At 49.6% G+C, this 140,023-nt stretch overlaps 7 protein-coding genes across 16 annotated transcripts in view; 4 read left to right on the plus strand and 3 right to left on the minus strand.

The window, feature by feature from the left end:
* Positions 1 to 6,514: 6,514 nt before the first annotated feature.
* Positions 6,515 to 15,233, minus strand: PIGM (phosphatidylinositol glycan anchor biosynthesis class M). Its single transcript, XM_007198614.3, has one exon. It carries the CDS (start codon positions 15,104 to 15,106, stop codon positions 13,835 to 13,837), a length of 1,272 nt encoding a protein of 423 aa, XP_007198676.2. The 5' UTR covers positions 15,107 to 15,233; the 3' UTR covers positions 6,515 to 13,834.
* Positions 15,234 to 25,044: 9,811 nt separating this feature from the next.
* KCNJ10 (potassium inwardly rectifying channel subfamily J member 10) lies at positions 25,045 to 54,065 on the minus strand. The gene is made up of 2 exons (XM_007171784.3): positions 53,936 to 54,065; positions 25,045 to 26,889 (listed from the first exon to the last, which is right to left on the minus strand). The coding sequence occupies exon 2, from the start codon at positions 26,887 to 26,889 to the stop codon at positions 25,750 to 25,752; it is 1,140 nt and encodes a 379-aa protein (XP_007171846.1). The 5' UTR covers positions 53,936 to 54,065; the 3' UTR covers positions 25,045 to 25,749.
* On the plus strand, positions 30,529 to 41,590 carry LOC130709192 (mth938 domain-containing protein-like). The gene is given in 4 exon segments (XM_057556234.1): positions 30,529 to 30,533; positions 40,895 to 41,029; positions 41,259 to 41,468; positions 41,470 to 41,590. Coding segments are annotated over 4 exon segments (471 nt in total).
* A 7,394-nt stretch (positions 54,066 to 61,459) lies between the features above and the next one.
* On the plus strand, positions 61,460 to 70,410 carry KCNJ9 (potassium inwardly rectifying channel subfamily J member 9). 7 transcript variants are annotated; one of them, XM_057553676.1, is made up of 5 exons: positions 61,594 to 61,662; positions 62,739 to 62,855; positions 63,120 to 63,223; positions 63,904 to 64,810; positions 67,412 to 70,410. In XM_057553676.1, the coding sequence occupies exons 4-5, from the start codon at positions 63,961 to 63,963 to the stop codon at positions 67,741 to 67,743; spliced, it is 1,182 nt and encodes a 393-aa protein (XP_057409659.1). In that variant the 5' UTR covers positions 61,594 to 61,662; positions 62,739 to 62,855; positions 63,120 to 63,223; positions 63,904 to 63,960; the 3' UTR covers positions 67,744 to 70,410. The 7 variants fall into 7 exon arrangements, with proteins under 7 accessions (XP_007171853.2, XP_057409659.1, XP_007171847.2 ...); XM_007171790.3 differs by having other exon boundaries at positions 61,604 to 61,662; positions 62,802 to 62,855; XM_007171788.2 differs by having other exon boundaries at positions 61,616 to 61,662; positions 62,644 to 62,855.
* A 685-nt stretch (positions 70,411 to 71,095) lies between these two features.
* On the minus strand, positions 71,096 to 78,290 carry IGSF8 (immunoglobulin superfamily member 8). Of its 3 annotated transcripts, none has more exons than XM_007171782.2 (7): positions 78,041 to 78,290; positions 74,549 to 74,926; positions 73,389 to 73,850; positions 72,643 to 73,050; positions 72,014 to 72,427; positions 71,533 to 71,663; positions 71,096 to 71,349 (listed from the first exon to the last, which is right to left on the minus strand). In XM_007171782.2, exons 1-6 carry the CDS (start codon positions 78,090 to 78,092, stop codon positions 71,548 to 71,550), a joined length of 1,830 nt encoding a protein of 609 aa, XP_007171844.2. In that variant the 5' UTR covers positions 78,093 to 78,290; the 3' UTR covers positions 71,096 to 71,349; positions 71,533 to 71,547. The 3 variants fall into 3 exon arrangements, with proteins under 3 accessions (XP_007171844.2, XP_007171845.2, XP_007171843.2); XM_007171783.2 differs by having other exon boundaries at positions 71,096 to 71,381; XM_007171781.2 differs by having other exon boundaries at positions 71,096 to 71,663.
* Positions 78,291 to 99,686: 21,396 nt separating this feature from the next.
* On the plus strand, positions 99,687 to 126,182 carry ATP1A2 (ATPase Na+/K+ transporting subunit alpha 2). Of its 2 annotated transcripts, none has more exons than XM_007171779.2 (23): positions 99,687 to 99,803; positions 105,294 to 105,398; positions 105,589 to 105,648; positions 107,126 to 107,329; positions 107,820 to 107,933; positions 108,186 to 108,320; positions 109,019 to 109,136; positions 110,864 to 111,132; positions 112,024 to 112,222; positions 112,358 to 112,467; positions 112,609 to 112,743; positions 113,471 to 113,660; positions 113,776 to 113,951; positions 117,302 to 117,438; positions 117,895 to 118,045; positions 118,134 to 118,302; positions 118,539 to 118,693; positions 119,312 to 119,435; positions 119,636 to 119,781; positions 119,987 to 120,117; positions 122,622 to 122,723; positions 122,821 to 122,912; positions 123,873 to 126,182. In XM_007171779.2, exons 1-23 carry the CDS (start codon positions 99,792 to 99,794, stop codon positions 123,899 to 123,901), a joined length of 3,063 nt encoding a protein of 1,020 aa, XP_007171841.2. In that variant the 5' UTR covers positions 99,687 to 99,791; the 3' UTR covers positions 123,902 to 126,182. The 2 variants fall into 2 exon arrangements, with proteins under 2 accessions (XP_007171841.2, XP_007171842.2); XM_007171780.2 differs by having other exon boundaries at positions 99,702 to 99,803; positions 118,134 to 118,290.
* A 6,303-nt stretch (positions 126,183 to 132,485) lies between these two features.
* Positions 132,486 to 140,023, plus strand: part of LOC103005321 (sodium/potassium-transporting ATPase subunit alpha-4) — a 30,004-nt gene continuing 22,466 nt past the window's right edge. The window contains 6 exon segments of the mRNA XM_028163874.2: positions 132,486 to 132,623; positions 132,813 to 132,872; positions 134,435 to 134,638; positions 135,233 to 135,346; positions 136,935 to 137,069; positions 137,294 to 137,411. Coding sequence (XP_028019675.2) covers positions 132,486 to 132,623; positions 132,813 to 132,872; positions 134,435 to 134,638; positions 135,233 to 135,346; positions 136,935 to 137,069; positions 137,294 to 137,411 — 769 coding nt within the window.

Raw genomic sequence — 140,023 nt, forward strand, 5'->3', positions numbered from 1 at the left:
CCGCGATGAAGAGTGGCCCCTGCTTGCCGCAACTAGAGAAAGCCCTCGCACAGAAACGAAGACCCGACACGGCCAAAAATAAATAAATAAACAAATGTGGGGTTTTAATAAATAAGTAAATAAATTAAATAAAGTCATTTGCTAAACGTTGGTAAAGAGAGCCTCCCCAGAAATGTGCAAAATGCCATAAGACAGCTTAGGCAGGATTTAATGTAACACTCTGAAAAATTAAAATTTATTGCAAATAATCCACAAAGTGGATTTTCTGCATGTGGTTTATTAGACTTGCCTGTAAGAACCTGGTTTATCCACAGTAACTTAATGGACCTCAGACAAATATGTACAGGCCCAGAGAGAGATTTACTGGCAGACTTGGGCTTCCTGCCAGGCCTAGTTAACAGTGAATTCCTGCCAACCCTTCAAACACACATAAAGAATCCAGAAATATCTTGCCGATGATTTAGGCAAGGAAAAGTGTGGAGCTGTGAAGAGTCTGACATGTACTAGATAAATCTGTAGTGTATTCATAAACAATGCAAGTGTCCAAAATAAACTAAGTGGGACATATAGAACGTACAAATTAAAAGACTGCACTTTAAAAACAAAATGGCATTTCTCTGACCTCACCGACCACTCCCTGTCTCCATTGCCCGTTGCTGCCCAGCTAGACTTTCTAATGTGACAGTGCCCAGGGCTCGGTCTTAGGTACCTCCCAAGTGACCTCACCCCGCCCCTTGTTTTAAGTAAAGTCCGTAATCTGGTGGCTCCCAGATGTACATCCAGCGGCCCCCATGCTTCCCCACTAAGACATCCGACCCCTCAAACTTGACACGAGATTGATTGATTCCAAACTCCATCTTCCTCCCTAAATCTGCTCCTTCTCTCCGTCTTCACAGCTCAGTAAAGGGCATTACTGTCCTTTTAGTTGCTCAAGCCAAAAGCCTAGGATTTGATTTGGATTTCCCTTTTCTTCTCCCTGACATCAACATCAGTTCCATCAGCAAGTCCTGTCAATTCTCTCTCCAAAATATAAAAATACATGCTAAATCCACCCCCTTCTCACCCTCTCCAGTACTACCCCTTGATTCAAACCACCATCACCTCTCATCTGGATTATTGCAATAACGTCCAAGTTGGTCTTTTTAGAATTCTTTCTCTATCACCAAACTGAATTTTTTAAATGTAATTTATACGTGTTTAAATCCCTCCAGTGGATTTCTATTGCACCTAGGAAGAAAAAACCTGAACTGCCCACAAAGGCCTACAAGTTCTGCGAACGCCCTTCCTCTACTCCCCACTCCTTGCAAATTATTCTCTAGCTACAAGGGCCTTCTTTCTATTTCTGGGATTCCAAGTTCATCCTACCAGAGGGCCATTGCGCTGTTTGTTTCCCCTTTGCCTCAAAGTTCTCCCACCCAACTCCCACCCCATTCCCATTCATTAGTTTTTAAAACAGTAGGAAATTAAGAATATGCATTGAGGGCACATAGTGGTAACTGTCAAATAGAAGACCTGGGTACCTGTCTCCCATTATTTTCAAGGTATAACACCTACCCCAAACCAATACTGCTAAGGACTGCAGTCAGCAATAACTGAGAAAATACCTTGGCTCACGGTTTCCTCTTCTCTAGGACCAGTACCAACAGTTAGCTTCTCTCTTGGAAATTTAAAACCTGGACCCACAGATCTGGAGACTGGAGGTCACTGGAGCTGGTCACCAGCTGTGGAAGTCCCCAAACTGCCCAGTTTCTTGTGTTCCCAGACTTTCTTGTTCAGCTCTTTCTTTGGAGTTTATGAACTATCCAGTACTCTTCAAATAAGTCCCTTGGCTAACATTTGTTTCTGTAACTTACACCTGAATTTTGACTAAAATAATGAAGGACTCCATCTTAATTGCCTACTCTGCTTGCTAGAACTCAGCCTCACAGAATTCTTCTTTTACTGGTGACTATTGGCTAACCCAGGACATCCTTGGAACCCAAAATCAGCACTGATGTTGGCATACTTGGACAAGTTAATGTTCATCCTGTCCCCTCTGATACATACGTGCATACACACACACACACACACACACACACACACACACACACACACGCACACGCTCCTGAATTTTCTCCAGGTCCTCTCATCATTCTTTGTCCGGCATCCTTGAGGATGGACTCTGCTCTGCCTTGATGTTTGCTCACAGCTCATCTCTCCACTGCCTGCTTGTACATGTACATGAAGGGGCCTCATGCAAACACAGCAATAAATCTGAACTCTGAGAAGGAAACCTCTCTCTCTCCTAAGAGGAATTCACTTCCCTTGCCTTTTCTGGTTAATCTTCTTTCTATTTCCTTTTCCCCAGTAGTTATATTTTCATCACCAGGGCAGTGGGCTTCACTTTTTGGAGGTCAAGGACCCCTTTGATGAAGTCTACAGACATTTCCCACAAATAAATGCGCACCCCTCGCCTGCACACACACACACAATTTTGCGTACAACAAAAGTTACTGGATTCCTGATTGAGAACTTCACTAGGAATAGTACTTCTCTGACCTTCCACAACCCCATACACACTCACACCACTAATTCCCACCCTTCTCTACCAATGACTCATCCACGCCTCTGCTGCCAGAGATATTGATAAATTAAACGTGGTTCCTCCCTTCTAGAGTTTATTCCGCTGTAGGAAAAAAAAACATGCAAAGCATCCTTAACAATTATAGGCAGTTAAACTCATGAGTCATCAGAAGCTTCCCCCTTTAGAACACTTCCCCAGGACAAACATTTTAAAATTTCCTAGATTACAGTTTATCTCACACAAGTTACATTTTAAACGCTTTCCTTCAATGGGGAGGCACTCTTGGACCCTAGCTGAGAGTAGCAACAGCCACGTCTTATCAGCAGCACACTTATCAAGAATTTCTTAGATGGGTTATTTCCTGGGAAGATTATCACAGTAATTAATCTCATCCATTTTTTTGTTGTCAATTTCAGAAGGTGACATTTTTGACCTTGTTCCCAGATTCTAGGGATACTGTCAGTTTGAAACCTGCAGCTTCTTATACAGTGACTCTACCTTCTAATTAGAAAAGAGGTCTAAAAACGTTGGAGTTTTCTGGGTTGCCTTCTCCAAGCTAAATTAGAGTCGGCTGAGGAGATGAAAAGTTGGAAAAGAGAAGAAAGATGGAAAGAAGAAAGACTGGGTGAATGCAGTAGAGAAAGAACCATAAGATCGGAGGCAGGTCCAAAGTAAAGGAGCTGTTACAGTGGAGAATTACTGGACTGAATGTCAATATTATGACATAGTATGAGTGTGTTTCATGTTTGGTAATTGCAATCATTGTTGCTTTTGTTGTGGTCATCCATGTACAATGCTTGGTGTCAGTCTATTTATCTCTTGTAAAAATAAAATACAGTGTGTGTGTGTGTGTGTGTGTGTGTGTAAAAAAAAAAAAAACCTATGTATTCAAAAAAAAAAAAAAATGATCGGAGGCAGGTCAGGGACTGGGCAGAAGAGTCTTTTTTTTCTCATTAAAGCCAGTAGCTCACAATTGGCTTCAAGCCCCTAAGACATCTCTTCAGCCCGGTTAGCCTCCTAGCAGATGCATTTACTTTGATTTCTTGCTTTTCAGTAGAGTCAACATGGTCTAGAGTGGGGTTTCTCAACCTCGGTTCTGTTGACATTTGGGGCCAGAAAAGTCTTTGTTGTCAGGACTGTCCTGTGCATTGTAAGATGTTTAGCAGCATCGCCGGCCTGTACCCAGTACATGCCCAGTACCCAGTAGATGCCCAGTACCCAGTAGATGCCAGTGACATCTCCCAGTTGTGGCCACCAAAAGTGTCCCCAGAGTCGGGGGCAAAGTTGCCCCTGGCTGAGAATCACTCAATAGAGGACAGTTGCAGAGTCAGATTTAGGTTCCAACTCTAGCTCCATCCCTTACAATCCTATGACCTTAAAAAAAAAAAAAAAAAAAACTATTTACTTGAGCCTGTTTTCTTGTCCACAAATAATACTTATATTAAAAAGTTGTTTTGAGAATGGAATGAAATGTGTGAAAACCACACATTATTATTATTAAGTTCCCAACAGGTATTCAATAAGCATTTGTTCCCTCCCCATTCCAGCTTCATTTATTTAACAAATATTTATTGAGAATTTATGCTGTATACTAAGGATACAAGCACAAAACAATTCTTGTCCTCCACGAGGTAACCAACTCTGAGAGAAGACAGATAAGCAAACAACTATACTAGACCAAGTGCATTAATAAAGTTTACCAAATCTTACAACTCTGGCCCTATTTTTCTTTCTTTTCTTAATAGTTAATGTCTCTCCATAAGCTCACCTTGCATGCCTCCTGGTAGTGGAAGGGGCCTGTGAGTTGGGTCTTTAAAAATGAGTGGTAGTTCACCTGAAGAATAGGAGAAGCACACATGGCAGAGAGACAGCGTGGGCAAAGGCTTAATAGTGCAGTGATTTCAGGAAATTATGTATTATCCAGCGGGCTAGAGTGAGGCTGAGGAGGAGAAATTGGCACAAGATGGAGGATGCTACAGAATTTAGACTTTTTCTTGCAGGTCACGCATGGAGTCCTCTAGGATGCTTTTATCAGGATGGTGACAAGATCAGTCTGCTTTGGAAAGCATGCTCTGGCAGCAGTGGGGAGGATAAATGAGAGGCGCAGGAAAGGGTGGGAGAGATGGGACGCACGAGGACCAGTCAGGAGCCAGATGAGAGATGATGAGGGCCTGAACTGTAGAATCGGCAATGACAATGGCGAGATGCCAGCAGGCTCCAGGTACATTACAAGGTAGAGCTGACCGGAGTCAGTGACTGATTAGATGGGAAGGCAGGTAGCAAGTGAAGAAGTAATAGGAGGTGATCATAAGATTCTAGCTTAGAAAATTAGGTGGATACTGAGGGCATTTAGAAATGACAGGCACCCGGAAACTGCTCCCCTTTCTTTTTCGCAGCTGCCGCCATTGACGCTGGGCAAAGAAGCTCACTATCCCCAGCTCCCACTTGACAGATTCATGTACAACTCAATTCAACAAACCTAGGAAAGTATGTGGCACACCTAACAGCTTGATGACATGCGCTACTCCTGTTCATCTTTGCTTGGTTCTGGGAAAGCCCGAGGAAAATAATATCAATGACTAAGAAATAATCACTATCCCTAGGGAACTCACAGTCTAGATGGCTCAGACACACAAATGGGAAATTACTGTGCAATGTTATCCGCTCTATATAATAAAGGTACTAAATCAGAGAACGTTTCATTAAGGTAATCATTAAACTGTACAGGAGGGACTTCCCTGGTGGTCCAGTGGTCAAGACTCCACACTCCCAATGCAGGGGGCCCAGGTTTGATCCCTGGTCAGGGAACTAGATACTGCATGACGCAACGAAGATCCCGCATGCGGCAATGAAGATCCCGCAAGCCGCAACTGAGAACCAGCGCAGCCAAATAAATAAATATCTAAAAAAAAAAAAAAATCTGAATTAGGAGCTGGTAAAAGAGACAAGGGGATAAGAAGGAAGTTTTAGCCAAAGAAACGGCAGATGCAAAGGCATGAAGAGGTGATGTGATTTGGTACGACTGTAGGGTGGGGTGAGGTAGATGAAGCTGGAGATATAGGCCAGGGGCCCATCAGGAAAGGTCTTGCAAGCTAAGCTAAAGATGATCAAAAGTATAATCAATCACCTAGTGATTTAAGCAAGGGAGTTTCAAAGAAAGCCCCCAATATTTACTCAGTATTAAAGGAAAACAGGTAAGGTAACAAACATCTCAGTACGTAGTGTTAAAAGATAAACTGAAGCATATTAAAAATTTTAAGATTATTTGAGCAAAAATTGACTCGAATTGGGCAGCATCAAACTGGAAGTGGTTAGGAGTGTTCCACCGACAGGAGCTAGGGGAGAGACTTTTATAGGGAAGAGGTGGAAGCAAAGCAAAAATTATTTGATTGGCTATATAGCTGTTGCATTATTTGGAAAAGCCTACTTGGTTGTTTATGACTTGTTGTCCTTAGGTTTCGGTTTCTTAACCTTTGAGAGGTTAAAGCTTTTTTTTTTTTTTTTTTTTTTTTTAAAGGATTTTCTTATTTATTTATTTATTTATTTATTTTTGGCTGTGTTGGGTCTTCGGTTCGTGCGAGGGCTTTCTCCAGTTGCGGCAAGCGGGGGCCACTCTTCATCGCGGTGCGGGGACCGCTCTTCATCGCGGTGCGGGGACCGCTCTTCATCGCGGTGCGGGGACCGCTCTTCATCGCGGTGCGGGGACCGCTCTTCATCGCGGTGCGCGGGCCTTTCTCTATCGCGGCCCCTCCCGTCGCGGGGCACAGGCTCCAGACGCGCAGGCTCAGCAATTGTGGCTCACGGGCCCAGCCGCTCCGCGGCATGTGGGATCTTCCCAGACCAGGGCTCGAACCCGTGTCCCCTGCATTAGCAGGCAGATTCTCAACCACTGCGCCACCAGGGAAGCCCGAGAGGTTAAAGCTTTTTTAACCTTTAAAAGCTTAGGTTTTGGCTTGCTTATGCAGGCTGCTAAGGTATTGGAACCATCTCGGTCTAATGGCCTCCTTGTTTAATTAATTTAACACTAGTATGCACCATGTTGTGTGCTAGCTTTGTCAAATGCATGGATTAGTGAAGTGCTCCCAATTACTTTATGTATTTGCTCTAGCCATTGTCACACTGAATTATAATCACCTTTCCATCTGTGTCCTCTATTAGACACTGTGAGTTCCTTGAAGCAAGGACTGTTGTCATAATCATCCTCATATCCCCAGCCTAGCTGAGTGTCTGGAACAAAGTAAACCCTTAGGAAATGTTTACTAAATGAATGAATGAATGATCTGTTGGAAAACTTTTCCCCAAACTTCCTACCTTCTAGGGTCAATATCTAAATGACAAGGGTAGTACAGAGAATGGAGTAGTAAATTTTGCTCCAGAAGATATGGGTTCTGGTCCCGTCTCACATACTAACTCTGACCTTGGGCAGAGTGCATACATTCTAAGCCTTAGGGTTCTCATCTGTAAAAATGGATTCAAGACAATCCTCACATCTCAAAGTAACATGTGAATGTACCTTGTAACACTGCTCAAGTTACTTGTTTATATGTATTTCATCTTCCTTACAAATTAACATGTGCTCAAACGTCAGGAAAAACAGGTTGAGTTCAAAGTTATTCTATTACAGGCCAATAAAAATACTAATGTTAATTGTATTTCTCAACTAGCATTCACGTTCTACTGGATACTGTGAATTAGATTCTGGGTGCTCCTTGCTCACTCCAATCAATTATACTCCCCTTCCTGCTGTTCCTTAAACATGCCAAGCTCTTTCCTATCTCAGGGCCTTTGCACTGCCTTCCACTCAGTAAGGTATGCTCTTCCCCAGAGAGCTGCATGAATGTCATGTCTTCGTTCTGTCAGGTCTCTGCTCAAATGCCACCTCAAGATGCCGTCCCCAACTGCTTTATCTACAACAGCACCCACACCTCTCCTCACTGCCATCACTACTTCCTTAGCTGACCTTATTTTTCTTCATGGCAATCGTCACAATCATGTGTTTGCTTCTTCTTTGCCTCCCATGGAAATGTAAGCTCCATGAAGACAGAGTCTTTGCCTCACTCAGAGCTGCATTCACATTGCCCAGAACAATGTCTGCCACATAGAAGATACTCGGGACCTTTTGTTAAATGAATGACATTTGGTAAACAAATGAAGCCTTTCACTGTGAACACCTGCATCATATGGAATTAAGGAGGACTTGCAAAATATAGAATTAGAATCAGAAGACCTACTCTTTTCTAAGTGTAGGCCTGCAAGCTGTGTGGCCTTAGAAAGTCACTTGCTTCTGAGCCTCGATTTTCTTATCTGTAAAATAGGAATAGTAATACCTTCTACTGCCCCATTTTACAAATCACAGGATTGTTGTGGAACTTAATGAGGTCTCATATGGAATTTTATTATATTAATGCTTCTGTCCTTACTGTCAACTCTTCAAGAGCGTGGATCTTGTCTTACTTGTCTATTATAGGACTTGGCATAGGCCTGGATTTATAAATAATCACCAAAAGAACAGAGAGCAAAGAAAGTTAAAAATTCTCTTTGTGAAATCACTGAGCTTCAAACATTCATGATCCAAATTATCTTTAAATAGTCACTATAAGTGTCATTTCATATTATATAGCAGATATAACAATTAGCAAAGTGTCTGAGCAGCTAGAAATATTCCCATTTAGTCTGTTTTTTTTTCTTTAGGATAATGAATATGAATGCTGTTTTGACTAAATGAATGGTTCTCCTGGATCAGCGTTGAATAAATGCTTGTGCTATTCTGATGACTCTGATCTAGGCAGAGGACACGTGCTTCCATCAACAGAGAACCAACCCTTGAATGACCCCTCAACACAATGGAAAAAAGAAGTGCTGTGTAACTTAGGGGCAAGAGCCAAACCTCCACTGCGTAGAGCCAGCCAATGTATGACAGGAATGCACAAATACAAAATTGTCAAGCCAGAACTAGACATTTAAAAAACCTGTGCATACATTTTCACATATAACTACTATCTTCTCAGAGAACCAGATCAAAGTTTAGAATAAAGTTTATATTAACAGAAGGAATAAAGTTTATATTAACAGGTAGTGAAAACAATTATTTAGAAGGAATAAAGTTTATATTGACAGGTAGTTAAGACAATTATTTAGTACAAATCCAGGTTCTTTTCCTAAATCCTAGTAAATTGGGAGGAAAAGGCTTAAGCCTAAATTCCAAAATGTGCTCCTTCTTTAAAGGCTTGTAAACAGATATTAAAGCTGGGGAGGTGATAGGGAATGGCTTGTCCTGGGCCAGCATAAGCACTTTGGGTTTATTTAAACTCATTTAATTCTTACAAACAGTTCTATGAGGATTACATTATCATCCTCATTTCACGGATGGAAAACTATTTCATCTAGATAAAAGAATTTTGCCCAAGGTTACACGCTGGAATTTGAACCTAAACTATATGAATCTGTGTTCTCTTATGCTATACTATCAGTATAGGACATGAGTTTTAATTGTATGAATGCACACTGCAGAAGGTACATCGTAGAGCAAGAGAAATTTAACAATAATCATTTGGAAATCATGTTCACATAATTTCCATAGCTTGATTTACAAATAGATGGGCTAACATGTGGTTCAGCAAATCAGCTTCTTAGACCAGGCTACAGAGGGAAAGGGCATTGCAAAGTCAGCAGTAACAAAGAAATTATACAATTTGGTGAGAGGGTTTGGATGTGGGAGGGGGTTATTAAAGGTCTGGAATTATTAAAGAGAAAAGTTTGGGGATGACAGAAACTTGCACAACTGCAAGAGAACTGCCCCTCAAGCAAATACCTAAAAGATTAAGGACAAATTGATTGGCAAGACATTTGTTAGAGTGATGGTGAGTTTCATTTATTTTGCCACAATCTTTATCCGTTGCAACTGGGCACTTTGGAAAAATCCAAAACCTAATATAGTAGAAAGAGTATGACATTTAATAAGGCAAAATTTGCTTCAAATTCTAGCCCTGTCACTTATTTGTAAGCCATTTAATCTTTGAGCCTCTTTGTTCACCTATGAAATGGAAGTACAAATATCAACTCTAAAGTGTTGCTGTGAAAACGAAATGAAACCGTATGTGGTGGAATAGGTACCCCAACTCATACAGTCATGAAAAGCCAGAATTTATAATCAAGATTTAAAATCAGTTAATCACCTGTTGTTGGAGGAGAGGGGTAGGTATTAAGAATCTAAACGTGGGACTTCCCTGGTGGTGCAGTGGTTAAGAATCCGCCTGCCAAAGCAGGGGACATGGGTTTGAGCCCTGGTCTGGGAAGATCCCACATGCCACGGAGCAACTAAGCCCGTGTGTCACAACTACTTAGCCTGCGCTCTAGAGCCCGTGAGCCACAACTACTGAGCCCACGTGCCACAGCTACTAAAGCCCGTGCGCCTAGAGCCCATGCTCCGCAACAGAGAAGCCACAGCAATGAGAAGCCCGTGCACCGCAACGAACACCGAAAGCAGCCAAAAATAAATAAATAAATAAATAAATTTTTTTAAAAAAAGAATCTAAACATGGGGAGTTCCCTGGTGGTCTAGTGGTTAGGATTCCGGGCTTTCACTGTCATGGCCAGGGTTCAATCCTTGGCCAGGGAACTGAGATCCTGCCAGCCGTGCGGTGTAGACAAAAAAAAGAATCTAAACATATATAATCTCTTATTTGGAAAACTTATTAGGGATGATTACTACCCTTTATTTTCTTAGGAGGGAGACAGAAAGATTTGCACAAAAAAATTGTTTGTTCAACTTTGATGGAAGGTAAATCCCTTTAGTTCTCACTCTGTTTTAAAGACCAGGGAAATATCCAAACTTCTTAATCATAGATTATTTATCATCTCTTTCTTTCATGGAATCTTTGAGATCCAAGAATGTCTATTCTTTAAAATTAAACACAAAATAATTGGAGAGATTTGAAAATGGACAGGATGTTAAAATTATATTAGATAACAATATACTAGTTTTGTAAGAAAAGACTATTTTTAGGAGATGCACGCTGATGTATTTAGTGGTGAAGTTCAATGTTGTTGGCAACTTTGCATGGTTCAGAAAAAAATTATATATAAATAAATAAAAATTATATAAATAAAGCAAACATGGCAAAATGTTAATTGTTGAACTTAGATAGTAGGCATATGGGTAATGTTTAAAATTGTTCATAGTAAAGCATTGGGGGAAAAAAAAAAAAACCAAGAGGTTGCATTTAGGGACTGTCCCATGTGAAATTTTCCATTTTTTCCGTTTCCACTCATTGCATAGATGGTTGAGGTAAGGGTGGTTAGAACAGAAAACAGCTGGAGAAATAACACTATATTCAGCCACAAGTCAACTAACTAAAAGGCAAGTCCTACAAAACTTCTGAAACAATGTTATGTCACTTACAGAGTCATTCAGCCAGATGATAAGTCAGTAACTGAAACAACATGGTTTTAACAAAGAGATTAGCCTTTCCAATGGACCTAATCTAGGGACTTTATCTAGGGATATTTAGGGACCACATTTTGAAGACATTAAGGCAACTATAGAAGAAAATAAGTAATGCAGTCCCTCTGTTTAGAACACAGACCATCTTGAGAACCATGCTTCATATGCTAATAATTAATGCTTATCTGTAAATGGGTATATTGATCTTAAGAGGTGGCATAAGAACAAAAAGAATCATATAGGAAATAAGCCAAAGTGCTATTCAATTTTAAAGTGTTATTACAGGATGAATAAAGAAACCAAAGGACTGCAAGTGAAAAGAAGACAAAAGAGATTCTACAAAACTGGAACACAAAAATAAATGAAAAAAATTAAAAACCCGAGACCAAATGAAATCATTTCTTGAGTTAATTTACTAAATGTCTCGCAGCATATAAGCTATAAAATACTCTCTGCATCTTTTAAGAAACGCCTGCAGTTCTTTGGTAGAGAATTTCTTGTAAGGCAGGCTCTGCAGTTCCCTCCAAAGATCCCAACAGAACTCCACTGACTTCTAAGAACGTTAAGGGAGTGATCTAAAACATGCAAAATGTTTAAAGTCTTATGATGCATTTACAATGTGAACATCCATGTGATAGAATATTATTCAGCAATTTCAATGTAAGTAGGAAGAGTAAAGCACAACAAAGAATGTTAAAGTAAAAAATAATAATAATAAGGAAATGAGTAAGTAAGTACACTTGTGACTATTAAAAAATTAGTCAGGGGGCTTCCCTGGTGGCGCAGTGGTTAAGAATCCGCCTGCCAATGCAGGGGACACAGGTTGGAGCCCTAGTATGGGAAGATCCCACATGCCGCGGAGCAACTAAGCCCGTGTGCCACAACTACTGAGCCTGCGCTCTAGAGCCCGTGAGCCACAAGTATGAAGCCCGCTGGCCTAGAGCCCGTGCCCCACAACAAAAGAAGCCACCGCAATGAGAAGCCCGCTCGCCGCAACTAGAGAAAGTCCGCTCACAGCAACGAAGACCCAACACAGCCTAAATAAATAAATAGCAATAAATAAATAGATAGATAGCAATTCCTATTAAAAAAAAATTAGTCAGGGATACCAAAAAGACAATTATAATGAGATGTTGGAATTCTCTTACTGTTTCCCTTTTCCCACTAGTTCTACCAGAAAAAAATTTTTAAAATTATCATTATAAAGGGATGAACGGAAAAAAAAGGTACGAATGCCATGGCTGCAAGGCCACTAATAAACAATCATATACAAAGAGCCCTTAAGATAATATCTAATGTGGGATATGAAACACGATGTTATAAGAAAGGTCACCGTCCTCAACAATTAATTGTCTCTGCTATTTTCACCCTAACAGCAACCCATGCAAAGCCACCCATTCATCCCTTCTTTCTAATAGTGCGTCGCAAAAGGTATCGATCTAAGAAGTGCTGCCAGTAATAGCATTCTTAATTATGACCTGCCAACAGACAGCTTATTCTCAGAGGCTTTTTAGGCCTGAACTGACATGAAATATACTACTTCTCCGGAGGTTTTTGTTTTTCTTTTTAACTGTGAAAGAACAATGTTGTTAAATTACTCATCTTTTAATATCAAAATCATAAACTCAAACTCACTCATTGCTAATGCATTTTAGAGCGTTAGGGAGTCACCACCTAGATAGGCTATTTTTTAAAAAAATTTTTTTAGCTTGCTTGTTTGAAACTCACAAAGCATTTTTTCCTAGAAATATTATAGTAATAAGGTAAATGGATCTGGCCACCAAAGCCTCATTTCCACAATCTCTCCCTCAATTTCCTGGTCTAAAAGACTAATGGCTATTAGGATGCTTCTTACGCTTTCCAGGAGCCTCCCATGCAGGCCTCCATTCCTATCATGGAATTTTCACAAGTAAGGTATTTGTAAGCTGGGAAATGCCTTATTAACAATTTAATATTTTACCACCTAAAACCTACTCATCATTTTTACAACACTGATAACACTTGATTAACTTAAGCTCTAAATGAAATAGGTTTTTTAGCAATCAGCAAATTAAAGGGGTAAAAGAGAGTTCTACAATGTCCTTACAGTGTGTGACCTCAAACATATAAAGCAAGATGCTATTTTAAAATATGTTGAAAAGTTTAAAGATGGATGAATTTAAATTTAATCCTTTTTATAAAAAACCAAACAGCAGTCTATTACCACTGGGACTAAGCACTGAAAAACTAAGTTATAAAACAAATACATGAAACATGACAATTTAAATTCTTTGGATTCTTTATCTTCTAAGCCCCCACTTTTAATACAGAATTAACTTTCCCAACCTAAGCACAGCATCATTATTTAACACTTCATATCTAAAAGCTGTACTTTAGGAACATTTTATGAGTTTTCAGTTATCAAGAAAGCTTCAGAACGAAAAAGTGGGAGTTAAAAGATAAGACAGCTTCAGATAGTACCACAGTATAAATACTGGGACAAATACTGGCTTAGACTTTATGTTTTTTGACTTTATGTTTCCTCTATTTTCTACGAAAACCTTTTAGCATCTGATAATTTCATCAGCCCTTCTGTTTTCAAACTAGTAACCTTTACTTCCCATCATGTCCCAGATAAATGAGTCCTGAGATTTCCTAAAGGGTGGACCTCAGGTACTGAGTCCCCTTTATAAGGCAAACATTCATTTAAATTCGTTGGAATAGGGTTTTATGCTCTAAACTGAAGTTTCACTAGAGTGCTTAGGATGTTCAAAAAAATTCTTTCCAAAGCTCTCTTTGGTCCATTCAGAACAATCAGAATGGAAGTTGCAGAAGAACTGGAGCATCTATCAGTCATATTTGGTTCTGTCAGTCAGGGGTTCCTCCTTGTAATGGGAAATGATTTGAATGAGGATGGAACAGTTGATAAGGAGGAAGAACAAACCAGCTAACCAGATAAACAGAAAGGTGTTCTTTCCTTGAAACTCAAGAACATAAGCAGGAGCCAGCCATAAGGCCTGCCCTATGAACCATAACGTCAGGAGAAACACAGCTCTTCTCCAAGGCATTCTCACTAGTGGCATCACAAGGGGCAGGAGGCAGAGGTACCAAAGAAAGTACTGGGAGGTGCAGACTTTGTTAAATGTCACAAAAATAGACGTATGAAGGAAACAACAAAAGGCAAGGTCTCTGTAATAAGCAAAAGACACTGCTGAAAGCAAGATGAATTGTGGCAGGAATGCGGCAATTCCCAGGGGAAAACTCCACTTGCTCTCTGCGGTCAAATACAGCATGTAGAAGTATGGAGAGAAGTTGTGACGGATATCCCGCCTGGTCAGGTGATACAGGTAGGTGTGCTCCAAAAACTCCCAACCATATTTGTAGTAAAAACCGAAGCTCAGGGCAAAAAACGTGAGTCCAGCAACGGCTACGAAGAGCAGCACAGCCCGATTACACAGCCTCTTCAGGAATTCATACAGACGAGCCTGGAAAGAATACCGGGATTGACGGAGGCCTTCGTCACTGTCGCGTTCCGGAAGCAAGTGGAGTGCTATGGGAAGGATATAGGTCACCGGATACATCTTCAAATGCACTGCGAAACCATAGAATACAGCGGCACAGGCGACGAGCCTTTTTTCTATTAGGTACAGGGTCATAAGCACCAGGGAGGAGACGATTGAGTCCGCATTGCCTCGGCTGGACACCGCCATAGGTAGGGGGTTAAGAAGCCAAAAGACACAGTAACCGCAAGCCTGGCGGCGACCCAGCCCCTTAAGAAGCAGTAGCCGGTATAAGAGGAAGGCGGTGAGGAGGTCGAAGCTGACGAAGAGAAACTTTCCAAAGAGCTCACTGACATAGATGTTGGGCGTGAGGAGCCACCCCAGCAGCGGAGTGTAACGGTACGTCGCCCTCAGGTAAGGGGAGCGCCCTTCCGTGACGAAACGCGCGGCGTCGGTGAAGACCTGGTAGTCGATGTCTGTATACCTCACGAGCAGTGTCCGGTCCTGGAAGAGCCCATAGAAAACCAGGGCCACTCGGGCAAGCAAGGCCACACCAAATACCCCGGCGGGGGGCACCCACAGATTCAGGAACCACTCTCCCCAGTGCCTGGTCGGGCTCATGACCTGACTGCACCACAGCAGCTCAGTCCCCAGCTCTAAACTGCCTTGGAAGGTCCAACCCTCGCTGCGGTTCCTTGGCCGGCACTACTCCTACCAGCGAGACTGCCGACCGAAGCAACTGCGGGACGACCACTTCCGGCAGGAAGGCCCGCCCCCGTCCTATTTCCGGTCGCACGCCAGGCGCTGGGTTCTCAGTGGCCCCAGCGGGAGAATTATCTTCCTTCTGGACAGGCTGTCTCGCGTCCTCTCCTCCTCCGGCGGGGGCGGGGTTTCCGGTCCGGGGACTTCAGTTTGCCCGGAAGACCGGTGCTGGGAGGTATTTTTACAGAGCCGGGCGAGTGTTATTTGTGGGTGATCTCCTACTTCCCCCGCCTCAACTCCAGTTGATGGAGACTGACCCCTGAAGCGGAGCGAGCTTCGAGCTTCATCCCTCAGGCCTGGGCCGGTGACCCGAGAGTGAAAAAAAATAGGAGTGAAGGAAAAATAAACCTGTGATGGTTTCTCATGCTTTACCTTGCCAGCTCCTGGGTAATACCGGGGGGATTTGTGGGCTCCGGGGGGGGGGCCGAGCTAGGATGAATTGAAGGGGGCCCAGAGTGTGTGCGATATTTGGGACATACTTGTATTTTGAAATTATTAGTTGTTTATCTAAATTTGAATTTAACTGGGTATCCTGTATTTTATCCGACAAACCTTGGTGGAGGGATGGGAAGGGAGGATAGGAAGCTTCGTAGGGTTCCTAAACTCTATCACGCCCTCATGCCTCAGTGTCATTGTACTTGCTATTCTTTCTGTCAACGTTGCCTTCCCCTCCGCAGTCACTACTTAACCCTTCAGGCCTCGGCTCAAGTGTTAACTCCTAAAAGCATATCCTGGCTCTCAGCTCACTTTTTCATCATGCACTGCGATTTAATGCCTTTCCGCTAACTGAGGGTAGCGAACAGAGGCCGAAGGGCTCTAAGCTCTAGAAAATCACTCACACAGAAGCCCCTGCCCCTCTATGTAAATATAGAGTCCTGTCCATTGCCTGCCCTCCCATTGCCCCAAAATTCCCTTTTGGAATGACCATCCCTATATTATAGCATTTGTCAGTGATAACTTTTTTGTTTCATTTTCCTAGTTTTCTGTCAGGACATTTTGAGTTCTTTGAGAACAGAGATTATCTTGTTCTTTTCTGTACCTCAGTATATAACACATTACCAGACACAGTAGGCATTCTGTACAAGTTGAATTGATTTTTGAGGTTCCTCTTACCAGGATACCTCTGGAGTGGCATCTTTGGGGTGCTCCCAACTCCCAGTCCTTTCCTCTTTCAAATATCCTTTATCTATTTCAAGTTCTTCCCCCTTCACCCATCCCACTCCAACCTTACTCCCATGAATTTCTCACCAAGGACTCTATCCCATTAGCTCTTTCCCTTCTGGGCACTTATTGAACTTACAGTCTGCAATTCAGAATTTCATAATTTATTTTAGATTGTATTCATAACCCTTTCAATGAGATTGTAGGGTTTTTGAGGTTAGGGGTTATATCTTATCCTTAATTTTTTTTAATTACTCATAATTTATTGCAGTTTTAGGCACATGGTACATGTTCAGTAACTACTGACTTACTTGATTTTACAGATTGATCCTGCTTCCTAGGGGACATCTTCTAAACTAGCATCTACTAGAGTAGATGACTCCATCCAGTCTGAACATGCAGCTCCCAGGACTACCCTCCATTCTTCCATCATACAATTTACATTTATCCTTTGTATGAACCAAGTTAATCTCACACATTCCATATTCATATTCTGATATCTCTTTGTCTTTATCTGTACCTTGCTATAAGTATATGCCTTATGTTGATAATTACTTTTAACCATTTTTTTTTGCAGTACAGTAGCCATATATACAATGGCAGCACATCACCATTCAAATAATGATGATGATGGTTTCTTTTTTTTTTAAACGCTATTCTCACATTTAGAAATCAAATCTTAAAGATTCATGAAAGCTATAGGTTTTTTTTAAAATTTACTTTATTTATTTATTTATGGCTGTGTTGGGTCGTTGTTGCGCACAGGCTTTCTCTAGTTGTGGTGAGCGGGGGCTACTCTTCATTGTGGTGCGCGGGCTTCTCATTGCGGTGGCTTCTTTTGTTGCGGAGCAGGGGCTCTAGGCACGAGGGCTTCAGTAGTTGTGGCTTGTGGGCTCTAGAGCACAGGCTCAGTAGTTGTGGCGCACGGGCTTAGTTGCTCCATGGCATGTGGGATCTTCCTGGACCAGGGCTCGAACCCGTGTCCCCTGCGTTAGCAGGTGGATTCTTTTTTTTTTTTTTTTTTAATAACCCAAGACTATTGGATATCCTCTTGGGTCTTGCTAAGATTTCATTGTACTTGCTTTTTTTTTTTTAAATTTTATTTATTTATTTATTTATTTATTTATTTATTTATTTATTTATGGCTGTGTTGGATCTTCGTTTCTGTGCGAGGGCTTTCTCTAGTTGTGGCAAGCGGGAACCACTCTTCGTCGCGGTGCGCGGGCCTCTCGCTATCGCGGCCTCTCTTGTTGCGGAGCACAGGCTCCAGACGCGCAGGCTCAGTTACTGTGGCTCACGGGCCCATTTGCTTCGCGGCATGTGGGATCCTCCCGGACCAGGGCTCGAACCCGTGTCACCTGCACTGGCAGGCAGATTCTCAACCACTGCGCCACCAGGGAAGCCCAAGCAGGCGGATTCTTAACCACTGCACCACCAGGGAAGTCCATGATGATGATTTCTAATAGCCAGCTTTGTTGAGAACTTATTTGCAGTGTGTCAGTCAGTGTACTAAATACTTACCATGTAAGGTAGATATTCCCACCTTCACAAATGAAGAAATCAAAGCTTATGGAGATTAAGTAATTTTCCTAAGTCATATAGTCAACTAGTGGCAGAGCTGGAACTCAAAAGCAGGTCTGTCTGGCCCAGAGTATTCTTAACTACTGTGTGGCTAACCTGCAAATAAAATGTTGATGATGAATTCTAATTTCCCTCTCTGCCTCCTCTCATTGATCTCTTGTTTGAATCTTTCTGATATTTTCTGTCACTGTGATTCTATATATTTATTCTTTTCTTCTGCCAGTGATAGATAAGTGAGGGTTAGTCCCAGAAGGTAGAGGATATGGGAGGTAGATGTCAGAAGATTAATTAAGTGAGGGTTCCTCTGGTTGGGTTGGTTTAGGTAGTATGACAGAAAGGCCTCAGCTAATTTGTCCCTATAGAGCCTACCTAGTAAATAGGTGAGAGGCACCAAATTTGGGCAAATAAGGAAACAGTAAACAAGTTATCAAAAGAAACGAAGCTTGGATCAAAGTGAGATGCAGATAGTGTTTGTGGGACTGAAGAGGGGACGGAGTCCAGTAAAATTAATTGGACGTGGTGTGCCAACTATTGGTACTATTTCTAGGCGAGACAGAAGTATCACAGGGTCTAAGGACCCCATATTGAGCTTTTTGCATTGGGCGTAGGGGTTCTGTTTTCTCACTTCTCCCTGAAAGGGCTGCATTTTTTCAAATGCTCAACTGTTCATTACCTCTTGAATTACTACTTACAGTCCTTCCTCATTCTCCCTTTCACTGTCTGTCTCTAGGTTTCCATTCTTTTAGAGCCAGTGGCTAGGGAAGGCACACACATGCATACCTCATCCCTAGCATCCTTAGCCAGGACCTTGGCCTTGGTCACTATGCCATAATATGCTGTCATCACCTTTTTAGATCCATTCTCCATCTCTTCTGCTCTGTTCTGTGCAGCATCACGCAGTCTCCCTTGCCCTCTGGCTTCTCATTAGAATAAGCCAGTGGCAGGCACTAGCAGATCTTTGGCAGTGGCTGAGTTCCTCTACCTAAGGCCAAGGCTCCTGCTAAAGCTGTAGCCCTCTCCCTTCAGAAACTCTCACCAGGTTTCAATGATGGTCCCTTCAGTTTTAATACCGGTAAAGGCTTCCTACTGTTGCAAGTCCCTGGGTGCTTCACCAGCCCTTGTTGGTTTATTGACCCTGCCCACACCTTTGTTAATACTCCCTTCATTAAGTCCTGTCCAGTTAGCCCTTTGAGTGTAGCATCTGCTTTCTGCTGGCACTGTAATTCAATCACCTTCTTTTTTCTTTTTCTAGATCTTGCTTATATTTCCTGCTTTGTAATTTCTTTTGAATCTATCCCTAATTCTTTTTGTACTCAGCATCCTGCACCTTAGTTCAGACTTCAACAACTCAATTTGGTAACAGTATTGACACCTGTACTCAACTAGGATCTGTGGCAATTACCTTTCCCCTAAGGTTTTGCAAGTCTCTTAACTGGTTTAGTGTTTCCTGTCTCTCAATTCTACTGCCAGATTGTTATTCATAAACAGTACTATAATTAGATGCTTTCCTTTCTCAAACATCTTCAATAGCTCCCAAGCCTGTGGAAAAAAATAATAATTTAGACTGACATTTAATCCCTCCATGACCCTGCCTTTTCAACCTGTTCACCTAGAAAGCCCTCTATTCCAGGTTTTTTTAATTTAATTTTTATTTTATATTGGGGTATAGTTGATTTACAATGTTACATTAGTTTCAGATGTACAGCAAAGTAGTTTAGTTATACATATACATAGATCCATTCTTTTTCAGATTCTTGTCCCATATAAGTTATTACAGAATATTGAGAGAGTTCCCTGTGCTATACAGTAGGTCCTTGTTGATTATATTCTAATCTAATGGTTAGATGGTTAATCTCTTAAATATGCCTTTTGCTTTCTTACTGTGGTACTTTTGCCCATGCTGTCCCACCTACAAAGAATCCTATTTCTCATCACGTATTTGTATACTATTTGTCTCTCAGTGCTAGGCTCAAACCTGAACTCTGTGGACTCTTCCTAAATCTTAACTAGTAGTGGAAATGATCTCTCCCCCAAAACATTGGTGTTTATTGTCTGTTCTATTTTTTTAAACAGTTAATTTTGTCATGCCTTATGAAATATGTCATCTAAATCTTTTACGGTTATTTAACCAATATACCACCTCCACTGCATACTAGCTGTGTGAACTGTAGGAAAATTCCTTCCCTCCCTCTTTTCTTCCCTTCCTTCCTTCTACATTTATTGAGCATCATAGGTGCAGGTGCTGTGCTAAGTGCCCAGCTGTACTGGTGACCCAACACTGACAGGAATCCCGGTTACAGTTACATGGCACTTAAACGCTAGTGAGCGAGGCAGACATTAGTCAAATAAATTCACAAGTAATATAAAATTGCATCTGTGACAAGTGTAATGAAAGAGGGGTACATGATGCAATCACGGCTTTTAACAGGGTTTGGTCTAAGATGGGCATACTGAGAGTTAACTTGAGAGTTGGCAAGCAGTACGGAGAGTTCCCCAGAAGGAATAGCAGGTATAAAGCCAAAAAAAACTGTACGTACCTTGCTGGCATGTATCATGTCTTCTGTTTCTTTGTCACTTGAATGGTACATTTCATGTAATAGGAACTCAGTTGATTTTTCTTGAGTCCTGTGTCAAATGTGTTCTAACCAGACCTCTTAGATTGATACCATCCCTTGCCTAGTACCTATCCCTGGGGAATGTTTTCCACAGAGATCTCACTGTTTAGAATATGTTGTTAATGGCATATCTGGCCCTAATGTATGCTACTTGTTATTTTATCTTATTTTTTTCACAAGTTGGCAAGTTTCTTCAAATGTTATGGGACTGTATATTTCATATATCATATATATCTCTCATGTCTTATGACTCATCCCTAAAAAACAGTGTTTCCCAAATGGTGTAGATAAGTATTTACTGACGATAGTAAGAGACCCAATTTTCTCCCTCTGTCCTTCCGTTTCTGGGGAACAAGAGTCAGTGACCATAGGGGTCTGTTACTTCAATTCAGGGCTGGATATTGAGAGCCAGGCCTTTTTCAGGCTATTGATAGATAAGAATAGAGGAGAAACCCACTTCTTTGAGAACTGGGGCAGGAAATGCCCAGTGATTCGATGAATAGGCATATAGAGCCTTGAGGATATATAGGGAATGACCTGCACCATAGTGTGGCAGGGAAGTTGGGTGCATGATCACTGGCTGAAAGGGACAGTGCCTGGGTTCCAAAGCAACTTGACTTTCCTGGATTAACCTGAGCCAATTTTCAGATGTCTAGGTCTTAACTTTTTTTGTAATCCTTTAAAAACTGAGTTTAACAGGTATTTGCTACAGGACCCTGAAGTTAATGAGGGGAGGTGTGGGAAAGGAGTTGGGGGAATGGATGATAGCACCAAAGGGGAAAGGCCTGGCTGTGTGGTCAGAAGCTGTTCCAGCACAGCTCAATTCCACCCTCCTTTCCCAAAGGTAGGTCAGTGAGTTCAGGCCTTAGTAACATAATTAGTTTTGTTTTGTTTTTAATTTTTATTTATTTATTTATTTATTTTTCTTTGGCTGTGTTGGATCTTCATTGCTGCGCGAGGGCCTTCTCTACTTGCGGCAAGCGGGGGCTACTGTTCATAGCGGTGCGCGGGCTTCTCATTGCGGTGGCTTCTCTTGTTGCGGAGCGCGGGCTCTAGGCGTGCGGGCTTCAGTAGTTGTGGCTCACGGACTTAACTGCTCCTTGGCATGTGGGATCTTCCTAGACCAGGGATCGAACCCGTGTCCCCCGCATTGGCAGACGGATTCTCAACCACTGCGCTACCAGGGAAGTCCCTAGGATTAGTTTTGATCTCTAAAAGAAGCTAGAGTGAAGAACAGAGATTCAGCCATTTTATTTAGTAACTTGTTCTGAACAGACAAGAATAAAATAAACCAAAAAAACTCACATGTCTTTTTTCCTAGGTACATTTGACCTGGTTTAGTCTTTAATGCAATGAATGGAAAAAACATCCCTAGATGTTTCTGCTTCAGTAGAGTTGGCCATTACTGAGCCGGAGCCCAGGCTAACTTTACAGCAAAGGTAGTGTGTTATTTTACAAATAAGCTAGGTTAACTAGCAAGGGTAAAGGACCAGGGTAGCAGCCTTGGGAGGGGGCGGTGTCCCTGGCTTGTAGCAATAGTATAACTGGCTTCCTTTCTCTTCTCAGGCCTCAGAGAGAAATCCCTGGATGGTCTTATTAGCTGACAGGTTGGGGTAGGAGGTTGGGCAGGTAATGAGGTGAAGCACAGAGCAGGGATTTCAGAAGCCTCTCCCATCCCCTAGGGCAGCTGGTACCCCCACTCCTCATTTTCATACAGAGGTACAAAGCTAAAGCACCACGCCCTCCCCCATGCTCAGATGCCAGGATTGGGACTCTTCTAGCATAGAGGGCATTCTCTTTGGGCTGCTTGCAACCATACAGAAATCTGGTCCTCTGCCTTGGGAGTATCTTGGGCCCAACAGCTCTTTAGTCCTGGCATTTAGATTCTAGAGTTGAGGCTTCCCTTTAGTGCCTCCTGCACACTGAAGCGTTCAGCTTCTTAGTTGAATAGCCATCACCTCCCGGGGCTGGAGCTGCAGTTGCCCCACTGCTGTGGAGGAAGGGGAAATACAGTGTACCTTAAGAGAGGGAAACAGGATTTTTTTTTTTTAAGTGCTACAGTCACAGGACACTGCTGGGGATGGGAACACACAGCATAAGTAGTAGATTCTCCTAGATTTCCACAGATGGAGTGTCTCCCCTCCTCATGTTCCTCTTATCTCCCCTCTTCCTGGTCCTGTCAGCAGCACAGGGTTTGTCAGAAGCCTCACTGGACGCCTCTTTATTTCTGAAGAGCAGCTTCCACCCCTCCCTTTCCCGTCATCAAACCTGAAAGCCTTAGTCAGGTATCTCACTTCCATGTTGAAACCAAGATCACTGGCTGTAAGTCTGGGAATCTGGGGAGTCCTACCCCCAAACCAGAGCAAGATATCTGCCCCCATGCTAAGCTCTCTGAATACTTTCTTTCTGTACAGTAAGTATATTTGGTCCTATATACATATACATCTCTCTACATATATATATATTATCTGTTTCTCTTTCTTAGATAAACCTTTCATTTATATATCATAGCTTAATTCCCTGAGCCTCCACCTACCTCTTCCCTGCTAGCCCAAGTAACACTCAAGGGTTTCATTGACTTCACCAGATCCCAGAGCACCACCCTTCCTCATCTTCATACCCTGAGTATCCTGCCTCATCAGTTGTGTTGCCCATCCTCTGAAATCTCCTCCCTGAAGGTCTGTGCCCGGTACTCTCCTGACATTCCAAGTCCATGGTTGGTGTGGTCAGGGATCCCATTTCTCATCAGACCTGGCTGCTTCTAAAGCTTGCCTGATAGCCTGAAAGATGATTTCAGCTCAGAGGAGAGGGGGGCTGTAGTCTAAAGAATCACTTAGGGTTGAGGGAGAGGGGCATTGCTCTCTGATGGGGCTTATGGGAGAATAAGCCAGGTTGTATTAAGAGGAGAGTATGATTTAAAGTGCAATTTAGAGGAAAGTGTGGAATCGTGCAGGAGAATCAAAAAGGTTAAGTCAGAAAATGTTCTCTTCTCATTTTGTTATCCAAGAATCTGAGGATTCTGGAGGCTTGGAATAGACAGCAGGGGAATGGGAAGAGTGTTTCCCTCAGGAGGGAAGCAGCTCTGTGCAGAAGAAACTTGATGGAGGATAACTTGCTAATGGATAAGAAGATACACACACACGCGTAAACACACACACACACACACACACACACACACACACACACACACGTTGAAAGAAATCAAGTGAGTCTAACATTTGAATAAAGTTGAGAGCCCAGAAGCTGGCTCTTTGCCTTCTGTTCTCTGTCTCAGATTTTCAAGTTGTTCCGGTTCTTGTTTTCTTGAGAGCTAGGGAGTAATGGTGGGGTTTACAGTAAGTGGAGAATGAAGGGTCTTCATCTTCAAGACATAGTTAGTTGAGTTCAAGGAGAGATCAATATAAGAGGATCTTGTGCAGTTGTAGTAAATGGTGACCATGGGTCCAGCCTCCGAATTTTGTGGGTTTCTCTGTGAGGCTCTGCACACAGATGCATGTGCTCATTCTGTATAAATGCGTAGCTTATAACAACTGGCTGGTCCACCTTAAATAAATGGCCACTTGCTTCATACAGGGACTCTGTGCCAAACCATTTGGGGTGGGGGAGAGTGTCCCTTGGTACCTAAATGAGAACAGGAAGCACTCGTGGGATTTGGAGCTTTAGAGAAAGTTCTGGTGCCCATACACCCTTTCTGACCCCATACCACAGTCCCCTTCAGGGAACAAGGAGTGGCCTGAGTCTGATCTCGTAAAGTATGCCTTTTAACTTGCCTGAAACTGGCTTCATAGCAGAAGAGAGGAGAGATGAGACTGATACTCATTTTATACTGTCTCAGGAATGGCTGAGGGAGACCATGGTTATTTGATCAGGAGGTATAATTTCCTTCCCTCCCAGCACTGCCTAACAAAATAGCTGGCACTTTTCCGAAGGGCACTGGGAGGGGTAACAGGGTGAATAGTATCTGCCAGCCACAGAGTTCTGCCTCTGCCCAAACCTTAACAAACCATTGCCAATTCCCAGGAGCTCTATACAGCAGTCTGGAAATCGGAGAATGTACTCATCCCATTTGGTTGGTTTAACTTGCCTGGGGACTCTGTGCCCTGTGAGTCTGCTTTTAGTGGTAAGAGAGGAAGGCCCTTGCATTTTCCAAAGTTGGGTTTAGGTGAGAGTGGGCTGGGCAGGAAAGAATCAGAGAAGCCAGGGACAGTGTAATCTGGAACACCATTTCCAGACCTTTCTATGGGGCCTGGGCGTTGGACTTTTTCCAGGGGAACATATTCGGGAAGGTCATTACTTTCATGGGACACAAGGAAACAGATGCCCCCAGGGCTGCCTGGAGGATAGGTTCAAGGTTTTAGACAATTGCTTTGCATTAGTCACCCCACAATGAAGAGTTCAGTATTCAGGTCAGGAGCAGGTGTGGTGGTTGTGCCTGTATGCTTTATATCTCCCGGGTCAACTCCAGTTCTCTGGGAGCAGAGGCATCTATGTGGGAACTGGGTATCCTAAGAAAGTGTGCACTTGAGAAACTAGAAAGAGGAGAACAATGGGGACCAAGGTCCTAGGTTATAGTCAGGAGTTGCCAACAGAAATTAACTACACCATGAAAAACCCTGGCTTCTTTCAACAGGTTTTGGTAGAGACTTCAGAATAAAATGATTCTGGATTCCTATATCTCTGAGGGCACAAACCCCAAAGGGACCATCCCAGAGAGTCTTGCCTTAGGGAGCTTGCTAGGTGGAAAGATGGGGAGGGGGCTCCAGCCTCAAAGCACCAAACTTTCTGGTGGTGCTGGTGAGAGGTGGGTGGGTGGGGGGAGCCTGTCCATCCAACTGCATGGTCCTCCTAATGTGAGTCTCCAGGCATGGCTGAGGCCTTCTAAGCCACTTCAGCCTAATCTTCCCTCTCCTTCCCCCATCCTGGCTTAAGGCAGGTGTGCATCTTGGGGTGGAAGTGCGGTGAGGTGAAGGGAACAACGGGAGGAAGTCCAGTTGGCCTAGACTACCCACAGGCCTCTGGGTTAAAGAAGAGGGAGTGGAGAAGGGTGCTTCTGGGGCTCTCCAGTAAACCTGGGTAATATCCCTCACCCAGGGTGCCAAAAGAGGAAAAGAGACCAGAGGGATGGGCAGGTGGGGAACGAAGCCATCAGACGTTGCTGATGCGCACACTAATGGCACTGCCTTCCTTCTCATCCTGCTCTCTTAGTGACTCCTCCAACTTGAGCTTTTCAGGGTCTCTGTAGCGTACAGTGGTGTCACGGAGGCCACTCGGAGAGGCTACTTTCACAACTTGGTCAAAAAGGCTAAAGTCTGCTATGTATTTGCCACTGGCTGACAGCGAGATGGCGGGTGTGAACTCGTAGCCCCAAAGGATCTCCTCCGGCAGGTAGGAAGTGCGCACCTGGCAGGTGGCACTGGTGGATTCCACTGTCCCACTTAGGATCAGCACCAGCTCGAAGTCACCCTCACCACTGCGGAGGGGGAGGTCTTTCAAGGGACTGGTCTCATCCACCACATGGTAGAAGGTAAGGGGTAGGATGAGGAAGGGGCTGTCAGAAGCCGTGTCCACTTGGAAAGTCACATTGACCTGGTTGAGCCGGATGTTCTCGCCCTCCTTTGTCTGGTGGGTCTGAAGCAGTTTGCCTGTCACCTGGCAGCCAATGAGGAGGCTCTTACGCATGTTGGCGACTCGGATCATAAGACAGGGCTTTCCATTGTGTGCAGCTACAACCGCATGCTGGCTGAAACGGATGGTCTCCGCCCGCTTCTTGGGCCGGGCAATCTTTGCCAGGAAGGTACCCGTGATGAAGATTTCCAGGATGGTGGTGAGCACCAGCTGGGCAATAAGAAGCACGATGGCCAGTGGGCACTCCTCACTTATGTAGCGGAAGCCATAGCCAATGGTGGTCTGGGACTCAAGGGAGAAGAGGAAGGCCCCGGTGAGCGTGTGCACCTGTACCACACAGGGGGTATGGTTGGCTGAGGGTCCCAGCTCCAGCAGGTCCCCATGGGCCACAGCTACCAGGTACCACACCACACCAAAGAGGAACCAGGTGCCTGCAAAGGTTGCAGAGAAGAGCAGAAGCTTGTAGCGCCACTGCATGTCAATGAAGGTTGTCCACAGGTCCTTGAGGTAGAGGAAGCGCTTGTCAGCAATGTGCTCCATTCTCACATTGCTGCGGCCATCTTTTGTCAGGACTCTCCTCCGTCGTATCCCTGGGCCCATTAGGGGCCGGCTTTCTGTCTGAGTGGTTTGGCTGTAATACACCTTGGCAACCGACGTCATCTGCAGAGAGCAAGACAGCATAATGAGCGGTATTGCAAAAATCCAGCAACTCCCAGCCACCACCCAATGGGAAGGAAGAAGAAACATTCATTTTAGTGCCACTGATTTGTCCTCTTATTAGCAAATGTTTACTGAGCACTTGCTATATGCCAGGCACTGTAGTGCAAGATGCTGGAAGGTCAAAGATGAATCTGACAGCATCCTTGCTCGCCAAGAACTCATAGCATAGTGAGAAAGATTCATATTCAGTAAGCAAACAATTGCAGTACAGTCTGACATTTGTAATTCTTAGGAGAGGCAGAGAAGAAAGAGTAATAAGTTCACAGTTCCTTGAAGGTGGGAGTGAGACTAAAGAGGGCTCTACTGGTCTCCCTTCACCACAAAACCAGTTCTGTGAAGATCTCTAATTCTGAAATAGGATCCCTCCCCACCCTCAAGAATGGCAGCAGCAAGAAAGACTATCCTGTTGAACTCCTTCCAAGCCAGTCCCCCTTAACACACACATGCCCTTAATTTCTCCATTCTCTCCCCTACCTCCACGTCCGTACTCACTGGTGATACAAAGATATTCGCCTGGCTCAGAAGATAGCAGAAACTACCCATTCTTCTACCCCTTAAGATGTTCTCTAAGCACCCAGCCCATTTCGCTATTATTATTATCATTGTTATTATCATTATTATTGTCATCATCTATTTGCATCTTCTGGGGAAATTAGGTCTGGGTTAGGGTCTGAAGTCTTGTTGGGAAGAGCACAGACAAAACTGAGCAAAAATAAACAAGTGATGGTGGGGGCTTCCCTGGTGGCACAGTGGTTAAGAATCTGCCAATGCAGGGGACACGGGTTCGAGCCCTGGTCCGGGAAGATCCCACATTCCGCGGAGCAACTAAGCCCATGCACCACAACTACTGAGCCTGCGCTCTGGAGCCCGCGAGCCACAACTACTGAGCCCACGTGCCACAACTACTGAAGCCCGCGCGCCTAGTGCCTGTGCTCCGCAACGAGAAGCCACTGCAATGAGAAGCCCGCGCACCGCAGTGAAGAGTAGTCCTGCTCTCCGCAACTAGAAAAAGCCCGCGTGCAGCAACGAAGACCCAACACAGCCAAAAATAAATAAATAAATAAATAAATTTATTAAATAAATAAATAAACAAGCGATGGTGGAGGAAAAACATCAAACTGAAGCCTCCTGGCAGCACAGGAACATTTTCCCAAGGACTGGGAGAAATGCCAGGTTGTAGGTGGCAAAATTGTCTTGACTGAGTGAAGCAGAAGAGTTAAGAGTGTATATTAGTTTGTGGCTATTTCTGCACAAGTTCAAATTCAGGATTGCTATTTATTCTGATAGTAGAAAGTGGGACGAGGCTCTGAAATAGGAGACAACTCACTTAATACAAAGTGCCTGGCACCCCTGCCCAAGGAATAACTTGTACTTTTCCATCAGAGAAAGAATTGCAATCACTTGAGCCCTTGGACTCTGGATCTGATGGCCAGACCTTCTGGGAAGGAGCAGGTGACCTCTGGGGAATTTAGTTCTTCTTGGAGAACACAGAGTGGCTCATCATGTTCTCCAGTCCGAGAAGTCTATACCACTGCATTTTATCATTCTCCTTCACACTGCCCCTTATCCTATATGCCCATGGCCTTACCCCTGGGAAACTCTAAATTATTTGGGTCCATTTATATATCCACCCAAGCGGACACTAAATTGGAAATCACCAACAGACAAGAATCCCAGAATATTCAGAGACAACCTGGAGCCCATTTTACACCACCCACTTGGAACTTCCATACACATGAGACTCCTTGGCCAGAACTGGATGCCATCCACTTCCCAATATCCTTGGCTACTTTGGAGCAAGAGGGAGGCTTTGTAATTCTGAAGTTTGAAGAATTCTTATTTAGAGCCCAAGTAAAGCCCCATTCAGTACTCAATAGTAGTAATATTAATAAAAGAAACAACCACCACAAAGCTTGCATCTATGTACCATTCAAAGTTTACATGTTAGCGTGCCTTCTCATTTGACGTTCAAACTCGCGAAAAGATGTGAAACCTCTATAGGAGATTTTAAGGAACGGGAATCTAAAACAGATTCTGGAAAGTTGCTGGAAAGTTGTGGATAAGTGAGCATAATTTTAAATTTCAAAAAGAAAAATGAAGTACATTTCACAAACTACAAACAGATAAGGTATCAACCACAGGCAAGATTCTAGAATGGAACATTAAGATAGTGAATTCTTGGGCAGAGTGGGGGAAAGGTAGTTATCAGTAGGACCCAGCATGGGGTTACTAAGAACAAGTAGCATCACATCATGCTAACTTAATTTCCTTCTATGACAAGGTTACTAAATTGGCAGATCCGAGAAATGCAACAGAGAAAGTGCATCTAAGCAAGATTTTGACAAGATCTCAAGTTATGTCCTTGGGGATACGACAGAGAAAAATGAACAGAATGCTTCTCTAATTAGGTGACTTAAAAATAAAAAATCAGTGTTACTGGTGAGTGGATCATGATAGCCTGGAATCAGTTTTCTAGCGATGTACCACAGAGCATTATCTTTGGCCTTGACCTAGTCGATGTTCTTAACACTAATATTATTCAAAAATATAGAACACATGGCCATCAGTTATGCAGATGACACATAGCTGGGACGGACTGCAAATGGAAGGTCTGAGACAGAATTAGGATCCAAAAGGAGCCAGAGGAGTGGGCCAAATCGAGTAAAAAGGATAAATGTTGGATTACATTTGGGTCCAAAAATTACCTGAGCAAGTTCTGCGTTGTAAAGACGTGATCTCATAAGCAGAACCACGAAAATGAAATTAGGCATTTTAGCAGAAAGTAATCCAGTGTGAGTTATCTACGTGTTTTGGTTGCCAAAAAAAGCAATGCAATCTTAAGCTGCTTTAGTTGAATTAAAGTATCTAGAATAAAATAAGGATTCAGTTGATTCTGCCCTGTTGATCCCACATCTGCAGTATTGAGTCTCAAGGAACAATCAGGACATGAGAGGATTCAGAACCAAATCATATGAGACGTGTTTGAAGGAAACGGGGAAGTTTACTTGGGAGGAGAGACCATCTGAGGGTTATGAAGGCTATGTGAGAATATTTGGTTTGAAGGGCTGCCATGTGAACAAAGGTTTGGATTTGTTCTTTGAGCTGCAAGAGGAACAACCAGGACCAGTGAGTTCAAACCACCGAGAAAAAGATTCCAGACTGATATGAAGAACATTGTAACAAATGTAGAAAGAGCATCTCAAAAGGTAGAGAGTACCCTGCCCCCAGAGGTGTTCAAGGACAAGTTGGAGGAGTGCTTTGCAGAGATTCTAGAGAGGAGATTAAAGCTTTGGGTGGGAAGGTTAAAGATTGTCTTTAAGTTTCCAACTACATTCATAGAGGATCAAGATGCCTGCCTCCTCCCCATCTCTACCCCCCACCACCCGCCCTTCTACCATGACATCCAGAGATCCCACATCAAAGCCCTAGCTTTGTTTGTGCCGAGGAGAGACTCTGTATATCTGGGGAAATGGAAGCTCTTGGGGCCCAAGGAAAGTCTTGCTTATCATTCCCAAGATAATAGTCTATGATTATATATCATTTTACAGTTTATGAAACATGTAATTTGACCCCCACACCATGAGGTAAGTAGGAAAGGCATCATTAGAAACTAAGGTTCAGAGAGATTTGCTCCAAGTAGTTTTGGAACCAGAACCCAGGTCTTCTGGCTTCTGATCCAGAACTTTTAAATTGTAGCGACTGCTTCTGTGTATCCCAGGTTCATTCTCACAGTCTCATGTTTTCAGGAGGTGCCTCTGTGGTCCCCTGTATAGAGGATCACAGCTGAGACAGAGAAGACAGAGCCCGGAGCTTCCAGAGCCCAGCATTAAGGCTACAGATTGGGGGCACTGGAGATTTTGGCCTCTGGCTAGACATCTTCATTGTGATTGCCCCCTCCAGCTGTGTGCCTGCTGTTGCCAGCCTTTGTATCTGCCTCCTCCAGCTATTCTCTGCTGCTCCCAGCTGCTGTGCCACCTCCCACAGCCAGGCAGCTTTGTTCTCCCCGGTAGTGAGAGTCAGCAGCAGATAAACAATCAGCCACACTCCACCCCCTGGGCCCCTGGGAAGGGAGCAGGCCAGAGTTCTGGAAATGGTTTGTTGCTGCCCCACCTGAAACACACATACTCTCTCCTCTAGAGGGTGCTGTTTCCCCCAAAACAGTCCCAGCCAGATACCAGGGACAGTAGCTGAAGAATTCTGAAAACAAAAGCAGCCTCTGAGTGGTCAAAAGAGACAGAAACAGACACAATCACCTTCTTTCTCCTCTAAAAATTAAACTAATGAGTCCCTAAAACAAAGGCCAGTCACACCTACAGTGACGTCCAGCACGTTGCCTCAGCAAATACCTCTCCCTCCTTCTGCTTCCTGCCTGCAGATTGACCTAGAGCTTTCTTTCTTTACCTGAGAGCTCGTGAGTCATTTGTTCTCCAGAATGAATGGATTTATCAAAGCCCTTCTTGAGTACAGGACTGCTCTGCGGTACAGACACTCCTCTTGTGACTAAAACTGATCCCTGGCTCCCCACTGCTCTGAGCATGGCATTCAACGCCCTTCATGATTTGGTCTCTGCCTCCTTCTTGGCTTTGGTCTTGCCACTCTTCCACACGTATCCTAGACTCCAGCTCCACAAAGCACCTCGCTGTTCATCCCTTCTACCTTTGGACCCGCTTTTGCACTGGACCCACTCCGTGCCCACCTGATGACCTCCAGCTTATCTTTCCAAACTCACTCAAGTGTTAGTTGCCCCTTTGGAAGCCTCCCTGACCCTCGAAGAAATAGCTCATCTTCTCTACCTCCCCGCCCCCAGCATGGGTTTTCTAAGCATGGTTTGTACACATTCCTATTTTCAAACATCATCATGCTTTGCAATGGTTTGTTTACCATTGTTTGCCATCTGTGAGTTCCCAATTTAAGGCCACAGACTGTGAACGTCACCTGTTTCCCCAGTACCAAGTGCAGTTTGTTAAGAACGTCTGAGTAAAGAGATGACTGGAAGCCTGATTTAGAGAGACAGAGGCCTGAGTCAGAGCTGCAGCCTTGGTCTGCCTCACGGGCTCTGCTCATGTGCAGATGTTTGCAAATTCTTTTTTCTAAAGGTGGGAGAGAGCAAGCCCCAAGGCACTGCTCCCAGCTCCCTCTGGGTTCGCTGTCCCCTTTGCTGGAAGATGAAGGAGGAAAACAAGCCTTGTCTGGGAATAGCTGTGGGCATAGGGGCGGACTCTGTCAAACTGAGTGGCCAGAAAGGATGCTTCAGCCCCTCCGCGGGGCAGTGGTGGAGGGGGTCAGGTTAGAGCCGTGCACCTTCCCCTGAAACCTGTCAGGCTGGGGTAGGGAGGGGTGGTGGGCAGGGAAGCAGCCCTGACCAAAGAGCTTTATCTGTTCTCTCTGTGGCAAGAGCAACCTGAATGAAGAAGCTTTGGGGCACGAATCCTAAATGCATCCACCTCCACGTGTGAATGAATCCTTTCTTCTCTACCTCTGCCTCTCTTTGGTTTCCTAAATAGTTCACGGTCCCATCATCCTTTGAAAATCTAGGGATTATCTCAAACTCCCCTCCTTCCTCATCTCAATATTCATCGGATGCCACGAGCTGTGGATTTGTTATTTGTGTCTCTTCCCCTTCATTTCATTGCCTTACTTTAGGTTCTTCACACCTTTTGCCTGAATCATCAGCCTCCTACACATCTCCTGTCTCTATTCTTTCTCTCCCCAAATCCTTCCTACACTGCTACTGGATCACTCTTCCTCAGTTACACCTCTGATCACAAATCAGTGCACATGTATCCACCACTTCACAAAGCACTTTCACATTTTATTCTCATGGAATTCCTATAAGGTATTAAGGTTACAATCCTTATTTTATGAATGAAGAAACTGAAGCTCCGAGAGATGATGTGACTTGGTAAATCGAGATCTTCGGCCTCCCAAACCTCCCTGCCTCCAAACTCCACTTGTCATTATACTGTAACTATCTCAGATCCTTCCCCAAATCAATCCCTTCTACCTTTGGGTTTAGGTTTGACAGATAATGTGTCCACTAGCTATCAAAGAGAAGCCGAACTCAGTCTGGCAGAGTTGCATGGTCTGCTTCTACACCTCATTCCAGCCTTATTTCCTGCCTCATCTCTCCTATGGCGAACTTCAGACAAACCAACTGTCCCCTGCTCCCTGTCGTATACACCCATGCTTTCCTGCCTTCACGTGATTGTTCATGCTCGTCTCTTTTCCTAACCTCCCTTTCTCCTTGTCTCTACATAGCCATGATATCTTTCAGAGCCCAGTTCAAATGACTCCTCTTCCATGAAGCCTTCTCTGATCCCCACAGCCTTAAGTAAGGCCTCTCTTTTCTGAATATATGTATTATATATATCTCCATCTATATCTCTTACAGCGCATCTACTTGGTATAGCATGTGTCTTCTACTACAAAGAAGCTTATTAAAATAAGGATTCAGCCATAATATGTTTTGATTAGTCTGATATATGATTAACACAATGTATGACACATAGTAGGTGCTCAAGAAGTAGTTTATGAGTGAATAAACGAGCAGAAGGGGGCCCCCAAATCACTCCAGGTGTAGGGGCCAATCTAAGAGCACTGGGAACGGACTCCATCCTCCAGGAGGACTAAGGATGTGTGGAAGCTCTTGGCCTGGGTACAACAGATGGAACTTCACTCTGGCCCAGGGCCTCTCTCTCTTTGGGGCCTTCTCACTCCCCCCTTCTTGTTTGTGTCTTCTCTTGATTTTTCTTATGATGTTTTCTCTTTTTCCTTGTATCCACGGAAACCCCCATAACTAATTATAGACACTAATAGATATGCAAACAAACCAAATGTCCTCATCTGTATTGATGCTGCCCACCACACAGGAAGACCCATGCAGTCTCAGTTGTGTTTTCATGCATTTATACAATAAACATTTACAGGGTGCCAGGTTCCAAACAAGACACTTGAATTATGGAGGTGAATTAGGTGTGGATTCTGGCCTTGAGGACCTTACAATCTATTAAGGGAGACGACCACATAACAGGCAAGAAGTGATAAGTGCCATGGAATAGGGATCCATGAAGTGCTGAGGGACTTTGCAAAGGGAAAGGTGACATCTAGCTCAAGGGGGTGGGGCTGAGGAGGTAACGAACATGTATTGATTGAGAACCTGTTAGGTGCTAGGCACTGGGCTAAGTTGTTGGGGATATTTTAATGTTGGCTCATATAATTCCTCAAACAACCCTGTAGGAATGTTATTATCCCCATTTATTATCCCCATTTATTACCAGGTTGTTATGAGTAAGTAACAACCAGGAGTTGAGTTTTTTCCTCCATACCTGACTGTCTCACTCAGGGGAGATTTTAAAATTTTATTTATTTATTTATTTATGGCAGTGTTGGGTCTTCGTTTCTGTGCGAGGGCTTTCTCTAGTTGCGGAAGTGGGGGCTACTCTTCATCGCGGTGCGCGGGCCTCTCACTATCGCGGCCTCTCTCGTTGCGGAGCACAGGCTCCAGACGCGCAGGCTCAGTAGTTGTGGCTCACGGGCCTAGTTGCTCTGCGGCATGTGGGATCTTCCCAAACCAGGGCTCGAACCCGTGTGCCCTGCATTGGCAGGCAGATTCTCAACCACTGCGCCACCAGGGAAGCCCAGGGGAGATTTTATAGAGGAAGGTGGCATTGGGACTGGGCCTGAAGGATAGGCAAGATTTGGACCCTTGGAGACTGGAGTTTGGGGGTGTCAAAGAGAAGGCACCTCCAGGGAAGGAAGCAGTACAAGCAAAAGGTATAGCATTGAGTAGATTCAGGGCCAGCAGGGGATAGGGGCCAATCATTTTGGTTGAAGTGTTGGGAGCACATGAAAGACTTAACAGGACAAATTGGGAAAACAATGATGGGCTCTGATCCCACAACACCCTCCTGCCTTGTGGCCACTAGAATGAAGGGTGAGAGCCACACGGCGTGGGTGTGGAGCCCCGTGCCTCCCACAGGGATCAGATGCAGGGACTTGGCCTCCTCTTCATGGTGCTCTAGCCGCACACCCTTTCACAGAGCCACTGGGTGAGTTTTCTCTTTTGACCATGGAGTACTTCTTCCTGATGTTTGGTTCAGGGAAATGGAAGAAGACAGAAGGAGAGCAACTATCATTTACTGAATGCCTAGTTTAGACCAGCACTTCGCATTTCATCTTTGCAACAACTCTAGGGAAAAGAGTTTTTATCTTCACAGTTACTTATGAAACTGGGGTTCAGAGAGCCCAGGCAATGCAACATATAAGTAGCAGAGCTGAGATTAGTACCTAGTTCTGGCTGCATTACAAAGTCCTTTCCACTATAGCTTCAGGTTAACACTATATACTGAATTTGCCTTTGATGAGCAAATTCCACTCTCAACAAGCAGAGAAGATGGACACCTAGAGCATGATAGGGGTCTAGCAGGAACCAGCCAGGTGTGAAGAATTCACCAGCAATGACACCCAGGGTGCATCTGATGGCTGGCGGTGATACTCTTTTTTTATGATTGTTCCATCCCAGTGCTCCTCTTCTAGGTTTGCATGGCAGGTCTTTCTCCTCCCCATTTCCTTCTCTTGGGCTCTGCTCCCAACTCTCTTCTCATGTTTTCTATCATCTGCACTGCCCTGCTCGTATTTCATGCTGGCTGTTACCAAAATGTGTCTCCCTGATTCTATCCTCCTTTTCACTGTCCTCTTTGTCTTTTCACTCCCTGCACATCTGTCTGGATCGTCCCTTCTTCCCCTAAGAGTTTCTTCAGCCTCCTAGAAATCTGATTTTGGAAGATGTTGATATGGAAGAATACTATGCTATCCATCAAATCACAGCTCTGACCTTCAAATTCTGCATCACACTGTATCTCCACCCATAACCCGAAGCCTAGGTGCCCACATTAGTAGAGGCATTCTAAGCCCTACAACCTTCTATTCTCCCTGCTTCTTCCCTCCAGAAAAGAGCTTCTTGATTTAGGGGTTTGGAAACAGGATCAGAAAAGGAGGCAGTTTCTAGGAAGACAGGAGGAGTTCCCACTATAGCTATGAACTAATCCAATTATTTTAGGTTTGAAGGTCCAGGAATACCTGAACCAGTCACTGCGGGGTATAGATAGAAGTAGAAAGTGGTAGTACCAGTTCATTCTCTGTCCCAGTAACTGCCCACCATGCTCAAGTGCTACGTTTTGAGAGAGCCCTGCACACAGAGGGGTTGTGAGCACGATCAACCTCCGGGCCTGAGGCTGGGCTGGTCTCTAAGCCCACACTCATCTTAGACAGCTGAGCTAGTCACGTGTCCAAGCCTAGCATCCTGGAGATAGAATGAGGGTATCAGGAACTAAGAGGCAGCATTACCTGGTGGAAAGTGGGCTCGACTGGGAAGCAAGAGACTTAGGTGCCAGCCTCAACTCTGCCTCTGACTAAAAGTGACCTTGGGTAAGTGTCTAAACCTCTTCAGCCATTATATCTTTAATTGTGGGAAAAGGGCATTGGATTAGCTCCACACTTCTCAAACTAGCGTGCCAGGAGGTGCTCGGAACCAGGGGATTAAACTTAATGTATTTTCCTGAGCTATCAGTTTTACTCAAAGGTTTTGAGGGAAAATCTTATTTTAATATTAAACAAACGATGCATGATGGCGTAGAATGAAAAATTTACATAATTTAAAAGACAAAACAGATTTCAAGGATGTCCAGTGTGTGGGAGCTTAAGGCCCATCCCTGTATCTTCTGGGGTAAAATTCCCTCTGCCCTTCACAACGTGTTTCTGGGTCAGTTTGGGAGGCTCTGTGCTTGAGGGTTATCAAGGTCATTTCCTGCTTTAAAAGTCCACGTCCAGCCCGTGTCCCTCCCAATGCAGATGCGTCTCAGCCCTCCCACTGGCCTTGGTGGAGAAAGGAGACTGTTACTCAGCCTCCTCTCACCAACCATACTATCTCTGTTTTGGATACCAACTCCAACATGAAGAGCGGCCTTGGAGGCCTCCAGGAGGAGATCAGCTGCACTGGGGACTGAAAAGAAGCATTTCTGGGCTTCCAAGTGTTCTTAATGAGAGAGAGGGGGGAAGAGAGGAGAAAGGAGACGGGTGTCAAGGAAGGCCTGGAAGAAAAGCACTGCGGGATTATGTAAGCCCTCAAGGTTGGGAGAAGAATGGAGTCAGGTTTGGGGTTCTTTTTAAACTTAATGTCTTTGTTCATTAATCTCCCTTCTGTCCTGCCCCAAAGAAAATAAACAAATAGAAACAGAGCCAGATGCACACAAATCTTGAGGTGGGGACAAAAAGGGCCGTGTGTGTGTCGGGGGCCTGCCTTGCTAGCTGAGTCACTACTGCCTCTGCCTCTCACCCTCCAGTCTCCTTCCCCTTCCCTCCCATCCTCTAGCCTTGGCCTGACACAAGGCCCTGGCCCAAGGAAGAATAGGCTTTTCTTCCCTTGTGTCAACGTTTGGAAAGTTCTCATAGACTGATCAAAAGAAAGGATAAAAGCCTTCAAAGCGTTTCCTGGGAGCCTGTGACCTCCATTTGGCCCTTCTGACCCCCCTGTGTGTTTTCCGGTCAAGAGAGGGAAGAACACAGAGATGGGGCCATGTCAGATGTTCGCCTCTGTCCAGACACCACCCGCCCTGTCAGTGTGGGCTGATTGGGACCACTGCCCCTTCTTCCGCCCCAATCCCCAGGCAGTGCCTTCTGTCCCCTGCGAGAAGGGAACAGTGTTCCTGCAGAGAACTGCCCAGAGTGGGGGTACCTCAGGGACCCCCCTTTCCCCAGCTGGAGAGGGAGGATGACTTCCTGGCACACGCAGCCCATGGGGACTGCCTCTTTGATGCACCTGCCTCCTCACCCTCCAGCCACCACCCCCCCCCCGCCCAGCACGCTCCCCTCTGAGTCACCACGGCCACAGCGCCTGCTCCTACCCATTGTGTGGGGCTGCAGGGCTGCACATCCTGGTCCCGTCTGAGAAGCTTGGCACCGTGCAGAGTTCAGCTGAGGACAAAGGATGCACCACTGCCTGCTCAGCCCCAGCTCCAGCCATCCCAAGAGCCTGCAGGCCTGGCCCCACCTGGGTCCTCACCTCAGAGGAACACCTCAGAGATACTAACCCATCCCTCCTAACCTTGACCGAAGAGCCAGAAAAATCAGTCCAGATGCTAAGACACAGCTGGAAGCAATGGCATTAGTACAAATAACTTCCGTTGTCATTGTTATTCTACTGTTATCAGTAAGGCCTGCGACACTGAAAGGGTTCCCAAGGATACTGGGGGAGATTTCAGAGGGGCTGGGCTGGCGATGACCAAGGGGTCTGTTGAAGACCTCTTGTTCGTGTGTCAGCCTGCTCTGACTATTTAATCAGTCACCACCTGGCCTAGGCTCCTGGATTCTCCATAGGGGCAACTGATCCCCAAAGATACTGGTCGAGAGGATCACCCTAGTTGAGAGGTTAGAAGTATTCTTCCAGACAGAGCCCCCTAGGGAGAGTTCACCCCCATGCCCAGCTGGACTTAGTGGAGAGGGTGCTGGCAAGACTACAGATGGCTGGAGGGGAGCGGAGGAGATGAGAGGGACTCCTGCAAACTTCAAGCCTCACCGATCCTCAGCCTGGTGCTGAAGATTACCTCCCCATCACCAGGGGGCAGGGCTCCCCAGCCCCACGGGACTGCCCTTGCCCTGGCGGCTTGCCTTCCCCTGCCTTCTCCTGCCCACCGACCCCAGCCCACCCCCTTTTACTGTTAGGTTGACCCATATGAAATCACCAGTTTTAAAGAATGGGTCCCATGTCAGCAATATCAAGTGGTCCAATTTACCAATATTTAGTAACAATAAAAATAACAGCATCAGCCTCCTCAAACTACCAGGCTCTGCATCATATGAAGCACATTAGAAGCAATTCCGCTTGATCCGCACAGCCAGCTGGTGGCAGTTAGAGCCGCAAGAATCTCTCTCCAAGGTCACAGCTAACCTTCCAATCATCAAATCCAAGGGCGTTTTCTCAGTCCTCGACCCCAGCAGTCTCTCTGCGTCATGTGAGACTGATGGCCAGCCTGTCCGTTCTGGACACTCTCTCCTTTGGTTCTTATTGAGATGTGGTGGGGATCCCCTGATTCTGGAGACCTCGATTAGCTCTTTAGTGGCCCTGCCACTTCTAGGCTTTGGGATTTGGGGCAAATCACTTAAACTCTTTGAGTTTCCTTTTCCTTTACCTGCAAAAAAAGGGGCCTAATGATATCTACCTCACCAGGGTGTTGGGAGAATTAGATAAGTGCACAGATGTACCAAGAGCACTCGGTGGGGCCAGCACTAACAGGGTGCAGAGTCTCATCATCACTCTCTGACGTGGTCCTCCAGGCTCTCTCCTCCCTGTCTCTTTATGTTTGGCCCATCTCTCTTGCTGTGGTCTCTCGCGGGCCCTGAATTGTTGGTGTTTCTCAGGGATCCCCCTTGGCATCTCTAACCACTCTGCTCTCCCTTCCTCGTCTGTTTCAACCGCTCCCACAGATTCCCCTCACCTCTGCCCTGTACAACCAACACTTAAAGGCTCCCTCTAACTGGAGAGTCTAGTTTTAACGTGTTCAGACTGATGTCCTCTCTACTCAGAAGGGAGTCTCTCCTGTGCTTCCCCTCTTGTTCCCAGCCTCACCATTCATTCAGTGCCCAGGTTGGAAACTTTAGAGTCGCCCTCGGTTTCTCTCTTGCCCCTCATCCAGTGGGTCACTAGCTCTTATAAATTCTGCCTTTGTGGGCTTCTCTCCAACTCCTTTGAGGCTGCCCTCTTTCACCTGAAGTGCTGCAATGATCTCCTGTCTTCCCACCCCAAGCCTCGCCTCCCTCACCTCCACCCCCTCAGCTGCCACAGTGCCTTTCAACAACACAATTACATCCCATCGCTCTGGCTTTCAATCCTTCAAGGAGTTCCACAGCTTCTGTAGTAAAACCCAAACTTCTAGACATAGCATTCAGGACCCTTCACCATCTGATGCCACCTTGATTTCCACAGCCTCTCCTTTTGGTACTTTTCCCTATGGACCCCATCTTCTAGCCATATAGAATTGCCATTGGCTCTTCAAATGCAGTCTGCACCCCACTTGCACGGCCCTATGCTTTTACCAAGCAGGTCTCTCTGCCTAAAATGCCCTCATTACTCTCTCTACGTTCCTGGGACATTTTGCCACATCATCAATACAGCACTCCTTTGTCCTTGAGAGATGGTGAGCTCTTTGAAGGCAGAGACTACACCTTAGTTCTCTTTTCAAGCTGGTGCCTTTGAATTTAACCTAATTGATTAGTATAGAGGAAGGACTTCTTAGATATGAAATCCCTGGTCTGATTCCAGGCTAGGGATGCCAACGACACCGCGTCTGGGCCGTCATTTACCCCACCTCCTGCCCTTAACAGATATCACTAATTCATCACAGTACTTTTTTCCTCACTGAACCTCAGAATCTTTCTCAGCATGGTGATACAGAGAGCCATTTTCAATCCAATGCAGTTAGCCTTACAAATGAAACCTATTTGTTATCCTGGCAGGTCTGGGTCATAGCCAAAGGTCCCTATCTATTCTTCTTTCCCACTATTTGCCATCCAGATCTGTGCCATCTACTTGCTATGGGAACTTCAGTCAATCTCTTCATCTCTCTAGGGCTCAGTTTCCTCACCTAAGGAGGCAATAAAACCTTCCATTGTTTGGTTGGGATTACAGGAGATAAAGTATGTGAAATCTGTAAGGCCTGTATGCAAATATAAGATATTATTATTAGCCTACTTTGCAGATGAAAGAAAACTATCTACCAAATTAGGGAAACTAAGGCTCAGAGAGGTAAAGTAACTTGCTGATGTTGATTTAATGGCAAAGCCGGACCCTCTGTCTCCAAGTCCCACGGACCTTCACTCATGTTGCCTCTCCACACCCATGTGGGCTTGATGCTGCTCCAGCTACCTCCTGCCTTATTTGTCCTTTCTCCAGGGTAACAGTGATTCATGCGGTAGGACTTCCTACAGCCCTGGCACTGGAGGAGGCTTCCAGCCCACCTCCTTCATCCTACCTCCCTATAATTCCCAAGGTGAAGCTCCCTCCAAAACCCATTCAACCTGCCAAGAGGTAGGAAAGGTGTTTAGTGAGGGATGCCACATAGAACTCAGTTCCTACATCATGCCCTTCGGCCCCTTGCCCTCCTGCTTCCCCTTGGTGGCTCCAGCCAGCTGGCAGGCTGCTCAAAGCCCAGGATGAGGGGTAAAGCATGGAGACGTTTGGGATCGCAACTCTGAAAGAGAGGGCATTGGAGTTCAGTTAAGTTCCTTCTGCCCCTGAAATTGTTTCCCTCTCATAGGGGGCAAATGAAAGTACCAGGCTCTACTAAAATCTGTAAGGACTGCAAAGTGTGGCCAGGGGGAAGTCAGGCTTGGGACCGGAGAGAAACAGGAACTGAGTGTTCTCCTGGTGTACAGCCTGCAGATGTGCAGGAAGTTGTCGAGAAAGGCGTGCAGACCCTTGTTATTGGCCAGGGGATGAGTGAGGCCTCGAAGGTACCCTCATCAACTGTACCTCAGGAAATAAGGCATTGATGTGCGGGTCCTCCAGACAGAGCAGGCACTGAAGGAGGATAATGCTTTGGTTACCCAAGGCATCAGGGTGGGAGGGGTCTTCCATTCCACCTGCTGATGGAGCCTTAAGAGAATAAATCACTAAGAAATGGTAAAAAAAAAAAAAAAATTTTTTTTAAATTTTTTAAAGAGCCCAGGATGGCCAGGCCCCAGAAGATAAGGTTTTTGGGGTGGAGGCCAGGGAGCCACTGAGCTGTCACCAGATCTGCCACCAGAATCTGAGAAACCAGAGAGAGGCCAACCTGATGGGACCGGTTCCTTAGGGTCCTGGAACCAGTGGGGCTCCCCAGCTGAGAGAAGAGAGGGAGGCTGACCTACCTCCCGACTGAAGCTCCCTTCTCTATACCTTTTCTCGTCTGTGATCTTAGAAGCTGTGTGGCTGTGATGAGGGAGGCCTTAGACCTAGTCGGTGGAGGGTCCGAGAGGCAATGTAGGCGGCGGGGAGGCAGGAGAGTTACCCCCAGTGTGGAAGCACCCTCAGGTCAGGAGCAGCTGCCAGAGGGGGCGTTTTATCTGCCTTACCCCTTCCAGGAAGGATCACGCCCACCTCGTCAATCAGGAGAATCATTTCTGAACTGCTTCCTAGCCTGTGTTTTGTTCATCTTTGTGACCTCCTCAGTGCCTAGTATAGAGCTTTGTCTAAGTATTTCTTGACTTAAAAAAGCCCATAGGATTGATATTGCACATTTCTTTTCCCTCCCTCAGGCTCCCTTTTTGGTGTGTGACCTGCTTCATCCTTGGGAAGTCCTTCCTCCGAGCTTCCCATTAAAGCGTCAACCTTCAGACAGCTGCGCGCACTGACTCGGTCTCTCCATCCGCCTTTACTCCAGGCTGAAGAGCTGTATTCTCTCTAGTTTCCCTCAGTTCTCCCTCCACACTGCCCTCAGCCCACTGCCATCAACACCCTTGCATCTCTCTCTCATGAGGGGCCAGGTTGGGGAGGGCCCACAGTGGGTACGCAGTGCTTAGCACGGTGCCTCAATGCCAGAAATCCAGAGTCTTCTGCAGGAGGCAGATCCCTCTTTCATCATGGGAAAGGAGAGAGGCGGAAAACTCCAGACCTGGACCCCAAACGTGACCAAAGACAAGAGGACTGAGCTTGGGAGAAAGAAAAGTAGGAAAAGGAAGATGGAGGGGAAGTGGAGAGATCCCAACTCGCAAGCCCCTAGAATGACAGGTGGGACAGAGTATGTAATAAGCTGGCCTCTCCAGCATCAGCATTCTCGGCCCTCCACCCACCCCTCACACACAGCCTCTGCCCTCCAGCTACACTGAGCTTCTCCCAGTGCTTGAACGGGCCATGCTTTCTCTTACCAACAGTTTTCGGCAAACAATGGGGCCTCTTCCATGAAGCACTCTTCCCCTCCCCACTCCACTTGGTCGATCTCTACCCCTCCTTCAAGCCTTGGCTTAGATGTCACTTTCTCTGAGAAGCCCTTCCAGACGCCCACAGCCCCAGTGTGAGTTGCTGCCCCTCTGTGTCCCCGCGTGCTGCGGACTTCCCCACCTCAGCCCTTGTGCTGGGTTTCCACGTACCGCGTCATCCTATCCTCCCTGGGAGGTGGGTAATGCCATTGCCTTCATGTGGATGTGTGGAAACCAGACTCAGAAAGGTTAGCTGACTTGTCCAGAAGGACCACCAGTAAGGAAGAGGTGACTGCAAGTTGAACCCAGGCCCACTTAAACTGCACTTTTCATCTGGCCACCATACCATCATGGCATGTCGGCGCTGGGAGGCCCCCATGGTCATCCTGTTCAACCCCTTCATTTCACTGAAGAGGAAGCCAAGGTTTAGAAAAGTTGAGTAACTTTTCCACAATCACACAGCCGGCTCATAGCACCAGAATCAGAGCAATAACCCTGGCTTTCTTCTTCATCCCAAGCTCTCTCTTCCTACAAGATCTTTTCTTAACCCTGGGGTCCTGAAGGGCCAACCTAGGAGCATTATCCACTGAGCTCTTCCCCTCCAACCAAAGCCCCAGCCTAGGGGTGTCCAGTGTGCCCCTCCCATCAGCAGGCCTCAGGAATCTCCTTGCCCCACAGCAGCTGGCCCAGAAATATGACAACAAGAAGAGCTAGAAGAAACAGCAGATAGCGGGCCCATTGGGAAGGGGCAGATTCAATGATGTTCTCTGCTAGGGGTTGTGGAAATGATCAAGGGAGTTACCTGAGACAGCTGGAAGTCCATGGCCCACAGGGGCTCTAAGCCCCTTTGGAAATGTCTCCTAGGCCACCCAACCTCTGTTCAATAGGTGGCTAAGCTGGGCCTCTCTTTCTCATCAAGGGGAGTGAGTCCTCCACCTCCTTCCATCCTTCCCCTTTGCCTGGTAATCCCTTATACCCAGGAAATGCTTCCTGCTAAGTCAAAATTTGCTTGTTGCTGCCTAAGCAATTTGTTCTTATTTTTACCCTTGGTGGAGATGGAGACCCATAGGCACCCTGTGCTTCTGATGCATTTTCAGGGAATTGAGCCACCTTCCCCGACAGGGGTCCTCGCCACTCCCTTTCCTTCTCAGGTTCCACGTTTGAAGAGCAACCTCTGACCCTCACACAGAGAAGCCTGGCGGTGGGGGAGGGGGGTCTACTGTCACCCTGGGAGGGAATCTCTCTGCCCTTCCCCAACTTTCCACTTATTCCTTATCCACATTCCTCCTTTGAGTAGAAGGATGGGGGCAGGGGTGGCACAACGACACTGACTAGATGCAGAACTAGATTCAGAGGTCGCTGTCTCACTGTCCCCCACCCGCCCAAGCCTGAGTGCAGCTGGAGGCGCTGAAATTGTCCTTTGGTCAGGCCTCCTTCTCCAACAGGGGACATTTGGAAGGGCACTTGGAGACAGAAGAATACACCAGAGAATAAGGGCTGGGAGAGGAGTGTTCCTGCATGGAGGAAGACAGATGGATGATGCAGCTTCAGCAGAATCTGGCAGCCAGCCGGGGAGCATTCTAGGTGAGCAGTGGGGTTAAGGCATAGAAGGGTCCTGCAAGGGTCTTTGCAATTCTGATGTAAGGGAAACATCATGGAGATCGGCATTCGATAACATGTGCAGATGAGCAAACCAATATCAGCTTAGTTCTCCATCTAATGGGGTTTCTGCAACTGTGACCCCATCATCCACCCCAGGTCCCAGTACACCAATGTGCAAGCAGCCCTCAAATCCTCGGGGTCCTGGTCCTGGTAAGTCCTCCATCTCTTCCCTTTTTAGGGTACCTGCTCCAGGCTTCCAGAAGATGCCCCAGACCAGAATAGTAGGAGAGGCATAAACATGCCCTATAGATCCTTATACAGACATAGGATATGAACAGGGAAGGTCAGAGCCAGGTGTCGTGAAGGACTTACAATCAACAGAGATCTCAAACTCCAAACTCTAGCCAAGAAGGCCATGGGGCTCCTCTCTCCAGTGATCCGTCAGCAGTGGGAATGGGGCCCATGGGAATGTAGGAAACGAAAGGAGGTAGGCTCACCCTGCCTAGAGGCAGTCAAGGGTCAAGGTGAACTTTTGAGTTTCTTTCTGGACGCAGAATCCTGTTTAAGGTCCCTGTACCCGTTGTTCTCCCTACTCCAACCCCAACATACCCCCACTCTTCCCAAAGAAGGTGGGCAAAAGATAATTCTGTGAAAATTCCACATGGGTTGGGTCATCTCAGTGAAGCCAAGAGGCAGATAGTGACCCCTGCCCCATAAAAAAACAACCCAGGAAAACACCCAGCAGCAAGAGACTTCCATTCTAGAATGGAGTCCCAGTCTTGCCACCTGGATATGTCATGCCCCTGTCAGAGCCCTACTATAAAACGGGGAAATGATAACGAGGCCATCTACCTCACAGGGTGGTGAGAGGCCGTGACCCTGAGTGCGCTGGGCAGATGCAAGGGCTGGTGGCCCTGGGCCGGTGCTGGGGCAGGCTGGGGTTGGTCATTCCCGCATCACTCCATTCAGTGTGTTTGGCTCCGCTCTGGGGCGGGGGTCCTGGCTCACCAAACCTCTCTGTGGTCTGTGGGATGCGGGGGGAGGGGGCGGGCGTGCTCACGGTTCAGCAGAGACCATGTCCGTGGTTAACATATAAGCAGGTGAGGTCTGGAGCAGCGGGACATTCCCCGCCCCAGGGCCACATTCTTGAGGTCACAACAAGTGCAAACTTGTTATAACCTGTGTTGGAGCAGCAGGGGGCAGCGAGGGCACGGGGTGGGGGGTGGTCGGGGGCTGGGGCGCTGGTGCTGAGCCTCTCGAGGCTGGAGGCTGGCGGAAGGGGTGCAAAGGGGATGGAGGGCGGGTGTGCTGGTGCATATGCGAGTGGCCGGTGCGGATCTGTGTGCCTGAGTCGGCCTGCTGGGTCTGGGCACATCCGCTCCGGCGTGCGTCCGGGAGCCGTGTGTGGGGCCGCATGCATGAGCGTGTGCCTGTGTGTCTCTGCATATATGAGCCTCGTGGTGGGAGGAGGAGGAGAGGTGGGAAGGCACGGGCCGCGGCGGCCGGGCATGTGGAACCGAGGAGTGGGCAGGCTGAGTGCCCCTTCCCCTTGGCCGGCCTCACGGAACCTGCATTCCAAGTCCATCCACAGACTGCCCCGCCCCCGCCCCCTGTAAGCCGGGGCCTCTCCCTGCCTTGGGCCCGTTTCCCCAGCCTGCCCAGGGAGGGGGGGGGAGGGGTCGCCTCCTGCCCATCCCCCCTGGCTCTGGCCCCACTCCCCCAAGCTCGCTGGGCCCTCCGGACACTGGGGCGGGTGGGGGTGGGAGCGGGGGGAGGCTCTGAAAGCAGGTGACTGTTTGGGGGAACTCGGGGACAGAGCCCCCATTGTGCCCGCCCCGGAGGCGCCTCAATGGAGCTCTGGGGCACAAAGGGGCTTTGACAATGGGCAGGACATTAGTATGCAGAGCCAGCCCCTCGGCCCTCTCCCTGTCCCACAGCCCAGGGGCGGGGGCTGGGGGGCTGCTGGCCTCGCGGGTGGAGGCAGGGGGTGGGGCAGGGCTGAGACTGAAGAGATCTCAGCCCCCCGGGGCTCCCCTGGGGACACTGCCCAGGAGACAGGGGAGGGAGACTAGACCAGGGCCCCCAAACCTGCCACGAGCCAGAAAGGGCTTTCCAAATGGAAAAAACCAGGGGGACTGGGAGGGATGGGGGAGGAGGGGCTGTGGGAGGCCAGGCCCCTTCCTCCCAACTGGACTCTGGAAAGAAGCACGTGGGCAGTCTGAGCCCACCCACTTTTGGCCTCAGTTTTCCCATCTATTCTAGGGAACTGTGTGGGTGGCAGAGGAAAAACTGAGCAATAGACAGCAAGGTCTCAAACCTAAGCCCGCCTCGACTTGTCAGGCTCCGCGGCTGCTGGTGGCATCTGACCCTCCAGAATGCTTCTGCTCAGGGTGTGTGCTTGGGGTTTGGAGTATTTAGGCTTCTGACAAGGTGGTGCCTGCAGCCCAGCTCAGGGGGATTTGGCTGACAGGCCAAAGAGCCAGGGCTGGCTCCCCCCAGCCCTGCCCCTGCTGTGTTTGTCTGTCTTCCCCATCTGCGTCATCCCCTTCCCCAGAGCTGTGGGGAGAGGCTTCTCCTCCTGGCCAGGGGACCCCCCACCCCCACTGGCACCCCTCCCAAGGTGCATGCACTGCCCTGGCAGCACAGTACAAAGGGCAGGGTCAGGAGCCACTGGGAAAGGGACCCAGAGCCTGGAGTGCTGGGAGACTGAGAGGAGGGGATGATCCAGGAAGGGGCCACAGGCAGTGAGCAGGAAAGGGGCACCCCAGGAGAAGCAGTGTTGCCCTATCACAGACTTCCTCTGCCCTGGGCCAGAAACCCTTAGGAGAGAGGGCTGGGGCCACTTTACAGAACTGCTCCCCACAAGGCAAGATGGAAAAACCTTCTGGGCTTAGGAATGTCTTCTCCTGGCTTGCTTTCTCCTTTTTCAGTTGCTATTGAGGTCAGGAAGTTCCTCCCTGCTATCTGCCCTCAACTCAAGGCTTCCTGCTCTACTGCTATTGGCCCTGGATGGCACACTTGGGATTGCTGGGAGAAAGGTAAGTTCTGCTCCCCTCCTCTCAGGACCTTGGGTTTTTTTCCCCCACTGAAAAAGTCTGGTGGGGAAAGTGTAGGGCTAAGAGTTAGAACTCCTGGGTTCAGGGCCCAACAACCCTGTTAACTTTTCCTGGGACCTCACACAAGTCACTTTTCCTCTCTGGTTCAAGAAACCCACATCTGCAATTTGGGAAAGGTCACTTCTGCATCGCACTGCCTTCTGGGCCCGTGGGCAGTGGATTCAGGGGCAAGGCTCTGGTATTTAATAAGAGCTCATATTATTCAGCACTATGCTAGGCCCTTTTCTAGCGTTACATCAGCTAATTCTCAACAATTCTAAAAAGTAGGCACTTTTAAAAAGCTCGATTTTATAGACGAGACAACTGAAGCACAGAGATGTTAATAATCTGCCCAAAGTCACACAGCTAGTGAGTGGTAGAACTGAGATTCAAGCTCAAGTAGGTAGTCTGTCTCCAGGACCCACATGATTAACCACTACCCCATACTGCCTCCCTAGTGAAAACATTCAAAAGACCATGGGCAGCTAAGGGAGATCAACCAGGATGTTCAAATCACCTGGGGATTTTCCAAACTGTTTTCTGACGTTCCTCTGGACTAGTAATTCTCAAAGTGTGGTCCAGGGACCCTGGGGGCTCCTGAGACCCTTTCAGAGGCTCTATGAGGTCAAACCTATCTTCATAATAATACTAATATGTTATTTGCTTCTTTTCACTTTCATTCTCTCATGAGTGTTCAATGGAGTTTTCCAGAAGCTACATTGCAATATGATATTGTAACATATTGAATGCAGAAGCAGATATGAAACATGAACTGTCTTCTATTAAGCCAGATATTAAAAAGATTTGTGAAAATGTGAGACAATGCCACTTACTAAACTTTTGTTTGTCTGTTTTTAAACAGAGCTGTTTTTTCATTAAAAATATGTCATCTAAATTGACATGCAAAACGGGTTTATTGCTGTTATTTTTAAATGAATTAATGCATATTTTGTTTCCTCTCATTTCTAACCTATCAATGTAATCCACATTAACAAAAGCTCTTTGCAGTCTTCAATAATTTTTAAGATGTGAAGGGGTCCTGAGACCAAAAAGTTTGAGAACCACTGCCCTAGACTCAGACATCCTCGCCCTTTCCTCTTGCTGTTGCCCATGTCTTTTTTACAGAGGGTCAACCAGGGAGATTTAGATGTGGGGAGAAGGTGTGTGCCCGGGTCTTGTGGTTGGGACTAGGATGGGGGTGGAGCTGAGGATATAACTCTAAAAGGTCAGGCCTAACCCGACTTTAGAGCTATGCCCACGTGTCTCCCAGCTTGCAGGCTCCCACCCAGAGGTATGCTCCAGACAACGGGGCTGTCCCAGACTAGACTCTGGCCTCTGCTCCTTTCCCACTCCAGACGCCCACTGACAAGCCCAGCATCAGGCAGGAGCAGACCTCCCTGGCGTGGAGAGAAAGGTTCTGTGGATACCCATGTGGATTTTTGTGTTTGGGCCAGCAGCGCTTAATCTGCTGCTTATAATCTTAGGGTAAAACTGTCTCCACAGGATGGGGAGTTTAGTAGGAGAGGAGTTTCTCTGGAGGTTCCCTAGAGAGTTGGATAATAGAGTCTTACATATACCCTAGTCTAGGACACTCCTAAACCTATGAAGTCAGGGTCCTCCCCCAGAATTAGCAACCAGAAAGTTTTCCTACCTAGTCAAGCTGGTCAGTAGGCAGTCTGTGCCCTGGGGGCAGAGGGGTCCAGGGAGGGAAGAGATGCCTTTGCTTCAGGGAGTCGACAGTCTGACAGGGGTGTAGGCCCCACCCTAGAGGAGCTCCTGTTATTGTAGGAGACAGGATGTCCCCTCCAACATTACCACTGCCCAGGTCATCCTGGGCAAATTCATAGACACGAAGGACAAGGAACAGGCAGGACGCTGAGGAGAAGGGGTACAAGATGACAGAGCAGATGGGGAAACAGAAGGATGGAGATTTGTAGGAGGGGCAGGACTTGGAGGGGTAGGCCTGTGTGAGGGCCCAGGGTGGAAGGGGTGTGGCTCAGGGATTGCCATGGGATATGCTCCCCCAGAACAAGGTCTGAATCGATGGGGGTCCCAAAAGATAGGGAACTGGAGGGGATGGGAGAAAGGCTGATATAAAGTATCTTGAAGACTGTGATTGGGAGTTTTCATCTGAAAACCCACAGAGACGTCTGAGTAGAAAAGGGGCAAGATAAAACTGATGCTTCATGATGACAGTTCCAGTGATAATTCTGTGTGGAGTAAAAAGAGGGAATCAAGGAGAAAGAAAGGTGGAAGTTAGGAAGATCATTAAGGAGGCCGCTTTGGGCACCCAGGCTCACGGGATGAACAGGCTGATCAGGGGGCAGAGAAGAGGCAGACTCACACACCTGAGGGGAGTTGTGGGGGAAATGTGGGCAGGGAGGGAAGAGGCAGGGCCATGGAGGGACAGGGGCAAGATGTCGGGGTAGAGAGAAGCCGGCGTCTTTGGCTGGAAGACATAAGTCACCCAGACGGGGGAAGAGACTATTTTAGGGAAGCCCAGCAGCTCGGTTACATTTATCGAATCCGAGTTGCAGACAGCACACCTGCTTGGTGAAAACTCATGGAAAGAAGGGCCCAGGGGCATGGAGACCCAGGCGACGCCCAGCTTGTTGGAATGAAGACAGGAAGCTCATGTTAAACGACTTGATAATTCTCCCACCTTCCCAAACTCTAGAAGGGCGGAGAGACAGAGACCTAGGACAGACCTCAGAAAAGCCACAGAGAAGGGCTGCAGCAGGCCCAGGAGCCAGGCAAGATGACGGAGTAGAAAGAGTCACAGAGGTGGGAGAACCATAACAGCCAACAACTGCACTTTTTATTTTTAACATGTTAAGCACCACTCCAAGCCCTTTACAAATATCGAGTCTTTTAATACACAACTATAATTAGCCCCATTGTAAGGATGAGGAGACATCTGTAGCTACTAAGCAGTGAAAGCAGGATTTTAAACCCAGGAAGTCTGACTCCAAGGCTGTGCTCTTAACCACTATGCCTCTGCCTCTTAGACAACAGAAAGGAGCCCTGAGACAGCACCGTGGGGTCGCACTTTCCCCCCAGAAGAGGCGTCTTGACAACTGTTGCAATAATCCGTGCGCTTCTCTGAGCTTCACAGCTCCCCCCTCACAAGCCTTAATGATGGGCTTTTTTGTTTGGGGGGGTGGGTTTGTTTTTATTTGGGTCCAGAAGGTGGTCTGCCTCTCTTTCCCAAACTCCATTTCAGATCTCTTTCCTTTTATGGACCTGCTTCCTGAAATCTAGCCTGAGTCCTTCAAGCTGCAGCCCCAATCCTTTCCCCAGGTCTTTTGCCATTGGAAGGGGAGCAGAATGGCCATAACCACTCCTTCTGTGCTACACCTTTTTAGGGGCCTGAAGTGCTAATTCAGTCCTCTGAAGCCCATGTTTCTCCAGCCTCTTTCTCCAAGCCACGCAGTTCAGTTTTCACTTCTCTCCTGCATTCCAGAGCCAGCCCCTCCCTTCTCCCCACCACCTCAAATCCAGCTCCCAGCTGGCAGACACCCACGGGAGAGTTTTTCCCATAATCCTTTTCTCTGTGCCCTTTCAAGGTTCTGATGTGGGGAGGGGATGAAGAGGGGCCACTCAGATGCACTGCCTCCATGAAAATGGTGGCAACACGTATGTTAAACTTGGATGAAGGGAGAAAAGCATTGAACTCAGCCTGTGGAAGAGACAGGGTGATGTGGTAAACTCAGAAAGCTCGATTCCCAAGAGCCGCCCCTGCCAGCCACCCTTTACTGGGTGCTAAAACACTTGGATTCCAGATCTCCCATCTCTCTAATCTTTCTGCAGTTTCATCTTAGCAGTGTGCCTTGGACTCTCCCTTCTCTCTGCCCCTTCCAGGGCCTCACCACCATCCTGGACAGTTTGGCATTAACCCGGACAGTAGCACTGACCATTCAGGCAAGAGAAGAATCTAGGCTGGGGAGGGGAGGGAGACTGGAGGTTTTTTCCTTCCGTCCTAAGTAACCCTTGGCAGGAAAGTTGAGGGGCTCCATTGCCCAACATCTCTTTCCCTCCCCACTGATGCCAGGAGGTTTGGCCTATCTTCCATCTTGTGTGCAGAAACCAAGCATTTTGCTAAAAGATGCAGGGGATCTTTTCTCCTTTGTAGAAGTGGGTCTTTCTGCATGACTCACCCCCCCACCCCCCAGAGCCCTAAACCCCTTATTCCATCAATCTGGGCATGACCTCAGAGGACTTGATCTAAGCCCACCCAGATCCAAGTGTTCCAGCCTCTCTGGTCCCTAGGGAGGACCAGGGAAGGAGGCCCCTGGGTCTTCTGCCACGCCCTTCCCTTTTAGCCCAAGCCAACCAGGCTGGAGTTATAAACGAGCTTGTGCACAGAGGTGCAGGTTTGGGGATGGGGCACCGTTCAGTGGGACACAGGGAGGAGGTGAGGGATGCCAGGAGTCGGACAACTAACCCTCCCACACAAACGTATGTGTCCACAGACCGCATGTAGGGCAGATGTTGGGCAGACAGATTTTTTTCCCTCAGGGTAGGGGGCAGCAGTGGGATTCTGCATTAGAACCACAGAAGGACTGGGACCATAACCCTGCCCCCGCCACCCCTCTCCACTCAGTGGAGTCATTGCCATTTGATATCCACTGAGACAAGTTGGCTGCTCAGCTCCGGGTGCGGGGCGGGGGGATGGCTCAGAAAACAGCAGCTCCTTTCAGGACCCAGGTTGGCAAGGGCTTTGGGAGGCTGGACTGGCCCAGATCACCCCCCAACACCCCCTCTCTCCCTCCCTCGCCACCACCACCAAAGGACTGGAGGGCGGGGAAGAGGAGTTGGCACTGCCTGGGCCATGCCTATTGCCTCTGCAGACCAGCCCTGGCCCCTCTCCCTGGCATGATGCCTTCCCTCCCCCTCCTCCCTCGTTTCCTCCTCCCTGAAGAAGTAGCTATAAGCCAGGACACTCGGTTGCTTCTACACTTGGTCCCCCGTACCCAGCCTATACCATGAGGAATTAACAAGCCCTGCACCCGATGGTGCCCACCGTCATGCCAGGAACATGTAACAGAACAGAAATCCTTGGAGATTAGGAACAGCTTTTCAAGATGAAACTGAATGGAATTCAGTGGTAGCTTCTGGTCCCTTCTCAGACTGGTTTCCTGATACCCACTCCAGGCCCTCGTCACGCCTAAACAAGTGTCATTCCTCACAGAAGGGCATCAAGTCTCCTATCATCATCTCCCTCCCACCCAGAAATGCCTAAAGCAGTCCTGGTGGGGAAAAAAAATTCAAGCACCATGGCCAAGGCAGACGGGCCAGAAATCTTTAGCTAGAATGTGTATCGATAAGCAACAGAATCAGGCTTTAAGCCTAAGCCTCCTTTGGGGTCCAAATCTGTACTGGCTTCTTCACCACCCCCACTTCCCCATCTGCCTCACTCTGCCTGGGGCCCTTCATTAACAAGAATGAGATCTCAAGATACAAGAGGTCCTACTCCCACTTGTCCCCAGTTTTGTCCTTCCATGCATCCTGGGGCTCAACTCTTCTCCCTCCAATCAGGAAGTTCCAACCTGTCTCTTTCCTAACGCAGGTGCCCTTGGTTAGTTCCTGATGGGGAGAAGGGATGGGATGGGGAAGGGGCATCTCACCTGGAGGGTGGATGTTACGGAACCCAATCTGCCCTTCTTACTCTAGCAGAGGTGGCCCTGCTGCTCTCCTCCAGGTGATCTCAGTGTGAAACAGCTGTGGGGAGGGGAGGAGGGTTGTAATGGGGAGGGGTGTCTTGAAGTGGGAGGTAAGTTGGAATGAAGGGAAGAAACTGGGTGGGCAGGGGGTCCCAATCACACCAGGCTACTACATCTCCCTAATCTGAGCTGTAGGTGTCTTCTTCCCCTGTGTGAACTAGTAGTGATCAGTGGGTGTCACTATGTGAATGTCATAGCATGGGGAGGGGGGAAAAGGGGCTGGGCATGGGAGTGGGAGTAACCTGATGATCCCGGGAAGAGGGGGCACTCTCTGGAGTGCCTGTGAGGGTGCGTGGTTATATGTGGTGGTCACTGTATTTAGTTGGAGGGCTGTGATGCAACTGCAGGTCTGCCCAATAGGAAGGAGCATTAGGAAAGCCCCTTTCTTAGCTGAAAGTGCTGAGGTGACCAGTTTGGGAAAGTTTCCTTCTTGGTGAGCCCTTCCTAGAAGGTTCCGTTTGGGGCCGCCCAAGGTGGGAGGCTGGGGAATAGGACCGTACCACTGAGGCCAGTCAGGGTAGGGACCTAGGGGCTGGGGGCCCCGGTATCTCTGGAGAGTGAGGTGGACAGGACCCCGGCTGCGGCGGCAGCACTCCTTCATCAGGGCCAGGGTCTTACCTTGGGTCCGGGGTGGAGTGGCCCCTCGGATGGGCAGCGGGACAGACGGACAGACGGGGCGGGCAGGCGTGAGGAACGGAGCTGTGCGACGGGCAGGGCCAGGACTCTTAAACCCGGAGCTGGGATCAGATAAGGGCTGGTCCTGGGGCCGGGGCCGGGGTCGGGCCGGCCGGGGGCAGAGCTGGGCCGGGCCGGGCCGCCCCCTCCCTCCACAGCGCAGAGCCAAACTTTGCGCGAACGGAGGGACCTGGAGGGGCCGGGCGGGCGGGGGCGGGGGGCTCCGGACAGGCCAATGGGAATGTGGAGCGCCAGGCCCGAGCTGCCGGGATTGGAGGGGCCTGGGCAGGGGGTGGGGCGTAGGGGCAACGAAGCGGAGCCCCAGACAGCTGGAGGAGCAGGACAGAGAGCAACACCCGAAGACAGAGACCCAGACAGACTCAGGGAGAAATAGATAGAGAGACGGTAGGCGAAGCGATAGAAGCCGAGCTGGCAAGATGACAGGGGAAGAGAGAAGGAAGGAAAAGGAGGCTGTCGTGTCAGGGATGGGGAACGAGAGCGGGAGCAGGCGGGGGCGGACCTGGGGCCGAGTTAATGAGGTGGAAATGAATTCAGGACCGGCCCAGTGGCCCGACAAGCAGCGCCGAAGGGGCGGGCTCAGGGGACGACGGGGTTATATCCTTCAGCACCATTTCCATGCTGTTTGCCGTTTTCTAAGTGCTGGGTGAGGTCCTGGATGCGAAATGCGCAGACATCATTCCCACTTGCAGTGGCTTGGTCTGAGAGAGGGCAGAACATGCAGCCCAAGTGCCCAGGAGGCAGCAGAAAGGGAAAGATCACTCAACTTAGGGGGTCCTGCAGATGTGGGAGGACAGACGTGACATCCATCCGATAAGGCCCCTAAAGAATGCAGAGGATTCAGGTACGGGGAGACGGTGGGGAGGGCATTTAAGGCAGAGGTAACTGCATTCACAAAGTCCTGGGAGGACAGGAAAATACAAGTCTGCTTGGGAAACAGCAGCAAAGTGGTCCACTGGACCAGAATACGGAGTGGTGGTTCTCAACCTTTTCATCACGAAGGACTTCTTTCATTATCTGAATCCATGTTTTGAGAGGTTTTTGTCCACAGTCTCCCACTCTTGGCATGTATTAAGGAAGAAAACATTTATTTCCCCATTTTTGCTCATCATAGATATTTAACTACTAATCAGTAACCAGTATTATCATATTGCGTTGATATACATAGTGGGGGGGAAAAGAGGAAAGGCGCTTGACATTTTAGTTCAGTTCAGCCTCTAAACGCCCTATGATGGGTAAATGTCCATTTCAAATAACCCCCATGGAGGGGGTGGGGGGGCACTGGGCTGAAGGTAAGCGTAGCATTTGTGGTGGGGGAAGACCTGGAGTAAATATAGAGCTATGCCCATTCATGGTCAGCTCTGAAGGCAATGGAGAGTAAATGAAGGTTTCTTGAGCAGAGGGGTGACAAAGGTAGAGCAGAATTTTAGGAACACTAATCTGCAGGTGAACACAGTGGTTTGACTCAAGAGGAAACATGGCAGCAATCCTAGAATTCATTCTTCCTCACCCCATCTCCCTTATCTAATCAATGCATCTACTTTCTAAATCACCTAAATCCCACTCCCTTCCTCTCTATCTCATCATCATGCCAGTGGTCCAGGACCCCATCACCTCTCACCAGGATTACTACAGCAGCCTTCTAACGCCTACCTCTAGTCTTTCTCTACTCTAATAATCTGTCAGATCATAAAATCCTTCATTTAAGAAGAAACACCAATCTCTCTGAAACACAAATCTGACTGTGTCACTTCCCGATTTAAGCTTTCAATACACTGCCCATTGTCTATAAGTAAAGTCCAAGTTCCTAACCATGGAACAGAAGGCCTCTTATGACCTGGACCTGGTACCATTCTAGGCTCATCTTCTTCCACTGCCCCAACCTACAGCTGTTTTCTCCTCCAATACCCAAGTTTCAGTCTTAGGTTCTCTTTCCATGTCCTGCTCCTGGACCCTTCATCACTTACATGGCTCCAACTATCGTTCCTGAGTTATACCCAAATCTCTATCTTCAGCCTTGGGCTCTCTTTAGAGCATTACCTCCACAGTTCCAGCGGCTGGCAGGGGATTTCCACTCCAACTGGACAGGCCCCAAACTGAACTCATCCTCTTCCTCCTCAAGGCTGGGAGTTCTCATGACTTCCTTCCTTACTTCTGTGTTCCTCCCAGTTAATCAGATTAAAAAGCTAAAGATGATCTTCACTCTTCACCCTTACCCTATGTTCCATCCATTGACATGTCAACAAAACCACCAAATCCTGTCAAGTCTCCCTTTGTTCTATCTCTCTAGGATATCCTTTTTCATTTCATGGCCACCATCAGGATCAGGAAGGTCACTAGCAGCCCAGGACCTTGACCCACCCTTCACCCTTCTCTCTAGTCTCAAAGGAAGAGGTAACCTGTATTCACAATGTCAGTCCCTGTGCCCTTGGATCAAAACCCCAAACTGGTGGCCCTTGCTTACAGGTCACAGTGCAAACTCCTCAGCTCGACATTTGGAGTACTCCTCTGAGAGAGAAGGGAAGAAAGAATCACAGGGCAGGAGCAGGAAGAGATACCTGGTGGTGAAGAAGTCTCTGCAGAAGTTCCTTCCAAATGGTTTTCACTTTTCTGTAGTTCAGAAAAGTCATTCACTGAAACTCAGGGTGGCGGTGGGACTGAGCAATTAGAAAGCATTTAAAAGTTCCAGAACAGCAGGTGTGCAGAGGTTGTGGAAAAAGACACAGATGGCTTGAACGGCACTGTAAGTTTCTAATTTTACAAGAGTGATTTAAGTTGAGTTTTTGTTCTTAAATTATGTTTTATAGCATATACACAGATATCCATCGTGTATACATTCCTCTGTACATATCAAATGTCAGTTTTTAATTTCCAAGTCTTTTTACAAAAAAAAAGAAGTCCTAGAACAGTCACTAGGAGCCCTATAGGGAATCAATAATAAACGGCATAGGAAATTCATATTTGTGAGTGTTTACTATGCAAGATATACATATTACTTGAGATGGAGAAACTGTGGTTCAGAGAGTTTCAGCAGCTCGCCTATGGTAACATAGCTAGAAAGTGTTCGATTTGGAATTTGAACCCACGTACGTTGAACTCCAAAGCTTGTCTCGAGGTAATACTAGAGTGATTTTGCATGGTTGAAACATAAACTTGTCAATATGAGCACACATCGGTATGAAAAATTTGCCAGGGTTGCGATGTCCAGTGTTCCCACACAAAATGGCAGTTAGGGGAACCATCTTTTTTTAAGGACACCCCTCTGTTTCCTCACTTTAGCAAGTTCTGTCTTTCTTATTCTCAATTGCTCCTTTCTAACTCACTCCTCCCAAGTTTGGCCTCATCTCTTCTTTTACCTCATTCTTAATAGGGCAGGGGCTCCTTCAGAGCACAGAGGACAGTAGGGGTGAGTAACTTGTTTGGGAAGGAGAATCCACGAGTGGGCAGCAGTATGAGGGGCTTCTGCTGGGAAAAGCCAGTGCGGACGGAAGGGATGGGGGAAGCTTTGGGTCAGGAGGCATGAGGAGGCTCAGAATAGGCAACATTTCACAGTCAGAGGGATCGGCTGGAAATAGAGATACTGACAACGCCCACCACGGGATTCCAAGGGGCATTTTAGTGTTCGGGCCCCACAAGGCTGAACAATTTCCATTAGTAGTAGGGCACCTAATAGCTGGATAATCCAGACCACAGAGGAGAAATCCAAGAGAGGGACTGAGCTACACCCCCCCACCAAGTCATGAATGGATCATTATTTAGGTATACCACCTCCTTTCAGTAAATGCGATTTACAAATCTCACATTTATAAGACATAAGTTAGGGGATGCTTAATCACATTACCAAAGGGTTCTATCCAGAATTTCTTTAACTAGGTGGTTTCTCTAGTACCTTTCTAATTGGGTCCAATGGACAGAAATTCTATTAACACCCAATATACTGTGGTAGGAGGGAGGCAACAGGGAATAAAGAAATAACCAGGGACCAGGAGCCAGGAGGCCTGGGTCTTAGTTCTGTCTATCCTCTTGGGACCCATCCCTTACCTGTAAATTACTTGGGACCCATCCTTATCTGTAAAGTGCTTGGGATCCATCCCTTACCTGTAAAGTGAGGATTAATTCTGGACTACCTCTAAAGTCCATGACTTTTAAATCCTAGTCTACTTCCTCCAGTCCTATAAAGCAAGCTAGACCTGTGTATGAGAAGGTTCTGATGCTCATGCTCTCCTGAACTCAGCCAGAAGACCAGCAAAGCCCTCAGCCTCAGGAGCCCAGTGGGGCTCCGTCTGTCCTGGATCTGTGCTCTGCTTCTCCCCATTTCACTCTGATATCCAGCCACATTTCACTCCTGCAAACCTATGCTCCCTCTGCTCTGAGTTTCCTAGGGCCGCATCTCCCTTGAATTTATAGAAATTGTTATAATCTATCTGATTGGCCTCCCTGCTCCACTAAGTTCATATCCTCAGCCACCTCCTGTATTCCCCATCATGCTTCCTCTCCCACCTCCAACCTTTTACCTAAGAAGTCTCACGATATTGCTTAAGGAAATCTTCCCAGATTGGTTGATCCCAAGGCTGCCACATACAGTTGTACAGTTTGTGCACTGCATAAAGGCACCCACTGAGGGGGCAAATTGAGGACTGAACCACGTTCAGTTTGCCATTCCTTGCATCATGGCTTGGAGCCGTGTCTGCTGGAGGGATTCCCCTTTTTATTTTTTTTTTACGCCAAAGTACCACTTGCTACATGCCATAAGGAGTGCATCTGCCCAGAGGGGGTTCCTTTTTTCTATTTTGTACCAAGGTTCTTTATAGACCAGCAATGTGGCCCCAGCTGTGCCCCTCCTGCCCTCAACATTCTCCAGTTCCAAACCCGATCTCCCATCGTCACAACTGTACTGACGTGTTTCACTGACTCCTTGTAAAGTTGCTTTCTTTACCTCATAATACCTGAAAGCTAGGATCCTGCTTATTTTTCTGTATCCTGGTACCTAAGAAAACTTTTTCTTTCCCTCACTCTGTTCAAGTTCAATGATAAACAAAGAATTGAGGTTAGATACCAGGTAAAGTCCAGGACCTGCCAGATCCATAAAGCAGGGGAGGGGGTGGTGGTCTCCTTTGTCAGGAAGGCCATGCTCAAGGCAGCCTGCACTGAGGCAGGGGGCTGGCTGATACATCTTCCAGAGGACCCTGCCAGCCCTGTGATTTCCCCCTCCAGGAAATGGGGCCAGTTCTATGCAAATACGTTCTTGCCCAGGAGTTTGGTTTCTTCTCTCTGAGCTCCTGGCACAGTAGAACCAACGTGAGCAGCTGCTTGGCAGGACAGAGAAGGGCAGGCTAGCAGTCCCAAGGCTCAGGTGACAGGGCCAGGCCCAGGAGACGGGGATGTTGACTGGGGCTTTAACAGCCCTCCTGATGCCAATCTCAGGCTGAAAACTCGATATTTCCACTTGGAACAAGAAACACAAGCGAGAGGGCTGCGAGAGGAGGGCAGTGTACCAGGAGTGCCCCCTGCAGGTCTCACTGGGTGGCACCAGAACAGAGGAAGGAGGCACAGGGTAAGTGGAGATTTCAGGAGATGCCTGGGATGAAGACGATGATGATGAGAAGAAAGAAGACCATAGCTAGCATCTACAGAGTACTTACAATGTGCCACCACTGCCTCATATAATCCTCATGACAATCCCCCAGAGATGGATAATACAGTTGTTCTCAGTTCTTAGATGAAGAAACTGGTCAGAGAGGTTAAGTAACTTGCTCAAAGTCACCCAGCTAATAGGGGACAGAGCTGGGACTTGAACCCAGGACACTGCCTCCTGACACTATATTACTCAGCACCACCTTTTCCACCTTGCCAGGCCATTCCAGGGACTTCTAACCTGCTGGTATCCATTTCTACATCGTCCTGCTTCTCTAGCTCACATCTTCCTGTTCCAACTTTAAGGCAGCTGGAGAACTTATCAATATCTTGGGTATAATAATGCTGATACTAGCAACACCTGGCATTCGTCTACCACTCTCTGCTTTTAATTATTTCCCTGGGAAAAATAAACATTGAAGTATTTCCATTTCTCCAATTTTCTTCCTGATTTTTATCAGTGTTCCTAAAGCTATTTCTATACAGTTCTGATCAGTTTATAAGAATACTTTGGGGAATTCCCTGGCGGTCCAGTGGTTAGGACTCCACGCTTCCACTGCAGGGGGCACAGGTTTGATCGCTGGTTGGGGCACTGGGATCCTGCAAGATGTGTGGTGCTGAGGCCAGAAATAAAAAAGAATACTTTCATGTTCTGGTTTTTATGTAACCATGTGCCTGCATGCACATTTACATATATGAACATAGTAACTGATTATATTGCTTTGCCACAAATATTGCATTACCAAGGGAGCAGAGCATGGGGGTGTGACACAGGTGTGTGAGTGTGACTACTTCTCTGCCGATATCCAGCTCTGTGACATTTGGTAAATCACTTAACCTTTTTCAGTTTTAATTTTCTCATCTATAAATAGAGAAAATAATACCTGTCTCATAGGTATCCTCATAGGGTATCGCCCAGGGTTGTTGAATAAGGTGTGTGTCTAGCTCAGAGCTGATGCTCAATCAATTCTTAGTAGTAGTGTTAGTATTCTGTGCTTATGGATCTTTCTCCCTCACTGGACCATGAGCTCCTGGTGGGCAGGGACTTATCCATTTCTGTAACCAGCCCCACCTAGCACATTACCTGGCACATGGGCTCCACAAAAATTTGTTGAATGAAGAGTTAGTAAGCCCTAAACTAGCCTTTTCTCTCTGTTGGACATTGGGGTTGTTTCTAGACCTTTTGCTGTTAAGAAACTACACCTCAAAGCCCTTCGATTTACATTGCCTCATTCGATCTGCACACCCTGTAAAGTAGGCAGAAAGGGCTATTTGCACATATCCACATCTTGTGAAAGAATGGATCCACATCTTGTGAAAGATGGAGCGACTGTGGCTGAGGGAAGTGAAGTGATGCCTATGGGTCACATCGCAAATCAGTGACAAAGATTAGAACCTCTGACCCTACCTCCCTTCCTTGGGTGGATCTCTTTTCCCTCTAGCTATCTTCTTCTGGATCAGGGTGGCCTCTCCAAAAACGGAGACTGTGATGGTAGGCCTGACCCGAGAGCAGCACATGCACCCAGAAGCCCGGCTGGAGGTGAATCCCTAGGAAACCAAATGCCTTATTCCCAAACACATCAAGGCCTGTATTTTCCCAGAGCAAGGAGCTTCTCAGGAAAGAGCCAGCATGCTAGCTTTTCTTTTCTTTTTTTTTTCCTGAGGGGGTGAGGAGGCGAGCTCTGAGTTGTCCAGGAGGAGGAACTTTGGCTAAAAATAGCTATGGCGTATGGATCAGCCTCTAGTGGTACCCAGGACTGGGGAGGGGAGGGGGATGCTCTAGAGCTGTCGCCAGACTGGTTGCTGTGGAAACAGGAGAGGAGCAGGGGAGCCTGGGAAGTGCGGATGACACAGATAGCAAGTCCTAGTCAGAGCTGCCGCTACATTTAGGAGAAACAGCGGTGCCTGCGGCTCCCACCCTCCAAGGGGGCTGGGGTGGGGGGGAGGCGGTGTCAGGGGCATGGACGCTACCCCCCCCCAGGGGTCTCTGCTGCCGGCTACTCTCCTCTCCACACGCTGTGAGTTGAGTTCCAGGGGACTTGGGTTTGGGCCCCTATTTCCAAGGCAAGTGGGGGTTTGGGAAGAGCTGGTTCCTGAGGGAGTTTTCGCCAGATCCCCTTCCAAAAAATAAGCCCCTTTGCTGGCCAGCACTCTCTAGCCAGAGAAAGGGAGATCCAGGAAAATGCAGCACTGGGGTCTTCTGGAAAGGGGGCACAGCATGCACATGAAATAAGGAGGAATAGGCTGGAGGAACAGGACTCTTTGGAGGGAAGGTGTAGAAATCGAGTCTTTGCTCTTGAGATAGAGGCAACGATTTCACACCTTTCCTTACCCATTGAGAAAGTGCAGCCCGAAGACAGGAGATAAAACACAATCAAAGTGAGGCTCACCTAGATTCCCAGGGCAATGGCGGGTGAGAGAGTTCTGGGGGCCATCAGACTCTGGCGTTTCTTCCCCACACCTGGGCAGAGAAATCTGCCTCAGCAGGCAGCTTGGGGGTCAGATTACCTAAGACCCTGAGAGAACATCTGAAAGCCCACCTTGGCAGAAGCTGGAATAAGTGGGCCCAGGTACTTATCTGAATGACCTGTGATCTCTAAGCCAATCGAGGACATCGTGGGCTGCAGGAAGAGAAAAAGCAAGCTCATGGTTGGGGGAGGGGAAGACCCTAATCTGCCATTGCATTGGGGTTCCTGGATCCTGTGTCCCCTGATTCCTCCTGGAAATGTAGGGGATGCCCCTAAGCTCCAAGCCATCTCATTTTGGTTTTTCCTCCTGCCCTCTACCCCAACACACACACACACACACACACACACACACACACACACACACACAGCCTCCAGAGGTCTGGCTGCAGAACGCCTCACTCCAGAACTTAAATTGGAGAGTGCTGGGTTTGGAGTTACATACCCAGGCAGTTTCTCCCCAGGACCTGGTCAAACGTCCAGGCCATCTGTGGTCCTTATGTCACACTCTTCCCCTCCATCACCCCACCTCAGCCAGCCCAGGTGTCCTTGGAGTGGGGAAAGAGGATGATTCCCAAGAAGAAGGGAAAGTTGAAAAGTCCTGAATTCTTAACCTTTCCTCATACGAGCCATACCTCCTAGGGGCCCCTGGGTGCCTAGGGAAGGGCTCTGGGTCTCTCTCTCTCTCTCAGGGCAGCCTGCAGCTCAGAGAGCTCCTCACGGGGAAGAACTTAAAGCAAAATCAGGTAGGCTTCCCTTGGAATGTGAGCTTTGCGGCATATGGAGGGGGGCTGTTTAAGGATAGTCAAGGGAGGTGAGAGGCTGGGGAGGGAGGGGCGAACTGAAGGGAGGAAGGAGGTAAAGGTGTGTGCTTCAATCACTTATCTGATTTAATGGCTCATGAAGAATAGGATACTAGAGGGCTACAAGCCTATATTGAACTTTGTGCTTCCTTTACCCCGGCTATCCGTGTTGATCTCATATTCTCCCGTCCTCCTGCCCATTTGCAGGCTGTCTCCACTGTGGAAATAACCTAGGGGATATGGGGCTGACGCTACAGCCGCAATGATCATGGTCAGTCCTCAGGGAGGATTTCCAGCGGGAATTTTCCAAGGTGGGAATGTTCACCCCTTGCCCACTGGAGATTTTTCACTCGTTTTCCACCACTTCCATTTCTCCTTTGTAAGCTTGTTGAGAGGAAGAAGATGTGGGAGGGGGTAGAGTAAGCGAGGTCCAAGGAGGGAGGAATGGGAAAGACTTTTTGTGTCAGTCTCTAGGTGAATTTCAAATGAGCCTGGTGAGACAGCAGGTTGAATTGCGGAGACAGGGATTAGGGGACTGCCTGATATTAGCCAGGGTGGAGTGGGGCGGGGGTGGCTTTCAGGCAGGGAGGGCTCTGCACAGGAGAGGAAGATTAAGCACCTGCCTCCAAGGAACCCACAGTCTAAGCGTTTCAGGAAACTCCCTCCTTGCCTGGGCCTCTCACCTGGGGGTGGCCGTGAGGTACTGCACAGCCCCGTTAGACCAGGGGGACCAAGACCTCTGGTACCCCGTTTCCTTGAAAATAGTCGTGCAGAGTGCGATCCAGTTCATACACACTATCACATTTGATCTTCACGGTGTTGCGAGCTGGGGGTGGGGGCGGCTAGGGTTGTGTGTATTGTTCCCATTCTATGGATGCGGAAAGCTGAGGCTGAGACGGCAAGGGACTCGCTCTGGGCCACCCGGTCCCTGGGCGCAGGCCCGGACGTCTCGGCCTCTCCCGCGGCTCGGCTAATCTGACCCACCTCTCAGCCCCTCCAGGCCCCGCGCCTCCGCCCGGGCCGTGACCTCCCCGCCGCGGCCACGGCCATGGCGCAGGAGAACACCGCCCTCTCGCCGGGGCCCGAGGAGCAGCCGCGGCGCCGCGGCCGCCAGCGCTACGTGGAGAAGGACGGCCGCTGCAACGTGCAGCAGGGCAACGTGCGCGAGACGTACCGCTACCTGACCGACCTGTTCACCACGCTCGTGGACCTGCAGTGGCGCCTGAGCCTGCTCTTCTTCGTGCTGGCCTACGCGCTCACCTGGCTCTTCTTCGGCGCCATCTGGTGGCTGATCGCCTACGGCCGCGGCGACCTGGAGCACCTGGAGGACACGGCGTGGACGCCGTGCGTCAACAACCTCAACGGCTTCGTGGCCGCCTTCCTCTTCTCCATCGAGACGGAGACCACCATCGGCTACGGGCACCGCGTCATCACCGACCAGTGCCCCGAGGGCATCGTGCTGCTGCTGCTACAGGCCATCCTGGGCTCCATGGTGAACGCCTTCATGGTGGGCTGCATGTTCGTCAAGATCTCGCAGCCCAACAAGCGCGCCGCCACGCTCGTCTTCTCCTCGCACGCCGTGGTGTCGCTGCGCGACGGGCGCCTCTGCCTCATGTTCCGCGTGGGCGACCTGCGCTCGTCGCACATAGTCGAGGCTTCCATCCGCGCCAAGCTCATCCGCTCGCGCCAGACGCTCGAGGGCGAGTTCATCCCGCTGCACCAGACCGACCTCAGCGTGGGCTTTGAAACGGGCGACGACCGCCTCTTCCTCGTCTCACCGCTCGTCATCAGCCACGAGATCGACGCCGCCAGCCCCTTCTGGGAGGCGTCGCGCCGCGCCCTCGAGAGGGACGACTTCGAGATCGTCGTCATCCTCGAGGGCATGGTGGAAGCCACGGGTGCGGGCGGGCCGAAGGAGAAGGAAGAGGAGGAAAAGCAGGACAGAGGAGGGGAGCGGGTGGGCGGGGAATTGGACCTAGAGGGGCCAGGGCGGAGGAAGCCAGGGGGGGAGGGATGGAGAGGCTGGTGGAGGATGAGAGGCTGAGATGAGATGGGTTGGGAGGGGTGTATGAAAAGAGTGACCCCCCCCCCCACCAGAGAGCCGAGAGAAAGCTGGGAGGAATCCTCCGAAGTGGCCCTGGCCTGGGGCCCTGGGCCGAGGGGTCTGTGTCACTGGGAATAGGAGAGAGTAATGATAATAACCAACACCCAGTGCTTACTCTGTGCCCTGCACGGTTCCAAAGCACTTTACACCTCCTGGTTTATTTAATCTGAGCCCCATGAAGGTAATTTCTTGTTACTGTGCTCATTTTTCAGGGAGGAAATTGCCCCAGTGAAAGGTTAAGTTGTCCACAGTCACAGGCTAAAAAGCGGCCACAACTGGATTGGACCCAGGCAGTCTGGCTTGAGCATTTAGGGTGCAGAGTAGGAAGGGGGGGGTTTAGGTTCCAGGTTTTTCTCAATACTGAGAGGTCCAGGCCCCTGGAATGTGATGGTGCAGGTTTTCCATGGCCTGAGTTATTCCTAGGCTGGACCTTAGGGAGAGGTCGATAGCTGGGCTCACTTCTGCCTCAGTTTCCCCATCCATCAGAAGATTCAGTTTCCACTGACAAAGGATAGATGATCTGCACATTTCAAGCCCCTTTCCAGAAGGAACTAGCAATGTACCTGTGATGTCAGAACCTCCAACTCAGGCCTATACAGTGAAAGGTTTGGGAGCAGGTAGGACAAGACCAGTGCAGGGGCAGCAAATGAGTCCTTTGGGACTTGAGATCTAGAAGTGGGAGAAGAAAACTGCAAGTGGGATAACCAAAGGCCCACCAGGGGGCCCTGCAGTTCCTGCCACTGTTGCCAGTATTGCCCTCTGCTGGCTTCTCCCAGACTAGTGCCATCGAACCCCTTTCCTGGCCCTTCATGCTGAGCCTCTACTTCACCGCTCTCTGCCTCAGTGTTCCCCACTCCTTCTCCCCGCCCCCATACTCCCCTAACTCCTTCCCCTTCCCCCACTCACCCTGCTTCCTTTCCTCTCATCTCACCGGCTAGCACGTTTTTGCTGGTACCTGAGAAGTCCCTGCCCAACCCTCTTCTCCCTTTGTACCTCCAGCCCTTCCCTTTCTTCCTTGCAGCCCCTCTCCCCAGTGTCCCTTTTGCCTCTTCTTCCCCTCCTTTACCGGACATTTCCTATGCCAGTCTTCACCAAAGGAACAAAGAATACCAATGTCACCAAGTTGGCTCAGGGCAGAGCTTTCAATGTTGAGAGCCAGTCTCTGGTTAGTTAACGTTCACTCTTCCATTCCCCCTTGTTCGGAGGTGGATATGAACTGAGGGGAATATGAGAGATCTCAGGGTAGAAGGAAAATCACTTGCCCCGGTGGGTGTGCCCACCCCACAGGGAAAACAGGACACAGGCCCACAGCAAGGAGGACAGGGGAGGGTGGGGTGGAGGAGATAAGGAGGGGAGCTTGTTGGATTTTTCTAGAGAGACAAAGCTGGAATGGATGGTAATATTTTGGGTGAGAGAGTCAGTATCCAAAATGCTTCTGAAAAGCAAGTATAATGAGCCAAAATCCAACAAGATGACATTTAAAACGAATAAATATAAAGTTCTACATTTAGGCTTTAAAAAATCACTTATGTAAGCACAGCATGGAAGAGCTCTGGTGAAAAAAGAATTGGGGGTTTTAGTTGGCCACAGGCAATGTGATACAGCTTCCAAAAACGTTTATGTAATGTAATCTTGGGCCCTATTAGCTAAAGCATCATGGCCAGAAGAGAGAGGTGGTGAGCCCTCTCTTATGCATGGATCAGGCCACAGCTGGAGTATTTATCACACTCAGAGTGCTTAAAAGATCCTCCTTGGCCATTCTGGTTTGCAGTCAAAAAGTAAAATTTTTGGAAGCCAGGTCACATCAGGAATGGTCGAGGGAGACACGGATGTTCAGCCTGAAGGAGAGAAGACATGATGAAACCTGAGACTCTTGCTTTCAGATACTTGAAGGGGTGTCATACAGCAGGAGAATGAAAATAAGGGTGGCAGATTTTAGCTCTGTATAAAGAACAACCCAAATATTAGAGCCGTCACACAAAGGAGTGGGCTCCTTGTGACGTGGTGAGCTCTCAATCCTGGGAGGTAATCAAGTGCAAGCTAGATGCCCATTATTGGGAACGCTCCAGTGGGAAGCCCTGTATGGAGAGGAAAATTGGGCTAGATGATCCCCAAGGTCAGTTTCAAGGTTAAGCTTCTCTGATTGGCATCTCCAATGGAGAGGAGGGGAGAATGTGGGCTGGAGGTTAAGAGGAGTTGGGGCAAATGGAGAGGAGGAGGGGGAGCTGGACAAGTACAAGAGTTGGGAAGGAAGAGAAAGTGGGCTGGACCAAAGGGTGGGTGGGGGTCCTTGAGGGGGGCTCCAGGGAAGGGTTCTAGGAATAGGGTTGTGGAATGAGGCAGGGGAGGGAAGGCTGGGGCTGGGATCCCCCTTGACCCATGCCCTTACCCCCAGGAATGACATGCCAAGCTCGGAGCTCCTACCTGGTGGATGAGGTGCTGTGGGGTCACCGCTTCACGTCAGTGCTGACCCTGGAGGATGGCTTCTACGAGGTGGACTATGCCAGCTTCCACCAGACCTTTGAGGTGCCCACACCCTCATGCAGCGCCCGGGAGCTGGCCGAGGCCGCAGCCCGCCTTGACGCCCATCTCTACTGGTCCATCCCCAGCCGGCTGGACGAGAAGGTGGAGGAGGAGGGGTTGGGGGAGGGGGCGGGCGAAGAGGCTGGGGCTGACAAAGAGCAGAACGGCTGCCTGCCACCCGTGGAGAGTGAGTCCAAGGTGTGACCAGTTTCCTCCAGACCCCTGTGGCAGGGCCAGACACAGGTACCTGGGGAGCTGGTTATTGAAGGTGGAGGAGGGCGCAGGCAAGGTCCCTGGGAATGCACTAAAGCTGGAGAGCCTCCTCAGAATCTCAGGTCTGGGACCCAACATGGATGGGAGAGATCCTGATTTCAGGAGAATGGAGGGTGGGGAATGGGTAAACTTGCCAGCCTGTCTGTGTTTGACCTTCACTTCTGTTCATGCGTGGATGGATGGACAGAAGGATGGACCTATGTGGGTTGGATGAGAAGGTGGAAGCAGAGAGAGACAGCCAGCCAGTGGATAGGTGAATGGGCCACCAGACCAACAGACAGGTGGTGTGCTCAGGGCTGCCGCTAACTCAGAGAGTATCTTGGTGCAAATTCTAAAAAGGCGCCCTTTTCCTCCAGACTGACACTACCCCAAACTAGGGTGCATGGCTTGGGGAGCAGAGTGTGGGCTGGATTTTAGTCCCCACTCACCTCCTCAGCCAGCTTCCTTGAGTCTGGCGCACCTGTCTCACTGGACTCAGTAGCCCAAGCTGACCCAGAGGTGAGAAAGCTGGACGGAGGCTGGCAGAGATGATGAGGGTACCCTCCCAGCTCCACCCCTGCCACTGTAACAGGCTGAGAGGGAGGGTGAAAGGCTGCAGGGGCGGCTCCGCAGGGTGTGAATGACCTTGTCCATGTGTGCAGGGAAACCGGCAATGGGGGAGATGCCAGAGCTGGGGCCCTGGGGCAGGGCCTAGGAAAGGCGAACCAGGGATGGCTATTTTCTGACAGTGAAGTGAGGTCTCGTAAGTACCAGTGCGGGGGCAGGGAGGGATAGAGAGGTTCTGAGGAGGAAGAAGGGCCGGGGAGAGATGGAGAAACCTGAGTTTACTAGAGCTGGGACGCGGGGCCCTCAGGAAAGCAGAATCAGCCTTAGGGCACAGTGAGAGGGAGTCATTCACGTGGTTCACTGGGTGCCCGTTGGGTCCAGAGCACTGACCCAGGCATGTGTGGGGAGGACAGTCAGAGACCCGATTCCTATTCTGGGAATACAGTACAAGTGGGAAAAACAGAGAAATATGCCTGTGGCAACTGTTTCAAACTGAGAACCTGGGCGATCTCTCCGAGCAGGGGGTGGAAGGGCTTGGTGATCAGAAAGCTAGGGATTGAGTCAGGCCTGGAGAGTGACCTGAGCCAGCAGTCATGAACTTGGGTGGGCATCAGGGTCCCCTGGAGGGCTTGGGAACACATATGGCTGAGCCCCTCTTCCAGAGTTTCTGACTTAATGGGTCTGGGGTAGAGACCAAAACTTTGCATTTCTAACAAGTCCCAGGTCCTGCTGACGCTGCTGGAAGAGGGACCACGCTCTGAGAAGCCCTTCCCTAAGCAGACTTGGGGGTCCTGTCAGGAGGTGGGCATCAAGCTGAGGAGTAGCTGAGCGTCCTTGGGGAGGAGACTGAAATATAATGGGTATGGAGAACTGTGGTGGGGGGAAAGGAGACCATGAAACCAAGGCTGAAGAGTCTGACTCTGGGCCTAGGGCCTCACCCGTCAGTGGAAATAGGGCTGTGACAAGCTAGAGATGGTGTTTGGGCAAGATGAGTAGGCAAGATAGATAGGGCAAAGCAGTCGGGAGGGCTTCAGGTGGTGGCGAGCTGGAGCAGGAAGGGCATCTGTGGCAAAGGATGGAATCCCACGTAGGACTTAAGAGGCAGGATTAAATGTGGGAGAAGATGTGAGAAAGAAGCGAGAGTCCAAATATCCGGATGTGACTGTGACCTGCTGTCTGCCCAGCTGGGCAGGAGCCCCTGGAGAGGTGGTCCCATGCCACGTGCACCCCCTTCCTGGTGTCATCCGGTCACCAGGGACACCCCCCACCCCAGGACTGTGAAGGGAGAGCAATGGCGAGTCGAGAAGGGGCAGAGGTAGGGGGACCTGCCTCTGGGAGAGACGTGTACACACAGGCAGGCGCACCCTCCCACCGCACGGGCCCAGCAGTGACCTCCAGCCCTTGGCCCTGGCTACACCCCATTCCTGTTCTTTAACAAAAGTCTGAGCCCCTTGCGGGGAAGCACCCCAGTGTGCTGCATTCCAGGCTGGGAAGCTGGGGTCCTGGGGGATGCCGTGCCTCCTGGAAGCAGGAAAGGGGGCTGCGGCGGGAGCCCATGCCAGCTTGGGTCCGCTCGGAGAGAACGTCTTTGCCTCAGGTCACAGGGTGACTTGGGTCACCATCACCCAAAGATGAGGTCCCTGAACCCTGGTGCTGGCTGTTCCCAAAGAACAAATGTTGGGGCGTGGGATGAGCAGCAGTTCTGGTTTAATTTGCTGAAACATCTGGAGTCTGGATAGGAGGGGGCGGGCTCTGGGTGTCCACACTCACGCGGTAGTTCACCCATTGCAAGTGAACCCACCGTAGAGGAACTGAGGCTGGATGGAAGTCACTGAGACCCCGCCACCCCTCTCCTTGCCACTCAGCGACCACTCAGGGCCCCACTGTGTGCAGTGCAAGGAGTCTGGGGACCTGGGTTCTAGTCCTGACACTGTCACGAATCAGTTCTATGACTCTGGGCAAGTCGCATCACTACTCTGGGCCTCAGTTTCCCTATCTGTAAAAACAACACTTGGTAAACTGGTAATGCTCAATAAATGTTTAAATAACTGAGTTGAAAGAGGTAGACTGCGTGCCTCTCGAGGTGCAGTGCAGCTAAGAATTCTAGGATCCGAGAATCCTTAGGCAGAGACAAATTCAGGGAGCCCCGGGGGCACGGGAGGACGGGTGAGGCAAGGGGGCATGCGTGCAGGCGGTGGGGCGGGTGTATGCAGGGGCCCCTGTGACTGCTGGCGTCCCCGTCTGCCCAGGTGGCTGTGTTCTGGGCCTTCCATTCTGCTGCTGTCAGGCAGAATAATGAAGATCAGGAGGAGAAAGGCTGAGGCCCCAGGGCCTGGGGGGAGGAGTCAGGTCCAAGATTAGCCTGACCAAGAGAATGAGACTGCGGAATAGCGTGGGGACTCAGAAAAGGGCACCGGGCCCTGGAAGCCCCTGCCTTGCAACCTAGAAGTCTAGGGGCAGAGCCCGTGCTCAACTGGAACTCATCCCCCTTTCTCTCTCCCCACCCCAAGGAGAAATCCCAACAGGAACTGGCTCTGCACTGACAGCTCAGATAGCAGATGGGACCCAGGTTTCCCCTCCTGGGGTGTGTGGCACGGCCCACGGAGGCCAGATGGTGTTTGTGGGGGGAAGAGAGGCACGGGCCGTCCAGAAGAGGCTGTCAGCCCCCAGTAGCCCACCTGCCACGCACCCCTGCCTCTTAGAGCCTCATAGCAGGGAAGACACAGCCAGCCCTGGATTTTATAAAACAAGTTTATTCACATTTTAGAAAAACTAATTCTAGGACAGGGAACGGCCTCCCTTTGGGCTATGTATGAGATCATGAACAGAAGGCCAGAGGGAGGAGCTTAGGAAGGAAGGAGTGGGGCATGGAGGCCGTGTCCCCCACTCTGGGTGGGAGTAGGTCAAATAAATTAAAGGAAGGGCAGGCAGAGGGAGAGGGTATTCAGACACCAGAGGCGGGCTTGCGGCTGGGTTGGAAGATAGTCACACCTGCAGGAACGGGAGAGCGCACGTGGAGGGGGCTAAGGAGAGTGTGACTTCCTCCTGGCCCTGGCCCGCAGAGCTGAGAGGGGCTGAGAGGGGCTGCTCCTTCTCCAGCTGGGACCAGGGAGGGAGGTGCTCATCTCAGGACTAGGGAAGACGGGGCTGGGGCTGGGGGTCCTTGCCCCTCACCTGGGGTGTCAGGGATCACCGTTTCCGCAGCCTCTTCATGAAGCAGCAGGTGATGGAGCCCAGGACGGTGGCTCCGATGGCTAGGGCAACCCCTGCACCCACCAGCAGGGGCACAACCAGGGTGTCCAGGGCTGGGCGAGAGAGGAGGGCTGTGTTCAGCCTCGGGTGTCGCTGCCCTCCACCCACGTTCCCACCCGTGTGCCAGTACCTTCTCGGTCAGGCTGTCCACACCACCTCCTCCCGTTCACACACAGCTTTCCCCCGCCTGCTCCCCGCCCTCTCTGCGCTCAAGCCAGCCCCTACCCACCAGGACACCGGGGCAGCCGGGCACTGAAGGGCTGAAAGCTGGACTTTCAGACTTTCCGTGCGAAGCGAAGAGGAAGAGAAAGAGGAACCAGAGGCACCACCAGCAGGAGGATCAGAGGCAAAAGGGAGAACAAGAGCATGGGGGTGAGGGGGGCTGGGGGGGGGCACCACTCACCATGCGTGTATGGGTAGACCGTGACAGGCCCCGAGCGGGCACTGCCCGCCTGGTACCAGCTGTAGTCAGCGTGCTGCACCCAGGCGCTGGGGGCACAGTGGTACACGCCTTCGTCCTCGGGCCCCAAGCTGTGGAGTCTCAGCCGATGGCTTCGGGGCCCCACCAGCTCCACGCTGATAGGGCTGCCTCCGGGCCGGACCCCCAGCTCTGCCACACCGTCCTGGCCCACGCCACCCACCAGCTGGGCAGGGGCAGAGCTCAGCTCCCCCTCCTCCGGCCGCTCCACCCACCAGCTGGCAGCCAGCCGCAGCCCGGGGGGGCCACCCCGCACAGAGATGTTGCAGAGCAGGGAGGCCGTCTCCCCGCGGTACACTGTGCCTCCCACTAGCCAGGCCACAGCCTCCAGCACCACACCTGCAGAACAAAAGTCAGAAGGTGAAAGGTCAGGGGGCATGGGGTTAGGACTGCTGTCCAAGCAACACCCCAGAAACTCCGGGTGTTCCCACAATCTTAGTAGTATGAGACTGAGACACAGAAGCAGCCTATGGAGAGGGAGAGAGGCACAGAAACAGAAGGGAAAGGTTCTGCAGACCCCGTATCCTGTCCAGGGCCAACCCGCCCCCTCTCACCTTCCTCACGCACGTGCACGGGGAGGGGCCGGGAGCGGGCACTGGCGGCTTCCCGAAGCCGGGCCCCAGACCCTCGGACATAGGCCTTGGCGAGGCAGCGGTAGGTGCCCGCATCCCCAGGCCGGGCAGCCTCCAGCCGTAGCCGGTAGGTTCTGGAAGCCACCTTCTCCATGGCAATGTGCCGGCCCTCGTAGCCAGGGCCCAGGCTGCCCACACCCTCCGTGTCCAGCTGGGCAACCAGGCGGCCAGGCCCAGGTGCCCCTGCAGGTGCCATCTCCCAGCCCACGGAGTACGCGGCATGACGGCCTGGTGGGGGCAGGGCCCCTGACACATTGCACAGCAGCTCCAAGGGCTCCCCTGGGCCGATCCGACGCTCACCAGGCCCCACTGTCACTGCCAGCTGGCTGGCTGAAACACAGGAGGGGAAGGGGTGTCAGGGAGGCAGGAGAGGGCACAGAGCGCCTGTCCTTCCTTGATAGCAGCAACTTCGAGGCCACCCTCTCCGCCACCCGGGGGCCTGGCTCTCACCCCTCAGCCATGGCCCTCCCATCCCCACACCCAATTTCTGAGCAGAGAAAGTCCGTCATGGGTGCAGATGCTAACAGGAAGCAATACTAATGGGACTTCACTCTAGGGAAGGCGGGCTCCCTGGAGTCAGACGATGGCCATCTAGTGCCCATGGTGGCCATGGTGCCTACTGAGATACCAAGGCTCCCAGCTGGCGCCGTGGGACGCACGGCACTCACACAGTGTCTGCACGTCCACGTGGGCCAGGACAGCCCTCTTCTCCGCGATCTGGGCCCAGCTGCCATCGGGATCCTGAATCCACTCAGCGGCAGTGCAGTGGTAGGTGCCCGCGTCGTCCGCCTGGGCGCCCCCCACCACCATGCGGTAGCGCTCAGTCCCCTCCTTGCCCAGCCGCAGCTCCCCTGCCGCCAGCCGCTCAGCATAGGGAGCTCCGGCCTCCACGGCCAGGTCGGGCCGGAGTCCCACCACTTCCTGCAGAGTTGTTCGCCCCACTGGCGCCTCGGGCACAGCTCGCCCAAAGGACACGGCCAGGTGTGTGTGCTTCTGGGTGCTCGTCCGTGCCAGGCAGCCCAGTGCCAGCTCCTGCCCCTCGTGCACCATCAGGCGAGGGGGTGAAGTCGGGGCCTGACGGCCCCGGGGCCCTGGGGGGGTAGCAGACACCTGCAGCATATCTGGAAGAACTGGAGAGAACAGCTGGAGTGAGGGAGGGCTGGGAGCTGTACAGTAACTAACCCTTGGTACTGTTTCCTACCTACAACCTGTTTCCCTAAATAGACTGTGAGCTCCTAGAAGGCAGAGACTTCATGCTGTATTATTCCTTCTGTAACCCAATGGTGCCAAGCACAGTGCTGGGCACACAACGGGCACTCAATACTTCTTGAATTTCATAGAACCAGCCCATCGCCTACTCACCCTTATGCTTGAGACTGACCCCTGTTTGAAATACTCAGAAGAGTGGCTCTGTCTTCCTTCTCAGAAGACAAAGAAACTTAAGAGAGCAAGACTGTCATGTGGTCTCACTCCTCCTACCCTGCCTCTATTTCCCCCGCCACCCCCGCTCCCCCAGATCTGGATCCTGGAATCTCCAGGAATGGAGTCTGTTCACCCTATCAGGCTCCCCTCCCCTATCAGGGAATGGAAAGGGGCTGGACAGCTTAAGGACATTTCTCCTCTCCCAGAAGTAGCTTGACAGAATAAGAGCAGTGGACTGGAATGAAGAGTTCTGGGTTAGAGTCTCAGGCCAGCCACTAACTTGTTGGGTAACTTCATGCAAGTCACTTAACTTCGTTGGGCCTCAGGTTCCTCTTAGGTCCCTGCTGGCCCTGACTTTCTGCCTTTTGGGAGGGCATGGCCCTGACCCCAACCCAGGGCCCAGTACCTCTCAGTTCCACTTTGCCGCTGTAGCTGCCCAGGTACTGGGCATCCGTGGAGGGTGTGTAGCATTCGTAAATGCCAGCATCCTGGGCCTGCAGGCGGGCAATCTTGAGCACCACGGCATCACCCTGCAGACGCTGTACCTGTACCTCACCAGCTGCCACTCGGGGCCCAAAGACAGCATAGGAGAATCGGGTATCCCTGGTACTGACAATGCCCAGGGCAGCCTCTGGGGCCTCAGGCCTGTACAGGAACCACTCGAAGTCCTGCTGGGCAGGGCCCTCGTAGCCAGTGACATTGCAGGAGATGGAGATGGCTGTGCCAGCCACGCGATACAGGGGCCCCTCAGGGACTAGCACCTCCCGGGCACAGCACCCGACTCCTATAGGGAAGGACAGGAGAAGTTAGGGATGCCTGGGTCCCTACTGCATCCCCCCCCCGGCCCCCACATCACTCTTGACCTCTGCTTGTGAAAGGAGAGGAAACCTGAGGAAAGTTGGTATACACTTGGGCCCTGTTCCAAGAACAGGCAAAGGATGCTGGGAGGTAAGACACCTGGGTCTCAAGGAGGTGCTGGTATAGAGCCAGGTTTGCCTCAGAACCCAGAAACATCCCATTACTGGCAGGCCAGAAGCAGAGCACCTAAGGTCAGAAAGGAGTGTATCTGCTTCCTGATCTAACCATTCCTGATTCCGGCTGTGCCTTAATTCCCCCTCCACCCCGTTTCCCCACGTTTATGCCTGTTGAGCCTTCTAGCTAAGGGATCCTGAGACCACACGTCCCCCTCCTTTGTTTGAAGGGAGATGGCAAAATCTTGATCAGAAGGGCTGGTTCGCTCAGCTGTGTCACCTGGACCAGGGGACTCCAGACAATGGAGCCAGTGGCCCGAGCAGGACAGGGCACAGGCCCAGTCAGTTCTCACCACACAATCCCTCCCCACTCCAGCTGTGCCATGAGCTCACTGCTTCTCCGCCCCACAGGGCTGCCGAGGCAGCTGAGGCTCAGGGGGCAAGAGCCAGCCTCTGCCCTGGCCTCTGGGGGCAGAAGCTCCCCTCCCCCACCAGTGCCTGCCAATCTCCCGGGGCAGGCCCAGCTGACAAACAACCCTCACCCCACCCCCTCCAACTCCCTAACGGAAGCCTTCATTTGCATATGGTGTGCATTTATTTACATCCCGCTCCCTTTCAGTAGGGAGGCAATAACCCCCTAGCTGCCCCTTCCCATGTTTCTCAGAGAAGCCAAAATGCTTCTTCACCCCACCCTCACCCCTACCCTGCCCTCGCAGATACTCCTGGTGGCCTTGGAGGGCTCAGCTTCTTCCTTCTCTCCTTCCATCCTTCCACAGCCCCAGATCACAGAACCTCAGAATGTAAGAAGGGCTGGGTCAGCCCTCTGCCTCCATTTTACAGATGAGAAAGTTAAGGTACAAGAAGTATAATGTCTTGGCCAAGTTCCTGCTATCCTTGGCTAGCTTCCACACGCCCCTGAAGAGGGACAAAGCCAGAGAGGCGATGGGGAACTCCAAGGAGAGGCCTGAAGGCACTGACCTCACCAACCAGAATGTCACTCCCAGGGGCATAACCGTCACCTTTCTTCAGAGGCTGGAGGAAAACACCTAATCTGTAGTCAAACTGTCCTCCAGCTCCTCCAGAAGCACTACCCTTACCTTTCCCTTCTTCCTGCGGCTGAGTCACAGGAAAACTTGCGGTTGCTCGGTTAGAGCACAGGCTGGGATCAGGAGGTCAGCTTCCAGCCCCATCCTCATCCCCATCCCCAGCTGTACCGTTTGGACCAGCCCCTTCCACTCCCAGGCCTCAGTTTCTACACTGGCAGAGAGCTAAGAGCTTCCACCCTGACAGTGAGTAAGCCTGTGTCTCAGAAGGGCTCTGCCCGAGGATGTTTCATAATCAGAGTGATGGCGGAGACCAGCGAGCTGACACCTTCCCTGGGCTCCGGGCAGACTCTGCTCAGGAGGGCCCCCTCCCATCTTCCTGGCTCCACAACTGCTGATGCTTGGAGATACCCATGGGAAAGTCACCCCCACTGCCTTGGGAAACCAGCTGCCAGGCAGCTCTCTCCCCAGCCAGGTCCCCTCCTCTGTGTTAGCGGGGAGGGAAAGGAGAGCAAAGAGACCTGCTTTGGAGTCAGATGGGAGTGGTTTCAAATCCAAGCCCCAACACTCACTAGATATGTTCTCTGGGGCAAGTGACTTCCTTTTCCTCATCTTCAAAATGAAAGTAAGCGCCTACACCCAGGGCGCTCAGATCTCGGCAAGCTTTTCTGTCTCTTTGCACCACCTTTACCCTGGGCTCCTCTCTGCTCCACGCTGCCCACTGGGGAAAACGGGCCAAGTACTAGGCTGCCAGGCCTCACAGCTCCTTCCTCTGTATATCCTCCTGCCTCCCACCCAGGGCCCCAAGGAGAGGACTCACTCTAGTCCCACAGGGCCCAGGGACCTATGCAGCACAGGGAGGCTCCTTGGCACTGCGATGGAGCTCTGGTCTAGAAACAGGCGGCTGGGGCTACGTCAGCCTCTGCCTTAACTATGGCAGCTCCAAATCCTGGCACCAAAGCCACCCCCTCACCACCCTGTATTCTTATTTCAAGGGTTTCAGTCTCCTGAACATCTGTACAGGCAGTCTCACTGCCTCGATCCCATACTCCTCCCCAGACCATCTCTACAGGGAACCCTCCCATTCACGCCCAAAACATTTCCACTGTCACTGTCCTCATGCATCCGTGCAGCGGTGGCCCAGAACATCCCACCATGAACACCCACCACAACAGATACAGGGTGCTTGGAGATCTCAGCATCAGTCTCCATGGAGCCTGGTTTCTCCTGAGGCAGGGAAGCTGGGACTAAGGGGGTGTGACAACCAGTGGGAGGCTACAAAGCCAAGTGCGGCTATCTGGGAGAGGGAAAGTGGGGGAAAGACGCAGCCCAGGACGGAGATGGAACTGCCTCCAACTTCAGATGACGAAGCGGGGTAGCGGGGGGTGTGCAATTAGGGGAGACGTGCTTCAAAGATTGTGGGCAGAACCGGCCCCTGGGCCTCCAGCCAACTCGGGCAATTATAAAGATGGACAGACACTGCCCACGCAGGGCGAGCACCCAAGGCTGGGCCTGAAGCTGAGTGAGGCAGAGAGGAGTCGCAGCATTTGGGCGCAGCGACCTCAGGACCTGAGTGTGCCGGCTGAGAAGTGGGGCCTGGCGGTTCCTGGGGGCGACACCTCGGTGGGTCCTCACTGTGCCCCAGCCCGCGGCCTAGAACTGGGGAGCCTTCACCGCTACCCCACCCCCCGCCCGCTCCAAGACTGGCTCGGAGCGCGGCCACAGAGAGCAGCTGGGCGCCAGGCCCGGGGAGGCTGGGGGAGCCCCTGACGGAGAAGGGGGTGCGAGGGGCTCCGAAATGCTGGGGAGGCGGGCGGGGCTGGTCACCAGGTGGCGGGCACCTGTCGGGCGGGACTGGGAGCCGGAGCCGGGGGCCGGGCTTACCCAGGATTAACAGCAGCAGCGGCGGCGGCGGCTTGGGACCGAGGGCGCCCATCCTGCGCAGCCGGCTCTGCGAAGGCTCTGGGGGGCGGCGCGGGCTCTGGGTGGCCGGGGGTTCGGGGGGCGCATGCCCGGGTGGGGGGCACGAAGCGGAGCAGCGAGGCGTGGGTGCGCGGAGCGAAGCTGAGCGAAGCTGGAGCTGCCAAGTCACCGCCCTCTTCCCTCTGCCCTCTTCCCTCTGCCCTCCTCCCTCCTCCCCTCCTCCTCTCCTCCTCCTACTGCTTTCCCTCCCGCCTTGGCAACTCGGAAGACCATTCCCGCCCCGCCTTACCCGGGCCCCGCCCCCGCCCTGGGCTCCCGGCCCCGGCCCCGGCCCCACTCCGGTCCCCAACTCCGCCCTGACCCCTCCAGACCTTGGCCCCGCTCAGGTCCCCGAGTGTGCCCCAACGGGGTCCTGGACCTCGGCCCCGGCTCCCCCCGCCCCTGTTCCAGGCTCCGCCCGGACTCCAGCCCTAACCCCGCCCCCTCTTCGGTACCCGGCTCCGCCCCGACCCCCACCCAGGCCCGCCCCCCTCAGCCCTGTCTCCGCCCCGACCCCGGTCCGGGGGCGGGCTGCACCTGGTCTTGGCCAAATCCCCGGCAGCGCCGCAGAGTGCACAGGTGCCCTGCACCTTCCGGCTTTTCCCTGAGAGTTGGGTGCAGGGGCCCTGGGGTCGGCGAGGTGACTGTGGCTTCTCACTTTGAATCCAGCCATTTGCTCTGGGCCTCTAGGCCTCGCCGCAAACCCTGCTGAAGTGGGAAAGGGCGGGATCTAGGAGTTAAGGAATGAGGAGGATCTGGTCTGAAGGGAGCTTCACGGCTCTACAAGGTCACTGGAGACCTGTTTGCCACCCCCTTGGGGCAGAACCAGAAGAAGTGAGTTAGGAGGCTGGGCCGTTTGGATGCTGTCACTTCCTGGTTGGCGATCCTGGTCAACTTGCTTAACCTCCTCCAACCTGTTTTCTTGTTGGCAAATTGAGGTGGATGTCATCCATCCCAAAGGATTTTTGTGACGTTAATTGAGATAATGTACAGAAGGTGCTCGGCACAGAATACACTAAATAGGAGATGGGGTCGGGGGATAAATTATTTAAACTCTTTGCTAAGAGGTTTAGTTCGGACCTAAGGAAAGGGTGAGCCTGGGTTTGGGTGAAGGAGTCTCTAGTTCCAGTGAGGAGAAGTGGACAACACTCTGCACTGGGAGGGGTGGGGCGTGCCCTGGAGGTCAGAGACAGGAAAAGGCATCTTTCCTAGGCACTCTGTTTCTTTCTCAACTATGGAGAATGTGGGGAGTGGGGAGGACCTGGAAGGGTGGAGCCAGAACCAGGAAAAGGGACAGCCAGGTCTGCAAAGCTAAGGCTGTCAAAGTGGCCATCCGTAGGAAGTGACCCCAGAGCTCATCTAGCACCTTCATCCTCAAACTTCCATCAGTCCCCACTGATTCCCCCAACCCTCCCACTCACTCCTCACTCCCTTTTACAGAGGAGAAAATGGAGGCCCAGAGAGGGGAAGTGACACAGGCCAGACCAGACATTCCTTGACTTTGTCTTCCCAGAGCCTGGCACAGTGGCTAGATCAGAGGAGGTGCTCAGTTGAAGCCACCTTCAGGAACCCTGGAGAGACTGGAGAAATTCTGAGACAGAATGCTGGGGACAGTTGAGGGAATCAGAGGTCCAAACCTCCCCTCTCAATACTTCCAATTCTGGCCCAGGAACAGGGCAGCAGGGTGCCTTTTTCCTCCTACTTTGTCATATCCACAGCCTGATGTCTCCAGATTCATTCCATCTAAATTCATCCACCGGCCAGATTGAGCTGTGTGAAAACTGAAATGTATAGGGAAGCTTTTGGAGGAAAGCCACTCTCCCTTTATTTGGGAGTGGAGTGAACATGATGCCTTCCTGATGCTTGAGAGGTGAGAGATGTTGCCAAACATCATCATCATCATCATCATCATCATCATCATAGATGCAGTTTATGGGACGTGTTGATCTTAAAAATAACAAGGTCTTAAGCTAGCCAAAATGAGTTTATTCAGGAATAGCAGAGGAATTACAATTTGAGAGAAACAAACTGGTGAACCATAGGCATGTCAGAGGAGACAAAGGGAAGGTCAGCTTTCATTAGGTTTTAGGAGGAAACTGGACAGGGCTGTGGCAGTTTTCTTTTTCGTTAGCTGCAACTGGTGAGCAGCTTGTTGTTGCTGAGTCAGAAGGAGACCTTTCTTCCTGCTGTGATCTGTAAGCTGCAGTGAGTGATATGTGTGTGAGAGCCCTCTTCATGGCTCCCTGACTCCATTTTGATTTAGGTTTCCTTTGTTCATTTTCACATTTTCCCCTTTTGATCAAACTCTTTCCTTGAAAGCATCGTGTTGAGTCAACATTCTGTTTGGTGCATAGTTTCTGCAGAGGTTGGGCAGGCAACAGGTGCAAAAATTTAAGATTATACAAAGCAAATTAAAAGTAATATGACTTTGTTTGTATGATGTCTTTAAATCATGATCCTAAAGTAGTCAACTGAACAAATAGCAAGTGCACTTGTTCCCTGATCTTGTATAATTGAGTTCCTACTTCTCCAGAGGCGTTTACCCACATGCAACAGGTGGTATATGTTAATGCCACCTTGTTCAAAATCAAGGCTATTGATTGTCTGCAACTACTTTAGCCAAGGAATCAAGTGATCATTGTTAGGCTGCAGAATCAGCTAGCTCTTCTAATGTTAGGGAGAGATTTATGTTCATATTCTCATTGGCACTTTGACCCAAGGGGGAAAGCCTCTCGCTATGGAGGCAAGCCCGGAGTCATGTATGCCCCAGGTAGTTCCCATTTAAGATGCTTACGAAGATTTAATGGGGAAGATCAGTGGGAAGCTTCAGATTTATTATAGATATTAACAGGGATGGTTAAATATCCCAATAAACACTGGCCTCCCATTTACCAGCTGTCCAAACATTCATAGGCTCATTGAGAGTTTCATTTGCCACAGACAAGGCTGAAGCCAGGTGGTGCACATAAGACTTATTAACAGTGCCACTAACTGGAATTTACCAGTTGGTCCTTTAGAGCCAAGAGTCAATGATGTTTGGGGAATATTTAATAAGAAACCATTCTGTTCTGTGGATTTTGTCCCTAAAGCCTGCAAAGAGAGGGGTTATTTCGTTACATCAAGCAGACTTAATACCAGAGGGTCACCACTGTCGTGGACATATCGAGGTTTCTGGTAACATATTCAACAGTCAGAAGGTTTCCCCCTTTGGCAATGGATTAGGAAATATGGGTAAGAGCATTGTCTTTCCAAGAAAGAGAGGGAGAAGATAAGGCAAGAAGTAACAGTAGGGAAAAGATATACAGGCCGGTCATCATGGGAAAGCTGTTTCCTTAAGCTACTGTATGCTTCAGTTCTTGGAAATCTTTACTTTTAGGTCACCAGTTGGGGTGTAGGTCCAGTCAGGGTTTGGTGCTTTCTTTAGATGTGACATATGGATCCAAGAGCCTATTCCTTGGAGTTTCGTGGCACAAGGGTTGGTTAACAGTACCTGATAGTGACCTTTCCAATGGGGTTGAAGAGAGTCTTTCTGGAGATGTCTTTTCCAATAGACAACTCTCCAGGTTGTAAGGTATGGTGCTTAAGGTCTTCATGTCCTGGGAGCATGCCATGGAAAGATTGTTCTAATATATGGTTAAGCATAGTTTGTGGGTTCTGAAAGGAGTGGTCCTAAGGTTCAGAAGGACCAATGGCAATGCTTTTGGCCAGGGTATTTGAAGGGTCTCTACAGATTTTTCCTGTTGGGTTTTGATGATGCCATTGGTACATTCGACTAGTCCTGGAGACTGGGCACGAGAACTGCAGTGAAAACGTTGTAGAACTGGCCATATGGCACAGACTTCTTGTCACACTTGACCAGTAAAGTGGGTTCCCCTATCACTATAAAGTTTGGAGGCGGTTCCCTCAGGTAGGAATGATCTTTTCCAATAGGTTCTTAGCCACAGAGGAGTCAGTAACCTGTCTACATGGAAAAGCTTCAGTCCAGAAGGAAAACATACAAATCGTTGCCGAGACATATTTACGCCCGTGAGGTGGGGGAAGCTGTATGAAATCCATTTGCCAAGCCTCAAATGGTCCGTCAGGCAATGTAAAGTGCCTAGAAGCAGTGAGGACAGATTTTTCTGGGTTGTATTTTAGGAATAAACATCATCCCTGGATCCAGCATCTTCCTATGCAATGCTGCATAATATTGGTCTGATATCATCTGCTGAGGATTCATGACTTGGGAAAGCAACATTAAAGTCTGCACACTGGTGTTAAAATTCACGATATGCAACACTTCAAACAGTGTGTCAACCTGCTCCCTCACTTTGTCATCACCAGTCTGTTCACTCTTGTTCAAAGGGCACTAAGCATTTTTGATGCAATGGTTTTTATCTCTTGACTTGTTGAAGTTTATCAGAGATCTCCACTATATGAATCATTTTAGTATTCTGAAGCAGGGGCTGTTTTTTGGTTTTTTTTTTTAATTATTCATTTTTATTTATTTATTTAATTCCTGGCTGTGTTGGGTCTTCGTTTCTGTGCGAGGGCTTTCTCTAGTTGTGGCAAGTGGGGGCCACTCTTCATCACGGTGTGCGGACCTCTCACCATCGTGGTCTCTCTTGCTGCGGAGCACAGGCTCCAGATGCGCAGGCTCAGCAATTGTGGCTCACGGGCCCAGTTGCTCTGCGGCATGTGGGATCTTCCCAGACCAGGGCTCGAACCCATGTCCCCGGCATTGGCAGGCGGACTCTCAACCACTGCGCCACCAGGGAAGCCCCCAGGGGCTGTTTAATAGTAGCTCCAGTGGAAAGTCATTCCCAGCCTGGAGAAGGGTTGGGGAAAGCCCCTGTGAGTCCTCGGAGTCCCATCACTGGGATGTGGAAGGACATTGGAAAGATTGGTTTGGTGACTGAAGACTCCTGGACCATTTAGTTTATAGCAGTCTTTTTTTCAGTGTCCTGACTTCTTACAGTAACAACAGGCTGGGGGGATTTTGCTTACAGGCCTCCATCTGCTGAAGCTAGAGATTAAGGATTTTAATGGTCTTTTTCTTAGTATAATCATCTAGGGCGCAGGCTAATTAGTTTGCCAAACTAAGTCTGCAATGGACATGGTTTCCCATTCTATTCTGGTTCTCTTAACCAAGAGAGAAAAGTCCTGGTTTAGCCCATTGATGAACACAGATTTGAAGCCTACCCAATTGGATTGGACATCCAGAGGGAGACCAGAAATCTCAAAAACATTTGGAGTTGACTGTAATAGTCGTGCACAGGTTCACTGGGTTTCTGAGTGTAAGCCTGAATCTTATTCCAGTTAACAGGTTTTTGGGATTTCCAGGTGAAGTCATTTAGCAACTGCTGAGCCCGATCCTATAAGTTCTAGAGATTTTTCAGGATTATCCCAATTAGCTGTTTTCGTTCAATGTTGGGCTTGGCCTTTGCCAACAAGCATGTGAACTAGCTGGTATAAATCTGAGGAACCTGACTGGTAAGTCTGGGTAGCTGTATTAAATGCCTCTGCAAAATCTATAAGGATCTTCAGTAGCTCTAGGAAAATCCTTGACTATGGCTTTTAGTTTGGCCTTAGTCTAGAGGACATAGGAAATTAGGGGCTTAGCAATAGGATCCTCAGAGGGACTGATTTTAAAGGAGCAGGTTCTAAGAGGTTCGGATGAAGAGAAAGGAGGGAGAGGTTTGGAGAAAAAGGGAAATTCACTGGGAGGGTTGGAATGAGGATGTGGTGGGTACAAAGGAGGTGGAGTACGTGCGGTAGGGGAAGAGGATAAAGAGGCTTCCAATGCGTTTTAATCTTCTTGTAATGGTTTATTCACCTCTGTCAATTTAGAAAGCTTTTTTTGTAAAGCCTCAAGATGTCAACTGAAATAGGTACCCATTCAATTTGTTGTCTTTTAGAGTTGTGGTCCTCAAGTTTAGTTCTGAGAGAAACAAATTTGGGGAGATTGAAGCTTCGCCATAATGGCCATTGAAGTTCTAAATTATCTTTGGTTAGGTCAGTCCATGTCATTAAAAATGCAAATGAGGAGGGACCATAGTTTTTAAACACAGAATGGGGCCAGGGTCCCAAAGGAAGGGCCATCCTGAGAGTGTTTATGGGATCCCATAATGTTAACTTAGAAGTTCAGAAAAACAAACAAGTACTCACCAAAAGGACAATGCCTTCAGGAAAACAGATCCTGAATAAAGTCAGAGAACTCAACCAAAAAGAGGGAGCTCGAATCTGAGAGGAGGCTTGTGAACCAAAGAAGACATCTCACAGGAGCGGAGGGCATGCAGTTCCAGGGGGTTCATCTCCTTCGGATCCCTTAATGGTTGCCATGAAATGTCACCCTTAAAGATGAAATAATATTTACAATAACCAGGACATGGAAGCAACCTAAGTGTCCATGGACAGATGAATGGATAAAGAAGATGTGGCACATATATACAATGGAATATTACTCAGCCATAAAAAGAAACGAAATGGAGGTATTTGTAGTGAGGTGGATGGACCTAGAGTCTGTCATACAGAGTGAAGTAAGTCAGAAAGAGAAAAACAAATACCGTATGCTAACACATATATATGGAATCTAAAAAAAAAAAATGGTTATGAAGAACCTAGGGGCAGGACAGGAATAAAGACGCAGACATAGAGAATGGATTTGAGGACATGGGGAGGGGGAAGGGTAAGCTAGGACGAAGTAAGAGAGTGGCATGGACATATGTACACTACCAAACGTAAAATAGATAGCTAGTGGGAAGCAGCCACGTAGCACAGGGAGATCAGCTCTGTGCTTTGTGACCACCTAGAGGGGTGGGATAGGGAGGGTGGGAGGGAGATGCAAGAGGGAGGAGATATGGGGATATATGTATATGTATAGCTGATTCACTTTGTTATAAAGCAGAAACTAACACACCATTGCAAAGCAATTATACTCCAATAAAGATGTTAAAAAATAAAACAGGGGCTTCCCTGGTGGCGCAGTGGTTGAGAATCTGCCTGCCAATGCAGGGGACACGGGTTCGAGCCCTGGTCTGGGAGGATCCCACATGCCGCGGAGCGACTGGGCCCGTGAGCCACAACTGCTGAGCCTGAGCGTCTGGAGCCTGTGCTCCGCAACAAGAGAGGCCACGACGGTGAGAGGCCCGCGCATCGCGATGAAGAGTGGCCCCCACTCGCTGCAACTGGAGAAAGCCCTCGCACAGAAACGAAGACCCAACACAGCCAAAAATAAAAATAATAAATAAATAATAAATTTAAAAATTTAAAGAAAATTTAAAAATAAATAAATAAATAAAACAAAATAAAAATGAAACAACAAGGTCTTAAGCTAACCAAAATAAGTTTATCCATGAATAGCACAGGAATTGCAATTCGGGACAAGCAAACTATGGTGAACCACAGGCAAGACCAAGGAGACAAAGGGAAGGTCAAGTTTTACTAGGTTTTAGGAGGAAATGGGAGGAGAGGAGGGCAGGCCGTGGCAGGGAATTTTTATTGGCTGCAAGTGATGGGCAGCTTGTTGCTGGGTCAAAAGGAAGGCTTCCTTCTTCCTGCTGGGATCTGTAAGCTGTGGTGAGCAATGAGTGCATGAGAGACCTCCCTTCATGGCTTCCTGACTCCATTTTGATTTAGGTTTCCTTTGTTCAATTTCACAGATGCCTGTACAATAAGGCCTTTTGGGACATTACTTCCAGTCTTTACAGCATATTGTGCCAGATGGTGTCATTTAACAGATGAGAAACTTGAGCTTCAGAGGGGTTAAGCATTTTGCCCAAGGCCACACAGCTTTTAAGTGGCCAAGGTATGATGAGCTCAGGCCTATCTGTCCCCAACACCCCAAATCTTCCCTCACCCCCCCCCCCCCGTCTCTCTTCCCAAGCCTCTTCACCCTATAACCTTTTTATTGAACAAATACCGACTGGAAATAGATGACTAATGAGGACCTACTGTATAGCACAGGGAATGCTACTCAATACTCTGTAATGACCTATATGGGAAAAGAATCTAAGAAAGAGTAGATATATGTATGTGTATAACTGATTCACTTTGCTGTGCAGCAGAAACTAATGCAACATTTTAAATCAATTATACTTCAATAAAAATTTTTCCAAAAATTGGACATGCTGTGGAAGCACACACGCACATACAAAAATACCGATGGGGCCACACGGCATGCAGGGCACTGGAGATGCAGAGGTAAACAGGCAGAAATGTTTCCTTCAGGGAACATACAGTCGTGCCGGAGAGTTGTACCACAAGCAAGTAATAACCAACCCCCAGAATGAGTGTCATGAGAGGGACACTCAGGGAGCAGAGAACACCCTAGGGCTTGGGGCTGGGAGGGAGCCGAGGGCAGGCAGCCGTTGAGGGCTGGGCTGGCCTCTCCAGTGGGAATGAGGCCCTGGGAGACCCGCTCTTGCACGTGCCCCTCCCCAGGCTGTGAGTTCCAGAGGCTGCCAGCAGGGGGAGCCCATTGCCCAGGCCTGAGTAGCCCCTCAGATGCTTATGTAACTGGGAAAACTGGGGGAGGAGAGCAAACCCCAGGCAGAGGCGCGTCACACAGTAGCACACGCATGTACCTACAGTAACACAGAGAAGCTTCATACAGAAAGACGTCACACCCCCAACAGAGCGATGCACGGACACACAGCACACCCACGTGCTGCAGAGGAGGGATATATCATCGGGAATGGAGAGCTCTCCTGTATCCTCCCGATCTGGTCCATAAAAACTCCACCCAGGCTTACCCAGCACCGAGGCTGATGCCTGAGGTGGGGTGAGCAGAGAAAGGAGGAAGGCGGCCTTTCCATGAGTCTTGGGCCAGCCTCATCAGCCATAAGGGAGGGAGCCTGGGGTTGCAGAGATGTGAGTGAAGTGGGCAGTAGTGATCATGGGGGGCTGTTGTCACTATGCCATCACCAGCCAACTCGCCCTCCCTGTACCACCAGGGGTGGGCATACATCAGACACCAGGCCTATGTTTCCCAGGCTTATTTAACTCACTTCCCCTAAGATGAAATATATACAAGGCACTGAGGTGTCCTGAGTCCTTAAAGATAATAAGACCCACACTGTTCCCTAAAGGAGTGGATAATCTGGCTGAGATGTCATACTTTACAGTCACAACCGTGGAGACATTTTTCTCAGAGAGGCACATTCACAGATGGGGCTGTTGACATATTCTCACCTGTGCCAGGTGTGTAACATGATCTCATTTAATCCTCCCAGCACCTCGTGAGGTTAGTGCTATTATCACCCCTGTGGGGAGACTGAGGCTTACAGGAGTTTAGGAACGTGTCCAAAGTTAATGGATTAGTTACTGTCTAAACTCAGATTTGAACCTCGGGTTGTCTGAGTTTGAGGAGCCGGTGCTTCTTCTGTTAAATGGCTTCTTAAAGGCAAACATGGACCAGCACGTATGTGCAGACACACACCCGTCTACGGATACGGACAGTGCCTTGGGGACAGAGTGACAAACACATCCAAGAAACGAGCACACATACCCACCAGACATTAGACTTACAGAAGAGTCACAGACACACTCGTAATCCTTGGCTTTCTTTCTCTTAAATGTGTATAAATCCCAGTTTGGTGGGAGCTTAGGATCACACACAAGAATGTCCTGTGCTTTGTGTGTGTTTATGAAAGCCTTGACCCCTACTGCCCCGATGAGCCATATTTTCCCACCCTCCCAAAAGGGAAAATTCTCTCTGCTGACTTGCTGAGAGCCTCAAGTAAAGAGACAAGACAGAGACGGAGCAAAAAACCTACCTTTACCCTGACATCCAACTCATGCAGAGACACACTGAAACAGAGATGCAGACACAGGGACCTGGGTGCACCAAAAGAGAAACACTCACACCCAGACCCACTCACGCAACCACAAAGCTACCTCCCGCACCCACACACGTTCACACCAGACCCTCTCCCTCCTTCCTTCCTGGCCAGGCATCTGCACCCTCATGGGGGATCGTGTGTGTGTGTATGTGTGTGTATCTACTCCCTGAACCCTCCTCTAGCCCTGGCTGAGCCCACACTCCTTCCCCAGTTCTCGAACCCTATGCCAAGGGGGCGGCACAGCTGTTCAGGAGCAGGGAAACCACGGACTTCCCTGGCGGTACAGTGTTTAAGACTCCGAGCTTCCACTGCAGGGGGTGCAGGTTTGGTCCCTGGTCGGGAAACTAAGATCCCGCATGCCGCGTGGCATGGCCAAAAAAAGGAGAAGACGAAGAAGAAGAAGAAAAAGAACAGAGAACCCACCACGCCATTGCTGGCCTAGCCCTGACTCCGGAGGAAGCCCTGCCATTTCTAAAGCCAGGATTAGTGCCAGCTGCCTCCCACTTTGGAAGGCCGTGGATGGATCCCTCCCCGCTGGAAACCCCTCATCCTGCCTCCCCTGACAAGTCCCTTGTTCCCCAGTCCCACAGGGCTGGGTGCCTGGGCTCCACCATGATGCTTCCGCATCTCTCTCCTCCATTCCCAGCCAGCTGAGAGGGGGCTGCCGGTGCAGACCTATGTCTGGAGGGTGGCACGGGGCTGAGGCAGCTCCCACGGTGTGACATCACTTCTTCCCCATCACAGGCAGCTGGGGTGGGGGAGTGGGACCGATCAAGGGCAGAAGATGGCAGCGGTATGGCTAGACAGAGGTTTGTAGGCTGCGTGTTGTAGATGAGCCTCCGGGGGCAGAAGGTGGTAAGCGCCTGCTGACTGCCTCTGAGTCAGTGAGCAGGAGGCAGATTTGGAGAACAGGTCGTTCCCAAGTTTGCCCACACCCAGCTCTGAGCAAGGTGAGGAGGAGGCACCAGCGATTGCTAATACTTACTGAACACCTGCTGTGCGCCAGGCACTGCTCCGCACACCCTGCACACGCGCGCTCACTCCCTCGGCCCGCTCCTCGCAACAGCTACGAGGGCTGAGTCCTGTTGCCACCTGTTTTGCAGATGGGAGCAGGAGACCTGGAGAGGGTATATCCCCTACCCAAGGCCACCAGGCTAGCAAATGGTAGCACCCGGATGCAAGTGCAAGCCGCTTGTCTCCTGAACTCGAGCTGCTAACATTCTTCTCCCTCCTGCTCCCCTCACCCTCACACACTTGCTCATATACACACATGTGCAAACACACACACATGCACGCACTCCTGGTGCCTATGCAACCTTTTGAAATAACAGTCTTTTCCCACGAGTGTATCTCCAGCTCCTGGCACATAATGGGTGTTTAATAAATATTTGTTCGATGAATGAATGCAGTGCTGAGGCTCAGGAAAAGAGGAATCAATAAGAGGAGCATGTGTGTGCATGTGTGTGTGTGTGTGTGTGTGTGTGTGTGTGGTGTGGAGGGTGGGGTGAGGGGAGAAATGGGTGAGAGGAATTTCACACGCGTGCACACACGCACACATACACAGCCCTCGAGAGCTGCCGATATCAAAGGCTCACTTCCACCTCTGGGGCCCCAGCCCTTCCAAGCACCCTGGGTGGGGAAAGAGGACTGAAAGCGGGGTTCACAGGGCTCCCTGAGATGGACGGGGGCCTTAACTCTCCCCTCCAATCAGGACAGAGGATGGGGGATATGAGGCAAGCTCTGGGAAGAGGGTACCAGAGCATGCAGCCCCTGCTTATCACCATTCCCTGCCCCTGTGCTGCGTGCTCTCCAAGCCTCCCTCCCCGCAGCCCCAGCACCCCACTGTCCACACCTGGACTCTCCAGGAACCTGACACCCCTTGGTTCTCCTGGCCAAAGAGTAGACAAATGCCCTTTTCCCTAGTCCAACTGAAACAAGGGTGGAATTTTTCCAAAGGCTCTCTGTTGGAAAAGAGAAGGGAAAACAAAGCCAGAAATAAAGACTACAAAAACAAAGAAACAGATAGGATGGTGAGGATGAAGGAGCTCACCCCGGGGGGGAGCGGGCCGGGGGTCCTGATGCTGACGTACCCTCCCCTGCTCCCACAGCACCTGTCCTCAGCCCTTTGATGGTGTTTTCCACTCTGCATTGTTGTCCCAGGCCTGGTTTATATTTGCCTCTCCATCCTGGCTGCGAGCCGCTCAAGGCCACCGTTGGCTCTTCTTGGCTCTGCCCCCATGCCTAGCGCAGTGCCTGGCAAGGAGGAGAAGCGCCACAGGTAAGTGCCAAGCAACTGAGGAAGCGAGGGAGCAAATGGGTGACGGAGAGAGAGGGAAGCTGGGTCCTTTCTCTCGTGGCCAGATCGCCTCCACGGTGGGCGCTGTTGCCCCCTCTGGAGTTTGTCTGACACTCCACAGACAAACAGACCATCCACAGTTGACAGAAAGCTTCTCCTCCTATTTCGGAGCCCTAACCTTCCATCCCTCAGCAGACAACCCATCCTGGCTTCCTGGGCAGCCTGGGAAGGGCCGAGCTCTGTCCTCTGGGGAGAAAGTGTGCTGGAGACTGGACTCAGCTAAGGAAGAAACTGCAGTCCCAAGACCAGGACATGGAAAAGCAAGGGCAGAAAATATAGTAGCCAACATGTGTCGAGCATTTGAATTCTCAAAATAACCCTATGAATTAGAGCTGATAAGGAAACTGAAGCTCAGAGAAGCTAAACTTCTGTCCAGTGAGTGGTAGATTTGGGTTTCTTATCCAGGCATTCTGACTCCACAGTAGTTCCTGACTACGTTGCCATGCAGCTTCTGCATAGGACAAACGGCAATCCCGAGGAGCCAGTGTCTGGGGGAACGACAAGGGTGCGGGTCCTGCGTGATGGGAATCCAGGTGGGCAGGACTGCCTGCTCCAGAGGGCACTGAGGCACCGAGCGCTGGTGCTGAGGATGCCAGCTTCTGAACTAGATGTCCCTGGGGGCAGGTGACTAGACAGAGCAGATCCCCACGTTGAAGCTGCTTAGCTTTAGGCGTTCAGGCATATGAAGTAAAACTTCTGTGTTCTCAACTTAGTCAAAAACTTTGGGGCTGAGATTCCAGAATCAGACAACATAGGTCTGGCTGAACTTGGTTCTACCAGCTGTGTTGCCTCCATTCTGTTACTGACTTCCTCTAGCCTTGGTTTCACCGTGTAGAATATGAGAATTAGTACAGTCTTGACCTTATGTTTTTTGAGGACTATTGTGAAGATAAAGTGAGAATGTAGGTATCACGGTGCCTGGCTATGATCAAAGCTAGGGCACATGGCGGAGCAGGACCTGCAGCAAATAGAGGCGGGGAGATTCTTCTAAGTGAGCCGTGTCTGTCCCCTGGTTCCCACCCCCTCTGCTCTCTGTTTCCCACTGTCTTTTTCCCTCCACTTCCTGTATTCCTCTTGGAAGAGGGTAACCTCCACGCCTGCTTCAGTTTCCATACACTCCTTAGCCCTTCACAATTTTATCTCCAAACTCCACCCTCTATGGAAATGGTTTTCTCAAAGGTCACACCAGTAACTTCTGAGTTCCCCCAAAAGTGAGCAGCTTTCATTTCCCCTTGGCCTCCTGTAGCATCTGAAGCTGTTAGTTCCTTGCCCCTTAAAACTTTTTTCTCTTTCGGTTTCCAGGCCTCCTTCTTGGTCTAGTTCCCCCATCTCTCTGGCTTGTCTACTTCTCCATCTTTTGGATCCTCCTTCTCTACACCGGATGTTACCCAAGGTTCTGTCCAAGATAAGTTGGTGCTCCTGGTTCAGTGATCACCTCTGTGCAGGTGACTTCCACAGCCTGCCCCCTCTCCCAAGTTCCAGTTCCCAATTCACCACCCACTGAGCGCCTTCACCTGGAAACCCTGCCAGTAACACCTCAAACTGAACATGCCCCGGGGCAAATGTGCATCTTCTCTCCCACACAACCTCCTTTCTTCCATACCCTTATCTTAGTTAACTCTGCACCAGTATCCACCCCCATCTCCAGCTCCTTCCTCTCTCATCCTGACGTACAATCAATTGCCAAATCCTGAAATTCTACCTCCCAAAGTCCCTTTCTCCTCATTGTCATTGCCACTCTCTTGCTCCAGACCCTTATCACCTCTTGGCTAAATTTTTGCCGTAACCTCCTACCTGTCTCTCCCTTCCAGCCCAACACCTCGGTCCATGTACACACACCCCCCGCAATCAGTGAACCTTGCAAGAGCATCGCTCCCCTGCTCAAAAATCTGAAGTGGCTCTATGTTGCTTATAACAATATTTTTCAAATTTGCTTGGCAGTAAAAATACAGATTCCCACTCTCCACCCCTGCCCTTATGGATCAGAATTTCTAAGAGATGTGCTTGCTCTCCTGTATTTGCAATAAGCCCCCGAAGTGATTATTATCATCAGAGGCTTTTAGGAAACACTGGCGTTTTAGAATGGCACTTAGTCTGGTGTTCAAGGCCCCCCCCCCCATGAAATGGCTCCCACACCCATTCCCAGTATCAGCTCCCTTGTTTCTTTGCACACTGGGTGCTTCAGGCTTCTGTGCCTGCGCCCATTGTGTTTCCTCTACCCGGAACATGCTCTCTCTGGTTCTCTGAGCCAGAACTGGATCCTACCTATCCATCAAGACCCAACTAGAATGCCACCTCCTCCCTGCAGGCCTCCCAATTCTTCCAGCTGAGAACCATCTCTTCCTTCTCCGAGCTCCCACCACCCGCTAAACACAACAGTGTTCAGCCAGCAGACGTACAATCAATTGCCAAATCCTGAACTGTACTTTTCCTTCCCTGTATCTTCTGGGGCATTCCTCTCTCGCGCCATTGCAGCCTGGAGGATTCTGCCCGTGTGCTCCTGGGGATAGAGCAGCTCCTTCTCTGCATCCTTATAACCCAGAAGTTATATGTGCAGGTTCTAGAACCAAACTGCTTGGGTTTGAATCCCAGTTGCCTTACTTGGGTAAGCGTCTTGGGGTCTTCATGCCTCAGTTTCCCCATCTATGAAAGAGTTGTTATGAGAATTAAATGAAGTAACTCATGGGAAGTGCTAAAGTGCTTAGCATGGTGCCTCATTAACTGTTAGCTCTGATGAGCTAGAGCTCTTAGGCATGATTGGTTCCAACTCTGTTTGCACGTGGAATCATCTGGGAGCTTTTAAAAGTTACTGATGGCTGAGTCCCACCTCAGACCAGCTAAAACGTAATCCCTGGGGTGAGGCCCAGGCGTGGGTTATTAGTATACAGCTAGAGGTGAGCTGTATACTACCCAGTACACCCCCTCACTCTACTGATGGGAGGTAAAGGACTTATTCAGGTTCACACATCTAGTTCATGGTGGAGTGAGTCCTGTCTGGCAAGCTTCTGCTCTCCCTCTGGTCCAGCTCAGGGTGAAGTCTAGTGCTCCATGGCCCAGCCTTTGCTCCTGCATCTTTGGGATGGGAGAATCGCCCAGGTGGGAAGCAGAGCCCAGGCCCACCCAATCTCACTTAGCATAAATGAAAGTAAAGAAGTGAGGGGAGCTAGAGGAAATGAGGCATCCCCGAGGGCTCAGAGCTGCCCTTGGGAAGACCAGGTCAAGGGATGGGGTAGAGGGATTTGGTGACTAAAAGGCCATGAGATTCTGACAAAAGGACCATGAGGATGGGAACCTTATTTGCCTTGATTGTAACAGTCTCTCCAGTACCTTGCACGGAACCTGGCACACAGTAAGTGCTCCAGAAATACTGGGAGAAAGTCTGAAGGATTCATTGGACTGACTGTGAGCCCACACCATTGACTGAATCATCCTTGGGGGCACTCGGGTTCCCCAAGGGACAAGGCTGAGAATATCCAGACAGGAGCACAAGAGTGAAAGGATCCTGGACTTGCAGAGAAACCAAGGCACAGTGGAGGCCGAGCTCCCCAAGGTCCCAAGGAGAGCTCGTTGTGTGGAGCAAGCTTTCGGCCCTGCTTGCCAGATGTTTGCAGGGCATCTTGTCCTAGCCGGGCATCTGGAATGCCAAAGGGGACAGGCAGACAAGCAGAGCTGTATCCTGGGCCAAGTGGAGGGGGCCTGGTTAGGGAAGAAGGAGGTAGAAAGGAGGAGGCTGGGGGGAACCGGGCTGCCTCTTGATAGGGGGAGCAGGGAGGTGGGGAGCTCTGGGCCGGTGGCTGGGTCAGATCTCAGGCCAAAGCAAACCTGCCTCAGGGGGCTGGGGGCCGCTCCCTCCCTGCCCAGATGGAATCAAAGGCAAACAGGAACCCTAGAGGGCCCAGCTGTGACCCCTGCCCCCCACACTCAGCGGGGCCCATTAACCCCATCTTCCCCATGACCCCTAACAGACTTTTCCCAGCCTGAAGAGTCTCTGGAAACAGACCCATCTGTTGTTTGTGGATCAAATGCCAGCCAAGAAATGTCAAGTTTCTCCAACCTCACTCCCAGCCCTGCCCTTCTCCCCAAAAGACAGTCAGACCCTTCCCCCTCCCACACAGGCTCTCGGTAAGAAGCCAGGGTAGTCTTTGCCCAAACCCTGAGCCATTCTTTGCTTCTAGGCCAAGAGTTGAAGGGATCAGACCCATTTCTGGGGGTCACACTGATAAACAAAATAGGAGTGCCTGCCTCCTTATATCTCCTTTTGAACCCTGGTCTCCAACGTGTGGTTGGAGATAGAACCACAGGTACATTTTCCTGTTTACCTGAGTTGAGCCATGAGCTGAGGAGGAAGTAGCCTGGAATTTGGGGGTCATCAGAGTTGCAAAAGGACCTCAGAGATTTTCTAGCTCTGCTCCTCGTTATTCAGATGAAGAAGCAAAGCCAGAGTGGGGATGCCTGTTGCCCAAGGTCACATGAGTGGTCCCACTGAGACCAACCTTGCTGGCCTGTCTTGCAGACATGTGCCTTTTGCATTGGACCATGGTGTGGGCCGCAGGTAGGACAGTGGGAAGATGGGCACAGAGCAGCTCTGGGCCATCGTGCTCAAGGAGGAGGATTGACACGCTCCCCCTGGGCCACACCCCGGTCCTTTCCTTTTCCTCCCTCCGACTTCCACTGTGCGTCTAGGACACAGGTATGGAGCTATCCAAACCCAGAGAGCATTAAAGGGGGCCAAAAGAGGTGGGCATGGAGCAGAGGCAGAGAGATGGAGGAAAATTCTTCTGGGTGCTCTTTTCTCTATTTTCTGAATTCTTTTTGTTTTTTTCTTTAATTTTAAGAGTTTATTTGAGCAAAAATCCATTCCAATCCACCAAATTGGAAGTGGTTAGGAGTGTTTTGCTAAAAGAAGCTAGGAGAAAGACTTACATAAAGAAGCTGTGGAAGAAGAGGAAGGAAATTAATGACCATAGTTTAAAGCCTAGAATTGGTTGTCCTTAGCATTTTGATTTCATGATCTTGAGGCATTTATATGTTTGGGTTTGGATTTTGGTTTGCTTACATAGGCTGCCACCTCAATCTAATGGCCTCCTTGTTTAGTTACTTTAATATGACAAACTTAATGAAAAAATTAAATTCAATCAGGAAGCATAATTTTACATTGAATCAAAAGGAAGAAAGACACTTAGTTATTTTTGTTTCCTTGTTACAGTCAAACATGTAACCCGGGACTTCCTTTTGTGCTTTGGATCCTATCCTCACTCTGAAGGACTTAATTCCTGAATTTATCTCTGTCTCTTCTGAATTATCAGTTTCTTCTTCTCTACCAGATAATTACCATTAACATACAAGTTTTCCTTCCACAAGGAAACCAAAGTACAACAAAACACCAACCTCCCATTTATCTAGGCCCACCCCCCTAAATTCTTTATAATGTGGTTTTAACAATAAAAAGGATAATAAGAATAATCTGGAGGAAAAATTAAAGATGACAGAAACAAGGAGAGACAGAGGAAGAGGCTCTTAGAACGCATTTTGTGTAGCTTGAAAAGAAAGACCAGAAAGAAAACAGGTGCAGATGTAAAGGGGGAGAGCAAGTGCGAGAGAAAATCCAACATGGTCCTTGTGGTCCAGTGGTGAAACGGAGGCAGCAGCAGGACCTGGACAGCCACTCTGCCCACCACAGGGTCACTGCAACCTGTGGGAAGTACAAGGAGGGAGGGCTGGAGAGGAAGAGGCACCTTTCTGGGGCACTTGTCACGGCCACTCCAGGCCTTTCCAGGCTCCCCGTCCATCCTACCACCTCAAGACGGCTTCCTCATGGAGGGAGAAGTTTTTCACTCACTCCCCCCAGAAGGACCTGGGGGCCTGGCCGTGGTGGCAAGACCACAAGCCCTGAAGAAGAAGGGGAGAGGGATTCAGAGGGAATGACAGCGGCGAGAAGCGAGGCCGCCCAGAGCGGGCTGGCCGTGCGAAAGGAGGAAGAGGGAGAGCAGGGCTGGGGACCTGGGCCCAGATCGGGACTGGGGCAGAGAAGTGGGGTGAGGGGGCGGGCAGGGGGCCAGTGGGGTGGCAGTGCTAGAGCTCCCAGCGCTGCCTGCCCTCCCATTCTCCCTCCCTCGCTCTCTTTCATGATCTTGAAACAACCTTCAAGTCTGGGCTGGAGGCCCCAGGAGACCAGTCACTTAGGAAACAAAACTGTTTCTTGGAGACCTTGAGAGCCCATCTGCAGCTGAGCGGCGTCCCCACCCCCTCCCTCTGCACATACACATTCTCCCATGGCCTCTCACGTACACCCACCCGGCCCCACACGTCCTCCCCACCGGCCACACGTGCACACGCACGCACGCACCCACGCACACACACACGGGGGTACTAACATGCACTGGTACACAAAGAACTGATTTTTACTACACTGACCACACATCCCCCCTCTGGAGTTACCTTGGTTCCTTCCCACGGTCTCTTCCCCACACACAGGACCCCACACAGTCACGTCCCCCTCAGTCAATGACGAGCACACAGGTGCATGCGCGTGCACACACACACACGCAAGAATATGCCCTCCTCTGCCTCTCTCTGACGCTCTCTTGGTCTCTCTCTGTCTCTGTCTCTCTCTCTCTCTCTCTCTCTCTCTCACACACACACACACACACACACACACACACACGCACACACACACACACACACACACCTCCTTCCCAGATCCTCCCACACCAACCAAACACCTGATTCAGAGCCACGCACCCTGCCCTTTGCGGACCCCCTATCCGATCTATGACTTTCTCTCCAACCCACGCCCCAGCCCAGTCCCCCCGGCCTTCCCACCTCCTACTTTTAAGTCTTTCTCACTCTCTGCTTTGCTCTTCTTACCCCCAGGGCCTTGATCCAAGTTGGCACCACCGGCTGTGTTCAAAGGAAGCAGGAGCCCGGCCAGGCCCCCCCAGATCAAAGGACCAGCTGGTGTCTACACTGGCTGATGTCCTGGAGCCTGAGGTCCACGGTGGAGGAGGAGGAGGAGGAGGTAGACTCCCAGAGCCTCTACAATGTCCCGGGCAGGGAGGGTGGTCAGGGATGCAGGACACGGGTGAGGAATGGGCCCCAGGTGTCCTGTCCACCCTTTCCTTTGTCTGAGCCCTAGATGTGCATGCAGCAGTGCCCTTGGAGCTGCACACTAGCCCAAATGCGGGGCGAGGCCGGGGACCCCCCCACTAGGCTGTGTGGGCAGAGGAAGGGCACAGTCCCTTCCAGTGTTGGGCCTGGCTACGGGGACCAGAGCCAGGGCCTTGGAAGGACTGGGCAGTAGTGGGAGGTGCCAGGGTGAGTGAGGGTGGACAGTGAAAACTAGGAGAGCCCAGTGCCAGAAGTCCGCAGACCCTCAAGTTCCGGGGGCAGTGTTCCACCTCACCTTGTGTCCTGCAGAGGGCAAGGCAGAAGATAACCCAGATACTCCAACTTAGGAACGGAGGAACAGGTGCTTCCTACATCCCAAGTCATCTCTCATCCACCCCTTCCCCAGGGCAAGGCTGCCCTCTGTGTGGAGTGCCCCCCACACGTGAGTCACTCTTCCCCTGACTTCTTCAGGCAGTCTCTCCTGACGTCTAACCACCAGCCTTCTTGTTACATCTTCAGCTACTTCTCTCACTCTCCCCTCTACACACCTGGGCTTGAACTGGGATCCGTTTTCTCCTCGTTGTTTCCTCCCACTGCCTGTTCCCCCCAGGTCCAAATTCGAGGTCAGTTGAGGGGTCCATGTGGAGAAGGTGTCTACCCCATTCCACCCACCCTTCCTGCTGCAACCCAGGAGGAGAAGGGTGTGACCTACCGGATCCCTGTAATGGAAAATCCCAACTGCAGGCCTGGAGGGGGCCAGTTATTTGGGGAGTTCAGAGCCTTGTGCCCTGAGAGTGGACTTGCTGAGGAGAGGTTGATAATCCCTCTGTGGGGAGTTCCCTCTGGGCTCAGAGAGGGACCAGCCCAGCCAGCAGACACCTCAGGCCTCTGGCCCAAGGGCCCCAAGCCCGCCCTCCTCTCCTCCTAACTTCCTTTCAAGCTTCCCAGCCAGGGCTCAGACCTGCCCCCTATCGGCTGGCTTCCCTCCACCAGGAGAACCCTGCCCTCTGAGTGCTCCCATGAGAAGGCAGGCGCAGGATCTTTTCTTCACTCTCTGCCCCTTCGGGCTCCCCGCTTCCTCCCTTTGCCCCGATTCTTTGGCTCTTTTAACAAACAAGCAGCAACACCACCTCTAGACCAGAGGGTCCTTTCCTGGCTATCTCCTCTACTGCTGTTTCTGGCTGGTGTCAGGTTCCAGACCCCCATCCTGCCAGAGGTGAGGGCCCACCTCTCTCCCCAGGCACTTCCTCAGTTTCTCCCATGCTTCCCTGAAGAGCGGCCCCTTGTCTACTACCCTCCATCCTGCCGGCTGCAGACTTGCCTTCCCTTCCCCACCAAAAGAAGGAAGCTTGTAGCCCTCCTTTCTAGTTCACAGGTCTGGTACTTGTTAAGATATTGATCTCCATACATCTCTTAGAAGCTCTGAATTTGCCTCTTTTGGGGCTTCTCCCCACGCACCCACAAACCCCAGGCACAATTTCAGCCTAGAGCACCTCAACTAAGGGAGTGGCGTGTCCTGCCTGTAACAAAGGTGAACGAAACCCAGAGATATTATCTGGGAAGCCTGCTGGGCTGTCTCCTCTGTGCCCAGCCTGTCCCTCCGCCAGCCACCTCCCAGGCCCCAGGAGTCTTGATTCTCAAACTTTGGAGAGGCTATATCTGGAGAGCTTGGGAGACCCTCTCCCCTCCATCTCCAAGCAGACTTCATGCTGCTCCTTGAGCTGCCTTTGACTCTCACCAGGGGCCCCCTCATACACAAGGGCTGGCCTGGGGTTCCACCACTACCTTTTCCTGGCTTCGGTATCCCCACCACCTCTACAGTTGGAAGGAACAGTCTCTGCTTCTTTCTCTGGGAGGTTGGATGTAGACTCAGGAGACCCAGATTCTGACTCTGTTTTATCAGCTCAAATTGTTCAATCACCCTGGGCCTCAGTTTCCCCATCAGGAAAACAAGAAGAAGGGTCAGATCTCATGGCATCTGGCCTCTGGGATGCTGAGGGGACTGCACCCCCTCCGCCTGTCCGTAAGGGGCATGTTCCCAACCCGGCACGGCCTCTCCCTGCTCTCAGCAGCGGTGGCCCCAGGCCAGGGCTTGGAGGGTGAGGGGAGCCCAGGGGGAGCACTCAGCGGGACAAACGGACCTTCCACAGGCCAGTTGCTTAAGGGGCGGGAGGGGAGGAGTCCTCAGAGATCCTGTTTCAACAAACGTTTCTTTCCCGAGAAGGGGAAGGCGGGGGGAGAGGGGGAGAGGGACCTATTTAAAGCTCCCCTGTTGCTCACTGTCTCTGTCTGTCTGCCGGGGTCTCTGGCCACCCCAGGCTGGCGGTGTGAGCTTGGGATCCTCCTGGTGACCTCCCCCATCCAGGTCCCTCAGCCACTCTGCCCCAAGATGGGCCGTGGGGTGAGTATCCCCAAAGAGCAGGGGCCTCTCTGGGGGGAGCAGTAGGGCTCTCTGGACGGTGAGGGGGGCTGGAGGGGAAGGATGAGGTGGAGATGGGATACGGAGGGAGGAGCAGTGGGCTGGTTTGAACTTGGAACTGACAGTGTCCCAGCTACGACTGTGTGCACAGCCCCACAGCACAGACCCATAGCGCTCAGCCGCCCAAGCGCTGTCCTCTCCACCAGCAGCCCCAGCCCCAGCCCCGCAGCCCACCACTCGCATCCCCTCCGGCCCTCCCTCCATCCCCTCCCTCATCTCTGTCCCTGCTCCTCCAGCCACATCCCCACGGTTCCTCCTCTCTCACCGCATCTCCCAGCCTCCCAGCTGAAGGGACATTTGGTACTGTTAATCCTCCCCGCCTTCGCCACCCTCTGAAAGTATCTATTCCTCTGGGAGTCCCAGCCTGAGAGGATGGGGGTCCAATCTGAGGTTGGAGAGGGGGGCAGGGGCCATCCACTCCAGAGTCACCAAGCAGTTCCGGACACCAGCTCCAGGGGCCCTGAGCTCCAGGGACAGCTGGGCGGAGGGTGCGGAGGAAGAGTGATGTGTCCCCAGCCCCCCGTCCAGCGCCCCCGGATGTCCCGGGCAGCATTGTCCTCTGGCTGCAAGCCATGTGCTTTGAGGACTTTCCCAGAGGCTGGTGAGAGCCGCCGGCACCCCCCTCAGTCCACCCCAGCCTGTGGCATTCTGCAGCACTGGGTATGCCAAGGGGAAGATTAACAACCGCCAGGGAAGGGGGATGGGGGGCAGGGCCAGGGCTTTGAATTCTTTGAAATGAAATTTCCATATGGAGAAAAGTGACCCAATCCCTTTACATCCTGCGCTGGGCTGCTTTCCTTTTGTGGAATGCTGGCAGAAGAGAGCAGGGAGGGAAAGGGCCTGGGGAGCGATGGGAGGGTGCTGAGGAAAGAAGGCGCCTGTGGGGAGATGCAGGGCTCTTTGGGCCCAGGGGGGTCAGGCAAGGACATGGTATCACACTGAGTTTAGCAGCTGAGAAAACTCGGAGCTTGGACACCAGGGTTCCTGAGCTAGGGTGGGAGCTATAAATAGAACTGGTGTGTGAGTGTGTGTGTGTGTTTTCATGTGTTCTCCATAGACTGCAGTTGATACAGACATTCATGGGTTAGCACCTGTGTTTGTGTCTCAGCAGACCAATTTGCGAACGTGCAGACCTTCAAGCATGAGTGAGCATAGATGTCACGGTGTGAGGGCACGTGAGGTCTGTGAAGAGCTATGTCTGACGTGTGGGCTTCACAGAGGAAGAGCTCACAACCATGGGAAGATACTGTCTGGGGACCTTCAGCTGCACCTTGACATCTTTTGTTCCCCCAGGGAACGGGAGTCCCCAGCTGAGGCGCAGGACCTCTGACCTCTCCCCTCCTCCACCTTAGCACAGGGTGGACCCAGCTCAAGAGGTCCTGCTTGAGAAATGATTTGACCTTGACATCTTCAGGGGTCTGTGCTTCTCCCCCAGCATCCCTGAATTCCCTTCCCATCTACTCCCAGTAGCGAGTCAGCGAGCAGGTCTGGTTCTGTCCAGACTGAGGCTGGGGAGAGTGGGGGGACTTAGGGAGGGAGCTTGGAGTTCACCCGGCCAGGAGACCCCTGAAGAGGGAAGGCACCCCCCATCCAAATCCCCCTTTTCCCTGCAGAGCAAGGGCTCACTGTCACCTCATCACCCTGTGACTGTGAAGGGCAGCATGGGAGTTGGGGGAAGGGACAACCCTGGTGGGAGGGAGCCCAGCCTGCCCCAGCTGCCACCGAAGGGCAGCGGTGGGGGGAGGGCTGGCTGATTTCCAGCTGCCCCGACTCTGTCCCAGCCCTGGGCTTTCTCAGAAAGAACTCTCTGTTCTCCTTCAGCACTCAAGGCCCAGAGAGGGGGACTTTGGACTTGTGGATGGGGGAGGGAGGAGGGGAGGGGAGTGGTCCTTGCTTCCTCTCTTTCTTGCCTGGGCAGCCCGCTGGCCCCGAATCTCCGCAGGCTCCTGGCTGCAGAGCCTGAGATCCCTGCCAGGACAGGAGGTGGGACAGAGCAGTGTGTCCCCAGCTCTGTGCCTGCCTGCAGGAAAGCAGGATGGGCACTTAGGGAAAGGGGCTGCTGCTCAGAGCTTCCTTGCTTAGCCACCATCTGTACATGCCAGACGTACATATGTGGGCTGGGAAATTTTTTAAACCATGCCTTTGATTCTAATTTTCATGAACTTTACTTCATGCCTGTATGTACAGAAATTCTCTGGGCTCTGCTCCTTGGCCCCCAGGCACAGCCCCCTCCTCTGTGAATGCCCAGACCCTGTTCCTGCCCCGGGAGCTATGGAGGGTCACATTGAAGCTTATCCAACCCAATCTCTGGCCTCTTGTGTCTTCGCTGCTTTTCATCCATTTCTCAGTACTGTCCCACCAAGGACAGAATCCAAAACATTAGATTTGTGAATCCAGGACGTTTCAATCCATTCAGTTAAATGAGCCCCCCTGAGTCACCTGGGGAAGCGAGAGGTAACACTACTCACAGCCCTTCCCCACTCCTACTGTTGGGCTGCTTCGGTCTCCCCAGGAAGATCAGCCGTCAGGAAGCCAAAAATAATCTTGATTCATAGATGTTTCACGTGGCAACAAATGCAAGATTTACTGATCACCTTTGCTGAGAAGAGCACTTCTGAGCAACACAGCCTGCAAAGAGGCTAGATCATTCTAATGATCCTTCTAGATCTTTAGTGTCTGGGCGATAACGGTGTCCACCTCTCACTGCACCTCCCCCACCCCAGTTCCTGATTTCACTGGTCAGACTTCTATATCTCCAGGTGCTAGATGCGTGATCTCTTGTGATCAGGGCAGCTGCCACATTCCTTGGATGGCTCCTCTTTGCTGGTAAAAAAATGTATCATCCCCAAGCACAGTGGAGTTTTAGGGCAGTGAAACTACTCTGTACACTATAATAATGGATATATGTTATTATGCATTCATCCAAATCCACAGAATGTGCAACACCAAGAATGAACCCTAATGTAAACTATGGACTTTGGGTGATAATGATGTGTCAACATAGGTTCATCCATTGTAACAAATGTACCGCTCTGGTGCCAGATGTTGATGGTGGGGAGGCCGTGCAGGGTTGGGTAGGAGGTATACCTGTGAACCTAAAACTGCTCTGAATGAAAAAGGCTGTTTTTAAAAAATAAATTATCCTGCAAAAAAAAAAAAAAAAAAAAAAAAGGCAAACACCTTGACTGTAGATCCCACCCAGGTGTTCCCTCTTTACAGAAAAAAAAAAAAAAAAGAATTTCATCATAGTATAGGAAAGCTCATTCTTGAAACCCTGGCATGGCCCTTAGGGTCCAGTGGAAAAGTGGAGGCACAGGACAGGAACTGAACAGTCCCTCTGTGACAAGGACACGACATCCTGAGGGAGGTGGGAGGAGAGGAGCCTGGGAAGGTAGAGGGGATGGGAAGGCACTTGTCACGCCATCCCAGGCCTCCCCAGCTCCCTCCTATCCTATCACCCAAGACTCCTTGGAAGGAGAAATTCCCCACCCTCTCCCCCGGAAGGCCCCCTGTGAGACCCTGGAAGCCTGGTGGCGGTGAGGAGACCACAGACCCATAAGACGAGAGGGAAATTGTAGCCTCACGAGGCTCCTGTTAAAATGTTCACCTGACTCCACTAAAGGACCCAGGAATGCCTGGACCTAAGAGTTCCATGTATTTTCAGTTTTAGATTTATCCTCAGAGACAATTTCTTTTTTTTTTTAAGTTAAGAACCTGATGCTCTTTTTTTTTTTTTTTTTTTTTAATTTATTTATTTATTTATGGCTGTGTTGGGTCTTCGTTTCTGTGCGAGGGCTTTCTCCAGTTGTGGCAAGCGGGGGCCACTCTTCATCGCGGTGCGCGGGCCTCTCACTGTCGCGGCCTCCCTTGTTGCGGAGCACAGGCTCCAGACGCTCAGGCTCAGTAGTTGTGGCTCACGGGCCTAGTTGCTCCGCGGCATGTGGGATCTTCCCAGACCAGGGCTCGAACCCGTGTCCCCTGCATTGACAGGCAGACTCTCAACCGCTGCGCCTCCAAGGAAGCCCCAAGAGAGACAATTTCTTTTTTTTTTTTTTAACATCTTTATTGGAATATAATCGCTTTACAATGGTGTGTTAGTTTCTGCTTTATAACAAAGTGAATCAGCTATATATATACATATATCCCCATATCTCCTCCCTCTTGTGTCTCCCTCCCTCCCACCCTCCCTATCCCACCCCTCTAGGTGGTCACAAAGCTTCGGAGCTGATCTCCCTGTGCTATGTGTCTGCTTCCCACTAGTTATCTGTTTTACATTTGGTTGTGTGTATATGTCCATGCCTCTCTCTCACTTCGTCCCAGCTTACCCTTCCCCCTCCCCGTGTCCTCAAGTCCATTCTCCACGCTCAGAGACAATTTCTTATATTTTTAGACAAACAGGGCCCAGTCCCCTCCTCACCCAATTGTGCTCTGGGGCTTCAAATCCTGTGAATTGCCTCTTACCCAGTCACAATTTTTTTTTTTTCCAGCTCTGAGGTCAACTTTTATTTCTTGGCTGACAGGACTTGCAGACACATGATCTTCCAGCACCTTTTATCCTGCCCAAGCAGCGGCAGCCTAGTCCCAAAAGTGCCGTGGCCAAAGGGGTTGGGGAGTCACTTCACATTTCAGGCTGGAGGCGAGGGGGGCTTGGGGGTACTCCCCCACAAACCTTTGCCAGCAAGAGGTCATGACTCACCCCAGCCCCAAATCCTGCGTTCTGGTGGGAGGCGGCAGCACGATAGGGAGGGCTCCCAGGACGCTCTGCGCGCCCATTTCCTGGACGCACTGATCCTCCGACGACTGATTTCTCCGTCCCTGAGCCCTGCTCATCCCATTTCCACACTCCACCACCAGACCCTGTGACTCCCCTCCTCCTCCAGGCACTTCCCTGCCCTGAGCCCTGACTCCCCAAAGACTCTTAACTGCCCCCCCCATTCCTAACTGTCTCGACTCCTCTCTGAGTAAAGCAGCCATGGTGTTGGGACAAAGACATCCTACTGCTTCCTCAACGACCCCCCTACCCTGTCCAGTCCCTTCTACAATTCTAAGTAGTGTAGGATGGTGGTTTTTAAGGTTTCTGTTTACTATGCTTTAAGAGCAGGGTTCTTTCAACAAACAAAATCTTAGCATGAGCCCGACTGCTCAAAAGCTAAGAGTGGGATCCTGAGTCCTGAGCCCCTCAGCCTTTCCCGAAGTTCAAATGTAGAGCCCTGGGGCTCTGCTAATAGTTTTCAAACTGAGGGCCTGGGGTCCCCGCCACCCTGCAACCCCCTTTCCTCCCCTAGGATGACCACTGACATTGAATCCACTGGCCCCCCACTCCCAGTGCCTGGGGTCCCAGGCTATCCAGTGGGAATAGAGGCTCCAGCCTCCGTCCTCCCTGACTCCCCGGGCTCTCCCTTCCTCTTGCAGGCCGGCCGCGAGTACTCACCTGCAGCCACCACTGCGGAAAATGGGGGCGGCAAGAAAAAACAGAAAGAGAAGGAGCTGGATGAGCTGAAGAAGGAGGTGACCATGGTGAGCCCACAGCCAGCCCAGCCAGGCCATGGAAAAGGGCTCCCATGTTGGGAAAGCTGCCCCTCAGGGAAGCTCGTGCCCACCCCCCCATGCTCCTTGCCTCACTGCTGTGCTCTCAGTGCCCGCAGATGAACTCTAGACACACGCATTCTGCCTCCTTCCCCAAAGCAACTTGCTTTCCCTTCTCCAGGACGACCACAAGCTGTCCTTGGATGAGCTGGGCCGCAAGTACCAAGTGGATCTGTCCAAGGTCAGTGAAGGGGCTTCTAGGGAGGGCACCAAAGAGGTGAGAGAACCACGCAGCCTCAGGGTAGAAGGGGCCTTAAAACTCAAATCCAACCGTCTTTACAGTTAAGGAAACCGAGGCCCAGAGACAAGGGACTAGTTGGTGGCAAGGCCGAAGCTAGAACACAGATCCCCTGCTTCCTGGTCTACAGCTCCTTTCCTGAGTGCCTGGAAGCCAGAACTCCTTAAAACCCAGGCCCTGGAGGGCCTCTGGGCAGGGCTGTATCCCAAGCAGCTTCAGTGACACACCTTCTCTCGTGGAACTGACATACATGCAATAGTGGGGGAACCCATGAGTATTATCAGAGTAATGCGTTGGGTGCTGCTATGCATGTAGCACTGGGATAGATGCTTTACATACTTTCCTCTGATCCTTACAACAAGCCAGGTGTGGAGACCTGTTCATTAAAACAAGGAGACTCAGAGAGAGAGTAGCTTCCCACGTTCATATCAGTAGTTAGTGGCACAGTCACACTGCCAAGCCCATCATTGTGAAAAGTAAAAAAATCATTCATCAGAAATGTAATGGGTGCATACCTCCTCCTGTAGGCCTTCCTTGACTGCCTTTTTGAAAATTCTACACCCCCTTCCTTTACCTTACTTTATTTTTTTAAATAACACTTTTCACTCTCTGGCAGTAATGTCTATTTATAGTGTGTTACCTCACGAGATCATAAGCTGTACAAGGCAGGAACTTGTGGGTCTTGTCCATCTCTGGATCTCCAGCACTGACCATATTGCCTGGCATGTAGTAGGCGCTCAATACACATTTATTAAATAAATGAGGGGACAGATAAAAAGAGAAATAAGAAGTGGCCTCTGCATTCAAGGAGCTCAAAGTCTAGCAGCAGAAAGGAAGGCAAACAGAATTCCAATGCCATACAGTGAGTACAGCTCTAGAATCATGCCTGGGATACAATGGGACCCAGAGAGGGGGCATGTGAGCCAGCCTGGGGCTAGGGGAACAGGGTCAGGCAAAGCTTTCTGGGGAAAGAGATGGATGGTGACCAAAGCTGTGTGACATTCATGGTCAATAATGTAGGACTCTTCTTGAATCCTTGGTGAAGGGGGGAATCTGAAGGCAGAGAGATGGGGTGGGGGGTGGGGATCAATTGAGATGTCTTTCCAGGGAGTCTTATCAAGGCTGCCTCCAGAGGAGATTATTGTGGCCCTAACCAAAATGTGTCTCAACCCAAGGCTGACCAGAGGTGGGGGGACCACAGCCAAAATCCTACTCAGCCTTCAAGTCCTCCAACACCCATTGCAAATGCCACCTCCTCCGTGTGGCCTCTCCTGATGGTCCCCTACCCCTTCCGACCAGGTGGGATTTTTCTTTCCACCTGGACATTATTCTGCTGCCAGGGAGCTGGTGGGAAGTGGTGAGGGGCCTGGCTGGTTCCAGATGCAAGCTCAGCTCCCACACCTCTCCTTGCCTCCCTCAGGGCCTCACCAACCAGCGGGCCCAGGACATTCTGGCTCGGGATGGACCCAATGCCCTCACCCCACCCCCGACCACCCCTGAGTGGGTCAAGTTCTGTCGCCAGCTTTTCGGGGGCTTCTCCATCCTGCTGTGGATTGGGGCCATCCTCTGCTTCCTGGCCTACGGCATCCAGGCTGCCATGGAGGATGAACCGTCCAATGACAATGTGAGCCAGCACGCCTGACCCCTGGACCAGCCCATGATTCTGTCCGCCAGCCCTGAGTCTCCAGTACAGTGGGTGGGGGTCAGGGAGCAAGACCTTCCTGTACAGTCTGACAGCCCCTCTGCTCTTTAGGCTGAGACTTCTATACATATCTACAGACACTCCTCCTCCAACACAAACATACACAATCATTCACGATTGAGACAGCCCCTCCCTGTTCCTTCACACTTGAGTGGGCTTGTCTGCATCCCTGGGTCTTTACCCCCTAGAGAGGTCCTAGTCCTGGGAACTTCCTATGATTTTCCCCACCCCCTCCGGTCTTAGGAGGTTGGGGATTAGGAGGTTGAAGGAGAGGTGGGAGAGAAGGACTTTCTTCCACAATTCTCACTCCCAGATGCAGACAAAGGGGGGCATTGAATGCTCATCCTGAGTGGCAGCTGCCCCTCTGGGGTTGGGAAAAGGGCAGGTCCCTCAAAACCTTTCTCCTTACCAGCTGTATCTGGGCGTGGTGCTGGCAGCTGTGGTCATCGTCACTGGCTGCTTCTCCTACTACCAGGAGGCCAAGAGCTCCAAGATCATGGATTCCTTCAAGAACATGGTGCCTCAGGTAGATGGCGGAGCTGGGCTCCAGGCTGGGGCATAAGGTTTCTGGGAGACTCATCCCTTCGCCTCCTTGGGCTCTGAGATGGAGGCTTGGGCAGAAAAGACCCTCCAGCTCTTCACGCTAGGACCTATTTTGTTGCTAAGGGTGCAAGGTCTGTCCTCCTTGGTGGGGTTGGAGGCGAGGTGGGACACCAGCAAAAGAGGAAGGTAGGGGTAGAGATGAGCATCTCCTGAGATCCCTGGGGCCTCCCCACAGCAAGCCCTCGTGGTGCGGGAAGGAGAGAAGATGCAGATCAATGCGGAGGAGGTGGTGGTGGGAGACCTGGTGGAGGTGAAGGGTGGAGACCGAGTGCCTGCCGACCTCCGGATCATCTCTTCCCACGGCTGTAAGGTGAGGGGGCCAGGCCAGAGCCACTGGCTGAGTCCACAAAGTAAGCTGTATAGAGCTGAGAGGGGCCCGTTGGAAGTTTGAAGTTTGGGAGGCCCAGGTCCAGATGTCAACACCTGCCCCACACTGCCCAGCCACACCTTGTCTCACATATTACACGTATGCATCCTTGTATCTGTGTGTCATGAATGCTCTGCACCCCCGGTGTTTCTTTGATATCCACTTTATAGCAATCATGTATTGAGGATTATTATGTGTCAGATGCTTTATATGCATTCACATAGGCTACCTAATTTAACTCTGCAAGAATGGTATAATCGTGCCGGGTGGTCGCCTGTGGCCACACGAGTCATGCCATGCACAACCCTAGACGGTACCATTTTCATCGACTACGGTGTTAGTGGCACCCCCTGTAGTTGTGCAATGCAGAGAGTCTACCTCCATTCTCCATTTTACAGATGAGTGAAGGGAGGCAATGTTGGTTAAATAACTTGCCCAAGGTCACAGAAGAAGCCAGTGAGAGCCCAGATTCCAAACCAGAGCAGGGACAATAGCTGAGTAATGCTATAAATATGTGATGAGGGCAAGTGTAATTCTGTCTTGGGTGTCATGGAGACTGAGTGTGGCTGGAGTCAGGACACAGCTGTGCGTGCATGAATGCGTCTGCCCATCTGATGACTCCACACTGCCTTCCTCCTCAGGTGGATAACTCATCCCTAACAGGCGAGTCGGAGCCCCAGACCCGCTCCCCCGAGTTCACCCATGAGAACCCCCTGGAGACCCGCAATATCTGTTTCTTCTCTACCAACTGCGTGGAAGGTGAGAGGCTAGCCTGGTGGGGAGCCCCTGGTCCCAGCATCAGCTGAGGGAGAAGCCTGCATCCTGAGCCTCCAGGCAGGACTGGGGGCTATGGCTGTACTTACTTGTCAAAAGCCCCGCTATAGAGGAGGGAATTGAAGGGGCAGAGAGCCCTGCGTATTACAGAACTAGTCCCCTCCAGAGAGCAGGGAATTGGCTGGGGCGGCATGATTCCAGGAAAAGTCACCTCCCCACAGAAAGAGCTCTGTTCTGTCCACCCCAGGACAGCGCAGATTCCCAAGCCTTCAGATATGGGCCAAGACCCGTACACACATACACAGACGCACACACGTGCATGCACACACACACGCACACGCCCCAAACCATCCTTGATTCCTAGAAGTCTCTGGTTTGACTGATGGCTTCCATCTCTCCTGGTTCTGGGACTAGTTGCTTCGTTCTCTGACCCTTGCTTTGACCAGGGCCCAGGCTGGGGAAGGGACAGGAAAGCTTTCAGTCCAGGAGAACATTCAGGCCTTCCTTCAGGCTGCATCCTGGCCTGCGCTTCACCAAAAGAAACTGTTGGTCATGCACAGGCTGCCTGGTGTGCCCCACCACTGCTCTGGGTTCTAGAGATGACCAAAAGCCAGGAAGAGCTCCCAGAGCTGCCGCCACTGAGTGGCCAGAGTCCAAGCACAACCGAAACCCCTGCCCTCTTTGGTTGTGCCAGTGAGCAGAGTCGGGCTGGCTCGGAGAGGGAGGCCGGGGCCAGAGCTGGTGGGAGGAAGAGCCTGACTAGACCCTGGGCTTCAGAAAGTGGGTCAGAGGAGGCCTTGCACCCCCCTCCTCACACATACCTTTCCCTTCCCGTTTCTCACTTCTCTTCAGTGTGTATTCTGTTTCTCTGGGCTTTCCCCCTCCTTCAGCAAATTAGAATCATAGTGAAAATCACCACAGATTGTTTCCTAACTTTTTAATGTACTGAGATTCTGAAATTTGCTCTACATTTCCCACAATTGATAAAAATGCCTAGTAAAACATGTCCATTGCTTACTCTGAACTGGCTTTGAAGAGAGGAGAGGAAATGAATGGAACTAACATTTGCTGAGTGCCTACTACGTGCCAGGCACTGCTCTAGGTGTATGACAGCACTGTCTCATTTCATGATTAAAACAATCCCTAGGTAGGAATTCAAAGATGGATGCAAACCCAGGTTTGGCTGGCTCCGATACATGCTCTTTCCACTACAGCACACTTCCTCCCCTGAAGACCCCTGGAATGTCTACATAAGGGCTAGAGATTGCCTAGCTTCTTCTATAGAGATTCGTGCCTAGTGTTGAGAAAGAAAAACTTAAGACTACAGGGAAAATCCATAAGTGCTTTACTTTGTGTTTGTAATATATGTTTGGATGATAACAAGTATGAGATTGATCTTAGTGAAATACCACAGGCAATACTTTTATTTCATTTACTGAATCTCCTCAGTTTGAACCTTGAGTTTATTTGCAAGGTTTCTCCCCAGGCCCAGGTATAAGATAAAATAATTTGTTGTTGTATTGAGTCTGAGATTGGCCATCTATGCTGGGAGAGGAAGCCAAGGGAGGTACGATCTAATGACAGTGACCCACCAGGATTGGAGTCTTTGGCTTGTTTAGTCTGTGATGGTTTTCCTCTCCCAGGAAGTAGGATGAGACTTCAGTTCCTGGGACCCCAAGGCACCCAACCTGGTGTCCCTTCCTGTGTTGTAGGCACTGCCAGGGGCATCGTGATTGCCACAGGTGACCGGACGGTGATGGGACGCATAGCCACTCTGGCCTCAGGCCTGGAGGTTGGGCGGACACCCATAGCCATGGAGATTGAGCATTTCATCCAGCTGATCACGGGGGTGGCTGTGTTCCTGGGGGTATCCTTCTTCGTGCTGTCCCTCATCCTGGGCTACAGCTGGCTGGAGGCAGTCATCTTCCTCATCGGCATCATCGTGGCCAATGTGCCTGAGGGGCTGCTGGCCACTGTCACTGTGAGTGGGTCAGGCCAAGGGGCCTCCAGGGGAGGGCTTTGCTACCCTGCCTCAAAAGCAAGAGAGGCTATGGCTTCTCTGCAATTTTTTTACTTCCAGCCCCTAAAATCACATATTTGATTCTCCTTTAATACATAGCTTAGAATGTGAGTCTGAAAAAGATCATTTAATACATGGCTCAGAGTTTGAGTCTGAAAGGTTTCAGGTTGGGCTGTGCCTTCACTCTCAGTTTCTCTCCCAGAGCTTGTCCTGGTTGCCTTTTCTCACAACCCTTGTACTAGTCATCTCCCCACTGCCCTCTGGAGCTCATCCTGTCTAACCCTCCCATCAAGGCTCTCTCCAAGGTCACCAGTGACTAACTAGCAAATCCAGTGACCTTTCCTCATCTCCCGTCCTTAACTCTGCTGCTGAAATGGATACTGCTGTCCACCCTCCTAACATTCTCTCCTTCATTGATGACTGTGACTCATCACTACCCTGATTCTCCTCTCCCCAGTCCCCTGCACTGTCTCCTCCTCCCCACCTCCACCGATCCTCAGTCCTCAGTGCTCTGCTTTCCTCCTGATGCCCCTGAGTAAGCTCATCTCCCAGTTTCTGGTGCCTGTTCGGTGGTGATGACTCACACATACCTACACCCTGTTCTACTCTGGCCCTCTCTGGAGCTCTGGCCAAATATCTTCAACTCCCTACTGGACACTTCACCTAAATATACACTCATGATCTCAGCTCAACACGTCTAAAATGGAACACATTCATGACTTACACCTAGGTCTCTCTCAGTGTTCGTGGAATAGGATCAAGGGAGGAGGGACAGAGCCATGATCTGGGGTAAGGACATGGATATCTCCAGCTTCAGGCTGAGCCCTTTTTATTGCCCTCTCTCTCTACCAGGTGTGTCTGACCCTGACAGCCAAGCGCATGGCTCGGAAGAACTGCCTGGTGAAGAACCTGGAGGCGGTGGAGACGCTGGGCTCCACCTCCACCATCTGCTCCGACAAGACGGGCACCCTCACCCAGAACCGCATGACCGTCGCCCACATGTGGTTTGACAACCAGATCCATGAGGCCGACACCACAGAAGATCAGTCTGGTGATTGAGTGCTCTACCCAGAGTGGGTGGAGGGGACCAGAGGATGTTCAGGGCACTGGAGTGGCGGGACGGGTTGGGTGAGATAAGAGGTCTAAAGGAGAGCCAAGCTCCTGCTTCTCTCTCCTTTCCTCCCAGGGGCCACTTTCGACAAACGATCCCCCACGTGGACCGCCCTGTCCCGGATTGCTGGTCTCTGCAACCGTGCTGTCTTCAAGGCAGGGCAGGAGAACATCTCTGTGTCTAAGGTAGGGGGTTGGGAGATCGCCACAGCCTGCCCACTTTGCTGATGCCCAGCTTCCCCTCTTGCACCCTGTGGCTGCCTTGGGGATGTCAGTGCCCTCCCTCCTTGGTCGTCCACTGTGACACTGAATTCTCCCTGTTGGCAGCGGGACACAGCTGGTGATGCCTCCGAATCAGCTCTGCTCAAGTGCATTGAGCTGTCCTGCGGCTCCGTGAGGAAGATGAGGGATAGAAACCCCAAGGTGGCGGAGATCCCTTTCAACTCAACCAATAAGTACCAGGTCTGGTTTGGGTGCCAGGTCAAGGGAAGAGGGAGAGATGGAAGTGAGGGGCACACAGAGTCAAAGGGGAATCAACAGCAGGAGAGAGAGCATCTGAGCACCCTTCCACCCCTGCCTCATCCCCTGGGGCAACGTGGGTGACCAGATGTCTGGTTGCAACTACCAACCCCACACCCAGCTCCCAAACATTCATTCCTTTACTACAACCTGTCACCTTCTCAACTCTTCTTCCCAGGGCTCCACATCCTCTGGCTCCAGTCCCCCAACCCTTCCATCCCATTCAGTTGAACCATACGTCGGAAATGTCCTTAGGGTATCCCTCAGCCTGCGGGCATCTGTTAAATGCCAAGAATGCAGTCTCAGCTATGTCCTGTAAAAGCCATAGGGGTAAAGATCCCCTAAGGCCAGTGTGGTGATGGGGCATGCTGATGACAAAGCCACCTCTCCCCTAGCACAGGGCCTGTCCTAACTGATTGGAGTAAATATTTGCTGAGTGAATGAATGTCCTATGGGAAGATGACTCTCAGGTTACAGGGTTAGGACTATGAGGTCCAAACACCCATCCACACACGGACACTCTCCCTATGTTGACAATGGTTGATGGATCAGGGGTTATTTTATTAAGGGAGTTTTCCTTACCAGCCTCTGCTCTGTCCCAGGCCCCGTGCTGGGCACTGGAGCTTCAAGACAAGTGTGGCCCCTCTGTAACTGCCTTTCCTCTCTCCAGCTGTCCATCCACGAGAGAGAAGACAGCCCCCAGAGCCACGTGCTGGTGATGAAGGGGGCCCCCGAGCGCATCCTGGACCGGTGCTCCTCCATCTTGGTGCAGGGCAAGGAGGTCCCTCTGGACAAGGAGATGCAAGACGCCTTCCAGAATGCCTACCTGGAGCTGGGAGGACTGGGGGAGCGAGTGCTAGGTGAGGGGTCAGAAGCAGGGAGCAGGGCTGAGAAAGGCTTCCCTGGGATGAGGGGCTCTGGGGGCAGCCCGGGAGCCACCTTGCTGCTCTCACTCCTCCCTTCTGTCCCCTTCAGGCTTCTGTCAACTGAATCTGCCCTCTGGAAAGTTTCCTCGGGGCTTCAAATTCGACACAGATGAGCTGAACTTTCCCACGGAGAAGCTCTGCTTCGTGGGGCTCATGTCCATGATTGACCCTCCACGGGCTGCCGTGCCGGATGCTGTGGGCAAGTGCCGGAGTGCAGGCATCAAGGTACCAACCTCACTTCGTCCCTCCTCCCAAACACCAAAAGTCCAGGGGCCGCAGAGGCTGCTGCCCTGGGGAGACCTGGGCCACTGGTGGCCTCCTTCCTGCTGACTGAGAGGAGAAACCGTCCACCTGCAAGGAAAGGTCGGTCCCTGCCTTGGAGCTCTCACCCTCGTCCCTTTTGCTCAGAGTGACCAGTCTCCCACACCCATCCTCTCTCTCTGGGGCACGGCTCCTTCCATTCTGGTTTCAAGCCAATCAGTCACCCTTATCGTGGAGATCTGGTTGTCCTCCCCTTCCCAGCTACTGCCCAGTCTCTCTAACCGTCTAGGATGAGATTAGTAGGCTTTCGCCTGCAGCCACTCACCTCCGCCCCATAACTCCGTAGACTAGCTCTGGCCCTCATTCCACCAAGCATACCTCTCCCACCTTCTCTTCTCCAACTGCAATTGCTTCTCAATGACCACTCCCTTCTCTGTAGGACATTTGTGCTTCATTCAACAAATATTTATTGTTTACCGAGCACTGTTCAAGGTGCTGGAGTTCAACAAACAAACAAAAATCCCTTCCATCTTGGTTACTTTCCTGTTTCCAAGATACAGCTCTTTACAACTCTTAACCTGTCCAGTTACCAATTCTGGTGCCATCGCTTGTTCCACCTTTTTCAACTTCTCACCTACTTCCAAATCAGTTCAACTCAACCTGTCTACTGAGGGCCAGGGACCGCACCAGGCACTGGGGATACAAAAGACAAATGAGATGCAGTGCCTGGCCTCCGGAGCTCATGATCCCTCAGGGGAAACAAATGCCTTTAAATTAATCACAGAACAATTTTAACAGATAGGGTCTTTGAGCACCCGCTAAGGGTCAGATACATTAATAATAAAAAGAGCCCATTGTTTTGTGAGGTTTTATATTCATCAGGCACTATTCTAAGCACCAAGCCTGTATGATCTCATTTGATTTTCACAACAACCCTACAAGTAGGCACTAGTATTTTCCCTTATCTACAGAGACGAAAACTGAGACGCAAAGTAACATGCCCAAGGCCACAGAGCTAATAAGTGGTAGAGCCAGGATTTGAACTGAGGTATCTGCTATTTTTTAACCATCACACTAGAGGGCTTATATGTATATATGCACATATATGTGATTTCTGAACCCTGCAACCACTCTAATGTCTCCAAGGTAGGCATCATTATCCCCATTTAAAAATAAAACAAGCTGAGACTCAGAGTGGGTAAGTAGCTTTCCCAAAATAAAACTGCTCGTAAAAGGGAGACTGGCTATAGGAAGCCAGGCCAACTCATCCAGAAAGCCCGTGCTCCCCTTCTCGCCAGGCAGCCTGTTACCATGATCAGAACAGTCACCGAGGCCTGGGGAAAGCATGTCCAGGGAACGTAGAGCAGCAGGGAGCAGTTAAGTCCACCCCGCAGAACTGGACAATATTTTACAGAGGACATGATATTTGATCTGGGCCCTGAAGGGTGAAGAGCCTTTTGTAAGGCGGGGAGGGAGCGGAAGGCGTGTCAATAGCAGGGAACAGTGTGTACCCAGCCGTGGTTGCACTGCACGGGGCATGTGCGCGTGGCAGTGGGAGGTGGCCGAGGAGCGCCAGAGATGGAGACTACAATCAGGGCCAGGGCCAGTTGGAAGGATTTTGCTTAAATGCCAGACTTGGGCTTTATCCTGAGAGCCACAGAGAGCTGCAGGTGTCACAGGGCAGAGCTAGCCCTTAGGAGGCTACCTGGATGGGGGAGGGGCTGGATTTGGAGAAGAACTGGGGTTGGGGAGACAGCATAAGAGGCTATTGCAATAGCTTAGGCAAGATGATGACCCAAATGAGGGCAGTGACAAAAGGAGTGGAGTAGTTACTTTTGAGAGACGTTTTGAGAACTTGGTGACCAAACTCAAATGGGGAGGCGAGAAGATCCAGGAGATAAAGGGACTGAATGAATCGAATGGATAGTATCTCAGGTGGGGAGCAGAGGAGAAGGCTCGGTGGGGGTGGGGAGCAGAGATAAGGAGTTCACTTCGCCCTGAGATCGGAAGGTCTGTAAGATGCCCAGGGGGAGAGGTTTCAGGGAAAGTAGGAATATGGCTGAGAGCTCAAGAAACGGGGCCTGGACAGGAGAGTTCAGTCTCGTTCCCATGTGAGTACAGATTAAAGACACGCTAGTATGCTTGAGTCTATTGCTCAGGAAAAGAGCAGGGGTGAAGAAAGGGGAGGGGAAGGAAACCCTGGGCCACACCAACAGGAAGGGCAAGTGGAGAAGGAGGAACCAGTGATGAGGGGGAAGGCGGTGACAGGTAACCCTTAGTGAGTGTCCACCTAAGGCCACTAACTCCTCAAGACGAACTTGAAGGAAAGACTCATCATCTCCATTCTGCTGAGACTCAGTGAAGGCACTTGGGGAAGGTCAGTGTTTCACCTTAGGTCTGCTAGGTGACACCAAAGCTGCTTCCTCACTCAGGTGGGAAAGAGCACGAAGAGGGATGGAGGGGAACTGGGAATGAAGGAGTCCATGGGAGCCGAGGGAGGACAGGGCTTCAAGGAGGGGGTGGTAGACAGTGCCAAACCCCTCAGAGGGTTGAGTAGGATGAGGACTGCTAAGAAGCTTTTATCTTTCAGCTGGGAGGCCCATGTGGCTTTTGGGGGTGTAAGAGAAGGCAGCGGGGCATGAAGAGTCTTCCTTCTCAGTATCTGTGGGATTTGTCCCACAAACCCCCACATGCAAATGGTCTCCTAAGCCAGCTCTGACCTCCTGATGCTTGCAACGTCCTCTTTACCAGCCTCTCAGATGCTGACCACCTCCCCCATCCAGCTCCATCCATTCTGCAACATCAGCAATGAATGTCACGGTTCAGTCAGGAATCACCTTCTTCCCACATTGGGAAGGGATGTCAGAGGCAGAGGAACAGGTGGTGGAAGGCAGCAGAGAGGGATGGGAGCTGTTAGGGGTCCTTCCAGCTGTGACAACCTCATATCCTCATATCCCATGAAATTCAAACTCCTAAACAATCCTTGAGGCTGCTCTTCCAAGGGACCCTCATTAACTTGTTACTCTGTCAGAGAGGCTTTCCTCCAGTTAGGCAAACTATCTCTGATCTCCTGAACACAACTTGTCGTTGTCTCTCCCCCTCACCCACTCTCTCTCTCTCTCTCTCTCTCTCTCTCTCTCTCACACACACACACACACACACACACACACACACAGAGTTCCATTATTTTGGCTGGGATCTTCCAGTCCCACCATCTAGAGGTCTAGCTCTTCCGACTTTGGGAAAGGAATAAAAGGAGAAGAAAAAAAAAACCTTAATGCTGTTTTCCTTTTCCCTTTTCTCCTTCCTGCCAGGTGATCATGGTGACCGGGGACCACCCTATCACAGCCAAGGCCATTGCCAAAGGTGTGGGTATCATATCAGAGGGCAACGAGACGGTGGAGGACATTGCAGCCCGGCTCAACATTCCTGTCAGCCAAGTCAACCCCAGGTGAGGCTCTGCAGGACCCCTCCCCCATCAACTCAGCCTCTCCCACAGGACGCTTGAGCATCCCCTGAGGGTATCTGGTCCTAACTGCCGGTGCCCTGGTCCCGAGCCTGTGGCCAGACTGTGCCACTGATTAGCTGTGTAACCTTGGACCTGTCACTTTACCTTCCCGAGCCTCCATTTTCTCCACTTCAAAATTAGGGTAGTATCCACGCTGCTGGTTGCTATAGGAGCGAGATGCGTATAAAGGAAGTAGCACCTGGCCCAGCACACTGTACTGACGACTGTGATGCTGCCGCGTGGTGAGGACTGAGCACCACCCCCTCAGAGAGAGAAATGGGACAGGCAGGTCGCTGAGTGTCAGGGAGAGGAAGACTGAAGCTGTTGGGGAAGACCCGGCAGTGGCGAGGAGGGCTGGTGGGGTACCAGGGAATCAACCGGCTCTGCCTCTGCCTCCAGAGAAGCCAAGGCGTGTGTGGTGCACGGCTCTGACCTGAAGGACATGACGTCAGAGCAGCTGGACGAGATCCTCAAGAACCACACGGAGATTGTCTTTGCCCGGACGTCTCCTCAGCAGAAGCTCATCATCGTGGAGGGCTGTCAGAGGCAGGTGAGCAAGAGGGTAAGGGTCAAGGCCAGGGCCAGGGCCAGGCGCGTGCAGGGGCTGCACCCCCAGCCTGGCTGTACCTTCTCCCCAGGGAGCCATTGTGGCGGTGACAGGGGACGGGGTGAACGACTCCCCCGCGCTGAAGAAGGCGGACATCGGCATTGCCATGGGCATCGCCGGCTCTGACGTGTCTAAGCAGGCAGCCGACATGATCCTGCTGGACGACAACTTTGCCTCCATCGTCACGGGTGTGGAGGAGGGTGAGGGGGCTACACGGGCTGGGAGGCCGTCCAGGATGTCTGAGCTGGCACATCTGCTTCCCTGCCTTTTACCCCAGTTACAGACTCAACTCAGGATTTCAGGCACCCACCGCCTGCTTTAGCTTCCCTCTAACACAAAATCTCCCTTTGTTGGGTAGACGAGCGGCCATGCTTCAGGGGCTAGGGGTGGGGAGGGTCCCTCTGATCTCTCTGATGCCCTCAGAACCTCCCCACAGGCCGCCTGATCTTTGACAACCTGAAGAAATCCATCGCCTACACCCTGACCAGCAACATCCCCGAGATCACCCCCTTCCTGCTGTTCATCATCGCCAACATCCCCCTGCCTCTGGGCACTGTGACCATCCTCTGCATTGACTTGGGCACTGACATGGTGAGGTCATGGGTTGGAGGAGGGGACAGGCAAGGCAGTCATGGGGGCGCAGCAGGTAGGGGTGGGCCACAGATGGAAGGAAAGGTGCATCAGGGACAGCTGAGCAGGCTGTGAGGGTTGCAGAGAAAATGAGCACAAAGCCTGGAAGATGATAGGGTCTTGGGTCTCTTTTTTTTTTGGCTGCACTGGGTCTTCGTTGCTGTGCACTGGCTTTCTCTAGTTGCGACGAGCGGGGGCTACTCTTCATTGCGGTGCACGGGCTTCTCATTGCAGTGGCTTCTCTTGTTGCGGAGCACAGGCTCTAGGCACGCGGGCTTCAGTAGTTGTGGCACGTGGGCTCAGTAATTGTGGCTTGCGGGCTCCAGAGCGCAGGCTCAGTAGTTGTGGCACACGGGCTTAGTTGCTCCACGGCATATGGGATCTTCCCGGACCAAGGATCGAACCCGTGTCCCCTGCATTGGCAGGTGGATTCTTAACCACTGCGCCACCAGGGATGTCCAGGGTCTTGGGTCTTTATAAGTGTTTGAATTGTGTCAAAGATTCTTCACTGTTGATCATCCTCTGCTCCCACCCTCTCCCTTCAAATGCCATCCTCTCCCCAACTGCCCCCTTGCACAGGTCCCTGCCATCTCCTTGGCCTATGAGGCAGCTGAGAGTGACATCATGAAGCGGCAGCCGAGAAACCCACAGACAGACAAGCTGGTGAACGAGAGGCTAATCAGCATGGCCTATGGACAGATCGGTGCGGCCGGGCCCAGGGCTCAGGAGGGAACCCCAAGAAGATGCTTTTCCCAGCCTTTGGAGGGATGATCCCCCTGCAAAGGACAGGGGCCAACTCCCCAAGGGTCAGGGATGTCCTTCTCTGGCCCGTAGGGGCTGGCCCCATCCTGTTACCTTCTATGACCCAGGCCCTGCCCTTTGTCCTTTGCCCACCACCCACAGGGATGATCCAGGCACTGGGTGGCTTCTTCACCTACTTTGTGATCCTGGCAGAGAATGGTTTCCTGCCTTCACAGCTGCTGGGAATCCGCCTCGACTGGGACGACCGGTCCATGAACGACCTGGAGGACAGCTACGGACAGGAGTGGGTAAGTGGGGCTGTGTAAGTGCAGATGCACACATATGAGAGGGTGGGGCTGAACGTCTGGCAGGAGTGGTCAGTCGTGGCCAGTGGGATTGGGGACTAAGGGTGGAGTAGGTGGCCAGGGTTTAACATCTGCCCTGGACCACGCGGTACCCTGTTCCTACCCTTTCCTCTCACACTCTCACCTCTCTCTGCCCGCCCTCCCCCAGACCTATGAGCAGCGGAAGGTGGTGGAGTTCACGTGCCACACGGCCTTCTTTGCCAGCATCGTGGTCGTGCAGTGGGCTGACCTCATCATCTGCAAGACCCGCCGCAACTCAGTCTTCCAGCAGGGCATGAAGTGAGCACCGCCCACTGGCCCTGCCCACCAGGCAGAGCGCATTCAGGGCGCACTCACCCACCCACTCCGGCTGGGGTCTCCGATTGTAGTTGCCCGGCTGTATATCCGTAGCCTTTTTGGAAATAGATGAGAGAAGAGGAAGGAGGGCTATGACTCTTTCTGATGAGTTTTAATTTGTTCCTAAAATCTCCTTCATTATGGTCTCCTTCCATTGTCCTTCCTTTTCATCTTCTCCCTATACCTCTTCCCTCCCTCCCTTCTTCCTTCCTCACTTCCTTCCTCTATCTTATACTCTATACTCACCCCACCCCTTGGCCCAGCCCTAAATACAGGGTCTCCTGTGCTCCCCTCCACTCGGCAGGTAGCTCTAGTTTCTAGCACTTGCCTTGTGGTGGTGATGTTGTCCTTGTGGGATCTGTGAGCTGCTCAGGGTCAAGTTCTTATAGTGTGAGTTACACATGCCAGTCACTGCACTAAGTGATTCACAGACATCGTCAAACCTCACAGTAGCTCTGTGAGGGAGGTATTATTTTCATTCTATGGATAAGAGACCCCCACAAAAAGTTAAATGGTGTGCCTGAGGTCACCCAGCTGGAAATAGCTCAGCCAGCTCTGTTTCTGAAGCCCAAGCTCGGGGCTACTACACTGGGTGGCTCACCTGTCACAGAGCCTGGCACCTGGGGGGTACCCAGTGATTCCTCTGCAGCTCCAGCTTGGATGGTGGTCAGTGCCGAAGGTATCACTCCCATTATCTTTCTTTTCTTCTACTGCAAACAATGGGCACAATTCCCCACGTGAATTTTGTCACAATTTCTTAGTTTGAGAAAAAAAAAAAATGCCAAAACTCTAGTGAAGTTAATAGCGTTTGAGATCCTAGGGAGAGGAAAGGGAAAAGTCTGTTAGATGAAGGAAGGAGATTCCACTGAGCTAAAAACACTAATGGGGACAAGGCAGTGAGAAGAGAACGAGGACCAGAGGGTCCAAGACACGGGGTGACTGACCGTGCAGGGCATGGGTGACAGAGCAAGCAGGGGACATAACCAGCCCAGCTAAATCCTGCCCATCTGAGAGGCAAGTGGAAAAGAAACTAAACAAAAGTCAGACTGGGACAGGGAAGGAGTACTAATACCAACAAGTAACCTGGCCCGAGGCAGCCTTAGCACCTTATGCCCCACCCTGGGGTGTCTGGACCCTCAGGGGTCCTCAGAGATGCTCTGTGCATTATTCAAACAGCTTTATGGAAATTAAGCACTTCCTCTAAGAAGGTTCCCAAGCTTACCAAAGTGTCATTGTCAGGCAGAAGCCTAAGTATGAACTATAGCGATCACATGCTAATGCACGATTCTCTTTGGAAGCTGTGTGTATTGCTAATTAATTTTTTAATTGGGAAAATATATTCATTCCTTTTATTTTGGCCTCACTGTGGAGCATGCAGGATCTTAGTTCCCCAACCAGGGATCGAACCCGTGCCCCCTGCCATGGAAGCGCGGGGCCCCAACCACTGGACTGCCAGGGAATTCCCTATATTCATTACTTATTAACAAATGCAGCTGGAGAGACAAAAATCAATTAAAATGTGGCCTTTATAGAAGAAAAATAAGAGGTATCCTTAATGAGTGAAAAGTTTGGGAACCACTGGCTTAAGCCATGAAGAGGTGCAGTGCATGAGATTATAAAATACAGCTAAGAACGTTCCACGTTCAAGAGCTCTCCACGCATTATCTCCCACAATCTTCCCAGCAATCGTAGGATATAAAGGTACTATCTCCTCCAGAGAAGGAGCATGAGACTCAGAGACGTTAAGCAACATTGCTTACAACCAGAAGCTAGTAAGCGGCCCGGCTGGGACTAGACCCCGCCTGTCCGACTCCAGACACTGTCCTCAGAGCCTTATTCTCTCCTGTTCTTCAATTCTGATGTGGTGAATATATATTCAGCACTTTTTATCCAGTGAGTTTTCCCTTTCTGAGTACTTTACAAACATTCTCTTCTTCATTGAATATCTATGACCAACAACTACCTGGGGCTGTAGGAGACTCTGAGAGGGTAGAAGACATAATTGGGTCCTGAAGTGAAGAAGCAAGCGTCTTGCTGGGGAGACGACACTTTCAAAGGCCACGTGCCTGGAGCAATAACAAGATTATAAGCTGCGTGAGGGCAGGTTCCCGGGTCTCCAGCAGGAAGCTTGCATTGACCACAGCATCTCCAGCACAGAGCGTATCACCCAACACATAGGAAACATTTATTTGATGAATGAAAGTATGTGTTATAGACAATAATCGGAGGTAAAATCAGTAAGCAGAAAAATTAAAGACAATCTTTCTTTGGTTACATTTAGCATGAGAAGAAGCATTTGAAGAAGGCATGGGAAGACGTCATTTATAGCCTTTCCCCAGCGTTTCTTCCCGCCTCTTTCCCTTCCACCACCAGGGGTCACCCTGGATCTCTGCCCCTCCTTGCCCTCCCCTCCAACGCTACCTAACCTCTTTTCTTTGCCTTTCCAGGAACAAGATTCTGATTTTTGGGCTCCTGGAGGAGACAGCACTGGCGGCCTTTCTGTCTTACTGCCCGGGCATGGGTGTGGCCCTGCGCATGTACCCGCTCAAGTGAGTGTCTCTTTAGAAGGGTCCCCTGCTAGGATCCAAGTTCTGGTCCCTTTGAAGCAACCTCTGATGGTCCTGACACTCTCCACTGTTTCCTCAGGGTCACTTGGTGGTTCTGCGCCTTCCCCTACAGTCTCCTCATCTTCATCTACGATGAGGTCCGAAAGCTGATCCTGCGGCGATATCCAGGTGGTAAGCACCTCGGCGCTGCACCCCGACCCCAGCAAAGTGCAACTCCCCACTGTGGCTACCTCCCCCTCCAGGGCTCCAAACCCGAACTCCATTCCTACTACGGATCCTTGTTCCTTTTCCTCAGTGCCCTCGGATCCTCGGGTCTGGGGTCCTAGGAGCCCTGACTCTGCTGAACCTCTCCCTCTCAGATTCCCGTCCCACCTAACACACAACTGGTCTCTGAGGCCCTCCGCCTTCCACCTGAAATCACAGAACATCAGAACTAGAAGGGCCCTCCGAGGTCATCTAGTCCCACCTCCACATTTTACAGACAAAGAGAGGGGCAGAGGTGCATTTATTCGTTCAGGGTCAGAAAGCCGAAACAGCAGAACCGGCGCTACAACCCAGCCCTCCTAATTCCCAGTCATCAACCAAGTATTTTTTTTTTTTCCCAACAAGCATTTTTGATCACTTACTGGAGGTTGAAAATGGATGGCCCACAAGCCAAATATGGTCCATGGATATTGTTTGGTTTGGCTGCCCTATCTTGCACAGGTGTTTTTTGTTTTTTGTTTTTCAATTGGCCTAATATCTAAAACTTAGGGGCTTTCACATAAAATCCAAGTTTCTGGCTTCTCTTGAAAAATCACGGGCGCTGTCGATCCCAGGGCCCCATTTCTGGACAGCAACAACGGACGGCTGCCCTTTAGAAACTCACTTGTTACCTGAACAGCCCCTGTTGCCATTTGTATTTTCACTCCCAACCAAACCACTCCGGGCCCACCGTCCCCTGTGCTAAATGCAAGTCTCTCCTTTCCCCTAATCCATGGCCACATGGAGTCCCCTCCCCCACCCCTTCACCTTCCACAGCTGCTTTCCTCAGCCCCTTCCCCAGGCCTCAACCACCAAGCCCCTAGGACATTTATCTCTTGCCTCCTCTTAAGCTCACCCTGCAACCCCTGTGCCTAATCTTTCTAACAGGCTGGGTGGAGAAGGAGACATACTACTGAGCCCGTTGGAAAGAAGAACCAAGCATGGGAAAGACGGGGGGCCCTGAAGGTGTCGCAGGGATGGCGTTGGGGAGGGGTGGAAAACAGTGGGGTGGCATTTGGGGAGAAGACTTGGGGCGAGAGAATGAGGCAACTCAGCAGGCCGAGTTGCGGGGAGTGGGTAATTCAGCTTGGGGTGATTGCCCCAGAGGCCTATCTAGGAGCAATCAGCTCAGACACTACATGTCAGGGGTCCCTCCCCAGATCCTGCTCCACTCCACTCCACGTGCTGTCTACCTTACCTGAGGAACCGAGGGGTACCCCAGCCCTCCCCGGTCCCTGTTCCTTCACCCCCACCTCCCACTAGAACAGATCAACACCGAAAGGCAGGGGTCTGTCTAGACCAGGAGGGGAACTGTTGCAAATCACCCGTGTCCCTTTATCTCTCCAACCTCACCCCACTTCCCACCTTCACCCCTCATTTGCTTCCTGCCCAACTCTGTCCCCTGCTTCCGCCTCAGACCTGGAAATCACAAATGGTGCCTCCTGGTGATGGCTAGGGCCTGAGGCCAGAAAGGGAAGCCAGCCAGTTGGAGAAGCTGGCCCGTCTCCCAGTCAAAGCCATTTAGGAAGCGCCAGAGCAGAGCTGGGAGGGCAGGTGGGAGAGTGGGGTGTGGCAGAGCAGGGGGACATGAAAGGAGAAAGAATGTCAATACAGGATGTCTGACATAGATCTCTGGGCTCCAGCTCTGTGACCTGTCCTTCAGAGCAGCGGTCCCCAACCTTTTTGGCGCCAGGGGCTGGTTCCGTGGAAGACAATTTTTCCACGGACGGGGAGGGGGTGGTGCAGGGGGAAGGTTCAGGAGGTAATGCAAGCGATGGGGAGCGATGGGGAGCTGCAGATGAAGCTTTGGTCGCTCACAACCACTCACCTCCTGCTATGTGGCCCAGTTCCTAACAGGCTGCGGATCTGTATCGGTCGGAGGCCCGGGTGTTGGGGACCCCTGCTTTAGAGCACCCCGCCAGTAGAACCAATTCCAATGTCACCAGAGTAGCAGCAGAGGCAGGACCAGGAGGCAATCTCAGGAGTTTCACTGAGATTCCCATGGAGCTTCATTGAGATTCCCATTCCCATGGTGTTCCCCACTGACCCTTGGTTTGTGGTCTGTTGGTCCCCGAGGCCTAGGTGTCACAGATGCTCCAGTTCTCTCCATCACGTGTGCTTGGTAACACCCCGCCCTTTAGAATGCTAAGTCCTCAGAAGTTCCATGTGGTGCTGAGAGGGGGAGCTGCCAGCTCATTCCCTGCCCCTCCCCCCTTCCCCTTCATGCCCATCCAGATGAACCTGCGTCACTCCCAGGCACTGCCAAGCCAGCCCTGGAAAAGGAGGTCCCTGGCCATAAGCTGGAATTGGGGTAGAGAAGTTCCCAGAAACTTCCTCTCTTCCAGGGACATGAAGAATCAGCTTAGGTCATGGATGTGGTTAGAACCTCTGGACAACAAGAGAGAGCGTTAGGAGACCTGTCTTTGACCTTCTTAGACAGCAGGGCTGTTCCTCCCAGACAAACGCCCTTCACACTGGTGATCATTGTGCCCACTTTCCCCTGAGACGAGGAGTTGGTTTCAGGTTCCTAGAGGAAGATGCTTTTCCCTCCCTAACCCCCTCCCCACCTCCACTTTGCTCTGCAGGCAGCTCTGCCCATTCTCTAAGCCTGGCTTAGAAGGCTTAGGGAATGTCCTGTAGAGAGAATCCTAGATGAACCAAGCAAGTGTGAGAGACACCTAAGGAAAATGGAAGACCTAAGGCAGAAAGGAAGGAAGCAAAAAAGACAAACATCAGGCCCATAAACAACCTCCCAAGGGCTATTACTTCATTACACTGGAATTTTACTTTATCAGAAGTACCTTGAAATAATGAGTCATTGCCTTGGGCTTGGAAAGCTAAATGGGAAACCATATTAATTTGGGCCTGATTAATTTGAGATTTATTGACCATGGACAAAAGTTTATCTTTGCACAATCAATAAAATGGCATTTGTTTAGTAAGTTAAGAGCATAAACAATATTGCTAGGGTGGCATATGTAGTCTCCTAAAACAATACTTTTGGGGCACTTTAGGAATATCCATTTAGAAATAGTGAATGCATGGGCTAATTGTCATCAGTTCTTATGTATTTGTTAAGAAACATCTACAAGACCTATACTTGGTGACCTTTTGTAAGACATTAGTTTGAGGCACTATGTATGTACTTGAAGATAATAAAGTTGCATTTCTTTATGAAAGAAGAAATCCCTTCCATAATTCAGATTTCTGTCCTTAATACTTGCCTCCCTCCCAAACTGTGGTATTGAAATGTGTGCTGTGGCAAGATTTGGCTTGCAGAGGAAGCAATAAAGAGAGGGCAGGAGATAAGGACAGGAGGGAAACAATCTGGGAACAGACGATGTCAGTGGAGCAAGAGAGAGGGGAAGAAATTAGGTTGCAAAACAACCTAGACGAAAATAGAGTGGGGCCTTCCTTCCTCACAGGTGAACCCACCCCAAAAACCATAAAGGTTTTTCTAGGACAGGGAACATCCCATGAATCTATGGGCCCAAACCCTCAGGGCCACTTCTGCTTTTTTCTGTGCCAGACCAAAATCAGGCCACTCTCAATATGAGCAGGTAGGGGAAGGAGATGGTGGGCTGAGGGGGCCCGGATAGCCAACACCAATTAACAGTCTATACTGTTCTGGGTACTGTCTTTAGCGGGAGATGGAGGGAAAAGTAGATGCAGTCCTTGAAATTCATCTAAGTAGCAGACATCGAAAACCTTCACGGACAGGGTGTGACGAGCAGTAAGGAGGAATGCTTCCATGCTGGGGATGGAGGGGTGGCTGGGTGGTGTGCATTTCTCCCTAATAACTGGAGAAAGGAAGACACCAAACGTACAGCCCTGTGCCAGGATCTTGGAATACCAGTCAGGAGTCAGTTCTTGGCCCCTTTACTACAAGTCTGGCAGCGGTGGGGATGGTGATTGTAATAGGAGTTGTAGGAGAATTCACTGCAGCTCCCTCTGTGCCATAGCTACGTCAGACCTTTAGTTGTATAGTCTCCTTTAATCCCACCTCAGGACCTTTATTCTTGATGGTCCCTCTACCAGGAACACTTTTCCCTAGTTAACTCACATGCCTGGCTTCCTCGCTTTACACAGATCACTCCTTAAACATTACCTCCTCAGCAAGGCCCTCACAGACCTCACCACATAAAATAACACTTCTGGCACCTCTTGCCCCATTCTCTTTGTTTCTAGTCATAAACACTAACTTCTGCAAATTTAGATAGATAGGTAGATATAGATAATATATTAAAATATATACATATAATTCATATGTATATAAATATATAAATATCATTTTTTGCGTATACTTTATTTGCCTGACTCCTTCTCCAGAATAAGTTCCACGTACACAGGGATTCTTTTTCTCTTCACCACCTTTATTTACCACCTAAAACAATGCCTGACTTGTATTGGGCAATTAATAAATATTGGTTGGATGACTGAAAGAATCCTCTTAATCCAGTAAGAGGGAGACTATTATTATCTTTAATTTACAGATAAGAAAACTAGGGCTTGGAAAGGCAAAAGTATGCATTCAGTTTCAAAGATGGTAAGCATCAGAATCAGGATTCAAACCCAAGACCAGTCTGGCTACAGGGCAGCCCTCTTCACCACCATGCCATACTTATCGGCAACTGTGGGAACAGAAAACCTGTGGGCACGGAGGGAGCCTGATTAGCACAATGGTTTAGTGAACTGGGGAGGCTGCAAGGGGAGCCAGGAATCTGTGGACAATGAACATTTGACCAGTAGGGGGTGGGCAGACCCAAGTGATTAGAACCAGAGAAAGGGAGAGGGCGTGACCTTAAGGATGCGGTAGGGGATTAAGAGTCAACCATCTTAGAGGATCTTACTGAAAAGGTGAGAGGGGGCTTCCCTGGTAGCGCAGTGGTTGAGAATCTGCCTGCCAATGCAGGGAACATGGGTTCGAGCCCTGGTCTGGGAAGATCTCACATGTCGCGGAGCAGCTGGGCCCGTGAGCCACAGCTACTGAGCCTGCGCGTCTGGAGCCTGTGCTCCGCAACAAGAGAGGCCGCGGTAGTGAGAGGCCCACGGACCGCGATGAAGAGTGGCCCCCGCTTGCCGCAACTAGAGAAAGCCCTCGCACAGAAACGAAGACCCAACACAGCCAAAAATAAAATAAATAAATAAATAAAATAAATTTTAAAAAAAAGAAAAGGTGAGACAATCTTACTATGGGATATAGTGTTAGAGGTTAAGGCCAACCTCTGACCCAGGCAGACATGCTTTCCATGCCATTTCCTTTTTACCTACAGAATAGGAAATATGGTGATTCATCAGAGACAGGCAACAAGCTAAATATTCATAATGCTAAGAATGCAGGACGAAATAGAACAAATGATTAGATCAATATTCAAGGAAGACATTTAAAATAAAATGAGTCTTTCAAAGACATCCTCAGCTCCAGTGAATTCAGTGGAGAATTTTTTCCAAATACCTCAAAGAACATTCTTATATTATTTCAACTGTACTACAATGTAGAAGAAAATTTTGTATGGCCCAGCCTATTTAATGGGACAAATACAGTTTTGATAAAATTTAATAAAATAAAAACAAACATATATATTTGTTTATATATACATTTGTTTATATATATATATATATAACTTTATTACCAAATAGTGAAACTCAAGGACAGTATATTATACAGAAAACTAACCACGAATATTCACCAGAAGAATGATTAAATAATCATTTCAAAAGATGTTAGAAGGTTATCAGTAAAATTTAACATTTATTCCTGATTAAAATGTTGGAGGAAAAAGCATATAGGAAACTGTAATCATGTTCAGAGAAGCAAGGAAGGGATGCATAAGTCTAGAAAACAATAATAACAACTATAACAAAAGCAATAGCAGCAACATTTGAAATCTTGGATAAGAAGTTTGTATTTATATGGTCTAAATAAAGAGACAAACTGGAAGAAATAAAAACATATTTTTTTGGCACAGGACATGATTAAATACCTAAAAAATCCACGGAAGTCAACCAAAACAAAGCAACAGCAGCAACAACAAAAAAAAGTCCTAGAAGTAATGAGTTCAAAGTTACAGGGTATAAGATATCGATTTTTTAAAAATCAAATTTATCCCTAAATATTAGAAAATACAGTACAAAGAGCTTTTATTTACAACAGAACCAGAACAAGTTATACTCAAAATTTAGTGTGTGTGACATATGGTACTTATTAAAGAAGATTAAAAGCACAATGAGGGACTTCCCTGGTGGTCCAGTGGTTAAGACTCCACAGTCCCCATGCAGGGGGCCGGGGTTCGATCCCTGGTCAGGAAACTAGATCCCGCAGGCCACAATTAAAGATCCCGTGTGCCGCAACGAAGATCCCGCACGAGGCAACGAAGATCCCACATGCCGCAGCTAAAAATCCCACATGCCACAACTAAAAAAGATCCCGAGTGCTGCAACTAAGACCCAGCGCAGCTACATAAATAAATAAAATAAAAATATTAGGAAAAAAAAAAAAAGCACAATGAGAGTACTAAAAAAAAATACAAGAATACATGGAGAGCTAAACTTAACTGCTGTTTGGGAAGACAGAATGTAGTAAAGATAAAAATAAGTTGCTATAAAGAGCCAATCCAGTATCAATTAAAAGCCTCATTGTATTTTTATAAAACATGACATGTTGATTGTGACATTCCGCAGCAAGTGTGATCACGCAAGAATATCAGAGGTTTTTATAAGTGATTATGAAGCAAATGAGTAGATAACTGTGATGCTAGCATATTTACCCTAATAGGTTTTAAAACATAGCAGACCAAAATGATGGGTATCAAACCTTATAACATTAAGATAAAACCTGAAAATTCATCGTTCAACTTATTTTTAGGAACTATTTGTGGATGAACCACTCTGTGCTATTCTAAGGGCTGGGTGTAAAGCCATGAATAAGCCAGAAAAGGTCCCCACTGTCATGGAGAAACAGACAACAAGTCAACAGATAAATGGGCAGGATAATTTCAGAGGGTAAAAAGTGCAGTGAAGCCCACAAGTGATGGATTGAGGGCTGCGTGTGAGAGTGGCTATTTTGGATTTAGCAATTAGAGAAGGCCTCTCTGAAGAGGTAAACTTTTGAGCTAAGAACTGTGGAACAGAACGGGGTTTCCAAAAATAATTTCACTTGATTTTATGTCAATAAAGTTGCCTTGAGGGATCTTCTATGTTCAAGGCTGGGCTAAATGCTGTTGTCACATAGATGATGCATAGATTGACTTAACAATTTTAACTTTAATCCTAACCTTGTTCTTAGGGATTTTATGATCTACATTAAACACAAAGGCTGGGAGAAAATATTTGTAATGTATATGACAAGGCATTGGAACCCCTTCAAACACATCAATAAGGAAAAGAAAACAATGGAAAATTGGACAAATGATAAGAACAACAATTCAGAAAAAGGAAAATGAAGTCCAGAAAGCCAATAAATATAAGAAAAAAATGCTACCTAGACAATAAAGAAATGCAAATTAAAACTGTAAGATACCAAATTTCACCAATTATAATAGTAAAAATGAAAACGGTCAAGGTCATCCAATATAATCAAAGGTGTGGGGAGTGGACATTTTTGCATCTTGTTGCTGAGATATGGATAAGAAAAGCTCTTTTGAAGAGCAATCTGGTAGAACATTTTAAGGTTTTAAACAAGAGGATCTTATGATTCAGCAACAGGAATTGATTCTACATAAACTGAAGCTCAAGTGCCGAAAAGTACTATATATAAGGATGCCACTGCAGCAGTGCTTTCAGTGGTTAAAAAAAAAAAAAAAGGAAAATATCCTGTAAATCCATCCGTAGTGAGAATAATTGAATAGACCACCGTCAATACAGAATATGGCATACCTTGTGGCCATTAAAAAGCAAATTTTTACATAAATGAAAGGGGAGCTGAATGATGCTGCAAAAGGTAAGACTCTACCTCCTTATAGATACTATTGGTATAAATGTAGAAAAAAGACTGGAAGGATACCCAGCCAACAGCAGTAACATCAGTGGTGGGGGATCTGAGTCTGGGGGGAGAGAAAGTGGAACTTTCCATTTTTATTTGGTACACTTTTAATAGAGAAGAAAAATCTTATCCAATCTATTAAAGAAACAGACTATTATTTGTCCCAGCTGGGAAGGGAAAGTTTCTATTTCTGAATACTGAAGGAGGGTTACATCAGCACCAAGATGGATGCTTTCTGATCCAGTCATATTTTTTAAAAGCATGCCAAGCCAAAATGCAATTAAATAAATACCCAAAAATAGAAAGGGAAAATGTACGTGACATGCATAACTGGAAAAAATGTGTACATTATAGAAATATATAGCTGCTTCAGATCCTTTTTCAGAAGGAGGGAGAGTATAATTTACATGTAAAACATATAAAGTTAATACAGTCAAACCACTTACTGAGATGTCAAAGAAGGTGAATGGAAGAGAGAAATATGTCATACTAAAGTGAGGAAATTCAGGGTTATTATATGAAAAGTGTATTTTTACTCTCACTGAGAAGAGCTGCACATAAAGCTGCAAGTAAGACTTATAATACTTAATTCAAGCTATATATTGAGCACATACTATATAAGTCAGACATAGTGTTTTACATGGAGAACCCCACTTTAATCCTTACTTTTGCCACCTTACAATATAGATGGTATCCCCCTTTACCAATGAAGAAAGAGAGGCACAGAGAGGTTAGGTAACTTGCCCAAAGCCACACAACCAGTAAGCAGAGGAGTCAGGACCCAAACCCAGGACAGATTCAAAAGTCCAAGATCTGACCTATTCTGCTATCTGATCTCCTACAACCAAAAGCTCAAAGTCAATGTCTGTGGGAAGGGCACCTCAGCAAAAGCACACACACACACAGACTGCCTGCTTTATTTTTTGAGTCAGCTATCTAGGGTACCTCTGAGTCTCAGAAGTCAGCAGGACCAGACTGGGACTTTGTTCTAGCCTTGCCGTCAGACTGCAGTTCTCTCTGTGGCAGAAACTTCTCCAATCATTCTCAAACCCAGAGACTGAGACTTGTGGATTCTCAGTTAGAACTTTCCTGAGGCCTTTGTGACAACAGGCCTGGGTGTTGCCTCGGTGCTGGGGGGAGCTCCCAGCGTGCCCTGAAGCCCACTGCACTTCCCACCTGCTCCGGCCCCTGCAGCATCTTCATCACTTAGGCACATAGTACTCTCCACACTTCATTTCCTCGACTCCCTCTCTTCACCCCTCTCCTTCCTGTACCTCAGGCCCCAGGCTCCTCTCATCCCTCCGTGCCCTCCTTCCTGACACTTCCTCCTCCCCCATCTAGGGCTTCACCGCTGCCCACCCGCTCGCCCTCCCTCTCTCTCCTTCAGTCCTCCCCCCACCCCTCAGCCATTCTTCCTCTCACCCCTCTCCCCCTTCCTTCCACCTGATTCCCTCACCCCCCTCACTCTCTTTGCTTTCTTCCCACCAGTTGATCTGGGGCAGCCATATCCAGGGAAGGCCATGGGGCTTGGAGGGAGAAAAGGGACCGTGACACCTCATGAGCAGAATCCAAGCCCAAGACCTAAGGGTCCTAAAATGAGTAAAAGAAAGATGAAGAGGAAAAACAAGAGAGAGATGGAGGAGCTGAAGAAGGAAGTGGTCATGATAAGAACACCCGAAATGGGTGCTGACAAACTGCCCTCCAAAAATCTCTCTCAACCCTCAGGCTTCTAACATCTCACCTTGAAAACTGATCACACAGGCCAGTGCCACCTCTCTTCCCCATAATGTTTCCCCTAGAAATGCTGCGTCACCCCCTGTCCCTCAATGACTCTACTGTCCCCTCAGGATGATCACAAATTAACCTTGGACGAGCTGAGCACCAAATATTCTGTGGACCTAACCAAGGTGAGTGAAGGAACTCCCTGAGGGAGGCAGAGGGTCTCCATTCCCAACCTTGAGGCTGCCAGGACAAAAGCAGGGCTAGAAATCTAACCCTTAAAGTCAAGGTCAATGCTCTTACCCTTAACCTGCACCCAGCCAAGGACACACACTCAGAAAAAGATGAAATGATAACTACCCAAAGAGAGTTCAGGATTAGATGAGAGAATGAGGATGGGTTAGGGCAGCACTTCTCAAACCTCTGTCCTCGGGACCCATCAAGGACCCCAAAGAGCTTTTGCTGATGTGGATTACATGTACTTATATTTATCATATTAGAAATTAAAATTGAGAAAATTAAAAAGTATTTCCTAACTCATTTATAAACAACCATTATATATTAGTACAGATAATATTTTTACGACAAATAACTATGTTTTTCAAAACAAAAAAAAATTAGTGGCATTTTACATTTTTGCAAATCTCTTTGATGTCTAGTTTTTTAATAGAAGACAGCTAGATTCTCATATATTTTCAGCATTAACTCTATTGTGCTATCATGTGCCCTGTAGCCTTGGGAAAATTCTACAGTATACTTAAGAGAATGAGAGTGAAAAAGACAAACAATTTAGTATTATTTTGAAAATTGTTTGACCTTGTGGACCCCACCTGAAAGGGTCTCAGGACCCCATGGATCCCCAGACCGCACTTTGAGAACTGCTGGTTCAACAGCAAAATCATTTATTGCTGCTATTATCACTATTACTGCTGCTGCTGCTACTATAACCACTAATACAATGACCACAAATAAACTTAAATAAAAGCCCTCAAAGTGTAAGTTCCTCTTAGCTCTAGAATTTCTTCATTAGAGGGACTTGGGATGACCATCTGGTAACCAAGGAGGAGCATGGGAGACTGGTCCGGTTTTTATTAAAATTGCATGTTTTTCCGGGGGAGGTTGGGGAGTGGCTGATGGGAATTAAGAAGCGTTTTGGTTTTCTTTTTTTACTATCCTCTGGTAGGTTCTACTCTCATTTTCACTAAGAGGAAAAAGCACACAAGCTTATGCACAAGGCTAGAGCGAGGATCTACACATTCATGTTGGATTTAGTTGGTATTTTTTTCCTATTTCTAAGTTAAAGAGTCGAAGTGTGGAGGTCCATATGTTATCAACATTATGTATCGTATCTCATCATTCCATTAGCCTGGCACACTATATTATAAATCATTTATATGTGTCTCCTCATTAGAGCTGGAGCTCCATAAGGGTAGGGATCATTCTTACTCGCTTTGGTACCCTACCACAGTACCAGGCCCAAGATAGGTGTTCAAAAGATTTGTGAGTCAACCCATAAACTAAAATTTCTTCCTATGTAAGGAGACTAAATGAGATCCTTCTATAATGCAAATTTTAGAATCCCACTTATGTAGGAAGAACTTCCAGGATGACCTTCAGAGAACTTCACTGGTCTCTAGACTTATCCTAGCGCAATAAATGGCAGACCTGAGTTTTGAAGCCAGGTTTTCCTTTGTTACAGTTGCTTTTCTTTTCATGGTTCTCCATCCATTCCTATTTCTTTTCTGCACAGGGCCATAGCCCTGAAGAGGCACAGGAAATCCTGGCTCGAGATGGACCCAATACACTTAGCCCACCCACTACCACTCCAGAGTGGGTTAAGTTCTGTAAACAACTGTTTGGCGGCTTTTCCCTCCTACTGTGGACTGGTGCCGGTCTCTGCTTCGTGGCCTATGGCATCCAGTTATATTTCCATGAAGACCCTACCAAAGATAATGTGAGTCTGTTCAACTACTACTGCCAAGCCCAGTGTCTGCTTAGCCCTTGAAACTCTTCTGCTCAGCAACTTAGCACTCCTGAAGTCCTCTGACCCAAATCCCTATACTCCCAGGATTTTCTAAGGAAGCTTTGGTCCTTCCTGGTTTCCCTCTTATCTAGATAGCTCCTGATTCAGTTCCCTGAGATATAACGTTCCCCCCAGAAACTTGCTGTCCTTTGATTATCTTCCCAACTGGTCATCAAAGCACTTTGCTGTCCATTCTCTTTCATAGAATTTTAATCTCTTCCTATCCTTCCTCTCCATCTCCCTCAATAGCCACACTCGACCCCATGAATAGCCTTCCTGGAGAGGAAGATACAGGCTTCCTCGGGCCTGGGATTTTGCTGGCCCCTCACTGTAGCTCCGGGTTCCTTCACAAGGAAGCCCAGAGAACCGGGCCCATCTCAGACTCTTCTCAGCCCCTTGCTCTCCCACCGAGTCCCATGGTTTCTTCCACCTGGAAAAACAGCTGTTACCCTTGCAAGCTGACTTTCTGAGGATGAAGAGGAAGAAAAGGACCTACTGATGAGCCCTTTGTTTCCCAACCCCCAGCTGTACCTCGGCATTGTACTAACCGTCGTGGTCATCATCACCGGCTGCTTCTCCTATTACCAGGAGGCCAAGAGCTCCAAGATCATGGAATCTTTTAAGACCATGGTACCTCAGGTAGGATTCATGTGGAAGGATAGAGTGGGAGGATGTGTAGAATGTAGCCAAATACATGATTTGTATGTCCCCTGAAGAATTATTTCCTACGGTGAGTGAACTGAGTGAGGCTGGTAATGAGGGTGACATTCACTTAGGTTTTACTCTATCAGGCCTTAAAAGTACCCTGAGAAAAACACAATAACATCCATGAAGTGGTCTGGTCTGGAATGCATGATCTGAATCTAATGAGCATAATCTGAAACCCCAAATCTTTTGGGGTTCTATTCCAAAAAGAGGAGGTGGGGGCAAAGGGAGGGTGGATTCTTCAAATGTGGATGGCCTTAAAGACAAAGAACAGCGATGGAAGTGATCCAGATTGAAGGAGGCTAAAGAGACACGACAGCTAAATGTAATATCTGACCCTAGACCAAATCCTGTGCTGGAGCAGGAAATAATGTTGTAAAGGATATATTGGGTCAATTGACAAAACTGGAATGCAGACAGCAAGTGAAAGTATTGTGTCAATGTGAAATTTACTGAATTTGATAACTGTATTATGGTTATTTAATATCCTAATTCTTGGGAAATGCACATTGAAGTATGTACAATAAAAGATCATGATGTGTGTAACTTGCCCTCAAATAGTTCAGGAAAAAAAGTATTTACATACACACATATATAGAGACAGGGAACAAACAACAAAGCAAATGGGGTAAAATGCTAACAGATGAATCTGGGTACAGGTTTTATGGGTGTTCTTGGTACAATTTTTATTCTTGCAACTCTTTTGAAAGTTTAGATTATTTTCAAATAAAACTTTTCTAAAGAACCTGGAAGTAATATGACAGTAGAAGGGGGTTCCTAGGCACAGGGCTTGAAAACTTGGAAAGGGATAGGCTCCAAAGTTTCCCAATGACACGATCATGTTCTAGCATTATAGCCCAGGAGCTTCTTCTCCCTTTGGTGTCAACATATCTTAATTCCTTCCTTGGGTAAGAGTTTAGTGGGAAACGTTTTGGTAGAATGAAGTAGGAGTTTGGAGACTATCAGTTTTTGCTGCTAAACAAGCCACCCTGAAACATAGTGGCTCAAAACAATGAACATAGTATTTCTCACAATTCTGTGGCTGGGCTGTTCTTCTGATCTGGGCTGACCTTGGCTGGTGCTGGGTGGCCTTGGAAGACTTCATTCCATTGTCTGGGGCCTCAGCTGAGATGTCATGGACAGCTGGGGCCTCTCTCCTTGTCATCTTTCTCCCTCCAGGAGGGTAGCTTGAGCACATTCAATATGGTGGCAGAGGGCAAGCCACAGTGTGCAAGCACTTTCTATGCGCCTGCTTGCACTACATTTGCTAATGTCCTATGGGCCAAAGCAAGCCATACAGCCAAGCCCAAGTGTAGAAATGGAAAGATAGACCTCATAGTTTAGTGAGAGGAGCATCAAGGGGCCCTGTAGACAGCGATGGTAAGGATTTGCAATCTACCCAAGAGACCTTTGAGAATAATGTGGTGACAGTGTAAGAAAGGAGAGTCAGAGGGAAAGAGACCAGGAACTGGATGAGGGGAGCAAAAAGCTTTGGAAATGACCCTACACTATCTTCCCACAGCAAGCTCTGGTAATCCGAGGCGGAGAGAAGATTCAGATCCCTGTACAAGACCTGGTGGTAGGAGACCTGGTAGAAGTGAAGGGGGGAGACCGGATCCCTGCTGACATCCGGCTTATCTCTTCACAAGGATGTAAGGTGAGGGGATGTGAAACGCTATGGAAGGGGGCCAAGTATGGTCTTAGAGCACTGCAGTGACCTGGACTCAGTTCAAAAAAATATGATCTTATTGTTCAGAACCTTGAGAAGTCACAAGTGCAGATTTGAGGTTACAGTGGTGTGTAAGTTTATGCTTCTCTCTGCATGTCAATAATGATGATGCTGGTGCTTTTTTCCATGACCTGTCCTCTCTCCCATCCCAGGTGGACAACTCATCCTTGACAGGAGAGTCAGAGCCCCAATCCCGCTCCTCTGATTTCACCAATGAGAACCCTCTGGAGACCCAAAATATCTGCTTCTTCTCCACCAACTGTGTGGAAGGTGAATATCGCATCATAAGTAGCCTAGATTCAAAAGCAAAGATTGAAACAAAGATTTCCAGACCTTTCTATCTTCTAAAGGCAGAAGGGAAGGTAACAGCCAGTAAATAGTCTACGTTCTTCATCCCTCATGAGCTATACAAACTTTGATGAAAGGTCAAAGCCATCATTTCCACATTTGTACACTGATGATACTAAAAGTCACTACTCCATAGATTTTTATGTGGGTTAAAGGAGATAATACATAATAAAATGCTTAGCGCAAGACCTAACACACTGTAAGTGCCCTATAATTGTAGCTATTTTTATTCTATCTAGTGAATGGACTATGCTCTATGAGCTGAAAATAGCACAGAAGGGAGGAAAATTATTCAGCTCTGCTAGGTCACTCTTCTCCTGAAGTAAGCCCTAACTTCTCACTGTCCCAAGAGAGGGTACTGGCATTGGAAATCTGAGTTAGCAGAGGTGCCACTCACACCTTTGGCTTTGTTCCTAGAATCTAGGGCATCCTTGAACTGGGAGGCAGCTCTGGCCAAAGTGGTACCAATGGGCTCAATATCATTATGTCAACCTCTCCTTCATCCTTTCTGCTTAAGGAGGCCTGCAAAACTCTCTGGAACACACATGAAAACCATCATTTATGCTTAAGAATAAATGTTTGGGTGTCTAAGAAATAGCTATTCTTTAATTGAATGCCTAGTATGTGTCAAGTGCCACAGAAATCTCTGATTCTAACAAGACTATACAACAGATATTATTCCTATTTTACACATGAAAGACCAAGGTTCAAAGAAATTAAATGCAGCACCCAAGAGCACAACTCAACAGAAAAAAGGGGGATCAAGGATTCTAATGTAGGTCTGTCTCCAAAGCCCATGCTCTTTCCACAGAACCTCCCCTGGAATAAAGCTTGCTAATGACCCCTCTGGTAATAAAATTATTTAATTTGGAAATAGCTTAAAGGAGTAGAGTACCATTAAGACTGAAGAAGAATCCAACTAGAAAATAAAATATATATTAAAAAAATTTTTTTAACTTGATTGAACAGAAAGATGCAAGTTAGCAAGCTTCCTCCAAAAACATGAGATTCCTAAATTTTAGGAAGAAATTTGCTCAGATTTGTCCTTCCAATGTAGGCTTTTCATCAACAAATTATATGCTTCAAATAACAGGGAAAGTGGATGATGGAATTCCATCTAAGAAACAGCGATCTGACTAGAATAGAGAAGACTTTAATAGGAGACTAGAGGGACCCAAGATGTGACCAAGAGGGTGGAGCTTGGTTGAGGGAGCTCTTGACTCTTAAACTGAGGAATCCCTGTGCAATCTGCAAACAGGTAGTGTCACTTTAACCTTTATTCTAGGCCCTTGCCTTTCTGCTTTCATCACTGTGGCCCTTGACGGGACTGCTGGTACAAACATCTCTCTTTGGGTTCTCATGCATCTTCATGGGGGGTAGGGGCGAGATGGTAAGCTATTTCTCTGGCATTATATAGAAGACATAGGAAGAAGTCAGTCTAGCCTGGAATATGGGAGGCTTGGCCTTCTTAACCTTCCCCAAGGTTGACATCAACCTTCCCCCTCCCTAGACACATTGGGATTAGTTATTAAATCCTGTCTCTCCAAGCCTGGGGAAACCATAGCAGAAGGAAGAAAAATGAAGAACTAGATTAAACCATGGCACAAAATGACTATAAGTGACACCATACCCTAACCACCCCTACCCCCTGCCAAAATAAACCCTCTCAGCACCTCTCAATTATTTTAGTATCTTCCTGCTCACCTGCAGAGTGCCTCTGTGAGGCGCTCTGTGAGCCGTTCCAGAACCACTCTTCACATAGCAGTGACCTCACTCGTCTGCTGTCGGTCGGAGCAGAACCTGCTCTCAGACTCATAATGCTGAAGGTGACCTTGAAAATGGACTGGCCGCTCCATGCTATGATGTTCGTGGGAGCTGCCAGATTAGAGCTACCCTGCAAGGCATATGTGTGATTTTCTAGCCATCCTTCTGGAGACCTTAAATTCATCTAAATGGAGAAAAGAAAGAAACAAATATTTGAGTGCCTACTATGTGCCCAACCCTGTTCTAGGTTCTTTTAAAAACATTTAATTCTCACAGCTTTGTAGATGCTTTTATCCCGTTTTAAAGATGAGGAAACCTGAGTCTCAGAGAGTTTAAGTAACTTGCCCCAGGGTGAACAGCTAGTACATTGGAAGTTGAACTTCTAGCCCTGAGTCCTTCTGATTCGAAAATAAGTGCTATTTCTATAATATGTTGCTTTTCTGGGTGATTCTGACTGTAACTTTAATGGTAGGAATTTCAGCCATTATGGTAAAGCAGGTAGAATTATTTTGAGCAAAGAACCTTGTGGGGCCTCTCATTTCAAGCTACACGAGTGTCCTACATCCTGGGTGTGTCAAGTTCCCCTTCTGATTCAGGGGCCGTGTTATGGCCTGTGCCACCCAGCAGGGGGCAGACTGGCTCCAGCCAGCAAAACAGGGAAGAGGCTCGGTCAGAGCAGAGTTTCTCAGCTTCGACACTACTGACAATTGTGCCGCGTTGTTCTTCGTGGTAGCGGGAGAGGAGGGCTGTCCTGTGAGTTGCAGGATGCC

This window comes from Balaenoptera acutorostrata, chromosome 1 (assembly GCF_949987535.1).
Source record: "Balaenoptera acutorostrata chromosome 1, mBalAcu1.1, whole genome shotgun sequence".
NCBI lineage: Eukaryota > Metazoa > Chordata > Mammalia > Artiodactyla > Balaenopteridae > Balaenoptera > Balaenoptera acutorostrata.

What these genes read in the sequence shown, in the direction of transcription:
- KCNJ10 (XM_007171784.3), bottom strand. Translation starts at nt 26,889, where the DNA reads ATGACGTCGGTTGCCAAGGTGTATTACAGCCAAACCACTCAGACAGAA.
- ATP1A2 (XM_007171779.2), top strand. An exon ending in TCTCTTCCCACGGCTGTAAG is followed by an intron (nt 108,321 to 109,018) that starts GTGAGGGGGCCA and finishes CTTCCTCCTCAG; the next exon opens with GTGGATAACTCATCCCTAAC. An exon ending in CACCACAGAAGATCAGTCTG is followed by an intron (nt 112,223 to 112,357) that starts GTGATTGAGTGC and finishes CTTTCCTCCCAG; the next exon opens with GGGCCACTTTCGACAAACGA.
- KCNJ9 (XM_007171791.2), top strand. Translation starts at nt 61,605, where the DNA reads ATGGACGCTACCCCCCCCCAGGGGTCTCTGCTGCCGGCTACTCTCCTC. An exon ending in TACTCTCCTCTCCACACGCT is followed by an intron (nt 61,663 to 62,751) that starts GTGAGTTGAGTT and finishes CATACCTCCTAG; the next exon opens with GGGCCCCTGGGTGCCTAGGG. An exon ending in AGAACTTAAAGCAAAATCAG is followed by an intron (nt 62,856 to 63,903) that starts GTAGGCTTCCCT and finishes CCCACCTCTCAG; the next exon opens with CCCCTCCAGGCCCCGCGCCT.
- IGSF8 (XM_007171782.2), bottom strand. Translation starts at nt 78,092, where the DNA reads ATGGGCGCCCTCGGTCCCAAGCCGCCGCCGCCGCTGCTGCTGTTAATC. An exon ending in GCTGCTGCTGTTAATCCTGG is followed by an intron (nt 74,927 to 78,040) that starts GTAAGCCCGGCC and finishes CCTTCCCTATAG; the next exon opens with GAGTCGGGTGCTGTGCCCGG. An exon ending in GGTCTACCCATACACGCATG is followed by an intron (nt 71,664 to 72,013) that starts GTGAGTGGTGCC and finishes TCTCTCGCCCAG; the next exon opens with CCCTGGACACCCTGGTTGTG.
- PIGM (XM_007198614.3), bottom strand. Translation starts at nt 15,106, where the DNA reads ATGAGCCCGACCAGGCACTGGGGAGAGTGGTTCCTGAATCTGTGGGTG.